This window comes from Neomonachus schauinslandi, chromosome 15 (assembly GCF_002201575.2).
Source record: "Neomonachus schauinslandi chromosome 15, ASM220157v2, whole genome shotgun sequence".
Classification (NCBI taxonomy): domain Eukaryota; kingdom Metazoa; phylum Chordata; class Mammalia; order Carnivora; family Phocidae; genus Neomonachus; species Neomonachus schauinslandi.
In genome coordinates, this window is record NC_058417.1 from 7,897,116 (window position 1) to 8,040,615 (window position 143,500).

General features: G+C 48.3%; 2 protein-coding genes across 2 annotated transcripts in view; both read left to right on the top strand.

The window, feature by feature from the left end:
- The window catches only part of LOC110584592 (protoheme IX farnesyltransferase, mitochondrial), a 134,516-nt gene extending 108,077 nt beyond the window's left edge, over window positions 1-26,439 (top strand). Inside the window, exons 6-7 of the mRNA XM_021694697.1 lie at window positions 12,816-13,048; window positions 25,992-26,439. Coding sequence (XP_021550372.1) covers window positions 12,816-13,048; window positions 25,992-26,398 — 640 coding nt within the window. The 3' untranslated portion in view covers window positions 26,399-26,439. The remainder of the gene's footprint in view (window positions 1-12,815; window positions 13,049-25,991) is intronic.
- A 40,739-nt stretch (window positions 26,440-67,178) lies between these two features.
- On the top strand, window positions 67,179-103,604 carry LOC110584470 (heparan sulfate glucosamine 3-O-sulfotransferase 3B1). The gene is made up of 2 exons (XM_021694523.2): window positions 67,179-68,167; window positions 102,942-103,604. Exons 1-2 carry the CDS (start codon window positions 67,614-67,616, stop codon window positions 103,558-103,560), a joined length of 1,173 nt encoding a protein of 390 aa, XP_021550198.2. The 5' UTR covers window positions 67,179-67,613; the 3' UTR covers window positions 103,561-103,604.
- The last annotated feature ends 39,896 nt before the right edge of the window (window positions 103,605-143,500 follow it).

Below are 143,500 nucleotides of genomic sequence, written 5' to 3' on the forward strand. Positions count from 1 at the left end.
CAGACACCTTTAATCGGCCCTCTACCTATTTTGAGGTCCCTCAGACTTAAATTTCTAATGTATCCTAAACATGTATTTTTTATTAAGTCATAACCTTTTTCCTGGTCTATCCTAACTCAAATGAATTGTTCTTAAGAATGTCAAGGTCTAGTGTTTCTTCTGTATATTTTAGAATTAAATAATTCCTTTGTCTAATTCAATTCATTAAGAATTTATTGATTACCGATAATGTTACCAGTAATGGCAAGTTCTGTTTTTATAATGCTCAGAAGGCTTATAATCTGGGTAAAAAAATTAGCCAGATGCATAAAACGCTTTGCAGACGGCCGAGACAGCCCACCAATACGCACTGAGTGAAACGAGGGAATCGGGACAAACGAGAAGGGCTCTGGGAGGTCAGGAAAAGGAAGTCCGGGTACGGACAGCCTGGATAGCAGAAGAGCTTCCTGAAAGCAGGCCTGGGCCGAGCCTCCTTCCTTGTTATTTTGAAACACATGTGTATTTTGATGACCTCTCCTGGAATTAGCCATTTTGCAGCTTGGTGATGCTAACAGGGAAATAATGCATGTCCACGTTCGTCTTTTCACCTTAATGGATCAGACGAGGGTGATCCATAACTGGGAAGCTGTAGGTGTGGGCGGCAGGAGGGAGAGATAGAAGGATAAGAGCGGACTGAAAGGTTACTGAGACAGGACGAATGAAAACACTTGGGGTCGGGGTCGGACAGTACCTGGTGTTTAAATAAATGACGGAGATGGAGTTTTCGAAGTGAAATGAATGGGTTGTTTAGTTGGCATTATTAACTTGAAGAACGGGGTTTAGCTTAAGCATTATAGGGATTTACAAGAGACATTTTTCAAATTTACTGAAGGTTTTACCAGTAAGCACTTAAGCAAATGTAAACATTTTGCAGGCTGCAGGGGAGCTGAGAATATTATTCATCAGCCAGGCCCGCTGGTCCGGTGGACAAGTACCCAGGCCAGGCGAACGCCCCGCAGAGTCTCTAAGGATTGTTAGGACTAGTCTCTGGATGTGTATATACTGCAAATGTAATAAGAACATAAACACTTTATAAGTATGGAAATTTCTTTTTTTTTTTAGTGTTAGCCAATCATTTGAAGTGGCAGGAAGAACAAATTTCGTCTCAACTTAATAATCGTGGTGCTAAGGTAGAGAGTTGTGTTCTGAAAATCATTCCACATGACGAACCGCTCAGGAGGAAGAGTCAGCAGAAAGGTTTTGCACACGTCATTGTGCTTCGCCTTGGCAGTGGGTGAAAGGGGAGCACTGGTGTTTTCTGGAAGGGAACGTTCCTTTCTCTCATTGTTTTAAGGAAGAAGAAAGCATTTACAGTTACTCTGAAGCATCGTGAGTTGTGAACATTTCTCGCCAGCCGTCCTGGGATGGGGGAGTCTTCAGTTCCCATGTCCCATCTTATAACCAAAAAACATTCAGATATTCCCATAAATCTAAATACAAAGGGTTAACTGTCACATCTTAGTAACCCAGTCAATCCCTTGTGGCCACTTGAGCAGTAAGTCCTAGGAGCCAACACCTTTCGTTAATCACCTGGAGTCAGTGAGTCTCACACGCTGTCACTTTACCTCTCTTCTCCAATGAGACGAGGTGAAAAGATCTGGCATGATGGAACGCCATTCCCCTTGACCGGTGGTACATGGGGGTGGTCTGAAGGCGGTGCTCGTTCCTTCGTGTGCGTGGTTTGTAAAGGTCTGTCTCAGCCAACATTTGGGGCGCGCTGGCCTTGGATACGGGGAACAGAAAGATGAAGAGTCCAGAGTGCGGGCATTAAAGCAGTTCGGATGTGGTGGGATGGGCAGGAGGACTGAAGGACTGAGATGTCTGAGGGCCAAGGGCACGAGGACCACCTGTGGGCCGGGCTGGGGGGCAGGAAGGAGAGCAGGCTGAGGGGGAACGTGCCTGGAGGACTTGTTTGGGTGTGGAGGCCGAATCTCAGAGGCTGGGGAAGAAATGGCCACAAGAGACTGAAGAAAGTCCCGGAGGGGTCAACTCTAGGGCAGTGAAATGAGCGATCTGTACTTGGTGGCGGAGAACTTTCACTGGGCCGCTTATTGCAAAATGGCAGCCAACAGGCCAGATCCTGACAAGGCCTCTTTTGTTTGGCCCGCTGTGCATTTCTACTGTTGCCAGCACTTAAAAAGCAGAAAATGCTAACGTAAAGCCCCAGGTTTCTGGGCTTCTTTGCACGTTCCCACATAGTATGTGCCGGTCAGACCTGAGGACCAGTTCCCACTATTTGTCACCACTCCTGTTTCTTCAAGAAGGCCCCCTTTGCTCCTTAACATCGCCAGCCTGGTCCCTGTGGACGTCCCTGCGTCTGCAGACACTGCCCTAGGCCACAGGCTCCGGTCTGAGCAGCTCTGCCCGAGGTGGAGTCTCCTGCACCTTCATCTGGGGGTAGCATGCACCTCCAGGTACTCTCCAGAGCTGCAGGATGGGTAGTTTTATTCCCTACCCTCGCTTCTTATAAATTGTGTTTTATTAACGCTTTCCAAAGACTCCTTAAAATTCAGTGACCCTCACTTTATGGAGGTGAACAGAACCGCTTTTTGAAATAGAATCCTGTAAATTAAAAAGGGGAGGGGAGAGGGTAGGAAAATTAAACCATCTGGCTCAACTGGGAAAAAGGAAAACTATTGAGGTGTTACGGGAGCTGGGGGTAGTGGAGGAGTTCAGGAGTTTGAGAAATACACTGAGACAGGACCCCCTACGCTAGAAACTTGGTTTCCATGGACGGGATCAGACTACAGAAATCACTTCTTGAAAATTCATACAAATGGGTTATTCTTTATTTAGGCTGAATGGAGGTAGCATAACTCAAGAGTCCCCATTTGCTTTATCCTTGAATTAGAAGGTGGCATTGCATCTCAGAGATCAACAGTGAGTAAGGCTCATCTTCACTCCCCCCACCCCTGCCTACCTTGCTTATCTCCCTCCTAGATTAGTAAGATTCAGTCGATTTTCAAAACTCATTCAGCTCAGACCTGCTTCGTTTTCTTCCTTGGGGGGAAAAATTTTTTTCTTAATATAATGCCACAGCCCCACGTCCTGACTACAGTCATGCCAAACATATATGCTTATTCTTGAATTTATTTATTTGAGAGAGAGAGTGCACGCCGGCGGTGGGAAGGTGGAAGGAGAGAGAGAGAGTCCTCAAGCAGACTCCCCGCTGAGCACAGAGCCCCTCATGGGGCTCGATCCCACGACCCTGAGATCATGACCTGAGCCAAAATCGAGAGTCAGACGCTGACTCTTTTCTTTTAAAATATGATTTGTCTCCACCTTTTCTTCACCTGTTCCTTAAATTCTGAATTTTCATCAGTCCTTGTGGTAGCTGTAACTTGAGTCTTGTTCAGAAATAGAGAACTCCTGAATAAGATGCTGGGGAAACATTTTCAAAACAGTTATCTGTAGAGACTTTCCCCCCAAAACTCAGGTCAGAGCTCAAATGTGGGATTTATACAGGAAATTAAAGCTAAATTGGCTTGGTTTGATTAAGGTTTGGGGTTTTCTTTTGTCTTTTAAAGAAGGAGATGTTATTTTGTAATTTAAAAACCATTTATTCTGGAAGAATGACCAAGAAGTATGAGACTAATTTTTGTGTAAACCAATTACCTACAGAGCTGCTTACAGTATAAAGCCTTCTTGACTTAATGTAACGTTTCGTAGACCTCTCCGACACATGACTTAAACAGAAAGAACACATCTCTCCGGTACATTATTTCAAAGTCAAGTAATTTAAATTACGTTTATTAAGTGCAATAGTCATCAAATTAAAGCTTGCATATTTTTTTTCTCATTTGTTCCCAATTTCTACAGAGAATTCCACTTCAATAGAGCCACTAAGGATTGGTGTTTAGTAAACAAAGAAATACAGTATTTTAAAGGAAGAATAAATAATTCATAGAAATGTGTGGACAGATTCTCCTTCCTCTAGTCTGTTGTTTCTTTTCGGGAGTAGCCTTGGGCAGGAAAGGGAGAAGGAGAAGGCCACCTGTGTGCTGACGCTCAGTAGAAAAATATCTCAATTTGAAATGTAATTCAGTTTTGGATGTGAGTTTGGAAATAAGTCATCACTCACCTCTCTGCATGAGCCATGAACCTATTTGCCTGTGTGAATGAATATGAAAAAATCGTTTTAGTTCAATGGCTAGATTCTTTTTTCTGCCACCTTCCTCCCTCCCCCAATAGTGCTGTTTTCCTTATTCATCCCTTTATTCCGTTTTATTGAAAATTAGAAATTGTTTGCAATACCATTACACCCCATTCATCTGCTTTGCTAATCTTTCCCGTGTCAGTTATCTCTGGTGACAACCATTTGCAGAGATACGAACATCCCTCTCCTTAATAAAGGCCATTACAGTGTTGCAAGTATGCAAGAGCACCAACATTTGAAAGGGAAAAAAAAAATGTTTTCCGTGTGATTCATTTAGTTTTTCCTGGTGCTGGTTTATTTTATTTTATTTTTTTGTGATTTATACAATAAAGTTAGATTCTTTTTTTTTTTCTTAAAGATATTATTTATTTGACAGAGAGAGACACAGCGAGAGAGGGAACACAAGCAGGGGGAGTGGGAGAGGGAGAAGCAGGGAGCCCGATGCGGGGCTCGATCCCAGGACCCTGGGATCATGACCTGAGCCGAAGGCAGACGCTTAACGACTGAGCCACCCAGGCACCCCTGAAGTTAGATTCTTAAAGTTATTGAAAATAAAAATAGTTTTGCCATTTTAATTATTATTAGAAAATGCTACACAGGGCGCCTGGGTGGCTCAGTCGGTTAAGCATCTGCCTTTGGCTCAGGTCATAATCCCAGGGTCCTGGGATCGAGTCCTGTGTCGGGCTTCCTGCTCAGCGGGGACCCTGCTTCTCCCTCTGCCTCTCCCCCGACTCATGCTCACTCTCTCTCTCTCTTAAAAATAAATTAAATCTTTTTAAAAAAAGATGCTACACAACCATCGTACTTTTATAACTCACAATTGAGATGCATTCTTGAGTCTATATACATCTATTTTCATATTCTAATATGTATCCGTATGTCTTCGTAAGTTTGAAAAATTAAATTGGGGGAGCAATTTACTGCAAGTTTATCAGCGCTTACCTTCAGTTCTCCCTTTGTCCTATTTAGATAATGCCGTCTCATTTTGCCAGTTCTTCTTCATGTAGCCGATGTTACAGTTTGAGAATTCATAGCACTCGCATTTGTTTAACGTCTACCTTCCTTTTGGGGCTAAACATCGCCCCGTTTTGTTCACTGCTGTATACCCACACTTAGCACAGTGGCTGACTGTACCAACAGTGAGAGAAATCGTAATAAATGAATGAGAGACCGCGTGAATGCGGGGCGCTCATTTGGTGAGCACTGTGCTAAGTGCTTCATTTACGTTCCTGCATTTAATTTTTAACTCTAAAGTACCTCCCGTTCTACAGATGAAGAAACTAAGACCAACGGGTTAAATAATTTGCTCAAGATCATACAGCTCAATGAGCCAGAGCCCCTGCCTTCCCCGCGGTCTTGTTCCTGAGCCTTTTTGTGTAAGCCACTTTGATGTGAGCTCCAACCTTGCCATCGAAAGAGCCCTAAGACACCCCCGATTTTACAGTTGAGGACACTAAGGATCAGAGAGGTGAGATAATTTGCCCCCTTTTACATAGCTAGTGCAAATCAGAACTTGAACTCAGACCACCTGATTCCTGTCCACCATGCTTAGTTAGTTCTGCTCCGGTATGGAAACCAAAGTGTCATACTATTACTACAAAAAGAACATGAACGCATTTTAAAAACATTTTTGGTATGAAAATGTTCCGGGAGACACAATAGCAGAGATAGTACAGCGAACCCCAGCAAACTTGTCACCCAGAATCCACAAGATCATCAAGACTTCACCGTGCTTGCTTCATCTCACCCTTGTCGTGGTGAAAACACTTAGCAGCATGACTAGGTTAAATCAAGGTGGATGGGGCAGAGGGATGTACCTACAGTTCCTCCGTGAGTTGCAAACAGCTAGGCTGCTTCCCTGTATTCTTTCCTCGTAGAATATGTCAGGAGACATATATCAAAAGACAGCGGGAAATGGGCGACCCACCCAGGCCAGCTGCAGGCAGCACCGGAGGCGGAGTGGAGATGGAGGCCTTCTGTAGGCTCAGCCTCCATTGGCTTGGCCAGATGTAGGCCAGATGGGACAGCACCACCCTGGTGATGGAGGTGGAGTGGAGATGGAGGCCTTCTGTAGGCTCAGCCTCCGTTGGCTTGGCCAGATGTAGGCCAGATGGGACAGCACCACCCTGGTGATGGAGGTGGAGTGGAGATGGAGACCTTCTGTAGGCTCAGCCTCCGTTGGCTTGCCCAGATGTAGGCCAGATGGGACAGCACCACCCTGGTGATGGCAGAGCAGCGAGTCTCAGACTTTGGCAAGCCTCTAGGTCACCTGGACCCCTTACAAGTCCCTAGGTGATGCTGATGCTCGGGTGGGTCTGGGGGCCACACTCTGACAGAACCCCGGGCCCCACCACAGAGAGTTCCAGCCCGACCTAGGGAACCCCAATGAAGCCTGCCTGGCCTGTCTTCTCGTTTTGCTTCAAGAAATCAGGCCTCAGAGCAGCACTTGAAACGGAAGCCACCTGCTAAGGAATTTAGATGATAAAAGGAGCCAAAGGACTAATGGGAAAAAATGTTCAAGAAAAAAATTTAAGCAAAATTTTTAAACAGTGAATGATAGAAAGGGAAGTAACTCTGGGCATGTACGTGTGTGTGTGTGTGTGTGTGTGTCCAGATTTGAGATACTTTCCAAGACCCATCCAGAAGTGGGAGAGAACAGATGGGTTTTTTGATCAAGGGCTGAGCACTCCGATTAGGAGGAAGAGTATATTGAGTCGTTGACCTAAAATAACAAGAAGTCGATCTTGAACAAAATTATCCTTCAAGTCTTTGAGATGTAGCCGGGCTTTTATGTGTACTAAGGCAGAAAATCATAGTTGTGTTTAACTGAGATGAGAAAGGAACACACTTGACTAATCCTTTTCTGCATCAGAAATAGATCTCTTTATTAAAATGGCTAAATTTGTGGCGCCAAATGGGTGGCTCAGTGGGTTAAGTGTCTGACTCTTGATTTCGGCTCAGGTCATGATCTCGCAGTTGTGAAATCGAGTGGTGCATCAGGTTCCACACTCAGCACAGAGTCTGCTTCTCTCCCTCTGCCCTCCCCCTGCTCATGCATGCACTCTCTCCCTCTCAAATAAATAAATAAATCTTAAAAAAGAGATAGATCTCTTTATTAAAACTGCTGAATTTAAGCCACTTTAATATCACCGTGATTGCTAAAGATTTCATGGTAAATCAGACTTTAAAAAATAGCCCAGAGGCTACTTGGGACACATTCTCTTCATCCCAGAACCATCACCGTTGCTAGTGCTCTTCCTGCTTGCAGTGGAGGCTCGCCATTCTCTTCCTCGAAAATACCTAACACGAACTTCTCTCGTGAGGTGAGCAAATGCTTGTCTGTCTTTGCTGGTCCTCAACGGCAGGCAGAGGGGTCCTTGTGAAAATCACATCTGATTATTTTCTTCCCTTGTTGAAAAAGCAGAGAAATCTTTTTTGACCCTGCATTTGCCCAGAGGCGATGTTCAGGTAGATGTCTCAGCATGGCCTTCCCGGGGCTCTCTGACACCACCACCCCCCCCCCCCCTGTTCTGTGCCCCCCGCCCGAAACACTGCCCTCCATCCTTCCAGCCCCTCTCCCGCCCACCCAGCACTTCTTGCTAGAATCCTTCCCTGCCCACCCCCGACACCCGCACGCTGTCCATTCGTGGTCCTAGAGTGCCTTTCTTTTTAACTGTCTCACTTTATATAAGTGCCCCCAGGACAAGGACCATGTCTGTCTTACTGCCCACATTCTGTCCTAGGTCTGTCCGTGCTTTGTTTTTTTTTTTTTTTCTTTTTCTTTTTTAATATAGTGCTCCCCGTTGTTTTCATCTCAGGAAGTGCAATGGGTTAGTTAGGCTATTTCTACAACGGGATAAACCAAAGGAGCTTTTAAACCCATAGGAGGCGGCTCCCAGTGGAAGGCAACAGCCTAAAGACTCCAGCTGCCCCAGACCCTCAGCAGACCCAAGAAATCAGAGAATCAGTAAGTCGTATTACAGCCGCGTGCCCCCACCTATCAGTTGGATTAAACGAATGAGCCAACAAATAAGTCCCGAGTGCAGATCCTGTTTCCAAGTTACTTCACCTGTGTAGTTGACCCTTGAACAACATGGGTTTGAACTGCGCGGGTCCACATACATGCAGATTTTTTTCAGTAAATCTCTTAGAAAATTTTTTGGAGATTTGCAACAATTTGAAAAAACAGACAAATCGTGTAGCAGAGACATTTCAAAAAAATGGAAAAGTTAGGTATGTCATGAACACATACAGATATGTAGATACTAGTCTACTTTGTCATATACTATCATAAATATATACACATCAATTATAAAAAGTTAAAATTTATCAAAACGTACCCACACAGGAGAGGAACCATGAGAGAATGGACTCTGAAAAACAAACTGAGGGTTCTAGAGGGGAGGGGGCTGGGAGGATGGGTTAGCCTGGTGATGGGTATTAAAGAGGGCACGTCCTGCATGGAGCACTGGGTGTTATATGCAAACAATGAATCATGGAACACTACATCAAAAACTAATGGTGTAATGTATGGTGATTAACATAACAATAAAAAATTTAAAAAAAAAACTTACCCACACGGACATTTGCAGAGTGCACATGGTGCCATTTGAGTAGAGAGAAAGGTAAACAAATGTAAAAGTATCGAATCATAACCACATAAAATTAACTGCTGTAATAATTTCCTAACCGCCTCCCATCGCAGTTGTGGTGAGCTCAAGTGTTGTGAGCATCCACCTAAAATGCCGTTGGGGGGGGTGGGGGAGGGGCGCCTGTGTGGCTCAGTCAGTTAAGTGTCTGCCTTCGGCTCAGGTCATGATCCCAGGGTCCTGGGATCAAGTCCTGCATCGGGCTCCCTGCTCAGCGGGGAGTCTGCTTCTCCCTCTATCCTTCCCCACTGCTCATGATCTCTCACTTTCTCTCTCAGATAAATAAAATCTTTAAAAAAATGTGGCACTAATCATCTCTGCATGAGCAGTTCATCTCTCCAGTAAATTGCGAATCACAGCAAAAAGGGGTCTCTTGCCGTTCTCACTATCAGTAGTTAAGTTTGGGGGGAGTCAAAAGTTACATGTGGATTTTCTCTTTTTTATTTTTTTTTTAGAGCGAGTGTGCGAGTGGTGGGGGAGGGGCAGAAGGAGAGGGAGAGAGAGAGAATCTTAAGCAGGCTCCATGCCCACCTTGGCGCCCAGCTCAGGGCTCGATTTCACAACCCTAAGCCCATGACCTGAGCCGAAATCAAGAGTCGGATGCGTAAGTGACTGCGCCGCCCAGGCGCCCCTGGATTTTCAACTGTACATTGGGGGCAGTACCCCATCCGCCTCACTGTCTAAAGGTCACTTGAGTCTTGGTTTCTCGTCTGTGCAATGGGAATAATCCTATCTGAATAAACATGTTTTACTTTGTTAATTTCTGTTTTGTTTTTAACGCCATACCCAGTGTTGATACAGTTCCTAAAAATAGGCTTTCTCATGTAGTGCTGGTGGGAGGGTAAGCTGGTCTAAACCCTCTGGGGTATAGTATAGACTGGCAGTACCAGTCAGATCCCTAAAAATGTGCCTGTCACCTGGCTTAGCTATCTCACGTCTGAGAATTTATCCTCGGAATTTATCCTAATCAGAACTATGAACAGTAGTCTGCCTGTAAGATCTTTATGCCCACATTATTTCTAATTTCAAAAAGGGAAAAATATGAAGTGTCCAGAAGGGGTATGTTGATTGAATTAACCGTGGTATATCCAGAGATACACCACGTAGGCCACTATGTACTATTAATGATGATGATACAAAAGACTTCTGAGTGGCACAGGGAAATTATTAAGAAATACTGAAATAAAGTAGTGAACAAAACCACAGTTCAGTATGTTCTGTTATTTTTTAAATAGATATGTCATTTAAAAAAGGCAAAGAAGATATAAACCAGTGTGTTTCACTGAGTAATTTAGAATTCCGTATTTGTAATCTTCAGTAGTTCCAAATTTTCTGAAAAGAACAGATATTACTTCTATAGTAGATGTTTTAGGAAAACAAAAGCATCACAGGAAAGTAAACGTCACAGAGTTTGCAGTTGGAGCACCTTTGCCCATAATGTGAGAAAACCATGAAGTTCACCGATTCAGGCCTCCTTGTACCAGGAGGAAAAATGTGTCCCTTGAGCCTCCAGGTGCCGGGGATGGTCGTGGCTACCTGGGTAAATAGCCTCCTTTTTCCTTACGTAGCTTGTCAGTCTCCCCAATTTCCATCCATGCCCCTGAGCACACTGATGGAAACACCAAAATTAAGCCTCATGATTTTCTGGGATGCCTACAAGGGTCAGAAACTAAATTTCCATGTGAAATTGCCTATCTCAATAAATTAAATTCATGTGTGCTTTTCTAAAAGGGCTTTTCATAACACTAATACCTTTGAATCCAACTGGCTTCCACAGACCTAAGAGAAGGAGCGAACAACCTTCTTTTTTTTTTTTTAACACAAGGTCCAATTCAGGAAAAATAAAAATGTTTATGAGCCACATTTTTCTCCCACCCAAAATAAAACTCGCTTTTTTACAGTCCCATAGGAAAAAAAACAAAACAACTGTTCTTATAAGCTATAAATGACCTTATTGCAAGAAGGACAACAGTTGTAACATTTTCACTGCTTTTTGGCCATCTTTTTCTGGGCATAGGTGAGATACAACAGCACAGAGCCATCCTCCCGATTTTTCATCTGGAGAATGGGGCCACTTAGTGTGGTCGTGGGCTTTCTCTGGCAGGAGCAGAGGCACTGGGGGGAGTTGTCAGGGTGGGATGGACTGGAAGGACAAGGCAGGATGAAAGTCTGAGGGGGCCCAAGCGACTGCCGCAGTGGTAAAGAGGGACCCCATGCTCCAGAAGAGGTAGCCAGGAGGCAAGGTGGAAATTCACCATCCACATGGAGCATGCTTGAACAAGCATCTCGGCAACAATGTATCAGCATATGTTCTCTTCTCCATCAAAACTCCTTCTCGCGGGGCCCCCTGGGGGCTCAGTCAGTTAAACGTCAGCCTTCCGCTCAGGTCATGATCCCAGGCTGCTGGGATCGAGCCCTGCATCAGGCTCCCTGCTCGGTGGGGAGCCTGCTTCTCCCTCTCCCTCTGCTTGCTGCTCCCCCTACTTGTGCTCTGTCAAATAAATAAATAAAATCTTTAAAAACAAAACAAAACTACCCCTCTGCTGGGTTCCATCTTCAGGGGTGGTGGCCACAGGATCTGATCTGATCGAGTGGAATCGTTGAGCCCCATGCAGTTGTCTCGGAGGCGGAATTATGGCCTCCATAAGGAGAAGGCAGGCTTGAGGGACCTGCGTGGGTTTCTTAAGAAAGAATAAGTAGGGGCGCCTGGGTGGCTCAGTCAGTTAAGTGTCTGACTCTTGATCTCAGCTCAGGTCTTGATCTCAGGGTTGTGAGATGGAGCCCCACGTTGGGTTCCAAGGCGTTGGTCATGGAACCTACTTAAAAAAATAAAAATTAAAAAATAAACATGCATATAACTGGGAACTTCTAGATCCGATTCAACTACGCTCTCAAAAAGTCTTTCACAAGATTGCACAGAAAGTCCACCTTAAAAAGTGGGCCGTGATGAGAATCGGCCTTAGAATCATCACTGCCAGTTGAGAGTTGTATTTGACCGTTACCACTGCGTATATAATATCGTAGGACTCCCCTCAAAATCCCGTCTCTGAAGCCAGCTGTGGCACGGAAGGAAACTCAACTCAAGTGCCCTGTCACCGCGGAGCGGCCCCCTGGAGTTTCGCTGTTGGCACCACGCTGGTCCCATGCTGAGCCTGTCATTCATTACAGATAGATGCACCCAGACACATGATCGTTATCCATTACTGCTAATTGGGTGATGTTTTTCAATAAAGTATAAATACACAGGCAGAAGGGCTTCCAGAATTAAGACACTCGTTCCTGCCCAAATGTTACAGTATTGTGTTGCGGGCGGTTTATCTGTAGCTGTCACGTCCCTCTCGTTAACTGTAAAACGGAACCCTGTGTTGGGGCGCCTGGGGCGCTCAGTCGGTTAAGCGTCTGCCTTCAGCTCGGGTGGTGATCTCAGGGTCCTGGGATGAGCCCCGCATGGGGCTCCTTGCTCAGCGGGGAGCCTGCTTCTCCCTCTGCCTCTGCCCCTCCCCAGGCTTGTGCGCTCTCTCTCTCTCAAATAAATAAATGAAACCTTAAAAAAAAAAGCAACCCAGAACTCTGTGCCAAACAGGCACTGGTCTGGGTCTGTCCTCACTCCGGCCGGTGGGGGAGAGCAGTCCACCCTCTCTGGGGCACAGATGAGCCGAGTGCCGCCCAGCACCCCGCAGCCAGGAAGGGGCCCAGCCTGCGTGCGAACGCAGGGCCGTCTAATCTCGACTCGCTAACTTCATCCCCAGCGGGCAGCTGCAACAGCAACAGCCAGAACGCCTGCAGACACGCCCCCCCCCCCCCCCCGATTTTAGGTGTCGCGGAGAGAATGCCGCGTAACCGGGAGCAGGGCGGGCCAGCAGGCCGCCCCGGCCCCGCCACTGACCCGCGGATGGTTCGCTCGGACGGCGCGGGCCGCGTGCCTAAGTGGACTGGACAGTGATTGCCCTGTGTTCGCTGCTCTCTTTCAGCCCGTTGCTAGCTGTGACCTTTGCCACTTGCTGTGCTGTTCCAGGAGTCGCCCTCCTGACCTGGGGTGTGAACCCGCTCACGGGAGCCCTGGGGGTCTTCAACATTTTCCTGTATACCTGCTGCTACACGCCGTTGAAGAGGATCAGCATCGCCAACACGTGGGTGGGCGCCGTAGTCGGGGCCGTCCCGCCGGTCATGGGCTGGACCGCGGCTACCGGCAGCCTCGACGCCGGTGAGTATCTCGCATCTGCGGTGTCCGCTTGGGCCGCAGGCGCGCGGCCGGGCGCCCGAGCCACGCCCTCCGTAGCGCCCCCTGCCGGCGAGCGCGAGCACGTGCTAGTCAGAGGCGCTTCCCGAACTCTGGTGCGTGCTGGTCCGTGTTAGTCTGTACTCAGCGTCTTGGCAAATGGGCGGACGCGGCGGGCTGACTCTGAATGCAGAGCCGAAGGGAGACCGTGTCGTCCGGCTTCCAGGCGAGCGTGCGCTTTCCGGGGCGGGGAATGTCTGGGGGAGACGTCTCGCTAAAGGAAAAGCAGTGACTGCACAAGGTGGAATGAGAAGCAGGTACCTAAAAATCACGGATCACGTTGGGGCTGATGATTCCTTTGGGGTGTCCCGGCATGGTGGGGGGAGTGTCTGGGACGAGGCCTCCAGCTCTCCTCTGGAAGCGGACGCTCCGTCGTGGGCAGCTCCGTGCATCAGCTCTTCACCCCCTGGTGGAGGAGCAGACCCATTTTCATTAGTTTCTCATTTGCTTTTATATGATTTGCTTAAATTGTTCATGGTGTCTACAGTAAAACCCTTGAAACACATCTACTTTTTGGTCGTATGTCACAACGAAATTTGTGGGGTGAAAAGAGCTCATTTTTACCAGGTGTAAGGGAAGCTTCACAGTCTAATTAGCCAAGTAATTAGTGTTTTTGACCAACACTTAGGAAGGAAGTGGTGAGGTTTCCTGCAATATATGTAAGTACGTATTTTTCACATGAGAGATCAAAAGGCAGTTGACCATAAACCATTGCCCCGTAAGCCACATTTCTGAAGCTTTTCATAAAAGCCCTTGCACTCTGACTTGGCAAGCTTACCAAGGCGATTACACCTTTAGCATGATCGTCTCTGAGAACGGTTTTAATATCCTGTAAATGTTGGAGTTTCATGAATCTACAAATAAAATATTCTAGACCGTACATGCTCGTTTGCTCCGCGATAAGCCCCCAAGCCTGAATCTTGTCCGTGTGGGAGCCGTGGCGGCTCGGTGGTCGGGAACCAGCGCTGCGGGGCAGGGGTGCCCCCAGGTTCGGAGTCCAGCTCCACCTGTCATTAGCCATGCGCCCTTTGGAACGTTCTGGGCTTCTGTATGCTACTGTCTCCTCGTCTCCCACGCGGTCCCTTCTCATGGAGTTGTCATGAGGATTAAGTGAGTTACTATTAAGTATTCCTCATTGGTACAGTAGATGGATTCATACACATCGAGAAAGCTCATGAGATTTTATTGATTTGCAAACTCTGAGCAGTTTGTAATTGTTACCACGCTTGGTGGGAAAGACCGCTCGCTGGGTCCTTAGTGATGGTTGTCTTGGGCGAGGGTGGAGAAGGTGGGAAGCATGGGTTTGATATCCCTAGACTAGATGGTGTCTGAATTACCCCCCTCGTTTGCACCTGCATACCACCAAATTCCTGGTCAGATTCCTCCTCCTAGTTCTGCCTGGAGCCCCAATCTTGACCCAAACGGCTGTCGCCCCTAGCTGTTTTTTTACCCTAGTAAAACCTAGTTCTCCCCTCCTGTACCTCTCCAGAACTCTCTAGTGATTGCCCAGACGTCCGAGGTGGGGCCCCTGAAAGCGACCCCTCATGTGCTGCGATGTGGTGCCCCAAGTCACCTGCCTATGTGATGGACACGGCCCCACACCCTGCCAGGAGTGCCAGAACCTTATGCAGGTTCCTCAAACCCAGCCTAAAGGAACCAGGCCCCCAAAACTACCTTTTCTCTCTGGGAACTCCCAGATGGAGTCAGGGCTGGGGCCAAGTAGGACAGCCCCGGAGACCGGTGTCACTGAAGATAGGTGGGGGCAGTCCGGTCCAGGGCCATGCTGAACTTGGTCACCTCTGTCATCTGTCGGTCACCTAGATTCTTGCTGAGGGCTAGAGGTCTTTATTGTACTCCCAGGCGGTTCCCTCAAGAGGATTTTGAGCCTCAGCGTGTGTTGGCTAGAGTTGCATCCCCAGAGGCCAGAGAAAGAAAGAACTTTGCAGACGTCTTGTCACTTACATGTTCAGGGACGGTGTGGATTTGGTTAAACTGCTAATAGTCATACTTAAAATTTTAAAAAAACTTTTTAAATTTGGGGTATAGTCTTTCTGTAATCCAAATTCAATCATTTGTATACAGATTCCTTAATGAGGGATAACTAAGGGCCAGACTTAGGTTGCAGAGTAAAAATGCATGTTTATCTTGAAAAATGAGACCCCATCACCTACCTGAACTGACCCTGACATCAGGCAGAGCCGTCTGAAACAGATTGGTGTCACCACAGAGAGAAGTTGGTTGAAGAAGGTTGACCTCTATTACATCCTTTTTCTTCAAATCCTAGAGGCACATGGCAGGGCACACAATTATGGCTTGGTGTACTGCCTCCTGAATTCTAATTCACCCCCGGGTCCAGTCCTACACCTGAAGTCTCATCAGATTTACAGAGTGTTACTTTACATAATGCTTTAAAACTGCTTCCAAAAAAAGGTCCAAAACAATTTGCTAGAGCAAACTCGAGATAAGCAGCAAGTCTTGGATTAAAATTGAATGAACGAATGAATCAATCAGTCAATCAGTGAATAAGTACCTTCCATTTTACAGCTGACAAAACTTGGTTAATCCCAAGTCAGTTGCCAAATATTTATTGAGCCTCAGCTATGTGCCAGGGCCTATAAAGGAGGAAGTGATCCGAAGAAATAAGGTAGAATCTGAGAGAATGTAGTTTCAACATTGATATCGCTGGGATTTTAAGACACTGGGTTGAATAAGATTATATATATATATATAATTTTGTCACCTTCTAGAACTGTACCATCCATTAGGACACCCACTAGCCACATGTGGCTATTTAAGTTTTAGTGTCAACTAAATAAATTTAAACACCGAGTTCTTCGGTCCCAGGAGCCGTATTTCAGCTGCTCACGGCCACACACGGCCAGGAGCTGCCGAAGGGGTGGCACAGAGAAGAGCGTTTCCATCCTTGCGGAAAGTTCATTTGTCAGTTCTGCCGAGAAGGACACATCGATGTCCTTATGAACCTGTGTGTCCCATCTTCCTCGTGAGTTCGTGCTTTAAATCCTAGGGCATCGAAGGAGACTGCACCTGTGGTCTCCACAAATTCTAAAGCAGTGGTTATCAAATTTGAGTGCACCTCAGAATCACCTGGCAGGCTTGCTAAAACCCAGGTTCCTGGGCCTGAGAACTTGCATTTCTAGCAAGCTTGCCAGGTGATGCCAATGCCCCTGGTCCAGGGACCACTTTAAGAACCAGCCTGAAAAGACAGAACGGGAGAGAGCTCTGGCTGTCAGGATATCTTGGAAATACCTCAGGATTTGGGCAGAGGGAGTGGGTAGATGGCATGATTTGAGACGCACACACCCACAGAGGTTAGGTCTCTCCTCTGGGTTCTTATCTCAGGGGACATGCTTGCTTTGAAAGCGAGCGCCCTGCTGAGCAAAAAAGTGGCCCCACACGTTTCCCTTCTGTGGTATCTCCAAATCGTTTTGTCTTTGACCCTCGGAAGAGTGATCACTTTGGAGAAGCATATGAATAGAAAAGTCTTCGGAGTACTCCACTGAACCGCAGTGATAGGAAGGAAGAGAGGAGGGTGGAGGAGAGGCAGGGAGACCACCCACTCAGATCATCAGCCTGCTTCCTGGTGCAGGTATCAGTGAGGACCTACTGTGTGCTGGGCACTGAGGAATTCGGACTTGATTGAAAGGCACTAAAGACCCCTTGGCGGTTTAAGCAGGAGAGCAGCTGGGCCTGGAGTTGGGGTTCTATCTAACAGTGGGCCGTAGGTGGGTTCTCTGTGGTGTTGGAAAGCAGTACTTTGCTGGGCCCTCCTTGGTCCTCCCAAGCCTGTATGCCTTCTGTCTCCTCCTGCCCCCTCTCCAGTAGGCCTCTACCTGTCCTAGGCGTGGCCTCCACCCCCCTGCCTTCCCTAGTCACATTTCACCCCTCAAGTATTTAGTGAAGCATCCATCAGCTCCTCCTTTCCAAGAGCACCTTGTGAACGCCCGTGAACCTCCAGGTGGGCGTGGATGCGGGGTGTGTGTGTGAAAGGGGGCCGACTCCACTGAGTTCCCATGCCTTTGGTCCCTCAGTCACCCTGACCATGGGAACCTCCATAAAGGCCCCTTCCTGGGCCCGGAAGGTGGTCGGCAAGATTGGAGAGGAACAGCTGGAGGTGGATGGGCGATGGAAAACCCTACAGCCTCCAGACCTATCTAGTTGAGAAGAAAGATAAAAAACAAGTGGCCCTAGAAAACGATTTGCATCCCAGACGGCTTGCGGAGTAAGGAAATGTTAATGTTCCAAAGTACTTTTCCCCCTTCTCAGCGTCTAGATCATTTTGTGGTTTCTGTGGTGGCTACAAGGCCAATTAAGACCTCCAAAGGGTCTGAGCCCTGAAGAGAGAGATTATGCTGCCTTCCGTCCTCCAGTCAAGACCGAAAACCTAAAATAAGCATAAGGACATCCCATGGGGTTCTGATCCCCCCCCATAACTACTTTGTTGTTTCTTCACCAGACAGTGAAAAAGCCTTTTTTTTTTTTTTTTTAAGACTTATTTATTTGAGAGAGAGAGCACAAGCAGGGGGAGGGGCTGAGGCAGAGGGAGAAGCAGGCTCCCCGCTGAGCAGGCAGCCCAGTGCAGGGCTCGATCCCAGGACGCTGGGATCATGACCCGAGCCGAAGGCAGACGCTTAACCCACTGAGCCACCCAGGCTCCTTTCTCATTGTTCTAGCTGCCCCCCTGGGCGGCGTGGGTGCAGAGCGAGTGTGCCTGCCCCGCCCCATAGGTACCCCAACACTTGGAGAGGGAGGCCGGATTTGGGGTGGGAGGGGAGCCAAGCGGATCACCGGATAGAAACCGGGAAAGCCAAACTAATGTGAGTTCTTGAGATCTGCTCTTTCGCCGCTGATGCTCTTCGAGCTGGAAAGCGCTAGCTTTGCACAAACAGCGCGCGGTGGGGTTTTTGTCCCCAGCGGGGCTGTGTTGTCACACGCTGGGCCCTAGCTCAGAAAGCCCCGTTTGCGGCCAGTGAGCCATAAAGGTAATCACCATAATGGGACTGTACCTGTGTCCATTTCCCTCCGAGACGCGGGGTTAGGCCTTTTCTCCCACCTGCCTAATTACTTTGCCTTCTTTTTTAAGCTGAACCGCTATTAGCAGAAAACATTAAAAATGCTTACCAGCAAAAATAAAAAACCCAGGAAGGCCAACCAGGAGGGCTGCTTTCTGACCCCCGGTGTGGCCAGGACAACAGGGGGAGAAGTGACCTGCACGGACCCGGGGAAGGGGGTCGCTTTGGGGCCAGGGCGCCGCAGATAAAGTGCAGGGAGCAGACAGCCCAGCTCCCAGCGGGCCTGGAGCCACACGCATTAGGCTTCTCAACAGTGTTTACCTCCAGGGACGACTTCGTTTATCTTGGAGGCTTCGGGGTAAAGTACTTCCCCTCCTCCCTGCCAAAGCCACCTCTCTCAATCTCTCTCCCTCCACCGCCCCCATGGCTTTAAAAAGGCTCTGATTCTGTTTGGTCATTTTCCCCCAATCTGACCCAATCCCAGGTTTTGGGAGTTTGTGGAATGGGCCAGGGTGACCGGCTTGTAGAGTTGATGTGTAAATTGCCTTGGGTTTGTAATTCAAATGTTGTTGTGTGGTAAACATTAATTATGTCAGCCAACATTCAGTTACAAATGAGGACTCAGCCGTGGGCCCTTATCGGGAAGTGACATTTGGCAGATGGATGGTTTTAGTAACAAAAAAAGAGAAGGAGGTTTTTTTTTTTAGCCTCAGCTGGTAAACTACAAAATGTTAAATACTGTTTCACTATATTTACCTCCTTTATTCCAGGATGAGAAGAGAGAATAGAACAGAGGGAATGTTCCATTCACTCGCTCATTCAACAAATATTTATCGACGTCTTCCTAAGTACCTGGCTCTGTTGAACCCAAGCACTTTCAAAGAGTTCCTTAAGAACACTGGTTCAGTTTGAAATGAAACTTGAAAGTGAGTGTCTGTGTTCATTTTGTATGAGATCTGTTTTCCCTAACTAGCCTCAGAGGGTCGCATTAATTAAGACAAATGACATTTTTAAAGACAGGGTGAACAAGGAACATTTTCATGGGAATATTAGCAAACCAAACAATATTAGAGCCCTATGCTCTTCGTAGACAAAACCCACAAAAGGCTGAGAAAGAACGTACTAGAAGTATGTGGCTAGACCCAAGACTGGGTATAACTGGAGGCCACCTTTGGTACGACCAAGGAAGTGCGCTCCGCAAAGTTGACCAGTTGATCAGGGCTTTTAGGGAGCCCGGCCGGTGCCTTCCTGAGGGAAATGATAATGCCAGGTAGACACGGTGCCTGGCCCCAGATGCACGTTTAGTCAATACTGTTCAGGGAACAGATTAGTATTGGGATAAGAAAGACGGAAATGCCCTCAGGTGTGAGCTGGGGGAGTACAGAACATTGGGATTTCTTTTTTTTTTTTTTTTTTAAGATTTTATTTATTTATTCATAAGAGACAGAGAGAGAGAGAGAGAGAGAGAGAGGCAGACTCTCTGCTGAGCAGGGAGCCCGATGCGGGACTCGATCCCAGGACCCTGGGATCATGACCTGAGCCGAAGGCAGACAGTTAACCATCTGAGCCACCCAGGCACCCCAGAACATTGGGATTTCTTAGAGAACCTGCAGATGCCCCAAACTAAAGTTCCCTATAGGGAAATGATTAAAAAAAGAAGAAGAGGGAAGCAGTCTTTTTTCAGAGTCAGAGCTCTGTGCTTCCTTTATCCCCGTCTCCCTTCGGATAGAAGCCTCAGGTGACTCTGTGGGGACAGGTGACTCTGCAGGGGACGGGACGGTGGGCGGTGCGCAATACGGTGAGGGAGGGAGGGAGCCTGTGTGCTGCTCACTGGGCCTCTTCTCATTCCTGAGTCACTTCCAGAGAATTCTCCCAGGGCAAGCTGTCACTGCCTACTCCGGTCCCTATTTTCAGAGGACCCGCAGTCTTGCCTTCTGTCAGCGCGCAGTTGATCAACTGGCCCCCACACCCTCTTCCCTTGCCCAGCACCATCGAAGTCTATTACACAGTGGAAGCCGATCTGTTTCACAAGCTCCTTTGTGTTCACCCTCAAAGGGAAAGCTTTGGAATCTGTGACCATGAAGCTTTGGGTTTGGCTCTGCTCCCCAGCCAGCCCCCAGTTTACATAACCATGTACCCCTGAGAGCACAAATACAACCAGCCTGGGAACAGACCAGCTACCAAGGGCCACATTTAGAGGGAGCCTATTGTACAGGGGAGGGCAGACCTCCCCAGCCCCGCACTGCACCGAGGTTCACTGGAGCTGTTTCTTTGTCTTTTCCAAGGCCATGGGTGGGCAGTGAATGACAATGAATCGGTTTGGGGTCGAGGCGGGAAGGGGTTGAATGTGAGCCCACCAGGCAGCAGAAGAAGCAAGCTGAAACCACTGAACCCCGTTTCAAAAGGAATTTTGTTTTCGGAGAGCACACACAGGGACTCAGAGCTCCAACTTGAAGATGTCTGTCTCCATCCTCTTGGGAAACCATGTGGTTGGCAGTTGCCTCTGGTTGGTTTGCCAACAAAATGATGGGTGGACGCTGTGAACAGGTGTTTCTCAACCCAAGCAGAGGCGGCAGTGGTTGAGGTTCCCCCCCCACCCCGCCCCTCGGTCTGTCTGGTGTAAAAATGATCGATGTTTTGAGAGGGTTTAAAAACGCATGTATTTGCAAAGGGCCGCTAGGAAGACATTGGTTAGCCTTGCCCCACCTAGCCTTACACATCACTTACACACACCTCTCTAAGGCTGACTTAGGTCTTCCTCCTCTGTTTCCCCCACACTGTATCCACCTAAGGTGATCTTCAGAGGCCGTCCTCCCGTTTTGTGTTGTCTCCCTCCCTGGCCAGACTCCAGCTGAGGGCCTTGAGAACACACTGCACCTATCCTCACATCGGGGTCTCAGAAGATGGGCCCAGGAACAGCAGACTGCTCGGGGGTGGGGGCGGGAGGGTGGGGGAGGCTGAGCGCAGGCCTTTTGAGTCAGTAAACTGAGTGCTCTGTGTTTACCCCACAAGGAAGGCGGGTTCCACCACAGCCCCCGGATTAATCCAAGTCTTCCTGTTCCGGTTCACCTTATCTTGATGAAGAGAGCAATTTGTTTTACATCTTTTGTACGAGCAAGTAGAACCGTGTGGGGGTGGTGGTTTTCTGATTACAATCCATTAAGGCTAAGCTGTGATTTCTAAAGCTCTTTCATTTGTGACATGAGCCAAACCCACACCCAATTTCCTCTCGCATAGAAAGCAGCATGCTACTCTTATGAAAATGATTTTTTTAATTATGTTATTTTAAGCAGAAGCATAACCGAAAATGCATATTGAGCAAAACAGAATACTCCAGTTGGCACACAAAAAAGCGGGCTTTTGAGAAAGGCAAGCAAGAGCCCACATTGGGGCCTGGATCATTTTAACTGTTTCCAGCCTGGTTTCCCGGCCGACTTTGCTTTTCCTCAGCTTTTTAAACACAACGGCAGAAGGGCTACTGGGCCCTGGCTTACCCGATTCCCCTCCCCCGGTTCTGAGTCTTCTCTTGCCAGGACAGGTCTCAGCCTTGTCCACCCCGCCCCCCCATGCCCCGGTTGTCATCCCTGAGGCCCATAATCTGTTCAGACCCTTCGGGTGTGAGGCCGGTCCCAAACAGTGAGCGGTTGCTCCCCGTTATCTCATGCTCAAGACCTCAAAAGTGCCCCAAGGTCCCAAGAATCTAACAGCGCCCCCTCTTTACTGGTCCTTTATGATCTCCTTTCCCATCAGCACACAAAGGAGAAGTCCAACCTTCTTCTGTCCTTTCCCCCTTTCCACAGTACTCACTGTGGAGACAGAGACTGTTTGTGCCTAATGGAAAGAAACTTTTTTTAAAGGTCCCAGGACCCCCGATAAACCAGCAAATGCAGTTTCTCCTTCCAGCAAGCCCCGTCTCTACCCAGCAACATTGACATTTGAATGGGCGCCCAGCGGTCCGCTGTTACCAGTCAATGTGGGAGCATCATCCTTCTATTTTTTATTTTTATTTTTTTATTTTTTGGGGGGGGGCAACATCCTCCTAAAAGAAGGTGCTGGTATATGTGAATATCCCTGGGTGGGCCCTTTAAGGAATCTTTCCATCTGTAAGAGGAGAGTGATGTCACCCACTGGAAGGTGGTTGTGAGCATGAGTGTACGTATAATACCTGCACCCAAGGACTGGCGTGTGACGGCCACAAGGCATTTAACTGGGATGTCTTGCAGGCACCTCAAACTCAAAATAGCCCCAAATAGAGCTCTTCGTGCCTCCACTGTGAACACACTCACCTGTGTGTGTCCCCCGTGTTCCCCACCTAAGTACGAGGATCAGTGTCTGCCACCCCCATGACACCTGATCCAGCCTATAGATGCCCGCGTGGCCCAGTGGTGAGCTTTCCACTTAGTTGGGGCATGGTGCCAGCCTTTGGGAAGGCCTTCCCTGAGCCGTGAGCCTCCAGCCACCCCATCGTGTGGCCCTGTTCTGACTGTAAACAGCACTCATCACTGTCACAAGTGCTCCTGTCTGTCTCTCCCTCCAGAGCTGCAGCAGGGCCCGGTCTTGCTCCCCACCGCCCGTTAGCATCTGGAATGGCACCTGGCACACGGCAGACGCCCTCCATCTATTCACCAAGGGAATGGAGTCCACGAACAGTGGCTGCTTCCATTATTACCACGAAAATTGGAGTTACATTTACATGAACTAAAATATATACGTATCAGGTTATTTATAGACTGGGTTAAAATGGATTGGAGGGATTTGGCAGCAACCCTACTGAAACAGGGACGCGCGCATCGAGTCTTGGTTATTTTGTAATCTTGGAAGGCTGTAAAGGAATCGACAGACTTACGGAACCCACGAGACCCCGTCACTGGATCGGAAACCTGGCCCAGTCCTCCGAGTCTGAGCCCACACGAGTTCTCCTTGTTATGCCACAACCGTCTGATGCAATGAATTCAGAAATGGGCGCGTGTCTGCCCCGAACAATATGGGTAAAAGTCTCCACTCTGTCTGGGAGGGGACGAGAAAGCCTTCCCCCATTGTAGCTGCACAGGCCATGCTGTAGAGGAATACAGATCAGAGATTAAAAGAGAGGCTCGGTCCCTCTGATCCTCTTCAGCATGGGCACCACAGGGCCCCTGCAGGACCTTGGAAGCCCCAGCTTGGTTTTCTGCACGATTCTGAATTATTTAAACTGCCTTCTCGCCTGCTGAGTTCTGTTTTCGCAGTAGTGCACCCCCCCCCCACCCTTCTCTGAACATTCCCACAGACAAGGGGCTTAAAAGATGCTCATTACCTGCAATAGGACCGTGGTTACAGATTTTCAACCTCCGTGCCAGCCGGTGCTGGCCAGGGTAGATGACACAGTGGGTTAGTGAGCCCTCAGGTCCCTGACCAGGGACCCCCAGGAGGCACTTGGGTGTCAGGAGCAAGGCGTCGAGGCAGAGCATCCCAGAAGAGGGAGGAAGGGGGGAGGAGAGGCAGAATCCTAGTAGTTGGCCCTGTCGGTTCACAAATCAGTACTGGAAAACAGCAACCTTGGGTGGCTTTTAGTAAAGCCTTTCTTTGTACACGTGGGTTCCCGCCGATGCGTGTTAGGACCCTCTACTGTGGTGGCATCGAGCACTTTCTATATTCTACTGCAGAGATGCAGAGGAAAATGAATGTTCCCTTCAGGAATTTGCATTCAAGCAGAAAACACAGGAGCACGTAATGATGGGACATCGGGGTTTACAGTGGTAGACGCAGGTCTGAGTAGCTTCCAGACACACATCCTGGCTCAGACCCCTCTTCACGATTCCCTGGTTGCCATCTGGATGTCCCAAAGGCGTGTCAGGCTGAACACACTCAAGGTCACACTCATGTGCTGTCCTCCCTGTCTCCCCTATTTGTCATCTCAAGGAATAGCATCTCCACGGGGCCCCTCTTGATACCTCCCTCTCCCTCCCCTCCTTATTTCACACTCACTCCCTGTCATGTGGCCTCCAGAAGGCCTCTCAGGTCCGTCCTCTTTCCACCCCACTGTCATCACCTTGATCCCAGCCCTTGTCGCCTCTCATCTCAGCCTCTGGTCGGGCCTCCCCTACCTGCTCGGGGCCCCTCCAGTGTATTCTTTCACAGATTGGTCAAGTGACACCACTGCCCTTTCCTCACGCCCCACCCCCCAACACGCACGTGTGCCCATGTGCACACACTCACACAGCCTTAAACACGTCACCATCTCTCCATGGCTCCCTGTTCATTTAGGATCAAACCAGGACTTACTTAGCACAGTCTGCAGACTTGGGGACCCCACCCACCCCTCCAGCCACACTCGCTTCCTTTTTTGATTTCGATACATTTTTTAAAAATTATGATTCAGGCCAGCTGACCTTTTTTTCTTTCGATTGACAGTTCTATGAATCCTAACACATGTTCTCATCTCCTTTTAATACCCTGACTATACTGTGCATCTTCCTGCCCCTTCATGATGACCTCTCCCTCTGCCAGCCCCCAGGAGACCAGGTCACTCATCCCACAGAGCTCAGCTCCGACGTCCCTTCCTCAGAGACGGCTCCTCTGCCCGCCTCAACTGGGTCTTGTTCTGTGTCCTCATGGCACGAAGTTTTCCTGCACAGCTGCTGAGTGGTGATGTAGATTCGCTAGTGTGGCTCTTGATCTAATGCCCCGGTGGTGAACCCCCACCCCACCCCCACCCCAGGAGGGGCACGTGTGGATTTGTGCTCGCCATCCTACCCCCAGTGCCCGGTACAGTGCTCGCCACTTAGTAGTAGGTGCTCAGCAAACACTTCCATGCATGAGTAAATGGGCAGGGAGGTGCTCAGCAAACACTTCGTGCATGAGTAAATGGGCAAGGCGTCGCCTGCATGGGAATGAGCAGCCCTGCAGTCAGGACTTGGGGGTGGTGGCTTAATGTGGTAGGGGAGCTGGTCTCCACATCAGACAGGCTTGTTCTGAATCCCTCCTTTACCTCTTTTTGTAGAATTTAATATCCTCTGAGCTGTGTTGGCTCACTTAATGAGCATAAAACCCAACAGCCTGTGGGCAGGATTAAATGAGCTAAACTGCATGAAAGTCTCTGTCTTAGTAGGTGCTCCAGAGTGGCAGCCTGCATCCCGCCCTCCTGGGTGAGGGGAGGCCCTGCGCCAGAGGGGCTAAATGCTGCTCCAGATCCTAATACGTCCTCCTTGAAAACCTGCAAGGCCACAGACAAGTTCTCGTTCTGCTCAGGGACCATGTCCCCTTATGCCGCTCCATTTACTGAACACATGCTGTTTTGGTACCTCCTGCTTGCCCTGTGGTGCAGGCTCTGTGGAATGTGCCGGACCCCTGCCCTGGAAGCGCTGGGAGTCCACCGCGAAACAGGATGCTGAGCTTGGGCCCCGAGCTACCTTCACTACGGCCTTGGGAACAGGGAGCTGCCCGCCACCCTGGGGAAGGACCTTGTCCAGGAGGCCTGGCCAGCTTGGGACGTGGCCCTGCGCCTCCCCCCAAGCGCCTCGATCGCAAGTGGAGCCGAAGCCCTCCCACGGAGGTCCCCCTGGCCGGTGCAGGGGCTTCTGGAGTTGTCACCATGCGGTGCGCACCGCGTGGATGGGAGCCCCAGGTGCTCAGTGTCCTGGGGAGGGGGGGAGGTGGTGAGAAAGCTGGCGGGTCCTGGAGGCTCGTCTCCGGTGCCAGGCTGACCCGGACAAGCAGAGGCGAGAACAGAGACTGGCAGGGGATCTGGGAGCCGCGGGAGATGCGGAGGGAGCACCGCGGGGCCGGAAAGGATGCTTCTGTGCCTCTCTGACCACAGCCTCTCTCTGCTCTCCCCCTTTCCCCCCGCAACCTGCATGCAGGAGCCTTTCTCCTGGGAGGGATCCTCTACTCGTGGCAGTTCCCCCACTTCAACGCCCTGAGCTGGGGCCTCCGCGAAGACTACTCCCGCGGCGGCTACTGCATGATGTCGGTCACGCACCCGGCCCTGTGCCGGCGCGTCGCCCTGCGCCACTGCCTGGCCTTGATCGGACTGGCGGCGGCGGCGCCCGTCCTCCAGGTCACCACGTGGACCTTCCCCGTCATCTCCCTCCCCATCAACCTGTACATTTCCTACCTCGGCTTCCGGTTCTACACGGACGCGGACCGGAAGAGCTCCCGGAAGCTGTTCTTCTGCAGCCTGTGGCACCTGCCCTTGCTTCTGCTGCTCATGCTCACCTGCAAGCGGCCCCCGGCTGCGGGCGGTGGCGGGGGAGAGCCTCGGACTTGAAATCCCCGGGGGCGCGTGGGGGAAAAAAAACAAAACCAAAAAACACGTACAGGGAGACGCACATTGTTGTTTTTTTTTTTTCCACTTTGCGGTGAGACAATATTTTGGTAATTCTGGAGCTCCAGAATGGGAAATTGCTGGGTTTTAGTACAAGATCGTAAAATGATTTGGTGCTCAGTGATCGCCCGACGATTTTTTTTTTTTTTGAATGATAACGTCCAAAACGCTCCCCAAATAAGAAATAGGTTGGCTCAGGTGATGAATACAGAGAGAATCTTTTTCTCTTGAGGAGTCTTTATATATTTCTTCCTCCAACACCTCTGTTGTTTTTCTTCCTCCTGTGGATGTACAAGTGTACCTCTTCCTTTTCTGGCCACACACACGCACACACACACTCCCCACCTGGCCAGACGCAGGGAGCACTGGGACTCTGTCTGTGGTCCTGTCCTCAGGTCCCTGGAGGGCCACGTCGGAGGCCATGCGCACTGGCCGCCCTCCCTGTGAATGAGCCAGGGGCCCCGGCTCCAGCTTTTTCTCACATATATTCTCAGCCACGTATTCCCCCAAACAATAATAGAATACCAAGGATGCACTGCTGCCCGACTTTCGAAGGGAGAATTCCAAACGGTTGCCTAGGGGATCTCGGGCAGGACTGCCAGCCCCCGGCCCACCCCCATTAAGTATCCGCATTTCAACAACTCCAAGGAATCAAAGGCATCTTTATAGTTGACTTGAAATACAGGAGGTGTCTGGAGCGTTTCCTTCTGGAAGGGTGGCGCTAGACTTCACACCCGCGGTCCATCTGCCTCTGACCCGTTACTGTCCCCCTCCGGCCCCTGCTGCCCACCAGGCAGGGAAAGCCCAAAAAAGGTGAGCCGGTCTAACCAGCCACATAGCTCACATTCTTGTCACTTTGGTGAAAAACACAATTCTCTCCAGGTACCCTCTGAATTCAGAAATCAGCCCCCATACGTCCAATGGCTGTAAGAGCCAGAGGCTTGGGCTGGACTCCTGGTGGGGGTGCATCCGGTTCCGGGAGTTGTTCGAGTTAACCTGTAGCCAGGTGTGGCCTCAGTCACCTGTGGTTCCTTCCATCCGTCCTTCACCTACGCCATAGTCCGCTGTCGAACCCCACTTGCCGGAAGGCCTTGATGCTTAACAGGATGTTTGCATTACTCCATCTCCAGGGCACTGTACTGCCCCGTAGGAACTCATTTCGGGGAGTTTAAGCAACAATCAGACGGTCCTGCAATGTGCCTGTTCTCAGAAATTTCTAAAGCGACTGCAGACACCATCTGACCCCTGTTTCTACTTATCTGCAATATTACCTCTTGGCTGTATCCAGGTTCTTGACTGTGGGGAACATGGCATAGGAATGTCTGCAAAGAACACCGACACCTTGTTGCAGCCTTCAAATTTGTAAAATGCCTCCATTCTCTTTTCCAGCCCCAATAAACTGGTATGTAAGAACAGAAGCGTGTGCGAGGTTCTTTCTTTAATCACCTTGTATGGAGTTTGCACCAGTCCTGGCAGACTTGCTAACGCTTGACTCACTTTTATGAGCTAGCAGACGATTAGAACGCAGTCAGCATTTCTGTGTCGAGGTGGTGGAAGTGAACCCACTGGATTTTTTTATTATTATTATTTTAGTGGGAGAGAGGGAAAGAGCAGGAGGAGGGGCAGAGGGAGAGAATCCCAAGCAGACTCCCGGCCCAGCATGGAGCCCGATGTGGGGCTCGATATCAAGACCCCGAGATCATGACCTGAGCCGAAATCAAGAGTCAGATGCTTAACCGACTGAGGCACCCAGGCGCCCCCACACTTGATTTTTAATACGTGTCCACTCCAAAGAATAATAAGCTTAATGATTATTAAGAAGAAGAAGGGCCATGACCCACCCACCCTCACCCTCCCTTCAGTTTGGAATCCCCCAGTCTCTCCCTTCTTCCTTCAAAACCACCACAGAAATCATCCTCAGGGCCTCCTAGGCCTGTCATTCTCCTGCTCGGAAAATACCAACGGCTTGCGTACCATCCCCACCAGGCAAATGAAGTTCGAGCTTCTCAACACTCAGACCAAGTTTTCTCTCTGGGGATCTTCGATGTGAAGCCACCTCGAGGATTTCCCGCCATGCCTCACACCTCCCTGAGGACACCCTGTTCTCAGATAAACTCCCCCCCCCACCTCCCCAAACCCCTGTCCCGTAGGTCACAGTGTGGAACGTGGATTTTAAGCTCCAGTGACTGCCCCCCCACCCCGCTGCCATCCCCCAGGCCCCAGGATGTTGCTCACTCACCCGGAGGCCTGGGGCACCTCATTTCTTCACACCTGACCTTGACCACCTTTCCTAAGGACTCCGTGCTCCTCATCAGCATTACCCAGGTGAGTGAAGCCTGTTCTTTAATGGGGTGTCTTTGGGAAGTCTTGCCTATACAACAGCTCCCTTGGGGTGTCACTTAGGACATGCACGCAATATGGCCTCATGGGACCCAAAGTTAAGTAAAAAATTTTAAAAATCTCTGTTTGCTTCCCCTGGTACTTCCCAAGCCTACCCTTCCCAAGTGCAGGACCCTCCTCCCCGGGGATCGCCTCCCACCCCACCCCTGAATTAGTGGTCAGGAGCACAGCCTGGGACATGCTCTCTGGACTAATCAGTTTTCATCCGGGTGCTTCAGGCCCCTCGGCTGCAAGCACAGGACTAGGCCCCCAGGGGCCCTGACGGGGTAGGGGCCACACGGGCGGCGGGAGGGGCTTGAGATAGGAAATGGGGTTCCACTGGGAGGCTGATTATTCTAGAACACAGCAAACAAATGAAAGGGAAAAAGGACACGTCTGGCCACTTCATTATTACATTTTTTTAAAAGCATGCTTCTTAGCACAGTATTCCTTCTGACCCTGGGGAAACTGTACCAGCCTTCTTTAATTTCAGGAAAGCTGCTCTATCAGTTATAAGGATAAAACCACATTTCACCGACGGTTCTGTCTCTGGAAGCCCGGGGAATGCTTTGCCTGTTCCCAGGATCCACTTTTGTCCTTTCAAACGTACAAACGGGCTCCATAGAAACACCTTTCGATACATGCGCTTTGAGCACCCCATTCGCCCGTTCTGGAAGAGAAAAGGCAAAACTGCCGAGAGCTGTGCTTGGCTCTGAATCTCCCTCCGCTAGTTCACCCTGGTTTCTCCCCACCCCGCCGTCATCCTCCCCTCCTATCTGCTGTGCTAGGAAAACAGCGGGGACCCAGCACTTCTCTGCCAGGCGGCGATCCTGGGAGCAGAGCAAAGCTTTTCCTGCTTGCTGCCCCTGGTGTGACAGGAGGCTCACTCCTCTGTTTCTGCTGGAGCTGGGGTCCCTGAGACCCACCTCTCGCCGACTCCCTGACGCGCCCCAGGTGATAGGATACTTGTAACTGACCGCAGGAGGGTCCCTTCTAAGGACATGCTCACGTTCCAAGAGAACAGCTCGTTTGACTTGAATGGAGATCGGGATGTTGCCTTGGTTCTTCCTTTGGAATTTGAGGCCCGCTGGGGATGACCCACAAGGTTCTGCTTCTCCCAGGAGCACATTCTCTCCTTCTGGTCAAGTTAGTGGTGTCAAGCAACCAGGCGTCTAAGGCAAGAGGAAGATAAACAGGGTCCAGCCATCGGGATGGACACTTGGAAGGCTGCCTTTGGAGTCTTTCCCGTCAGCTGCAAACTGTAGGTACTTTTCTGTCCGCTAATCTGCCTAGAGTAGAAGTAAGCAGGACCAATACACTTGCTTAGTCTTTGTTGGAAACTCAAATATATTAGTTTCCCAGCATCTTCAGGCCACAGTTTCGTAACCAAATAGAAGATGTGAAGGGATGTTCTAGATCAAAGAACCTCCGGCCCTCACTTCCTAATTCAGGTTCTGTCCCACGGTCGCTGGGCCCCACCAGGCACATCACAGAACATCCGAGAGGCAAGGCGCCTGGCGGCCTCTGACCTCCCCGAGCTTGCATTCTGATGGGCCCAGCCTGGGTCACTGCTCATAGCGACCCATCGCAGAGGCCACAGGCTGGAAAATGTCCTCTGACTCTGACCACCACCCTCCTCCTCTGCGGCCTCCGGCTTGGGTTTTCGACGTTGTTTCTGGGCTTTGCCTGTTCTAACTGGAGACCGCCACCCAGCCAAGCACCATTCCCTCTGTGTTTGTCTCCCTTAGGACCCATCAGTATGCAACCTGCATGTTGTATTTACCTGTTTAGAGACCGTGCCCTGCTTCCCCAGCCGTGGGCCGTGACGGAAGGAAGGAGTGGGTGGCTCTGGGGGCGGTGGCCGGAGCTGGAGGAGGGACAGGACTCTCTGCTGGAGTCCTGGACCAGCCCTTGAGGGCGGGGAAGAGTGGCACCTGCCCCGTGGGACTGAATCTGGGGCAGATGCAGCTTCCTGCTCAGCAGAGTTGAACCAAGATGCGTTCCTGTCATTTCTTTTTTTTTTTTTTAAGATTTTATTTATTTATTTGACAGAGAAAGAGAGAGCACAAATAGGCAGAGTGGCAGGCAGAGGGAGAGGGAGAGGCAGGCTCTCTGCTGAGCAGGGAGCCAGACGTGGGGCTCGATCCCAGGACCCCAGGATCATGACCTGAGCCGAAGGCAGCCGCTTAACCAACTGAGCCACCCAGGCGCCCCAACGTTACTGTCATTTCTTGATTTCAGTCAGTCTTTGTTTTCCGAATTGCGGTGCATTTTTACCACTTCCTCTGTCTTCAGGGCTATCTTGGCTCAAGTACTCAGCAGCAGAGTGTCCTTAGTCGAGTGGACTTCTTGGCCAATATTTCTCTCTCTCCACCCCCCCACCTCCCTCTTTTTTTTTTTTTACTTTTTCAAATACTTAGTGTCTTGCTACCTTCTTCCCCTAAAGTCACTGTTTCGACTCCTTCCCAGCAACCGTGAGCTCAGCTAACACCTGTGGCATGTGAGAGAGAGCCAGCCTGCATCCCGGGTCAGCTGAAATGAATGGAGCCCCACCCGGTTCATACACTGGGGGACCCATCTGACAAGTGCGAGCCGAGAGAATGGGGGCCCCAAGCACAGAGACGGTCAAGAAGGCGGGTCGGCCGGATTGGGTGGGTGAAAACGGGGTGCCAGGCCCTGCGGGCTGGGGCAACTCCCGAAACTACTTAGGAGACAGCGCCTTTCACTAAAGCAAAGCCCAGTGCAGAGTTGGGGACTGGCAGAAGCAGGGAGGGTAACCCCGCTCCACCCCAAACATCTCAAGCTGGCAAGGTGACCAGGACAAACAATCCAAGAGGCATCAGCAAGACACAAACAAGACCCCCCCCCACACACCCCTTCCCAGCTACAACAAACAAACACAAACCAAAATAAAGCATCAAGAGAGAGGAGAGGCACCTCCCCACCCAGAGGGGGTGGGTTAACTCAACAGCTATTCAGTCGCTTGTGGGCTGAGCAAACAAATATCCCAGGGTGCTGTTTTGCTGTGCACCAGGCCTTATGCGGGATAGAGAGACAAACCCAGATCCGTCCCTGACCCCATGGGGTCCACTCGAGATTTGCAGGGCGAGGGGACTGCAGTGGCAAGGTGGGAGTTGCAGGGGCACCCCCTTTCTGACCCAGAGCGCTTGGATGGTCTTCACCTAAAGGGCAATGGGGAGCCACCGACGGTAGCAGGAAGATAGCAAGCCAGGTTCGTGCCTTAGAAAGAAAATTCCGGCCATGGCATGGAAAGGAGATGGGGAGAACTGGGGAGACCAGCCGAGGATAAAGGGTCTGAACCTGGGCAGACAAGGGAAGGGGGCAAAGGCGGGGCAGAGGGAAGCCCACAGTCCCGGTCAGGTGGTCGGCAGAATGAAGATCCTGGGATATTCCGGGGTCCAGGCTTGGGAGCCGTTCACTGATGACCTTGACCACTGTGCTGACCTCCTGCAGAAGACCCAGACTGCCTCAGCCTGCCCCCACCCAGCCCCCACCCCTCATGCACACAGGCATGCGGACCGCCGACAGCCTGAGCCTCTGCCTGGAGTCTCCCCGCTGCCTGACCCTCAAGAAAATCTTGGGGGCACCTGGGTGGCTCAGTTGGTTAAGCGACTGCCTTCGGCTCAGGTCATGATCCTGGAGTCCCGGGATCGAGTCCCACATCAGGCTCCCTGCTCAGCAGGGAGTCTGCTTCTCCCTCTGACCCTCCCCCGTCTCATGCTCTGTCTCTCTCTCAAATAAATAAATAAAATCTTAAAAAAAAAAAAAAAAAGAAAATCTTCTTGGCCAGGCTGAGCTGCAGTTACATGAGATGGCACAGTGCGCTCTAAGAACCTGCTTGCTCAAGACGATGTGCATTTTCTTTGGGCTGAGAGCATGGTCCCAGCCCCCCGCCCCCCTCCAGTCCAGTGCCTCTGCCCAAAAGGTTCTGGAACAGGAACTCCTCCCCCCCACCTCCTCCGCACCTTCTCCTTCTCCCCACCCTTCTGAGACTCTCCAATCTAAATAACCCACCAGCATATTCATTTTTCACGCCCCTCAGGCTGCCACTTGGCACTTGTTCATCTCTAAAATACAGGTGACCTATCCAGAACTAACTGGGAGAAAAATCCACAGCTACTTTCCTGGCAGAGCGTGCCCTCCTCAGTTAACCATTAACCAACCTCCATCTCGGTTTGGACTCTCAGTCACAAGTGACAGGAAACTGCGGCAGGCCTAATTAAGAGAAGAAATGGGGGACGCCTGGGTGGCTCAGTCGGTTAAGCGTCTGCCTTCAGCTCAGGTCATGATCCCAGGGTCCTGGGATCGAGTCCCGCATCGGGCTCCCTGCTCCGCGGGGAGCCTGCTTCTCCCTCTGCCTCTGCCTCTCTCTATCTCTCATGAATAAATAAATAAAATCTTAAAAAAAAAAAAAAAAAAAAAAGAGAAGAAATGGGTTGGTTCGTGTAGTTGAAAGGTCCAGAAGCAAGCTGGCTTCAGGCATGGCTCCATCCAGGAGGTGGTTTGTTCCCTCTACTTGCTGTTGGCACAGCTCTTGGCAAGCTCTCTCCCCTTAAGATGTGGGAACCGCTATTAGTCACAAATATTTTTTGACAACTTGTGCCAAACTTCTTATCCAAACCTAGTAAGAAAGGAAGTCTTGGGGGGCACCTGGGGGGCTCAGTCGGTTAAGCGTCTGCCCTTCTGCTCACGTCATGATCCCAGTGTCCTGGGATCGGGTCCCGCATTGGGCTCCTTGCTCAGCAGGGATCCTGCTTCTCCCTCTGCCGCTCTCCCTGCTCGTGCTCTCTCCCTTTCTCTCTCTGTTAAATAAATAAATAAAATCTTAAAAAAAAAAAAAAAAAGAAAAAAAGGAAGGAAGTCGGAAGTCTTGGTATTGAGACCCTGGCCTTAATTGGCCTGATTAGGTGCCCCATTCTTGTGCCCACTCAGCCTGGTTCAAGTCCATCCGAGACCATGTACAGAGGCAGTGATCCCCTCCCGTGATGAAGGTTTGGGAAATGTGGTAGGAAGGGGGTTGAGAAAGGGGAAGTACCTTCTCGTTTAGGCCTCAGGGAGACTTTGGGGTCAGGGCACTGAGGAAGTGGGCCCATGGCTGGAGCCCCAAAAGAGAACCCCCAGGCCTTGGGGAGGGGTCCCAGCAAAGGCAGGGCCCAGCTGCTGGGCAGACCCATAGACCCTCCCACCCATCACCACAGAGGCAAACTGAAGGTTTTGCCTATGATATGGTTGTCCTGACCCTATTACACCTACGGTCCGGGAGTCACTGTCAAGAAAGACCATACCTATTTGCAGGTGCAGATTAAGGTCGTTGTTTATCACAAGGCCATTTACGAGATGAAAACCCAGGGCATCTCCCTACCTGTTCTTTACACCAAATCAGCCGCACCGCTGGGATTTCCCAAGCCAGGCCCCCTCCAACAGGGGGAGGCAGAGCCTGAAAAGTACACCCTAACGGGCACCTTTCACCTTTAGGCACTTTCTTCTCTATATAAGATGTTGCTTGGAAGACACTTCCGCTTTCTTAGGAATTGTTTGCGGAAAACCCTTCCCGATCAAAGAGCCAGAAACGAGCCAGCCAGTCCATTTTTCACAGTTACCCCCCAACCACCACCCGGAGGCCCCAACCCTGGGCATGTGCAGGGAGCGGAGGGTGAGGCCTCTCCCTGCCAGCCCGGGGTCTGTCTGACCGCCCCACAGGCACCCACTCCCCCCTCCAGACCCTCGGAAAGGGGGAAAACATCTGCCTCGTGCAGTGCTCCCCGTTCCCCCCGGGCGGTGGCCCTCTCCCTCAGAATTGTCCCTGCTCCCTCAGCTAGAAAGGGACACTTGGCATCCCCCCTGGGCGAGGTATTTTAATGCTAATTTGTTGAGCCCAAGAGAGGAGCCCAAACAGATGTGGGCCATTTGGCGGGGCATGTAGTTCATTTGTTAGCAAGTGCAAAAGCCTCTTTGGCAGGATATTAAATATTACCTTGGCCATTCACAAACACTTCATATTTCAAGAAAGGAAGGGAGGGAAAGGCCGGGTCCTATAAATCAGCCTTTCAAAGAGGCAGAAAGAGGCAAACATTTGATAAATCTATGTCACTGTAGTGGGAGATCAAAGGCCCTAACATATGTATTTGTGCATCCGGCACTCCAGCGGACAGCTATCCCACACACACCGGCGGCCGGCACCGCTCGGGAAGGAAAGAATTAGCCAACTCTAATCTGCCATCAGCCGCCACTGTGTCTCGGGAGAGGTCCGGGGAGGGGGAGGCTGGGAGGGGGTGGTGGCCGGCGACCGGGCGGGGAGGGTCGTGAGGATGGTGCCATCGGGTCCCTTCACCTGCTCCAAGGCGAAGGCCGCTGCAAGACCACCGTTATCGGTGACAGGCCTACAGCCCCCCAATGTCGAAAAGATAAATATACGTTGGCTGTCGGGCACAGCAGTAAGTCAGGGTGGCCGGCCCCGTCTGCGGGGGTCCCAAGCCAGCCCAGGGCTCTCGGGGTCTCGCCACCACAAGCCTGACTTCCTCCTCCCTCTCCCACAGCCCCGTCCCTCTCCTTACTGGTGCGTTCACTTTTGCCTTCGCCCCAGCTTGCATTTTCACGGGGCAGTCATGCTGATCATTTGCAACCACCCGTGGCTCTTGAAAGGCCCGGTGGCCCCAGCCAATAGCTCTTGGTCTGGTGGCTGAAGTGTCGTCCGTCATGGTCAGTCCGTGAGTGTGGACGTGCTTCTGGGCGGCCTGTGATGAAGGCTGCTGGGGCAGGACCGTCCATTCCAACTGTCCATTCCAACTTCAATAGGATGCTTCGGAGCAGCTCGGAATGCAGAGAGGCAGGCGGGCCGTTGAGCCGGGAGTCCAAGCCGACCCCGCACGACGGGTGGGTGATGGGGTGGCTGGGCTTCTTTGCTTCAGATGAAGAGCTAGTGCTCCCTCCTCAGCTGGGTCCCATCCGCACCCTGGCCTGCATCCTGGCTCCCGTGCTCCTTGCATTTCATTGTGCTCACTTGGCGAGCACGTCAGCCAGATGCTCACGCCTGCACCTGGCCGCTGAAGGTGACTGGAAGAGGATGCCCGCCCCCCCCCCCCGGGTGGCCTCAGGGCAGCTCACGGTCACGGGCTTCGGCGTGGCCTCGAGGCGCCTGGGTCCCCTCACTGCCTCTCAGCTGTGCGGTCCACACATTCTCCCCTGTCCTCCAGCTCCAGCCTCCCCCACTTCTCTCTCAGCTGATGAACCCACTCCCTGCCTCCCAGAGAAAGTGAGCAACCCACGGACGTCTGACTCACCACCCACCTTCCAGCATCTTCTCCCGGGAGTCGGCTCGCGGGCAGGTTTCCAGGGGGAGCTCTTCCCTCTGTGTGTGCATTAATCTGATTCCCTCTCCTCTGTTCCGAAGACGTTGCTCCAGAAAACCTCCCTGCTCCTTCCTGCAACACGGATTCCCTATTCTCAGCGGGATATCTTCCACAAACACACAAACACGCCACATCTCCCGTTTAAAAGGGAAACAAAACAAAACAAAAACCCCCTCCTGACCCCACTTCCTTTTCTGGCTGCCCTCCCGTGTCATTGCTCCCCTTCGCAGCAAAATTCGAGAGAGAACCGTCTGGAATTGCTGTTTTCAATTCCCCCTGTGACCTCTTACACCCACCAGGCTCCCGCCCCCACCACTCTGTTGTAACCGCTGGTGTCAAGGTGACCCGTGACCTCCGCGTTGCTAAACCCAGTGGGCAATTCTCCATCCTCCATCCTCACCTGACCCGACCTCTTAGCAGCATTGGACCCAGCTGCGTGCTTTCTGTTCCTCTTGGCTTCTAGTAGCTCCAAGGCTGCTGGGTTTTCTTCCTGCTTCCCTGGGTGCTCGAGGTCAGCCTGGGCTGATGGTTCTTCTTCAATCCCTGACCCTCTTCTTCCTCCCCCCCTCACCCCCTTGCGATCCCAGGCAGTCCCACGGCTGGGAACACCAGCCATACACCAGTGACTCCTGAAGGTGTCTCTGCAGCGTTGACTTTTCTAGCTAATTCCAGGCTTGTCTATCCACCTGCCTCTAGGCATTTCCATTTAGATGTCTAAGACACACTGCAGACCCAACACGCCCCACCAGACTCCTGATCTCCCCGCCCCACCAACATCTTCCCACCCAGAGCTTCATTCCCCATTCGCTCCGCCAAAATGTTTACATCCTCCTCTCTTCCTCCATCCGCCGTGTCCAATTTTCCTGAAAATGCTGCCGACTGGATCTTCAGGATGGAGTCAGAATCCAGCCACCTCTCTCTGTTGGCACGGTCATGGTCTCCAGCATCTCTTGCTGGGCAGGTGGCGGTGCTCCAATGTCTCCCTTCCAACCTTGCCTTTCTATGGTCTACGGTCACCACTGCTGGAGAGATCATTTTAAATCATCTCCACCGTGCACCCTGCAGTCGTTCCCCAGAGTAAACGGCCCACCAGGCCCTACACGATGAACACCCCAGGACCCTTCTGACTTACCCCCCGGTGTGCTTCCCTTACAGCCTGCACTCCAGCCTCCCTCGCCCCCCTTGCCATCTTCATGCAGGCCAGGTTCACTTGGGCCTGAGGGTCTTTGCTAGATGGTTCTCCCAGCTGCAACTCTCCTTCTCCAGACGGCCACAGGACTAACCGACCACCGTCCCCTCACTGGTCCTACTGTCCCCCAGAGCGCTCAGGGTGTTCTAACACAATGTGTCCTGGGCTGTCTGTCTCCCTCACCCATTCCTTTCCTCACCGGACGATATGTGCCTTTGGGCACCATCTTTGTTTAGTTCACCTTCCATCCCAAGCCCCTCAGACGATGCCAGGCCCATGGTCGATCCCAAGACCGTGTTACCAAATGAATGACACTGAATGCGTGGGGGATTTTCGGACTAGAAAATTGTTTTCATTGAGTACATTCGTCTTCTGTTACTGCCTGACAAGCTACCACAAACTTGCAGCTTAAAACAACACGCCATTTACTGTCTCTGATTTCTGTGGGTCACCAGTTGGGGCACAGGGTGTCTGGGTCCCCTGCTCAGGGTCTCACCTGAGGATCTCACAGGCAGGTCCCCTCAGAGGCTTCACCGGAGAAAGGTCACCTTCCGAGCTCCCTCAGGTTGTTGACAGAGTTCTCCTTCTGTGGTTCTAGCACTGGGGTCAGTGGGGCAGCTCTTGGTGGCTAGAGGCCACCCCCACCTCCTCCCATCACTGGCCTTCTCCACAGACCCACTCACAAGGTGGCAGCTTCCTTCTTCAAAGCCACCAAGGGAGAACCCCTCACAAACAAGACATCAGGTTATCACGGGAGTGACGTCTCATCCCCTTTGCCACGATCTATACAGAAGCAGGTCACAAATCGCATCTGCTCTTAGCAAGGGAAGAAGATCATACGGAGGGCGAACATGGGGACCATGTAACTTTTCTGTCCCCTCCTCTGACCTTGTTTCTCCTGATATTGCACCAAAAGGACTTTGAGAAGTGTTTCAGTTAGGATGGGCTAGTTTACGCCACAGTAACAAGCAACCCCAAAAGCTATTGGTTTATTTTTTTTTAATGTGCTTAAAAAATTTTTTTGTTCAAGTGATTTTGTTCACTTTTATTCAGTGATACAGTCCTTCACTATCTCCCTGCAACACATGGCCTTTCCACAGGGTACCATTGTGCACACTGTAGGTGAGCTGGGGGCTCTGTCTCATGTCCCTAAACTCTGACACCCAGACCGAGAGAGGTGCCCCCTCCTTCAATGTTGCTGATTACTATAGCAAAGGGAAAGAAAGCCCTAGAAGGTCTCCCACTGGCAGTCCAATGCTCCAGCTCACAAATGTCACACATTACCTCTATTCAAAATGCCTCCCCAAGGGGCCAGCCCATATAACCCACTGTTTCTAAGGGCAGAGGCTAAAAGTCTTGGAGGAAGTACCCATGATGCTCATAGGAAGACTCTTCACTGGGATGGAGCTAACGGGGAGTTTGTCAGTTAAAAAAGTTGAAAGAAGAAAATTTACCTGAAGGACATTTCGTGTCAAGCAGATAAGCATTACAGAGCTCTCGACAGTCTGCAAGGGTCTAACTTCACGGTAGAAAGTCCAAATTAGTCCTAGATTATTTCGTGATTGGTAATAAGAAACAGTGAATAAAGGACAGCTGATTGCACCTAAATGTGCTTGCTTCTTCTTCAAGGTCATTGGTTTTTTTCATTTGTGTTTCTACATTTTTTTAATGTACCTGAAATATCAAAACTTAGCTATCATTTTTTCCTTAATAAATTCTCATGGCTCCTGAAGAAGGTCATTGGTACCTGGACTGGAATATTACAAATAGCACTCCCTACAATGTGGAATCAGTTATCTAAGTCAAAGTGAGCAGGGCTCCTTCAATCTCTGGTTGAGACATTGGGAGTCTTTGTTATAGTGTAGTGGTTGGTTAAATGTTGGCTTTGATACCTTGGAAGTCAGCCCATGGGGTTATGGAAGCCAAGAGTTTGGGGCTATTTTCCAAAGACTTGCTGGATGGATGAAAATATAGATCTGATACAAAATCTAAAGTTCCTTTCAACTCTGATATTCTTACATATTCTACTTAGGCCTATCCTTGAGGAGCTCACAAATACGACACCATTAAAGGAAATGCCTGTCCCCACACCTCCCCCTTGTGAAGTGCCCTAAGCTAGTTCTTTATTCATAACTAAATAATGCTCCAATCTCATTGTGACTCAGACTTGTAAATAATCTTAGACAAGGGCGCCTGGGTGGCTCAGTTGGTTAAGCGACTGCCTTCGGCTCAGGTCATGATCCTGGAGTCCCGGGATCGAGTCCCACATCAGGCTCCCTGCTCAGCAGGGAGTCTGCTTCTCCCTCTGACCCTCCTCCCTCTCATGCTCTCTGTCTCTCATTCTCTCTCTCGCAAATAAAATAAAATCTTAAAAATAAATAAATAAATAAATAAATAAAATAATGATAATCTTAGACAAGATTCAGCAAGAACAACAGACCCGGTTCTTAGATAAAATCCTGACTCTGCTACTCACGTGCCAGGGAGGACAACGTTGTTTTGCAAAGGGTAGCATGTACCCACTGCTAAATGGGTGCAGTGGTCATTAGGTAGACACCTTATATCCATTCTACTCCAAGTGATAAGGCTCTTGACCCAACCATTGCAAACCCACCTCACCTGCAATGAATGGAATTGGCTTAAGAATGGGTGTGTGATGTGATCCTGGCCAATAAGACATGAGGAGAGTGGGCGAGGTGGCTTCTGGGAAAGGTCTCCCCTAGTTTGTAAGACAAGGGGCCACCCCTCCTCTGAGCATGTGATACCTGGATGGAATGCCTGCAAATGTCCCAGGGAGTGCAGAGCCAGAAAACCTGCAGCAAATTCAAAGTAGGACCTCTCGCCTTGTTATTTGAGATAATGTCTTGCCTATTATTTAAAACAATTTCAGTCTTCAGCAGCCAAAAGCATCCTAATTGACAACATGAAGGGGATGATACAGTCCTTCACTATCTCCCTGCAACATATGGCCTTTCCACAGGGTACCATTGGAAGCCCCAAGAAATGGTTCCAGGAGCTCTGACCCTGGCACCCTCCTTTACCAGCCAATATGGACGAGTAGACGGTAAGTGCAGATGGGGAGGCAGTCTCCTCCAAACACTGCCTGGGAGAACTGACAGAGCATGCTGAGCCACTTGGCTGATATTCCCCAAGATCACAGGCCAGTGCTCCCCATCTGCTGTTTTAACTACTGCCTATAATCTTGATTTATAAGATGTCCACTAGGATTTTTCACCTAATTGCTTTGGATCTAATATGGTCACCTCAATGATTGCAATGCCTGAGATACAGGGATGGGGCTGGGAGTTTAGCTCAAGAGTTAAGGAAGCAGGGTTGGATCCCGGCCCCTTTCCCATTTCGGAGGGCCAACCGGTTTTCATAACCCTCAAGGACATAAAGAGGCTCAGTGGACGTGGACAGAAATCTCATTCTCTTTTCTGATGAGATGGGTCTCAGCTGCCCTGGCTGCATTCCGAGCCCTCCAACAGACTTTCTCATCCGCAGCATTACTGGCGTTTGGGGCCAAATAATTCTTGGTTGTAGGTAGGGGGGTCATGTCCTATACTATATGTACCGTAGGGTTTTAGCAGCATCCCTAGCCTCCACCCACTAGGGGGCAGTAACACTACCCAGTTGTGAAAACCAAAAATGTTTCCACACATTGCCAAGTGTGCCCTGGGGGAGGTAATCACTCCCCACACCCTCCCCCGCAGTGAGAACCATTGTCTTAGAATTACTCTCAAATAGCAAATTATCTTGTTATCTTCATCACCAAGCCATCCATTCGTCACCTTCATGCCTTTAACAGCTCCCTGACTTCTCTATGTGGAACCACCCCCTTCTACCCTCAGGCAGCAGGGTTTGGATGAGGCTGACTCTCCACCAGGTACCACAGGTGACCTGTTAGCTAGGCTTGGTCAGTGGGAGCACAGCATCCTCTTGGCCACAGAGGTCTGGTCAGGACTGGTTGTGTGGTCCGACTCATGACTAGGTGATTCAAGCCTAAGACTTTGAATTGAGCTTTGGAATTGCACTTTTAAGAAAATAAGCCTGGTATTGCTGGCTGCCATCTTGTCCCCTGAGAGACACAGCCTCTCAGAAAGTAGCCACTGCCGATGAAAGCAGAGCAAAGAGAAGGCGAGAGGCTAGTTCCTGACGACATTACCCGAGCCCCTGAATCCACCGTGTCTCCCTTGGACTTTCCACTTACATGAGCCAATCGATTTCTTTGGGGGCTTACGCCGTTTTGTGTTGTTTCCTTGCAGAGAATCTTTGCTTCCATATTTGATGAGTTTTGATCTATCAAAAGTATCATTTGCAATCTGTAATTTTGCTTGACCTTCCCAACATCCGCAGCCTTTTTCTGCATGAGGGCTGTAGCATCCCTGGAAGATTGCACTTTTCTTTTTCCTGCTTTCCCTTCCTTTAGGCAGCTCTCAAGGATGCTTAGGGGCTGAAGGACAAGGATGAGGACAGGAAGAGTAGTTCCCTTTAGAGGAACGAGACCCTCTTCCTCTGGGCCTGAAGAGTAGGGTAAAGTGATGGGGAAAGAAACAGATCATGTGATGGTTAATTTTATGTGTCAATTTGACTGAGTCACCAGGTGTCCAGATATCTGGTTGAACATTATTCTGGGTGGGTCTATGAGGGCCTTTCTAGATGAGATTAGCATTTGAATCCGTATACTGAGTAAAGCAAATTGCCCTCCGCAGTGTGGGTGGGGCTCACTCCATCTGTGGAAGGCCTGAGTAGAACAGGAAGGTGGAGTGAGAATTCGTACTCTCTGCCTGATTGTCTTTGAGCAGGGACGTTGGTCTTCTGCCTTCAGACTCAGACTCGGACTAGAACCTGCATCATCTGCTCTCCCTCTTCTCAGGACTTTGGACTCAGACTGGACCCATTTTGTTGACTCTGCTAGATCATTAGCTTGCCTATCTCGGGCTGCAGGACTGCAGGTCTTGAGACTTCTTAGTCTCCATAACTGCATGAGCCAATCCCTTATAATCAATCATCCAACCAATCAGTCAATCAGTCAGTCAATCAATCCTGTTAATTCTGTTTCTCTGGAGAGCAGAGACTAATGCAGATAGGTTTGGGCAGAACAAAGGTGCAAGGAGAAAATCTATGCCTTACTCTGAAATCAAGCTTTCTCTCCCTTGCTTGTTTCCACTTCTCTGATATAGATGAGGCCACCCTTTTAATTAACCTTTGCCACTTCACTAAAATGGGATCCTAGCGTCTTAGAAAGTTCCAGTGAAATGAGTTGGGAATGTAGACACAGGCTTCAAGGAATTTTGTGAAAGTCTTTATGTAATTGGGAATGACTTGGTCACTTCTGTGTTTGCTTTTGAGGGCATCTTTTATATCTTTATATCTTCCCTACATGGGACCAGAACGGCCTGGACAGAAGGTGCCTAAGCTGAGAAATAAAACAAACATATTGTATATGTAAATGTTATAGACTCCTCCCCAAAATGCCGTCTTTATTTGTGGATTATGGGCAGCTATTACAAGACTTACAAAGCCTGATGGTTACTCGTAAACCCCGCCGTGGTTTCCTATGTCTAGGGCAGGAAGATTAACATACTTTGAAACTCCCCTAAGAGATAAGACCCCTGCAGCCTAGAAAACAAACATACACCTACAAAATTTTGCAACAATTTCAGAGGGCCCGTGGATTCCCCAAAGAAATCAGGCCATGGGGAGAAATCAGGCTGTCTCTAATATCGGAGAGGTGGTTTCTTTTTTTTTAATATATATATTTTTAAGATGTTACTTATCTATTAGAGAGAGAAAGCAAGAGGGGCAGAGGGAGAGGGTAAAGCAGGCTCCCCGCTGAGCAGGGAGCCTGATGCGGGGCTTGATCCCAGGACCCTGGGACCATGACCCGAGCTGAAGGCAGACGCTTAACCGACTGAGCCACCCAAGCAGCCCGGGAGGTGGTTTCTGAATAGATTTTTGCCCTGCTCTTTCCAAGTGCCTTTTTTATCCCAGGCAGCTGGCTTCAAAAGCTTCGGAGAGCACATCTATTTGTGTAGTCCACATATGATGGGGTGATCACGCATTGAGGAACCGGGCAGATCCAAATCTGAATTCTGGTCTGCCACTCAGCGGTGTGACTGAGGAGATGTGTCACCACCTCTGCGAGCCCTGAGCCTGCCTCCCCGTCTGTAAGATGGAACAATCCCTAGCCATTTCAGAAGTCAGGGCGAACGACTGGAGTAAATAATTCATATCCTTTGCTCTGTGCTGTGCTTCTTCACTGAACTTTTAGTCTAATGATTTTGTCGAATGGCCCAATGGCTTTGGCCTCGTGTAGGCACAGCCAGTTGCTGTGCAATAGAAGAAGATGGAAAACAGAATCCTAGTGCCTGAAATGTAGGGTGTGGGCGTGTGTGTCTGCTTTACGCACTCATCCCAGGCATCTGGGCTCTTTTCTGTTTCTGTGTAGGTGCTGTGTAGACCTCCATACACACACACATACACGCATGCATGCACACACGCACACGCTCGCGTACACGATCGATCCCCCCCTTCCCTCTCCTCTACACACCCCCCTAAATTCTCTTGGCTCCTCTCCATGCAGGAGCTCATCAGCCCTCATTTCCTCTCCACGTGTCCTAGTTTCCTAGGGTTGCTGTCGCCAATTCCCACCACACTAGGGGCTTAAGACAACAGAAATTTGTTCTCCCAGTTCTGAAGGTCGGAAGCATGAAGTCAGTACCGCCGGGCTGAAATCAAGATGTCCACAGGGCTGTGCTTCCTTGGGAGAGTCTGGGGGCAGAGTCCCTCCTTGCTTCTCCCAGCTTCCGGTGGCTACCAGCTTCCCTTGGTTTATGGTTTATGGCCATATCACTCCAATTTCCGCCTCCTTTGTCACATCATCTGTGTGTGTGTGTGTGTGTGTGTGTGTGTTTGAACGAATTCTCTCCACCTGTCTCATATAAGGACTCGTCTCCTTAGGACTCCCCTGGATCATCCAGGATAATGGATAGTCACACTCTGTCCCCTCGCTCTCCCAGCTGAACCCACACCTGCGCCGGCCACCCAGCCACTTCCTGCTACCGCCACCTGAAATTCAAGCCACTCCTCTGTCCAATGCTCAACAAATAATCACCACCAACAGTCGTTTCTCACCAGCACTCACCTCCACCTCTGGGATCATCTCCACCCTGTATTTAGCCTTCCATTTCTCCTCACATCCCGGCCAGTAATCCTCATTGACAACATCCATTTTTAATGAGCCAGGAGTTGCCTTTGATCTCTTGGCTCCCAGCCTCCCAGCCTCACTTGACTTCCAGCCCCACTTCCCATCTGCCACCCACGAGGGGGCCGTGTCCTTACCACCGCCTGCTCTTCCCCGCACCCAGGTCTAGACAGCAGTTCTATTGGACACAAATTTGATCACCTAAAATTTCCTCAACTGTCCTCTTTCTCTTGTGTGCATTTCTTATGGCTGGGGAGGGGCTTTCCTGCCTCCTCCAGCTTCTGGTGGCTCCAGGCCTTCCTCGGTTTGTGGCAGCTTCACTCCAAGCTCTGCCTGAGTCTCCACAAGTCCTTGACCTCTGTGTCTCCTCCCCGCCTTCTAAGAGGACGCTCCTCATTGGACTTAGGGCCCCTCCCTAACCCAGAATGACCTCACCTTTGCATCTATAAAGACCCCTCTTCCAAATAAAGCTCTTTTCCAAATCAAGGGGCTGGGTGGACAAATCTTTTGGGAGACCCCCATTCAAACCACTGCATCTCTCCAGTTTCAAATTGGAAAACCAGGCCACACTGAACGGCTGGGACCCTGGTTTCCTGCAGTCAACAAGGGGACAGGTGACGGGATCTGGGGCTGTGAGGAAATAGCTCCCAGATGATGAACCTTGACCTGTGGGAAATAAGAGGCGGAGAGCAGATGGATAAAGCCCACCCCGCTCCCGTGGACCCCCTGCCACGCTTCTGGAGAAGGCTCATGTGCCAGTGAGCAAGCCTGCCCACCAGCCTGCCCAGCCTCTTGTAGAAGTACCCAAGTAACACCTGCCGTCTCCCCGAGCCTCCCCTCACGTCCCCGTTGCTGCCCATCCCCACCTCAGTGGGACTGTGCCTCTTAGACACCTTGTTAGCACCTCACTCCCAGCATCCAGCTTTGTTTTCCGGAAGAATCAAACTGCAACTGTAGCCGGCTATGCCCCAAGTTTCTGTTGAGCTGGAATTGGTACTGGTCATCTCTTCAGATAAGTTGCTTGCTTTTTGGACAAACTTGCTTGTCGCACAGACCATGGCTGATGCACTGAGAGATCTGTAAGCTGCCCCAAGTCCTGTGATGGGGACCTGTCATCCAGGGGGGCTGGGACGACAGCCCTGCCCAGCAGGGATAGTGCGCAATGGGAACATCCAGGATCCCTGTGCAGAGCTGTGTGATGGAGGAGGGGGACAGGGTAAGGAGCAGCTGCAGGGTAGGGAGAGGGGCGGGTGCAGAGTCAGATAGGACAGTGGTGTGACAACAGAGACAGAGACGACCAGAGGAGACAGCTGCAGGTGCACTCCTGGGGCGTGGCAGGGAAAGGGTGACAGTTTTCCGGAGTCCTGATTGGGCAACTGGGCTTCCATCTTGAGAGGCAGTGGGTGGCTGTGAGGGGTACTTCCTGTCCTGCACCTACCTGCACTTGGGGTCCTTACACCCAACTCCTGTCCCCTGAGCCAGTGAGGACACCCTGACCCCTTGCAGCCTAAGGGAGCTCAAGGAACACGACCCGCTTTGCCCCTAACCTCCCTGGAGCTCCCGCTAAACGTGGGGGCATTTTTCATCATTGCACCATTATGCCATTCCCCAGATCATTTAACCCACTTTGCCACTGTGTTCCACCAACATCGCCATCCCAGGCTTTCCTGTCCTCTGAGGCTTCCTCTGTGACGGTCCTGTCGTAGATCCATAGATACCTTCTTCCTTCTACTTCTTGTCTCATTGTAGTGAAACACTTCATTATCGTTAAAAGGGCGTCAAATTTATCACGTTTATCATTTTTAAGCGTATAATTAGGAGTATGTTCACAATGCTGTGTAACCATCGCCACTGTCTGTTTCCAAAACATTGCCAGAACGTTTCCAGAACAGAAATGCCCACTAAACACGAGCTCCCCATTCCTCCCTACCCCCAGTCCCTGGTAACTTCCATTCTACTTTCTGTCTTGATGCATTTGCCTTATTCTAGCCTCCCCAGAGAAGTGAATTGTGCAATATGTGTCTTTTTGTGTCTGGCTTATTTCACTTGACATAATGTTTTCAAGGTCCGTCCATGTTGTAGCAGATGTCAGACCTTCATTCCCTTTGATGACTGAGTCATAGTCCATTGCATGTCTACACCCCATTAATTTGCCATCATCTGCCGATAGACACTTGGGTTGTTCCTACCTTTTGGCGATTGTATAAATAATGCTGCTATGAACACGAGTACACACATATCTGTTCAAGACCCTGTTTTCCATTTTAGGGGGATATATATTTAGGATTGGAATTGCTGAATCGTATGGTAATTCTGTGTTCAGTGTTGTGAGGAACGGCCAAAGTGTTCTCACAAGCAGCTGCACTGTTTGACGTTCCCACAGCCATGCATGAGGGTCTGGGTTTCTCCACATCCTCCCCAACTCTTGTTACTCGCCATTTTGTTTTTTGTTTTAAAATAGCCATCATAATGTGTGTGAAGTGGGGTCTCATTGTGGTTGTGATTGGTCTTTCCTCAGTGACTAATGATGCTGAGCATCTTTTCATGTGCTTATCGGCCATTGGGACATCTTCTTTGGAGGAATGTCTATTCAAGACATTGACTGTTCTCCGAAGTGGGTTGTTTGTATTTTTGTTCTTGAGTTTTAGAAGTTATTTATATGTTCTGAATATCAATTCTCATCAGATATATGACTTGCAAATATTTTATCCCATTCCATGAATTGTCTTCTCATTCTCTTGATAGTGTCCTTTGATGCACAAAAGTTTTTAATTTTGATAAAGTCAAAATACATCTTGATAAAGATGTATCTATTTATCTATTTTCTTTCATTGTCTGTGCTTTTGGTGTCATGTCCAAGAAATCACTGCCAAAGCCATTGTCATGAAGATTTTCCCCCAGTGTTTTCTTCTAATAGTTTGATAGTTTCAGCTTTTAGCCTCTGAACTATTTTGAGTTAATTTTTGTATGTGATGTAAGGGTCCAATGTCATTCTCTGCATGTGGTTATCCATTTTTTCATAACTATTTGTTGAAAAGATTGTCCTTTCCCATTGAATGGTGTGGAACCCACATTGAAAATCAACTGACCACATATGGGAGGGTTTATCTTGGGCTCTCTGTTCAATTCCATTGGTCTATATGTCTTTCTTTATGTCAGCACCACACTGTTTTGATTACTTCTTTGCAGTAAATTTTGAAATCTGGAAGTTTGACTCCTCCAAGCTTATTCTTCCTTTTCAAGATTGTTTTAGCTGCTTAGAGTCCTTTGAGATGCTACATGAATTTGAAGGTAGATTTTTCTATTTATGCAAAAAAAATGCCTTTGGAGCTTTGATAGGGATTGCATAAAATCTGTAGAATGCTTTGGGCAGAATTATCATCTTAACAGTCTTAAATCTTCCAAGTCATGAACACAAAATGTTGTTCTATTTATTTGTCTTCCTTTAATTACTTTTAGTGATGTTTTATAGCTTTCAGTTTATAAGTCTTTCACTTCCTTGGTGAAGTTTGTTCTGAAGTATTTTGTTCTTTTTGATATCATAAATGGAATTGCTTTTTTTTTTTTTGGATTGTTCATCATTAGCATATAGAAATGCAACCAATTTTTGAGTGTCGATTACGTATCCTGCAACTCTGCTGGGTGTGTTTATCCACTCGAACAATGTTTTTGTGGAATCTGTAGGATTCTTTCCCATATAAGGTTTTCTCATCTGTGGACAGGGATAATTGTACTTTTTCCTTTATATTTTGGGTGACTTTTATTTGTTTTGGTCTAGTTGCTCTGGCTTAGGACTTCCAATACTATGTTAAATAGACATGTGAAAATGGACATTTTTTATCTAGTTCCTGATTTTAGAAAAAAGGTTTTGGTCATTCACCATTGAGTATGCTGCTACCTGTGGGCTTTACATAAATGGCCTTTATTATGTTGAGGAAGGCCCCTTCTAGTCTCACTTTTTTGTTTTTTTATCATGAAAGCGTGTTTAATTTTGTCAATTTTTTTTTGCATCAGTTGAGATGGTCATGAGGAGTTTTTTTCCCCTTTATTATATTAATGTGGTGTATTACATTGATCCATTTTCATATGTTGAATCATCCTTGCATTCCAGAAATAAATTCTACTTGGTCATGTTGTAGAGTCCTCTTAATATGCTGCTAAATTTATCTTGCTATTATTTTATTGAGGGTTTTTGCATCAATATTAATAAGGGACAATTTCACTGCATCCTATAAGTTTTGCTATGTTGTTTTTCATCTTCATTTGTCTCAAGGTATCTTAAATTTCCCTTGTTGTTTCTTCTTTGACCTATTTGTTAAGAACGTGTTATTTAATTTCCACATAGTTGTGAATTTTCCTATTTTCCTTCTGCCATTGACTTCTAGTTTCATTCCACTGTGATGGAAAAAAAATACTTTGCGTGATGTTAACCTTTTTAAATGTTTTGTTTTATGGCTTTAACATATGGTCTTTCTTAGAGAATGTTTCACATGCTCTTTAGGAAAAATATATATTCTGCTGTTATTGGGTAGGGTGTTCTGTCTGTCTATTGGGTCTAATTGGTTTATATTGTTGGTCAGATCCCTTATTTCTTTATTGATCAATCCATACTGAAAGTGAGGTATTGAAGTCTCCGACTATCACTAGAATTATGTTTCTCCTGCCAATTCCATCAATATAATTGTTATATATATTATCTTGATGAAGTGGCCCTTTAATCAGTATGTAATGTCTTTTTTGTTGTTGTTTCTTTGTAACAGGTTTTGATTTAAAGTCTATTTTGTCTGATGATAGTGTGGCCACAACAGTTGTCTTCTTTTGGTTACTACTTGCACAGAATATCTTTTTTCAACTTTTAACTTTCAATCTATTTGTGTCTTTAGGTCTAATATGCATCTCCTATAGACAGCATATACTTGGATGCTGTTTTCTTTATCCACTCTGCCTTTTGATCACATCGTTTAATCCACTTACATTAAAAGTAATTTCTTTTTTTTTTTCATTTTTTTTTATTCTTATGTTAATCCCCATACATTACATCATTAGTTTTAGATGAAGTGTTCCATGATTCATTGTTTGTGCATAACACCCAGTGCTCCCTGCAGAACGTGCCCTCCTCAATACCCATCACCAGGCTAACCCAACCTCCCACCCCCATCCCCTCTAGAACCCTGTTTGTTTTTCAGAGTCCATCGTCTCTCATGGTTCGTCTACCCCTCCGATTTCCCCCGCTTCATTCTTCCCCTCCTGCTACCTTCTTCTTCTTCTTTTTTTTTTCTTAACATATATTGCATTATTTGTTTCAGAGGTACAGATCTGAGATTCAACAGTCTTGCACAATTCACAGCGCTTACCAGAGCACATACCCTCCCCAGTGTCTATCACCCAGTCACCCCATCCTTCCCACCCCACCCCCCACTCCAGCAACCCTCAGTTTGTTTCCAGAGATTAAGAATTCCTCATATCAGTGAGATCATAACACTTACATTAAAAGTAATTTCTGATGAGGAAGGACTCCTGGCACTTTGCATTTGTTTTCTGTATCTCTTATAGCTTTTTTGTCTCTCATTTCCTCTATTACCACCTTCTTTTGTGTTTAGTTGATTTTTTTTGTAGTGACACATTTTCCTTTCCTTCTCATTTCCTTTTGTGTGTATTCTGTAGATACTTTTGTTGGAGTTATTAGGACATTATGTTTGATTTTTCGAATTATAACAATCTAATTTTAATGGATATAAACTTAACTTCAATAGCATATAATATACAGCTCTTTTTCCACCTCTTTCTGTTATGGATATTGCAAATTACACCTTCATACATTGTGTGTCCAACAACATAAATATTTACTTTTATGCATTTGTCTCTTAAATCATGTAGAAAATATGGGGTGCCTGTGTGGCTCAGTCATTAAGCGTCTGCCTTGGGCTCAGGTCATGATACTAGGGTGCTGGGATCGCTCCGCAGCTCCGCATCGGGCTCCCTGCTCGGCGGGAAGCCTGCTTCTCCCTCTTCCACTCCCCCTGCTTGTGTTCCCTCTCTCGCTGTGTCTCTCTCTGTCAAATAAATAAATAAAATCTTTTTAAAAAAATCATGTAGAAAATAAAAAGTGGAGTTATCAACCAAACTTACGATAATACTGGCTTTTATATTTGCACATGTATTTACCTTTATCAGAGTTCTTTGTTTCTTTCTACAGCTCCAAGTTACCCTCCAGCATTCTTCCATTTCCATCTGAAAGAGTTCCTTTGCATTTCTTACAGAGCACATCCAGTGCTAACAAACTCTCTCAGCTTTAGTTTGTCTGAGAATGCTTTAATTTCGCCCTCATTTGTGAAGGTCAGTCTTGTCAGATACAGAGTTCTTGTTTGACAGTTGTTTTTGTCCAGCACTTTAAATATATTATCTCCTCACCTTCTGGTGTCCCAAGTTTCTGTGAAGAAATCAACAAGTGGTCTTATTGAGGATTGCTCGTATGTGTTGATTCTCCTCTCTTGCTGTGGCTTTCAAGATGTTTTCTTTGTCTCTGGCTTTTGACAGTTTGATTATAATGTGTCTTTTTTATTTTATTTTATTTTTATTATGTTATGTTAGTCACCATACATTACATCATTAGTTTTAGATGTAGTGTTCCATGATTCATTGTTTGTGCATAACACCCAGTGCTCCATGCAGAATGTGCCCTCCTCAATACCCATCACCAGGCTAACCCATCCTCCCATCCCCCTCCCCTCTAGAACCGTCAGTTTGTTTCTCAGAGTCCGTAGTCTCTCATGGCTCGTCTCCCCCTACGATTCCCCCTCTTCATTTTTCCCTTCCTACTATCTTCTTCTTCTTCTTTTTTTAACATATAATGTATTATTTGTTTCAGAGGTACAGGTCTGTGATTCATCAGTCTTACACAATTCACAGCGCTCACCAGAGCACATACCCTCCCCAGTGTCCACCACCCAGTCACCCCATCCCACCCCACCCCCCACTCCAGCAACCCTCAGTTTGTTTCCTGCGATTAAGAATTCCTCGTATCAGTGAGATCATGTGATACATGTCTTGCCGTGAGTCTGAGTTTACTCTACTTGGAGTTTATAGGGCTTCCTGGCTTTGTATGCTCAGATCTTTCATCAAATTTGAGCTGGTTTGGGTTCTTAATTCTTCACATAATCTTCCTGCCTCTTCATCTCTCTCTCTTTTTCTCTCTCTCCTCATTCTTGGGCTCCCATAATGTGATGTTGATTTATCCACTGGATAGTGTCCCACAGGTCCCTTAGGCTCTGTTCACTTTAACTGTAAGACCTCCAAATGGAAATGTTGAGTAGGGAGTAGAACATGAAACTGTGGCTCAGAGATGAGACAACTGAGCTGGAACAGACAGAGATCAACGGAATAGAATAGAAAGCCCAGAAATAAACCCACAATTATGTGGTCAATTAATCTTTGGTAAAAGAGATAAGAATATGCGGGCGCCTGGGTGGCTCAGTTGTTTAAGCGACTGCCTTCGGCTCAGGTCATGATCCCGGAGTCCCGGGATCGAGTCCCGCATCGGGCTCCCTGCTCAGCAGGGAGTCTGCTTCTCCCTCTGACCCTCCCCCCTCTCATGTGCTCTCTCTCATTCTCTCTCTCAAATAAATAAATAAAATCTTAAAAAAAAAAGAGAGATAAGAATATGCAATGGGAAAAAGACAGTCTCTTCAACAAATGGTGTTGGGGAAACTGGGCAGCTACGTGCAAAAGAATGAAACTGGACCACTTTCTTATACCACACACAAAAAGAAACTCAAAATGGATTAAGTACCTAAATGTGAGACCTGAAACCACAAAAATCCTAGAAAAGAGCACAGGCAGTAATTTCTCTGACATTGGCCATAGCAACACCTTTTTAGATATGTCTCCTGAGGCAAGGGAAACAAAAAGCAAAAATAAACTATTGGAACTACATCAAAATAAAAAGCCTCTACACAGCAAAGGAAACAATCAACAAAACTAAAAGAGAACCTACCGAACGGGAAAAGGTATTTGCAAATGACATATCCGATAAAGGGTTAGTATCCAAAATATATAAAGAACTTATACAACTCAAATCCAAAAAAAACACCAAAAACAAAAAAACAAAAAACCAAATAATCCAGTTTAAAAATGGGCAGAAGACATGAACAGACATTTCTCCAAAGAAGACATACAGGCAGTCAACAGACACATGAAAAGATGCTCAGCATCACTCATCATCAGGGAAATGTAAATCAAAACCATAATGAGATACCACCTCACACCTGTCAGAATGGGTAAAATAAAAAAAGCTCAAGAAACAAGTGTTGGTGAGGATGTGGAGAAAAAGGAACCCTCTTGCACTGTTGGTGGGAATGCAAACTGGTGCAGCCACTCTGGAAAACAGTCTGGAGGTTCCTCAAGAAATTAAAAATAGAACTACCCTACAATCCAGGAATCAGACTGCTGGGTATTTATTCAAAGAATAGGAAAACACTAATTTGAAGGGATACATGCACCCTATGTTTATTGCAGCATCATTTGCAATAACCAAGATATGGAATTAGCACAAGTGTCCATTGACAGATGAATGGATAAAGAAGATATGGTGTATATATACAATGGAATATTATTTGGCCATAAAAAAGAGTAAAATCTTGCCATTTGCAACAACATGGTTGGATCTAGAGAGTATAATGCTAAATGAGATAAGCCATTCATAGAAAGACCAATATGATATGATTTCACTCATATATGAAATTTAAGAAACAAAACAGTGAACAAAGGGCAAAAAGAGAGGGACAAACCAAAAAACAGACTCTTTTTTTTTTTAATTCTCATGTTAATCCCCATACATTACATCATTAGTTTTAGATGAAGTGTTCCATGATTCATTGTTTGTGCATAACACCCAGTGCTCCATGCAGAATGTGCCCTCCTCAGTACCCACCACCAGGCTAACCCATCCTCCCACCCCCCTCCCCCAGACTCTTAACTATAGAGAAAACACTGGTGGTCACCAGAGGAGAGGTGGGTTGGGGAACAAGTGAAATAGGGCATGAGGATGAAGAGTACACTTATCTTGATGAGCACTGAATAATATACGGAAGTGTTGAATCACTCTAATGTACACCTGAAACTAATAGAACACTGTATGTTAACTATACAAGAATTAAAATAAAATTAAAAAAAAAAAAAGAAGACTGAGCTGCAGATATAAACTTGGAAGTCATCAAAGCATAGATGATATTCCAATCCATGGTTTTAATGAGGTCACCTAGGGAGACCATGTAGAGAAAAAAGGGGTGGGGGCTCCAAATCCAAATCCAAATCCTTAAAGGCCAAGCAGATGAGGTGAACCAGCAAAGGAACTGTGGAATGCCAACTGAGCTCTGCAAGGTGTCCAGATCAGACCCCCTGAGCCTGGATTCACTAAGACAGATGTTCTCTAGAATTATGCAATGGTATCTAACTGTTTGAATCATTACTCAGTATCCTTGTTTATGCTCTGGAATCATTAAAGCCAAAGGCAGATGGAAGGGCATAAAATGCTGTTTTAAAAAGTCAGCAAATCCTTTCTGGATGGGGCAGAGAGATCCTCAAGGACCCTTCTGGATCTCTGTTCCTATCATGCCATCTCGCCATGCAGGGATTACTCGGGCTTCCTCAGTTGCTTTAGGAAATAACTCTTTGTCTCTGAGCTACCAGAAAGGGCTTGGAGGGCTGGGGGAGAGGGAGAGAAAGTCCTTGTATACAGCTGTCTCGGTTTCCATCTGAATTCACTTTGCAAATTCACGTTTAAATTAGTATGTTTTTTCTCTTTTGCAATGAATATATACGTTTATAGTATCTACACTTAACACCGTCAAGATTCTTCTACAGACTGTGAGCCATATGAAGGTGTGGACTCTGTTTCTGTTGTGAACACAGTGCCTAGCCCAAGGGGTGGCTCGAGAAAGGCCAAATGAATGAATGAATGAATGAAGGTGTTGAGCTAGTGAAGGATCCCGAAACTCATTTACTTTAGAATCTGAGGGATCTAAAGCAGAGCGCAAACTGACATCATCCATGCATATTAAGTTGGTTGTTGGTTTAATGCAATAACCCCACATGCTTAATTACTTCAATTACTTTGAGCAACAACAATTTGCTGGCCACTTACTCTCAGTCTAAGATTGTGGCAGGCACCAGGGTCAGGGGAAGGGAGGATTTACAAAGAAGTGGGAGAGTTGGTCCCATTTCTAGGGTGGTGCCCTAGGATATGTACAAATAGAAGAAAACGAACAACACAGGAGTGGTCTGTGCACCCCCTTAAGGGCAGACCTAGATCAGGAGCCTCTTGGGTAGTGGAATGGAGACAGTCAGGGTCATGTCTGTTTGGCCTCTTTGTTGAAGTCTAGATGACCTTGGGCAAGTCAGTTCACGTTGTTGGAAAGCAGCATTCTCTTTCTTCCATAAAAGGGCATGCTTGGACTCAGTGCACACAGAAGTCCCTTCAACTCCAACATTGTCATTTTGTCTTTGTCTTCAGGAACTATCTGGAAGGAACAGGGGTTTGTAGAGACCAGAGGTTAGAAGCTGGAGTTACAGAGGCCCTAATATACTTGTTTCTGGCTCAACGATTAACGGCTCTCGGGGCTCTTTCCAAATTCTATTTCAAAAAGGGTAACATTTAAAATCACAGCACTTTAAAATGAAGGCAATTTCACATAAAAATCCAGTTTTCCAGCTTTGTTGGAAAAAATGGGAAGATCTGACAATACCAGGAAATGCTAGCCCAGAGGTGGTGGGTGCTGCCTTCCCATTTCCTTTGGATGCTCTCAATTGTCTTACCTGTCCTGGTGGTCTGTTGACTGAGTTTCAGAGCAGGTATCTGGAGCAGGAGTTCAAATTTATCCTGCAGGCAAGTGATTTTCATGGACGTACGTCCATGGACAGTGGGTGGGAGCTTCCTAGTGAGGTAGATTAGAATGTCTGAGTGTGTTTCCGATCCCAGAGATTCTGAAGATTCTCTTCCCGCTTCCTTACCTGAGAATCACCGGATGTCATGAGCCACAGTGGAGATGAGAGCATTGCGGGGGAAGCGTGTGCAGAGATCATTTACGTAATGGCAAGAAGAGCCAGCATCCACTGAGGTATAAGTCTGGCACTGCTCTAAACCTTTGGCATTAGCAGCCCCATTTTACAGATGGAAACTGAGGCATAGAGAGATGAATGAATTGCTTTCTCTGAGCCCTGGGTTGGCAGGTGACTGAGCCAAATACTCTTACTGCCGATGAAATCAAGGCTGAGAGCTACAGGTGTGTTCAACTAAAACCCATAGAGACTCTCTGAGTGGGGAGAGAGCAGGCTGAAACTGGTGTTGGTGAGCAACACCAATCTGGACGGGTAGAGCAGAGCCTGGGGGCTGAATGTTAGTTGACTTAACGGTAATGGCTAGAAAAGCAATCCCAGCTGAACATTTTTACTCCAATACAGTGTGTTACTTTTAACACAGTTAACGTCCTCCAGACAAAGTCTTAAACCAACCAAGTGAGAGGCAGCTCCAGGTTTTATAAACCAACCTCATTTTTTGGTAGAATCACGTTTGTGCTTTTGTGCCTAGCAGATGGAAATGGAGTCGAAAGTCTGCCCATGGCCTGTGGAAGTTTAAAAGGTGGGCGAGACACTCTGGAGATAAAGCCCACCATTCAGTGCCATAACTAATTTTCGTGGATGGCTTATGAAAGTCAGCATCACTACTTCGCACTCACAGTCTTCACAAAAAGCACCAGGCATCCTGATTTCAGGCAGGTTTCCCAAAAGCTCCAAGTTAACAAATTCATAAAGTGCTAAGGGAAGTCCAAAGGAAAAAAAGCCATTCCCTGTATGGCCAACTTTTTCCCCTAATGCACTTAGCAAAGTGAGGGAGCTGGGTGTAGCTTGTATGACAGCAGGAAACTCTCTGGTCTATTACTTCAGCCTGTTTGGTGACTGCCGGGAATTGAAAATGATGGAAAATGAAGAATAGGTTACAAAGGTGATTTCCAGAGGGAGAAAGAGCAGAAGAAGGAAAAGAATGGTCAGACATGGAAGAGAGGGACACGTCAATAGCAAAGCGAATGCAGTGTGACATTACTAGGGAGAAGCGAGGGGCAGAGAGGCATAGTATGGAAACCTCTGGAATCAGCAGCCTTTGGATGGGAAACAGAGGGTGGGAGAGTATACATTTGTATTTTTTTTTTCTCAAGCAGGTTGGAGAACCTGGTGACCACTCACAAAAATGGTACCAAACACCTGACTGTAGAGAACATTCCAGGTGAATGTATTTCAAGATTTCAAAGAGATCACTAGTTATATTTCAATGGGTTTGGTTTGAAAGAAATCCCCATATGACTCCAAAAAGCCAACCAAATGCTACGGCCAATCACTTCCTGCCACTTTAAGAGGAATCACTTTGAAATATCTGGTAAGTGTATGCAGACCTTCAGGATATGGGTTATGAGAACCAAAGATGCCCCCAGATACTTCTGTCGATTTTCTCTTTGATTAAAACAACAAGATTCCTTTTTGCCGATAAGTGAGTACAATCTGGTTCAAAGGCTCTCAAACTACCACCTGCTACTTCAAAAAGCTCTTTAAATTCCCTGAGCAATTTACTATAGGGCACTTGCACTCTTGGGAGTGGTTTCCACGTTTCTAGCCATGCTCTCTCTGTGAGAAGGAAGCATCAGTCTCTGATGGCCGATTTTCAGTATGGACCTATCCACGCAGGTATTTATCTGCCCTTACGGCTATGATGGTGGAAATGGAGAAAGTTCCTATTTTATACAGATGGGTGGGGGCATTGACAGGAAATCTAGATTTTTGGTTCAATTTTTAAAATTAAATGTTTAGGTGGGGTGCCTGGGTGGCATAGCAGTTGAGCATCCGACTCTTGGTTTCTGCTCGGGTCATGATCTCAGGGTCCTCGGGTCAAGCCCCACATCAGGCTCCACACTCAGTGTGGAGTCTGCTTGGGATTCTCTCTCCCTCTTCCTCTGCCCCTCCCACTCGTGTTCTCTCTCTCTCAAATAAATAAATCTTTTAAAAAAATTAAATGTTGACAATTCCTCGTCTGTGTTCCTGTAGATGAATCTGCTATCCTATAAACTGGGCCCAAGTGTAAGTAAAAATATGTGAAGGCACACTGATTATCAGTGAAAGGCAAATAAAAAGAACCACACTGAGATACCAGCTCACATCCATTAGGATGGCCACTATAAAAAAAGAAAAGTGTTGACGAGGATGTAGAGAAAGTGGAATCTTTGTGCACTGTTGGTAGGAATGTAAAATGATGGAACTGCTATGGGAAACAGTATGGCGGCTCCTCAAATAATTAAACACTGAATTTCCATATGGTCCAGCAATTCCATTTCTGGATATATTGCCAAAAGAATTGAAAGGAAGGTTTCAAAGAGATATTTCTATACCCTAGATCAACACAGCACTATTCATAATAGCCGAAAGGCAAAAGCAACTCACATGGATGAATGGATAAACAGGAAGTGGTAGGTGCAACAGAATATTATTCACCCTTAAAAAGGTAGGAAATCCGGACACCTGCTACAACATGGATGAACCTTGAGGACATAATGCTGAATGAAATAAATCAGACACAAAAACACAAATACTACATGAGTCTACTTACATGAGGTGCCTAAAGTAGTCAAATTCATAGGGACAGAAAGTAGAATGACAGTTGCCAACGGCTGGGGAAGGAGGATGGGGAATTATTTAGTAAGTATAGAGTTTCAGTTTTGCAAGACAAAAAAAAGTTCTAGAGATTGACTGCACAACATGAGAATTTGTGGAAAATACCAGGTGGCATGTTTCCCTGAAGGCCACAACCCCCCAAAGAATGGTTTTATGTATATATTCAATCTATAATTTACAAATCAATAAGAGAATAAGGGGAGAAAATGTAGAAAATCCAACAGAAGATCAGAGATGAGAAAAAAAAGCAAAAATAGAAGATGGAAAATAGAATCTAAAATACAATATAAAACTAAGCCTAACTGTGTCATTAATTAAAATAAAAAGGAGAAAACTGTCTCTATAATATTTTATTAAAAAGATAAATTATGCTAAAATACCCAGATAGTGGAGTTATAGATGTTTCTGATACGGTTTTCTTCGCTTTTCAATGTTTGAGGTATTTCCTAATTTAAACGAATATATTTTAAAAGGAGTAAAAAGAAAAAGAAAGCATACCTCACAAGAGGAATTACTTTAGAAATCTTATTAAGAAGTGAGGAGTAAATGTAGCAGGAGGGGAATAATGAAGGGGGGAAATCGGAGGGGGAGACGAACCATGAGAGACGATGGACTCTGAAAAACAAACTGAGGGTTCTAGAGGGGAGGGGGGTGGGAGGATGGGTTAGCCTGGTGATGGGTATTGAGGAGGGCACATTCTGCATGAGCACTGGGTGTTATGCACAAACAATGAATCATGGAACACTACATCTAAAACTAATGAGGTAATGTATGGGGATTAACATAACAATAAAAAAATTAAAAAAAAAAAAGAAGAAGTGAGGAGTAGATCTCACCAAATGCTGGCAAGGATATGGAGCAACAGGAACTCTCATGCATCGTGGGTGGAAATACAAAATGATGCAACCTTTTTGGGAGACATAACAGTAGTTTCTTACAAAAATAAACATATTCTCACCACATGACATGAGTTGGAAAATCATGCCCACACAAAATCTGCACGTGAATATTTATAACAGCTTTATTTATAATTGCCAAAACTTGGAAGCAATCAAGATGTCCGAGCAGTGACTGGATACCCAAATGTGACAGAATATTGTTCAGCAATGAAAAGAAATGACCTATTGAGCCATGAAAAGAGAAATCTTAAATGCATATTGCTAAGTGAAAGAATCCGATCTAAAACAGCAACGCTGTGTGGTTCCAACTATGCGATATTTTGGAAAAAACAAAATTATGGAGAGAGCAAAAAGATCAGCAGTTACCAGAAGCTTGAGAGGAGGGAGGGACGAGTAGATGGATGTGTTTCAGGCAGTGAAATTTTCTGTATGGCACCATAGTTTTCGGTACATGTTGCCACACGTTTGTCAAAACTCATTGAATGTGTGACACAAAGCATGTTATACCCTAATGTAAACTATGGACTTTACATAATAATAATGTGTCAATATCGGCTCATCAGAGGTAACCAATGTACCAAACTAACACCAGATATTAATATTAGGGGAAAGCGTGGGTGGGAGGGGTGCTGAGGAGATGAATGGGAGCTCTGTACTTTCCACTCAGGTTTTCCATCAACACAAAACTGCTCTAAAAAATAAAGCCTATTAATTAAATAAGTGAGGAGTAAGAATAGTAATTCCGAAACTCTCAAAAAATTACAATGACAAAAAATTATGAATGTGAGGCTTCTGAAAAACAAATGAGGTCAAAGAATAGATTTGATGTTTCAAATAAACCAGCTTTCCTTCCAAAGGGGTAAAAGCCTGGTTCATCGCAGCCAACCCCAGCATCTCTGGAGGGCAATCCAAGCTCCAGAGCTTCCCGTGGGGTCAGCAAAGGACACTGCACTTGCAACAGAGCTGGACTTCTTCCTCTGTCCAAGCCTGCCCCCCCCACCCCCTTCCTTCTACAGATGTTGTTCCCAACGGCACTCCCTCATAAACATCCGGTACACTCGTCCTTTCCTTGCTACATATTATCAGCCGATACCCTTGAAGAGCATGAGCTCAGGGAGAAAAACTAGACAATGAAGGTATGCCAATAAACAGTTAAAAAAAAACTGGATATGCCAAATAAAACATAGAGAGTGACTGAGATAAAGTACGCAGGAGATGTGTTGAATTGCAGAATGGATACCATCAAAGAAGAACTAGCAAAAATCTATGCCAGTAGAAAGTAGAACAAGTATAAAATTCTAAGTGGAAAAAAAAATGTGTAACTCAAGAATTTTATACCCAGACACATTTTTTTCTTCGAGTCTAAAAAGGCAATGGATAGACATTCTCAAGGTGTCAAGAGTACTGCATCCATGAACATTTTCAAAACAACATCAACAATAGCTATTTACTCCATGAGTTCCAATCAGCTGTAACATGTATAAAAAATGAAGCTCTCACTGGGACACCTGGGTGGCTCAGTTGGTTAAGCGTCCAACTGTTGGTTTCCACTTGGGTTGTGATCTCATGGGTTGTGGGATTGAGCCTTGCATCAGGTTCCACCCTCAGCATGGAGTCTGCCGGAAGATTCTCTCCCTCTGCCCCTCCCCCCCATGCTCTCCCTCTCTCTCTAAAATAAATAAATAAATCTTTAAAAAAAAAATGAAGCTTTCAGATTTCTTGGCTCCATTGTGTCACATAAAAACAAAATGAAAAGCAGACAATTTATGGAATTGCAGTTAAGTGTCAAATTATCAACCTTGGCAAAGTAAAATAAAGTATACATTAGTTAACTTTTTTTTAAGTTACAGGGATGAAAACAAGTATAAGTGTGCTAACTCACTCATGTTTCAAAGCAAGGAGTGACTAAATAAATATCGTCTCTATAAATAAAACACATTGTTAAAAAAAATGACTCCAAATGTATGCGTTTTTTCTTAACTTTAGAGGTGCCTTTTAGGAAACCACAGTCCCAGGGATAAAGAAACATTTATTACTTCAATAATTCCTTACTTTTAAATAGAAGTTATCTATAGTTAGCATTTTAAAACACACAAACACAAAAATGGATATGGATTGATCCCCCATATTTTGGCAGAACGTGACTATTTCGTGCCATTAAACAAACAAACAAACAAAAAAAGGCAGGGTAATATATACTTGTATTTGCATAAAATATTTAGCAAAGGTGTGGCCTCTGGAGAGCGTGACTTGGGGTTTGGGGTCAGAGAGTCATACCTGATTCTGCATTCCTTACAAATCTGATTTTTTCAGGGTTTGTATAAATGTTTCCATCATTTAAAAAAAAAGAAGAAACTAGCATAATAATGAAGGCATACCACCTGAGAAAGTAGAAACTGTACATGTGTTTGGCTTTGAAGAAGAGCAAAAAACTAGGAGTGTGTCTGGATGCTGATGTGAACCATAGCATAGGAAGGGAGGGACACAGGTTGGGTTCTGCCGGGTTGTGTATAGTACGTTTTTGAGGGAGTACTCTTGGGACCAATGCCTGTAGAAGAAAGGTGCAGTGTCCTTTGCTGACCCCACACGTAGCTCTGGAGCTCAGATTGCCCTCCGGAGGTGTCTGGGTTGGCTGGGACGAGCACGTCTCTACCCCTGCACCCGTCACTGGATGGTGTCCACCCTGGGAAGAAGTGGGATGTTCAGCTAGCTTCTCTCTACCGCAGTTGTCTGCAGTCCCAGAAGGGTCCACGGCACACCAGCAGCTGGGGCAGAGTGTCCTTCACTGACAGGGCCTTCGGGGTCCCATCAGTGAAGACCACAAGGGAGGCTGATGCCTCGGGCAAGGGGATGGGAAAGAGACATCCTTGAGGCAGGAACGGCTGAGATCCAGAGCAGTAGTGGGGTACCTCTGTGCCCGGCTCGCCTGCAGCTTCCTCCTTTGTGACAAGAGGCAAGAAGGGGGTTGGGGTGGGTGTTGGTCAGTGTGGAGGTTTGGTGGAGAGACGATGTAGGCAGTCCCCTATTAGCATCAATGTTCTCAAAGAAGGTTGGAGAAATGCTGTCTCTTGGCAAAGTGGGCCTCCTGGAGACACTTAGGAGAGTTGCAGATGCCTGTAATGCGACCGTAGTGTGTTTGCGGAGAGAAAATCCAGCAGGCCCAGTCACCTCCGTGGCAAGATTTCCTCCAGCAACTGAGCGGCTCAGGCCAGAAACCTTGAAGACCGGATTGGCCTTGGAAGATTTCCATAGCCAGGAGAGTACACTGGAGGAAGAGAGGGACGGAAGGCCTTCGCAGAAGAGCACAACGACAGACAGTGGAACCGGGGCTCAGAAGGGTTGTGTAAGTTTCTCAAAGTCGCAGAGCCAGTAAATGGTTGGGAACCAGATTGGGGGGGAAAGCGGCCCAGCTCTGGTGTATGGTATCCGGGCGCCTGGCAGGAAAGACAGGACACACTCCCGACTGGGTAATTTGAGGGGCCTGTAATAAAAGGACTACATACAAAGATGCTGGAGGAGGTGAGAATACACCGAGACAGCACTGTGCCTGGGCCCCCTAGTAGGCGATGGGGACAGCCGTGCTAGGACCTGGTGACGGCATGGCTGTGTGGAGAGGGCTTCCCCGTGACTTCCCCGGAGGGAAGCAGCCAGGCTCTGATGGCCCCGCCAAGAGGGAGCCGGGGCACGAGTACCTCTGCCTCAGTTTCCCCACCATCCCTGCCCCAGTGTCCCCCCAGAGGACAAGGGAACCTCCAGGCTCGGAGCAAGGCGCGTTGCAGAATCAGCACACAACCTCGACTCCTCAGGACACAGGTCACCGAACCAGTCTGGGGGTCCAACTTCTTTTAGCTGTAAGATAAGAGCCATCACCGTCTGTGATTTGCAGAGGGCTCTTCCTGCACGCGGGCGCTTTACTGCGATGACCCGCCGCATGGCAATCACCCCAGCGGCGGCCGCTGGCTCCCACCGAGGCTGGGCCAGTTCGCGCTCCCCTAGGCGCAGTGGGAGCGCCGCGCTGGGAAGCGCTTCCTTCCTCTGGCGAAGCCCTCCAGCCTCTCTTTTTTTTTTTATTCTTATGTTAATCCCCATACATTACATCATTAGTTTTAGATGTAGTGTTCCATGATTCATTGTTTGTGCATAACACCCAGTGCTCCCTGCAGAACGTGCCCTCTTTAATACCCATCACCAGGCTAACCCATCCTCCCAGCCCCCTCCCCTCTAGAACCCTCAGTTTGTTTTTCAGAGTCCATCCTCCTCCAGCCTCTCTTACCGGGAATTTCGAACCCCGCCTCCGCCTGGCCGAGCGGCTGTCGCAGGGCTGGGCAGGTGCCGCCTCTGGCAGGTAGCTCCCCGCGGGCAGAGCCGCGCCGTCCACCCGCGGAGGAGATGGGGGTGCCGCGGCCTCCTAGACACCCGGAGACTTGGGAGGCCACGGAAGCTCCTGGGCGCGCCAGGAGGCGCCGCAGAAGCCCAAGCGGAGGGGAAAGTCTCCTTTCCCGAGGGCCCGGGTGACCCGCGGGCCGCGGCGGCCGCCGATCTCCGCCTCCCGCCGCGCGGCGGCTGTCAGAGCGCCCCCTGGCGGGCGGGCATTGGAGGCGCGGCCGCCGCTGGAGGAGGAGGAAAGGAGCTTGCAGCTGCGAAGCCCCGGGGGCCGCCTTGCTGCGGTGCGGGGGTGGCGGAGGGGAGGATGGGGGGGGCACGGGGAGGCCGGGGAGGGGAGGAAGGTCCGGGTTCCGGTGCCGGCCCCGCAGGGAGCAGCTGCGGGCGCCTCCCTTCCCGAGGCCAGAAGCAGAGAAACTTCAGGCGGAAAGCACCGCGGCGATCTGTTGGCTCAAGTCCTCCCTCTTTTACCGATGGGGAATTTTAGGGGCCGGGAATGACACGTCTGGGTCACCTGGCTGGCCGTTGGCAGCAGGGCCCGGGGGAAAAAGGACAAGGGGCTGACCCCCTGAGGCGGCCTTGTCCTTTTGGGGCCAGGTTAGAACCCTCGGAGGCCCCAGGTGAGCCCCCCATTAGGTAATCCCAAACAAACCAACCAAAATAAAACCTGAACCATGCCAGGGTGCTCAAATTGAACTCGCTCCTTTCCAGGTTTTCCGAATGCAAACATTTTGAATAATTTGACCAAAGGCAATCCTTTCTCCAGTTGTGGGTGGCGGCGATTTGCTGCTGGCCTGGCTCGTGCGTGGGCGCCCCCTCCCTCCCCCCCGCCCAGCACTGCTAAGCAATGTTTAAGGACAGGAGCTGAAACTGGGTTCACGGTCAGCTTCGCCACTAGCTCTGAGCAGGGGTGAGACTCGGGTTCCGCATCTGCAGAATGGGAGCGTGGGAGAGCCGGCGTTGGCCCAGGGCAGAGCCCGTAGCGGTAGGCAGGCATGGGGGTTTCGGGGCGCATTCCGAGCCCAGTGGACCGACCAGCCAAGTGGACGGAAGGACCAAGACGTCGGGTCACAGCCCAGGCGCTGCTCAGGCCGCAGAAGACCCGCCGACCTCGCGCGGCTGGGAGCGCCGAAAACTCCCCCATTGTTCTGGTGGGTACTGAACGCGCGCCGGGTGGACGCGGGCGGCCACTTGGCTCTGGGGTGCTCAGCTCTGCGGAACACTCCGGGCAATTTCCGATGCCCACTCCCTCTCCTTTCACCACCGGAAAAAGAGCCCTAAATATATCCGGCGGCTTGGATTTGTAATCCTCGACTTTCCTTTTACACTGGGCTTCTCTAGTCCTCAGGACAGAGACCGTTTTTATTAGGAGTAGCAAAATCCTTTAAAAAAAAAAAAAAAACCCCACACACAAAACTGTAAGATTCACACCCATCCAGGCCTGAAGTTTGCCACACAGGGAGCTACAGTTCGCCCGAACACACGAATCATAAACCACTACCACCTTCTCCCTCCAAATCTTCAAAAGTCAGCAAATCCATAGCCCCCTCAATAATAATAATTTATTAAAGACACACCCTTTGGAGACACCATTTCCTTCCTCCATTTCTAAAATAAAGGGTCGGGCCAATGCTCAGAAACGCATTCTCGTGTTTTCTAAGTTTAAATAAGTTAACAATTAGCTAATGAAATTTAAAATTAAGGGCGAATAAGTCACTTCTGCAGAACAAATACAACATCCCAGGGACAGGGGTAAAGAAAAGCTGGGAAGAAATCCCCCCTGCGAACAGAAAAGAAGCAGGAGAATCCTCTACCGAGATTATTTCCCCCTCAGCAGTTTTGTAGGAAACTGTCTTGGGCGCAAGGTAGTTGCAAAGAGGTGGCGCGGGGCACAGCCGGGACGCGTCGGTCCCACGGTGGCCTCGGGGTTATCTGAACCCTTTCGGGTCATCGCTGTCTCTCCGGTACATTTTCGAACCGGAGGCTGGCTTTTTCAGTGTGCTCCGGACAGAGGGGAACCCGCCCCGGGGTAGGGCTGCGGGGACTCGGGACACTTGGAGGCATTTACTGACGGAGCGAAGGCTAGTCTCGGACGAGGGCTCAGGTCGGTTCCGCCGCGCAGGCTTGCGCAGGCAGTGAACTGCGGCGTGGGCGGCAGCTCTCGGTGAGTCACCCCAGGGGGCGACACTCAGCCCCGGGGACCCCGCTGGGGTCGGAATCGGAAGGAACGTTCTGTCCCGGAAAGGCGCGAAGCCGAGCGTTGGAGGCCGGCTGGCCCCGCCGGAGCGGGGTTGCAGGCGCGCAAAACTTTCTGGACACTACCGGGATGAACGTGAGCATCCCGAGCTGCCCAACTGCAAACGTGCGAACGCCGGGGCAAGAGTGCGGCGGCGTGAGGCACCGAGCGAGGGGTTCCGCCGCGAGGGTTTACAGCTCCCCCGAAGCTTGGCTCCCCCGCCCCGAGGGTCCCTTTGCAGGAAACTGGGGAGAGCAACTAACACTGGATTTTGTCTTAAATAAGTGCAACTCAGTGATCGATTTGCTCCAAGTTGACTTTGACTTAAAAAGAAAAACATCGGTGGGAAAGAAACAACACCTGATAGTGTAACAGGTCAGCAAACCGAACTGTCTCCTCAATGAAGGCGAATGGAATGTTGGCTTTAATATGGATTCAGGGAAAGGGGAAGAGAGAACATTGTCTTAAACCTGACGTCCCCAACAAACTCATATCCGGACAAAACTTTCTACACGTGACTTTCACACTCCCTTTTCGACCACGGGAAACTTCCTACCAGACTGTCTCTCACAGTTCATTTCTTCCTTCGCTCCCCCGACCTCTCCCGGCGGTTTGGGAAGGTAGGGAAGATTTTTCCCCGAAGACAGTTTACACCAATCTCAGTTAACCCACGGCCCGAAAGAGATCAACCCCTGGCAAAGAATAAGAAGGGAAAACTTTTTTTAAAAAGTTGACAGCCATTTACAAACTTTCCATTTAAACTTCCTAGACCGGTGCCTGTCCCGGAAGCCCCCCCACTCCACCCCGCTTCCGAGTCCCCGGCGTGGGATGGTCGGGTCTGGGGGCTGCAGGCATCTCTGGCCTGACTCGCGCTCCTCCAACCCCCTTCCTTCCTACTGCACAACACACACACACACACCACGAGCCCGCCAGCGAAACATCTGGATCTGGACTCGAGTCCCGACACAAGGGCAACTACACGCCAAGGCTGGCTCCTGGAGAGCGAGTGCGGAGATGCGCGCGGCAGCGGGAGCGCACCCCAGCACCACTTGGCGGGGTCGGGCCTCTCCCAACGCTCCGTCAATCCAGCATCCTTCCGACCATCTGCTCCTGTCACCAGCCCCTGGCTCCGCCCCCCCGGGTCCGCCCCGTATCCCGCAGCCAATAGCAACCTCCGACCTCTCTCCACCGCCCCAAACCCTTTCCACACCCCCACGTTCCGGGAGCCGGTTGGCTGCTGAGCGCTCGGCGAAGCGCCTGTAGTCGCAGGGCGCTCCGGGTTTCTGGTAGGTGGAGCGACCCGTCACTCTGGAAGGCTGGGCCCGCCCACCCCACCTCGGTCTCGGGCTCTCTTCCTGCGCAGTTCTTCGCAGCCTCCGCGGGGAAGTGCCGGGGCAGCTCCCTGGGCTCAGTTGGCAGGACTGCGAGAAGGCAGCCCCGGCGAGCGGCCGTGCGCACCGTCTGGAGTGAGCAGGGAGCGGGAGTGCGTTGTTCTCTTGCCCAAGCAGGAGCAGCTCCTGGGCCAGCAGTTGCCGCCACCCCGACTTTCGTTCCAGTTAAGGCTCCTCCCGGGCAACATGTCAAAAGCCGCCACCACTACAGCTGCCGCCGCCACCTGGGGAAGAGCAGCAGCGGCGGCGGCGGCGGCTGCGGGCGCGCGGGGGCAATAAGCCGAACGACCCGGGCGTCCCGCGGGCCAGGGAACCCTCTCCGCGCTCACAGCTCCGGCGGGCCCCGCGCCATGTGCTGAGCCATGTCCCTCGCCGCGCCCCCGGGCTGCGCATGGGGCAGCGCCTGAGCGGCGGCCGATCCTGCCTCGATGTCCCCGGCCGGCTCCTGCCGCAGCCGCCGCCGTCCCCGCCACCGGTGAGGAGGAAGCTCGCGCTGCTCTTCGCCATGCTCTGCATCTGGCTCTACATGTTCCTGTATTCGTGCGCCGGCTCGTGCGCCGCCGCGCCGGGGCTGCTGCTGCTGGGCTCGGGGTCCCGCGCCGCCCACGCCCCGCCAGCCCTGGCTCGGGGTCCCGATGGGACTGCCCCCAGGCTGCCGTTCCAGGCGGCGCCGGCCACCCCGCTGGCTGCGGGCAAGGAGCCGGCCGAGGGCGCCGCGAGCCAGGAGGAGCAGAGTCCCGAGACGCTGGACTCCCCCAGCTCCATCTCCAGCTTCTTCAGTGGGTCCGGGAGCAAGCAGCTGCCGCAGGCCATCATCATCGGCGTGAAGAAGGGCGGCACGCGGGCTCTGCTGGAGTTCCTGCGCGTGCACCCCGACGTGCGTGCCGTGGGCGCCGAGCCCCACTTCTTCGACCGCAGCTACGACAAGGGCCTCGCCTGGTACCGGTGAGTTTCCCTACCGGGGCCAGGGCCAAGGGCCGGGGCGGCAGCCGCGATCAAGAGCGGCAGAAGAGGGAGACGTGGCATGTGCTGGGGAAGTGACAGGGGTACAGCCCCCGACCACCGGGGGCGGGGAGGGGCAGACAGAGGAATAACCCGCGGCGCCCAGAATCCCGCCCCAGCGTGGTACGGGTTGCGCGGGGCTCCGCTCTCTCCACAACGCGTAGAAACTTCTCGAGGAGCTCTGGAGGCTCCGTGGCCCGCGGTGCCCCTAGAATTAAAGAAGGGGATTAGCGATTGGGGTGGCGCCCAGGGAAGCGCGCAGCCCTCTAACTGTGGCCGTTTCGCAAACGAATCGATCCAGTGTTGCTCGTAGTTTAGTTTTTCCTTTCGGAGCCCGGGACGTTCTGCGCTCAGCCGGTCACGGTCTCCGCCCTAGACCAACTTCTGGAGCAGCTTCTGCTCCCCAGATGGGGATGGGGATGGGGGTGGGAGAGACGGCGTCTGTAAACTTTTTTCCAACAGTCCTACTCCGTGCTGGAACCCGAAGAGGGTCAGACCCGCTTGGCTGGCGGGTAGCTTGGGCTCGGGAGGGTGAGCTGGGCGGGTGGCCCGGCGCCTCCGCCTGGCAGACGGGCAGACGGGCCGACGGGCGGGCGGCGCGGAGCGTGGAGCGGTGCTGGTCCCTATCGGGCAAAGGCGCGCACTGCAGCCGGCGGGAGCGGCGCGCGGCTTTGAAGGCTCCCGGGCGCCTCAGGCTCAGCTCTCTGGTTTCCGCCTCCTGGGCCCGGGTGCCGGGAGAGCGCGGGCAGGGACCCGGTCTCCGCCGGCCCTGTACACGTCGGGGCGCCAGGAATGTAAGGGGTTCATTGATTGACAAATGTGCGTTGCCCCGAGATCCGGGCTTCCGGAAACTTGGTTTTCGGGTCGGGCTGTGGGTCGGGCTCCAAAGGGGCAGCGGCCCTCAGGGTCATAATCACGACCCCTGCCCAACGCTTTCCAAAGCTACCGGTCTTTGGGGTGAGCTTCTGGGTTGACCGAGCTTCCGGTGAGGCGCGGGTGGGCAGGGGGTCCAGATTCCGGCCTTCGGAAACTTCGTCGGCACCCAGGGGCCCCAGCCACCGGCCCCCACCCGTTCTCTCTGGTCATCAACCCCCAACCCTCACAAGTATGACTCCATCAAGTCCCCGGCAGGCACCTTCCAGGCCCGAGATGCTCGGGACTTCGGAAAACAAAAGGGGAAAGTCGAACCGAACCCCGTCCCCTGCTCCCATCCCCCCTTCTCGGCCCCGGGAGAGAGAAAAGGGGGGCTGAGCCAGCGGATTAAAAATCGCTCTCTTCCAGCCTCGCCCTCCCCCTCCCTTTTGTCCTTAATGTTTTTCTTATTGTCAGGAGTTGCCCAAGTCTCGAGGTTTAGCCAGCCGTGACAGTCACGCTTCCCACCGTTCGCGGGCCGTGGGCACCGGCTGTTAAGAATGGGGGCTCCGGAGTCCCGACGTCTGGATTCGCGTCCCGGCTCTGGCGGCTCGCTGGTGGCGCCGAGCCTCAATGCTCCCATCGGTGCAGTGGGGATCCTGTGGTTCCCACCGGGCGCGGAGGAGTGCGCCGGTGCGCTCGGGTGCCCGGCTGGCACGTGGGGGCACGTGGGGGCCTCTCCGATTGTTACCAGGGGGCCACCGAGTGCATTGTTGTTACTCCTCCTCCTCCTCCTGGGGGCCCGGGCTATTACGAGCGCCCTTCCAGGGGGAACCCACCAGGGGCCGGAGGCAGCTCGGGATTTTCGCAGATCAAACTAGGGGCTGGGTTGGGAGCAACTGGCAGGAAAAGCGCTGAATCCGTCAGGTCAGGCGGTCGTAGAAGCACCTGGGGCAGGCTGTGGAAATCCCCACAGGAAGATTCACGAAGGCTCTTAGGCGGCCGCGCTCCACCTGCCACGTTCCTTTCGATTGACTCAAAACTGCTGAATAAAGGACGAAGCCGCACTGAAAGCCTCGCCGCGCGCCTGCCGCGGGGAGCGCAGCCGGGGAGCCTCGGGCGGGACCCGGCGCCCGCGGGCCGCGTTGCGAGCGGCTGCGCCGGGTCCCTGCACTGCGGGGAGGCAGGAGGTTCGTCGTCTTCCCTAGCGGTCCCCCTAAACGGAGGGGCCGGACCGACGGGGCCAGGAGCCCCGGGGCCGGCGGCGCTCACCCCGCGAGTGAGCGGGGTGGCGGGAGGGGCAAACTAGAGACCCCGCAGCTCACCCCACGCGCCGCGATCCGGGGCTGCACTTAGCGGCGCCCGGCGGGACCGCAGGCTTGGTGGATGTTTTTCAGCAAGGGAAAAAAAAAAAAGGTCTTCCAAAATGCCGTCTGCTTACTTAATTTTTTAATTGATTTAGAATATTCTGGAGTCTGGGCCAACGTGTGGACTCAATTATTTTGAAGACAGCCGCTTTGACTTTAAACAGACCCCACCGGGAGGAGACGCCTGTCCCAGAACGCTTTTCCTAAAATCCGGTGACCGGGGAGCATCGCTCGCCCTGGCTGGAGCTCTCTGGGCTCAGCCCGAGCCTAGCTGCTCGCGGGGAGGTGCGTGTTCCTTTGTAGCTCCCGCTGCGTCCGCACGGTCAGGCCGCAGACTGGAGCCGAGTATAAATAATTATTAACCGGAGAGCGTTGCAGTTCGGAAACGTGGTTAAAACAAGTCCTCGGAACCAGAACAGAGGAGAGGGGGGAGACATTCTGGAGCCATTAAGAAACTACGGGCACGGGTGGTTGAATCCGACAGGCAGGCTGGCAATCTGCAGGAGAACGAGGGCTTGGCTGAGTCTGTGCAAGTCGTTAATGGGTTTAATCCGCTGATACACAGTCTTCCTAGTGGCCTAACCAGTAAACCCAGGGCCTGGGCACATTTGCATGAAGTCTTAGAATTGGATCGCAGCTCTTTCCACTTTGCGTCGTGAGACACGATCGGCCCGAAAGGGAGGGATCGTGGTGGGATCGGAGCCTCCCAGGGTGGCGACACGGAGCTGACCTTGCCACCCGTCGGAAATCAGGCGCTTTTCGGCTGCCTTTACTTGCTACAAAAATCGAAAGTGCTAGTAGGTGTGCTTCATCTGCCCGGGACCCGAGTTTGTTTTAGTCTGGGATTAAGACTCTTGTGGGTTCCCCCCCCACCCCAGTTCATTATCCAGCTCGCTTTTTCTCTCTCTGATCAGGCCTCCCAAACTTAACAGGTGTTTAAAGGACCCCCACGGAGTGGCTCATCAGGACTTCTGGTGAATCTAGCCCTTACCTTCTGTGTCATGATTGTGAAGGTGTTTGAGAAATAGGGGGGCAGTGGTTCAGGAGACCCTCACATATGCCAAGCCTGGAGAAAGCACCCATCCCCTACATTTAGGCTCTGACTATGGGTCTAACCTTTGAATTTAAAAAGAAATACGTACTTTCTTTAATCAGTTTCTCTTCTTGATTTGGCTCAAGTGTGGTAGAGTTTCATGAATTTTAATGACCCCAGTTTGGGGATTAAGTTAGGCAAATACTGTGTGATTCTTGGTTTTTTGTATAGAGAAATACGCCTTAGACAGGACAGTGGCAGAACTCCTTCCCCCACCTTGGCTCTTCTTTCCATTTTTGGTTGTACAAAATAAGCTGACACTTCAATGCTGTGGCCACATTAAAAAAAAAGTATAGTGTGTGGGTGGTTTAATAATGTTGATAACTAACACTTACTGAATGTTTTCCCTGTGTGCCAGGCACTGTTTCAAGTTTTACAGGATTAGCAAATTTAATCCTCATTACAATCCTGTGAAGTAGGTACTTTTACAGGCGAAGAAACACAGGCACAGAGAGGTTAAGCAACCGGCCCAAGGTCTCACAGCCAGAAAGTGGCAAAGGCTGATACAGCCACCCAGGCAGTCGTGATCCAGAGGTCACCCTGTGCTGTGCGCTTAAAGTGACCCAAGCATGATGTTGGTCACATATGATGAGTTCAAAACTGGGTTTGCTTTGAAAGAGTTTGCGTTTCTCTGCCGCATAGGACGGTCAGAGTCCATGGAGTCATTAAAATGACAAAAATATCACTCAAATATACAGGCGGAGAAAACATAGGGAGTGTCCCTAGTGAGAGCAGATTTATTCTTTTCCATTTGCTTTTTTTAAGGCTGGGAGATGTTTGGGAGGACATAGGGTTAAAGAAGATGTTACAGAACTTCGTGGAATGAATTTATTCATTAAAAAAAAAAATACAGTGCCCAAATCCACACTGAAAACTTAGTACTCATTAACCAGAAGACAGCTACAACTAACACTTTGAGCAGATTTCTTTAGAAGTAGATTCTAAAACCCAGTCACTTCAGAAATCTGTCTCTTGAAAGCCATTAGCTGAAAGTAGCAACTTTTCCTGCATTTTCAATTTAACAAATGCTGAGAAAACTAATTTCTCCCATATTTTCCTCGACTGGTTCTGTGAAAACCTGGTGGCAAGGACTGCTTCTGTCTTCACCGAGGGAAATTTAAGATCCGATCTGATTGGAGATAATCCTTTTTGAAGTAATTTGCCCTTTCTCAGTCCTGGAGTTTAAACCAAATATGCAACTCACTTCAAGCTGCTGGGTGAAGATCAAAAAATCTACATTTATATGCAACAATTTGAAATACAAACCATCATGTTACAAAGCTGTCAAGATTTATTAGCAAGACAGTGTAGCATGTGTTGAACTCTGGTTTTAATTAGGCATCTAAATTAGACCATAAAATGGTTGATTAATCTTTTACAAGTTGAGGGGAAAATATAACATAAATTAACCTAATCATAAGTGTTTTCCCAGATGCTCTGAGTTAATAAAATAGTCAATATCTAATAGGAACCTATTTGTTTTAGATAAATAAAAGGCTTAAATGTATGAATTAAATTACGCTTAGCTTCCGAGTGATATGGCATTCATGAACAGGTCTCTAAAAAATTAGCCTATGTCTTAAAAAATATTTATTGACATAAGATACTATAATTAGGAATTAAATGTTAACTAAACTAGCTTTTGCCTTTTTAAAGGAGCCATGGGTATTAAAAACTTACAATTTAACACAGACTAATACTTGTAAAGACATTTTCCCAGCTAAAGTTGTATTGTTTGTGATTTTTTAAGTGCTCTGTCACAGCTGTTTTTCTAGTTTGGTGTTTTGTTTTTGTTTGAAGAAAAACTTTCTGAGATCTAGAAAAATCAATATGTCACAAAACCTCATTCCAAATAACGTATGTTGGTTTACATTTTTGTTAAAACATGTTGTTAGGAGATAAGGTTTTCTGACTACAGAAATTGACCCTTTTAATGGCAAAAATTATTTAGAATTAAAAGCGCACCAGGAATTTAAAAAAACAACACAACCCACCAGCCAGCTAGTGTTATGAATCAGGAAAGTGGCATTTATTTCGAGCTTCAGAACTGAAGTACGTGACCAAGATTGCTTGCTCTCTGTATCAGTAGTTTCTCAATACTTTATGTCCTCACTCTTTGAACATGGAAATGAAGTTGATTGACAGAAACACAAAATGTCTACTCCAAAGGCAGAGCATAAGGAGCATTTCTTTCGCTGTGAATAGAGTTAGTTTCCAAATAGGGCGCTACCTCTCTCATTTAACAGTGGGTGATTTCAGACAGTAAGGGAAATTTCAGTCCTAGGCTGTTGGAATAGTCAGGAATCCCAGCAAAATGAATTCCCCAAGTATGTGGCATATTTTCAAGGGTAATGAATACAATATGCTGCCTACCTCAAATGAAAACATTTACCATGACCGAAAAGAAATGAGATACTGCTATCTTTGAAAGCTACTTGTAAGTAGAGCATGAAGCTTTTTCTAATATTTAAAACATTACCTTGCTAGAAATCTCCTATTGCTCTCAAACTCTACCAACATAAAACTAACACCAAATAAAACTGATGTTAGCGCATATCGATATTTTCTTTTCCTGAATTTAGACTTGGGGAAAAGTTGAATGTGAGGAGCAACGACCAGCCTGATAATATGATAATAATTTTAATTATTGCAACCGAGAGGCTATGTGTTAAGATACTGCTAATGCTAATAAAATCCCCCATTAATTTTCTTTGCACGTAGGTAAGCGTTAATTTCCTTTATATCGATATCTTAAATTCTTTAGGTATTTTTGTGACTTGAAATATTAAAAATAGCTTAAGTTACTGAGTCATTCAAAAACTTTACCTCATTGCATCATGGGTGAAACGTGTAAATAGCAACGCTGTGCTACAGAGTTTGTTCGCCTCGCAGAGAGAGCTGCTTTTACAAACTGTGACTGTGGATCTGGTTAGGGACTACCAGAGGGGAATTTGTTTTCTCCTCACATTATAAAACTATATATGAAAAACAAAGAAAAAAAAAGTACGTATGTACATACGTATACTCACTGTGACTTTAAGTTGGTAACATTTGTTAGGGAACAGATAAGCTCTTGGGATAAAATCCTTTTCTTCTCAATATAGCAGATGTGTTAAAAATAAGACTCTGCTTTAACATCAAGTTGGTTGTATTTCAGCCCAGGCTAGACTGTTGCCAAGGGATCAGTACTTTTAAACACTTTTGACTAGAGTGTGAATGATTCCATGTGCGTTCACCAAGCAACCTGGGGGCTTGGGGGCGTAGGATTCAGAATCCCCGTCCCCCTTCCTCCTCCCCCTCCCCCAAGCTCCGTCCCACGCTTCTCAACAGGGTTACACTTGCTCAGAAGCCCATACAATGCTGAAAGATTGTTCTGGGCAGTGTGAAGCTTGGGGCAACAAATGGGAGAATGGGAAAAAAAAAAAGAGGTGGGGGGAAGACAAGTGAGAAGCAGCAGATTTCCAACGCACACTCTTGACTGAATGGCTGAGGGGCAGGAGGAAGGGTCTGGTGACAGAAGCGTCCAACATGTCCCCACATATGTGGGGACATGTGTCCGTGCCCTTCGGGGACACGGAGAGGAGCGCTCGCCTGGACCTGGCGCCCGGGAAGGTGGCCGACCGCGCGGCCACGGGCAGAGAAAATGGCTCCGCGGCTGGGATCAGTCAGCACGGTGCCTGGGTCGCGCGGGATCACCTCCTCGGGTCCCCGACCGCTGAGCCCCGGAGCCAGATGGCGGAGCTTCTCGGGGCGGGGCCGACGGCCGGCTGCAGCCACGTGACCAGCCCGAGCGCCGCGCTCCGGCCTCACCTGTTGGGTCCGGCCTGGCCGAGCGGCCCGCGCCCGCCGGGGGGAGGGGGCGGTGACGGCGTGCCCCGGCCCCGCGCTGATTGGTCCGAGCGGTTTCCAGGAGGCCAGTGGCGTTCCGCCTGCGCGACGGCCCCGCCCAGAAGGGGCTGGCGGAGCCGGGGCGGGCAGGCTTTCCCCGCTGCCCGGCAACCCTCGCGGGGAGTTAGGCTGGGTCCTGAGCTGAGCGGCCCCGGCCGATGTGTTTGCTCCCTCCGGTCTTCCCCCCCACCCCATCTCTGAACCCTCCTGCACAATTTTCCCCTGCCTTCTGGAGGGGAGGTGTGTCTCCTCGAAATGTTTGCCTCCGTCGGGTAGAGCTGGGGGGCAGAGGCGGCCTCGCCTTCCCTGAATCCCTTGCTTGTTGGGGCGCGGGGCTGGAATGAATGAATTCTTAGAAGCGGGCGAGGAAACCGTCTTTTAAGGGGCCTGGGGGGAGGGAGAGATGGCTCGCGAGGAAGTGAGTCAGTGGAGTCAGTTTTCAGCCAACACGTGTTTTCTCTTTCTTCCCCGCTCCTCACCATTTTCTCTCTGCGGGGGGGGAGGCATTCTGTAATGCTCGGTTCACCCACTTCTGTGATGGGTGCCTGGAATGCGAGTCCGCGGATTCGGTGGACACCCCAAACTAGCTTGAGTTCCAATGAATGGGGCCCGTTAAGTGACAGGATGGAGACAAAAAGTGGGAAAGACCCCCGGTGGGGAGGAGAGGAGGGAAAGGAAAGGGCAAATCACTCTCGGGACCCCCTTCTGATGCCTGAATCTCTGCTGGACGGGGACCAGGTGGCTCGCCACCCCCACTCCCACCTGCCCCCAACACTTTCCCGCTGCTCCCCACGTGCCCCTCGAGGGCGCGCCCTCCTTCCCGCAGGACCCCCACTTCGTGCCCTCAGTCCAGCAGCTGCCCCCTACCCACAGGGGGTTGGAATGGCTCCTCTTGGGCAGCCCCGGAGCGCCCTTCTGCTCCCCCAGCCTGCAGGTGGGCACTCACAAGCTTACCCTTCTCTAGTGCAGTGGAAGGTGATTAAAAAGCCTCCTGTCAGGATGGGATTTACACCGTGCACTGGGATGTCTGTTGTGGGTTTGGATGAGACACCTTTTTTGGGGGGGGGGAGGGGTTTGCAGAGGTACAGGAGATGACCTGTATTAAAAAGGCCTGGAGCTCATATAGGACAATGCTCTTTGCTGCAGGAGAGAGTTGGAAGAAATTCAGGATTTGGGCCTTATGTCCATTAAAGTAGTCTCCCCCGGGGAGAAGACACACTAAGACAATTAGAGAACAGTCTTTCACCTCCAGATCACTACCTTCCCCCAGCTGAAAGGCCTCTCCCTCCCCCTGCTTGCTTCTAAGGCTGGAAGCTAGTCCTGGCTCAGCCCAGCTGTTGTGCTGTTCCTGGGGTCCCTGGTGCCCTCCAGACTGATTGTTACAGAGTCTCCAAACACTTAGCATATGCTTGTGCTGCCAGTTAACACAGATACGCAAAGAAGGAAACATCCTGTTCCCAGCCCTGAGCTTTTATCGAAGCCCCAAGTGGGTGCGCGGGGTGTGTGTGGGAGGGGTGGGCACAGAGAATACGGTAGGGGAGCTGATCACTACTTTGTTACTGACTTGAAACACTCAAACGGAGCACATGAAAGGTGACCTACCATTTTATTTTATTTTATTTTTATTTATGTATTTTTTTTAAAGATTTTATTTATTTATTTGACAGAGATAGTGAGAGCAGGAACACAAGCAGGGGGAGTGGGAGAGGGAGAAGCAGGCTTCCTGCTGAGCAGGGAGCCTGATGTGGGACTCGATCCCAGGACCCCAGGATCATGACCTGAGCCGAAGGCAGACGCTTAACGACTGAGCCACCCAGGCGCCCCGTGACCTACCATTTTAATTCTTTTTTTCTGCAGTCAGTGAATAATACCCTCTTATAAATCATGCTGACCTATTTTTTTTTCGCTCACCTAACAAGGATTTATTGAGCACTTATTTAAATATATATCTGTGTATATAGACGTTATCTTTTAAAAAACAGTTTTAGGATACAGCAAAATGGAGCAAAAAGACAGTTGCCCGTTCGCCCTGTCCTCACACATGCCCAGCCTCCCCCACGGTCACGGGCAGCACCCCAGTGGTCCGTTTGTTACCACTGATGAACTTACATGACCCAGCATCATCACCCAAAGCCGGTAGCTTACGCTGGGACTTGCAGAGTTTACAACATGGCTTTTGATGTCGAACATGGCATGGTTTTTGACAAATGTCTAATGACATGCATCGGTCTTTATAATATCCTACAGAATAACACCACTGCCCTTAAAAAAAATATGCCCTGTTCGAGCACAGATTTTTATCAAGTGCTATGCCAGGCAGCAGCTGAAGTACTCAGGAAGCACAAGAGACACGAACTTGTCCTTGCGAGGCCTGTTAGTCCGTGAACTAAAAAAATTCCACAGGCTCAAAGACCTCTCAGAGCCATTGAAGCATCGATTTGAAAAAAATCACGAGTCCCGCCAAATCACTAATAATTCTAAACACCCTTTGAAGGAGAACAGGAAGCCTGTGGTAAAATAGTGCAAATTAAGAAATGTGGTTGTGGGGCGCCTGGGTGGCTCGGTCGTTAAGCGTCTGCCTTCGGCTCAGGTCATGATCCCAGGGTCCTGGGATCGAGTCCCGCATCGGGCTCCCTGCTCCGCGGGAAGCCTGTTTCTCCCTCTCCCACTCCCCCTGCTTGTGTTCCCTCCCTCGCTGTGTCTCTTTCTGTCAAATAAATAAATAAAATCTTAAAAAAAAAAAAAAAGAAATGTGGTTGTGTATTTTACTCTCCAGGAGCTGTCCGAAGAGAGCCAAGGAGATAGGAAGGAGAGGGAATGTCAGTTACTATGTGATGCAATAGGAAAAAAAAAAATAGCTCAGCCTTAGTGAGTGAGAGCCTGCTGTGTGCTGGGAGTGATGTTTCCTGTGTGATTTCCCCCACATTGTGGAGGAGGAAAGGGAAGCTCTCAGAGATTGCCTAAGGTCATACAGCTGGATCTGTAGGTGGCTCAGCCTCTTGAACCCACAGCTTCCCAGGGGCCCTGCAAACGCCACATCTTGGAGCTCCCATGCATGGCTGAAACCCGACCTGGTGTTCCTTCTGGACCAGTGCAAGCCGTCTCTTTCATTGTCCCCCCCCCCCCCCCCCCCGCCACAGACTTCTCCACATAAAACTATCCCCAGGGTTATATTTTTCCCTCTCTTTTTCTGTCCCCATGCCTACTTTTCCTTCTGCTGCCCACACTCACCACTCAGCCTCATCTCGGCTGGAAGGACATCTCTGTTGATGGGTGGCAGTCTGTATGCTTGTCACGCATGCACCCACCATCCCTTTTCACACTGTCCCTGTAGCCCGGACTCCACAGGTGAGATCTGTGTGTTTGAGGCTGCTCTTCGGGCCCCAGCCTCCTCCTGTTTCTTCCTTTACCAACCTGTTTTCTTTCACCCATTCCTTGAAGCTGCCCACAGCCTGCACCACCACAGCCATGCGGCCCTCGTTCCGTTCCCAGGATCACACCGAAACTCTCCCCTCTCCCCTCTGCGTTTGCTGACACCCTAGCCACTGTTGTCCCGGTCAGTGGAGCCATCCTGCTTTGTACTGTCCCCAGCGGCCCTGCAGGAGAAGGTCTCACCATAGAGCAGACCTGGCCCACGCTGAGTCTATCTATGCTCTTGTCCAAGAACTTGGCTCCTACTCTGCAGTTCGCGAACTCTTTCGGGTCGCCTCCGCTGACCCGTGCAAAGACCCACTGTGCACACGGGAACTTCTGGATGGCGTCTTCTTTCTTCAAGCCCCTGTTCACAGAACTCCTTCCACATGCCGGAGACTCCAGAGAGATCGTGGCATCGGTAGGAATACCCCTCACTTCGATATTTCTTCTCAACCCGGCCTGAGTTTTTTTTTTTTGTTTTAGATTTTATTTATTTATTTGACTGAGAGAGAGGGAACACAAACGGGGGAGTGGGAGAGGGAGAAGAAGGCTCCCCACTGAGCAGGGAGCCCGATGCGGGGCTCGATCCCAGGACCCTGGGATCATGACCTGAGCCAAAGGCAGACGCTTAACGACTGAGCCAGCCAGGCGCCCCAAGGGTTTTATTTTTTTTTATTTTATTTTTATTTTTTTAAAGATTTTATTTATTTATTTGAGACAGAGAGAATGAGAGACAGAGAACATGAGAGGGAGGAGGGTCAGAGGGAGAAGCAGACTCCCTGCCGAGCTGGGAGCCCGATGTGGGACTCGATCCCGGGACTCCAGGATCATGACCTGAGCCGAAGGCAGTCGCTTAACCAACTGAGCCACCCAGGCGCCCCCAAGGGTTTTAAAAACCTGTAAATTCATTGCCAATTTTGACCGAGTCAGAAGTTTCACAAACAAATCCAGATTTTCTGCTGCTTTTAGGATCTGATGGTCCGCATGGTAACAGGTGGCTTAGAGCTGGAGAGCACCTGCACCTGTGAATGGAGGCATGTTCTCTTCCGTTTGACACAGTCCCCACTGCTCCTTATTGTCCCCCATTTGGCCAGCTTCACTTCATTTGTTACCTGCCTGGTTCTGGGTCAAGTCAGTGCGGGACAGAGTGGGAGCCACAGACTGTCCCTTTCCCCGACATCTGCCTCCTTTTCAGGTATGCACTATTTCCGGGATTGAATTTCTTCCATCTAATTCATCGTGGGCATTCTTGTTAGATTTTGGCATCAGCTTTTCCCTACTTGACTTGGTTTTCGTTGTACTCCCGGTATAAAAATTCTGGGAGAGGCTGCATGGCGCTCTGCCCACTGGGACCATTTGAAATCAGAATCATGATGCTAAAATCCGTTCCAATGACCTGCTTCTCCTACTTAAAAAAAATATTTCTGGTGCATTAACCGGCTCTTCTTCCATGTGCCTCCCCCCTAGTTGGGGGTCAGCCTTTTGCTATAGACTTTGTGACCTTGGCTAAGTCGCTCTAGCTCTTTGGTGTCAACATCCCGACGTGTCCAGTGGAGATGAGCCCATCCGTGTTTGCAAACTGGTTCGGGACCACGTTTTCCCAGTCTGTTGTGGGCCGATGTGTTGTCCTACTTTGTGTGACGAGCATGCAGCTCATGCCTTGTGCAATAGCCGCGGTGGTCTGTACCCCATCCGTGAGTTCACTGATCAGGACCTTGGGTGTTGCGGCAATGCCAAATGACTTATGACAGCAATGCTTGCTGTCGGGTTGTACATTTATCTTTTTGAGGACAGTTTGCAGGTCTCCTGCAGACCACACTTGGAGAAGTACGGTCTCAAGTGTCTTCAGTGAACAGAAAGTTCTAGAAAGATTAATAGGTGATATGTTGGGAAAATGGTTCTGTGTTAGCATATTAAAGGCCCTGAGAAGTCCTGCAGGCAAAAAAAAAAAAAAATACCCAGGACAGAACAAAAATCTGTTTCATGTTCTCGCATCTGGTATTTCCTTCCCCCTGAATACAGAATCCCGTTTTCGTTCAATATCGACTGATCACCCATGGCGCAGCGTTCGTCCTAATGCCAGTTTGGGGTATGTTGGTCAAGCAGGGCTCCAGGGTTTCTCGAGTTTTGGAGTCTGCCCCCTGACCCTGCGCTCTCTCTGCCCACCTTTAGCCCTTGCAACAAACAAGCTGCTCCTTCTTACGGCAAGATAGACTCCCTACTCCTCACGCTTGCGAAGTTATCTCAAACTTGGGAAACCCCCTTACTCCCCCCCCCCCCCCCCCCCCCCCCCCGGGGTGATCGTGCAGAAAAGGTAAAGAAAGAGAAGAGGGGTCTCGTGTCACGGTAAGTCGGGGACCCTGGGCAGAAAGGCGCTGAGGCTGAGGCTGAGGCCTGGGGAAGCCGACTTGCTCCTGAGGATTTCAAGTCCTGTCTTGCTGCCAGCTTCTTTAGAAGCCTTCTCCTGGCTGGTGTTCCCTGAGCAGCCTAATTGCTGGTTCAGAGTTCTTCCAGGAAGCTCCTGTCTGCTTTCAAAGGTAAGTGCTGCGTCTCCGTGGCACTTGATGGTGCTGGAGAAAGGGTGAATCGTTCCTCCAGGCCGCCTGGCTCTGTGTAGTCCTTCTGTTCTCTCTGTGTTTATCATAGCACCGAAAGGATCGCTAACCCCACACAGGTCTTGGGGAAATATAACGTTCACTTCTTCAGATCAACAGTGGCAGCCTTGAGCTGCACAAGAAACCAATCGCCTTTCTTTTTTTTTAATGTGCCTTTCCCCTTTTGTTGTCTGGGGCCAAGGGGGAGCACTTAAAAGTGTTCTTTAGACACACAGCACCAGAAATGAAGGAAACTTTCAGATTAGGTGTCCCTGGGAAAGGAGGCGAGTGGAACCTTTTTACAGCGAGCGGGGGGGGATTAATTTACCTGTTTGTACAAAACTTAAGTTACAAGGGTATCTGGATTTCCCCTCCAAGCACTCTAAACTTGCCAGAATGATCTTACTATCTTCTGATACACTTACTATCAGCTCCTCATGTTGGGTGAAATTCTAACACGTGTCTGGATGGCCCCCTCCCCTCTGCCCTGAGCTCTTGCTTGCAGGCGAGATGCTTGGCAAGGGGCTTTTCACATGGTCTGGAAGCAGGCGGTTTCACACAGAGTGGGGTCCTGTGGTGCGTGTACCTGACCAGTTTTTCATGCTTATCTCACTTCCCTTCCTATAGAGTTACGTATCTTTTAACGAGATATTTAATACCCATCTTCTCATTCTGTGGGGCCTTCTGAAAATCAGGCAGTAAAGACAGACTTATTGCCAAGTCATGGCCAGGGCGTCTTGACGGCATGGCTGCTGGGATGTGGGGTCTGCTGCTCATTCCTTTGTGATTTGATTTTATGCACCAGGCAGATTTTGAACACTGGAAATGGGTCGAGCAGTCTAAAAGCATTTGGGAAAATAAGATGTTAAGCCGTTGTCAGAAGCCTTAAGGTGCTCACAATCTTGGTGAGCTGACAGAAGGGGGCCCAAAGAGAGGCCACCATTGAGCTGGGCTTTGAGGCATGGATAGGAGTTTGCTGATCCATTGTCTCAGAAAGCAGATAAAAAGCATTTGGGGCAGAGCAGCACTGTGGGAAAGGCCCAGAGAGAGGAGAGGCAAAGCATTGGGGATTGGGTGGAGCAGAGGAGGTGCCAGGGATTGGGAGAGGAGGCTGGCTCAGAAGTTGAATGTTAGGTTGGGGATGAAGCCTTTACCTTACTGGACAGAGGGATTCTGGGGGGCCAGCCGAGCCTCCCTTACTAAAGAAATTTACAGATCTGATGTTAGTGTCGTATTTGAACTTTTTTCACGTATTTTTGAGGAAAACGAAATAATTTGGTATTTCAAGGAGGACAAAGCAGGAAAATGTATGGGTGGTTTTCCTAATATAAACAACGCTTAGCTTTGCTAGGTAATTTGTATGTGGCTCTCGCAGTTTTGAGAACGAGCATCTGCTCCCCATGGTGCTCATGAGACGGGACAGGACACCCTTCCCTTCCTTCCTATAGAACCCACCTCTCCCTGTTGCCTCTCTGTGTAATTTGGAGGACTGTCCCAAAGGGCCTTCGCTCTGTGGTCTGAAGTTTTGGGGGGAAAGCGGGCCATTCTTCCCCAACCCCCAGCCGGGCTCCAAAGTCAGCTTCTCCAACCCGATGTCATGGAAAAACAGATGGCTGCAAGCTTGCAGGCTTAGGGCTGGTGTCCTAACCAGTTCTGGGATGGGAAGGGGGGAACCCCTCATTCCTTGGGAGGGGCCGGTGAGCAAGCAGAGGAAGCTAGGGGAAGAGGGAACACCATTTGACCCAGCTGGGCAGGCCTAGGGCAACCCTGCATCCTCCTGTCTCAGAATCCTGAGCAGGTGGAGAGAAACGAAGTGTCTGGTTCCTAGTTGCCCGCATTCCCCAAGTGATGGGAGTCCTGTCCAATCACCCATTGTGGAGGAACTCAATTAAATCTGGGAGCCGTCTGTGTCCGCATTTAAAAGTGACTGTAGTTACAGGGACGCCTGGGTGGCTCAGTCTGTGAAGCGTCTGCTTTCAGCTCAGATCATGATCCCAGGGTCCTGGGATTGAGCCCCGAATCAGGCCCCCTGCTCAGCGGGGAGTCTGCTTCTCCCTGTGCACCTCCCCCTGCTTCTGCCCTCTGTGTCAAATAAATAAGTAAATAAAATCTTAAAAAAAAAAAAGTGACTGTAGTTATCCATCAGGTGTGGCTTAAGGATTGCATTTCCCTTGGGGTGGGGGATGGAGAGCGGGGGCTCAGGAGAGTCCAGCCAGGGGGCTCCCGGTTAGGGGGCTGCCCGCGTGAGCCGGATGGGCTCTGGACACCGGGTCTTTCTGCTCCTCCTCTGCCCCCCTGGTTCCGTCATGCGAGGTTCTTCTTAGCCTTGTGTTTTCCTCCCAGCCCAGCTGGAATCCCCAGCACAGAACAGACCATGGCTTTTCTGTGCTCCCCAAGAAAGGGCATTCGCCAGGGAGAATGCGTGCCAGCTTCCCGAGGACTCAGGCTTTTGTTTATTTTGAGCTCTTTGATCAAAGGAGCCACCTCATCTTCCCCAGATGGTGTCTTTCAGGGATGTCAGTTGCGGGGGAGGGGACGGGCACGTCACCTACAGGTGTCTGTCATCTGTGGTTGCTGGATAGGGATTGGGAGAGGAGGCTGGCTCAGAAGTTGAATGTTAGGTTGGGGATGAAGCCTTTACCTTACTGGCCAGAGGGTTTCTGGGGGGCCAGCTGAGCCTCCCTTACTAAAGAAATTTACAGATTTGATGTTAGTGTTGCATTTGAACTTTTTGCATTTCCCCTCCTCTTGGAAGCCTGCCTTCCCAGTAGACTCTAGACGTAGCACAGGGATGGCCCGCGGGTCCTGGGAGCGTGGGGTGTACACTCAGCACCAGCAGACGGCAGACACCCGGCTGTGGGGAGAAGGTGCTCCCTGAGCGATTGCAACTGATGGGGTTCAGCGGCAGGCTTAGGTCTGGAACGTCGGCCCCACTCCCGTTTAACACGCGAGCGCCGTGAAGAGGTTCTCAGCTGCTTGCTGCTTGTCAGTTACATCCTGATGGAGATTCGGGGCTGGTGAGTGCCGACTATAAAATCCTGTGGCTTCTCTGTACTCAGTGGAGTGTATCTGAGGGGACCATCCAGAGGAAGCCGGTGTTTGGGATGCCCCTAAGGATCGTGTGCACTGAACACCAGCAACAGGGACGGAGAACTGGGGAGGAGGGTCTCACTTAGCTCCGGCTGTCCCAGTATGGGAACGCCCTGCTGGTCTTGCTGTGGTTCCTTATGGCTACGTTGGTTTTATTAATTTATGGAGCATCTCTTCCGTGCCAGACTCTGGGGCTGCAAAGATCCATTCATTTCACAGATACTTAGGTTGATTGTACCCGCACTGCCTGGTCCTGTCCTCCTGTGGTTTATATTCTACTAGGGAGATGCGCGGTAAATGAAGAGCGAGAAAACTAATAAAATAGAATGCCCCCACTGATAAAAGAGCCGTGAAGAGAAATCAAACAGAACAGAGCATCATCGGAGGGTTATCGGGGAGGAGAGGGCTGTCTTAGGCTGTCTTAGGTCTTTTTCGAGAGGTGATGTGGAGTAGAGGCCTGAATGAAGAGGAGGGATCTCCGAGGGCCCCGGGGGTGGGAGTGTGCCCCCAGAGAAGGCATTGTGACTACAGTGAAGAGATCAAAGGAAGTGGGGGGGGGGAGAGGACAGAGGAGAAGCTCTTTAAGTTCTTAATGTATTCTTAGCCTGAAAGGATGCCAGTGGGGGGGGGGGGGGGGGCTCTGTGAACGGGAGGGTGGGATCTGACCTACTTTTTAGAAAAACCCTGACCACTTAGTGGAGACTGGCCGTAGAGCGTTGAGGGGGAAGACAAGGGTTGGGAGGGCTCAGTAGGCTCAGTAGGCCTTGAAACGTGCAAAAAGGGAGGGATGGTTAAGGCAGAAAAATATTGCAGAGGAAGACCTGTTTGGGTGGTGGGGAATCTCTACTGGGAAGGCAGGCTTCCAAGAGGAGGGGACACCCTAGTAAGGTTTTGATGGATGAATAGGAGTTTGCGTGCAGACCCTGTGGGGACAGGGGACTTCTTGGCAAAAGGAATAAATGTGGAAAGGCAAGGAGGTCTATCTGAAAAGGTGTGGTGGATGCAGGGAAGGAGGAGCAGAGGAAAAATGCAAGCAAGGTAGGACAGCATCAGGGGGATTGAGGTCTTTGGTGAGTGACCCTTTACGTCATGACTTCACAGCGAAACTAGCACAGCGTATCTTGCACCTTTTTTTCTGTCTCTCTCAAGTATTTCAACTTGCAAGTGGGATTTACAAGATGCCCCTGAGTAGCATTAAACGGGAATTGCTTTTGCTAGTGATCAGAAAAGATGCCACCCAGGGGGAAACAAAAAAAGGGCAAGTGCTCGAGATCCTCTCAGGATGTGTTCGGGACCCGCGCCCTCTAAGCTGGTTGCTTTTCGCTTGTCTGGATGGAGCCTTTCATTAGGGTAAAGCCTAAAGCCATGTAATTAGAAATTCCACTGCTCAGCTCTTCGGACCTACAACAGAACGGCTCCGTGGATGCTCAGCTGCAGCATTCTTAGAAGCTGAGCAGGGCCGGGCTGCCAGTGCCAAGATGCCAAAGCCTGTAATTAAGAGGTGGCTTTGCAGGCACACACCTGTTCTGGATGTGCAATTAGGGCCTGTTGCCCTTCTTACTGGAGCTTATACCTTGGTACTGACCCCTCGAAGGGGTGGCGGGGGCGTATGTTTGGGTACATACGGGTTTACATCTCCCGGGCGCCCTTGACTCTCTCCGCACCCCCAGCCCCCTTTCCTTTCTTTTCCTTTCTGATCCGAAACCATCTCTTCTCTGTTTTGTTTTCTGAATGCCAAATTTCTGATCATTTCATCTCAAGCCATCTCTTTTGTAATTTTATCAAGAGCCGCCCGGGTTTCCTGCACCTTTATCTGCAAACCAAAGAAAGTCTTGCGCCTTTGGCTGTTGGTGGTTTTTCTTACGGTTCAGGAGGGAAATGGCAAAGAAGGGGACCAGCTTGGGGGACCCGAGGAAGGATGGTCCCTGGGAGAGAGCATTTGGTGGTGGAGTTTTTCCCCAGGCTTGCTCATCAGATACTTCCCACTCGGCATTCCTGGTTGATAGCCAGGCTAATTTAATTTCCAGATGAGAGGCTACTCCCCATATGATGGGTAATCTCAAATAGTTAATGAGCTAGAAGAAGAGGCAGCCTATTGAATTGATTTCTTGGGGCTCAGCTCAGTGGCTTCGCAGTACTAATTTACCAGCCTGTTTGTTTCTAGACTTGAGGCTCGTTCAGCTTGGCATAGCTTCAGAGGTGGATTGAGCTGTGACTTCTGGCTTTCTGGACATTTAGAGCCAGCTCGCTTTTTCCTTTTCGCACCTGATTTATCGAAAGGGGAGAAGGAGAGCAGAGAAGATAACCTTGGGTCAGCTCTTCGGTCTAGGACACCTGTAAAACACACCGAGAAAAATTCTCATTCTTTCCTTCCGTCCAGCCCGGGGTGTCCAGGCTTTTGGGCACGAAGTGCTGTTGTGGAGAATCGGTCCTAACATTTGGGGCGAGCGCTCTCCTCCCTCAAAATTGAGGGCTCAAGTGCGCAATGGGAACAGTGACAGAGGAATTAGGGCCATGCTTGGGGGAGGCTAATCTGATTATCTTTATGTGTGTGATCATTTGTTTCAGAAGGGTCGAGTGAGACATGAACTCAAATAAAAGCATAAGGCAGGAGTGCAGGGAACCAGTAAGAGGTTTAGCTCCCAGTTTCTAAATTAATCTCTCTTTCTCCACACACACACACACACACACACACACACACACACACACTTATTTATTTAGTGTATGTTTATTTCGTTATAATTTATACCCCTTAGAATTCCAAAAATTAACTTGAAACCAACCATTTTGGGACTCCTGGGTGGCGCAGTTGGTTAAGTGTCCGACTCTTGGTTTCAGCTCTGGTCATGATCTCGGGGTCCTGAGATCGATCCCCGAGTCGGGGGTCTACACTCACCGTAGGGTCTGCTTGGGTTTCTTTCCCCCTCTCTCTGCCCCTCCACCCCGTGCTCACTTGAGCTCTTGCTCTCTCAAATAAATAAATCTTTAAAAAGAAAATAACCCTTTTTATTTCTTATTATCAGAAAGGGAGGGAAGGGAGGGAAGGTAGGAACCTCTTTAGGAAGGGGGTGGGTGACATGAGATGGGTCAAGTGGGTCTGGTGGGGTAGTTGCTGTATTTGAGCCTTTTGATCTTGGAGGTTCTTAGACATGTCAAGGACTGGGATGGACATGAGATTCGGAGCCGACCATTCTGAAGTCCGAGTCCCTGCTTTGCCGTTGCCCGGTGTTTGATGAGAGGCAACCCCGTTTAACCACGCCCAGCCTCTCCCTGCCCATTTCAAAGATGGAGCCCACACCCCCGATAAGGTTGGTAGGGAGCACCACCAAGATTGTGGATGTCCAGTCCCTTCTCATGAGTAAAATGCTGGGCAGGTCTCAGAATTGACTTCATAATGGTCAACGACCAAGAGCGAACCATCTTCTGATAAAAAGGAAGCCCGTTTCTTCTTTATCAGAGGCAGAGTTATTTTTCTGTTGCACGAACTCCGGGTATTATAGCGATCGGGGTCTTTGTGGCTTTCCAAGGCCACGTGTAGACCCATTATTAAGCCAACTCGTCATGTTGATGCTTACTAAGATACGACATGCTGTCCCATTTGTAGGCAAAACCTCAGGGAGTGAGGGAGGCTCGTGGGGCCTAAGTGTGATGCTGACCTATTACGTGGATGGAGAATGCGTGTGTGGGTGCTCCTGATGCACCATCCCAGTCAGATTCTGATGGTAAAGCTGCTGATTGGTCGCTGACACATTGCTGCTGGGCTGTGTCAGGTGTCAGGCTCTTAGAACCTGGGCCCGTGGATGGGCCTCAGGGGTCTGTGAAGCCCCGAAGCTGAGTCCCAAGGTCTGTGTCCCTGTCATGGACGTGCATTTGCTGCCCAGAGGGTCCATCCTTTTCTCAGATACTCTGTGGTAGTGAGCGAAGGTTGTCACCGTTCCTGTTAGGATATTTCTGTTCTGTTCTGAATAAGGGGTGGACGGTCTCCCTTCAGAGGAAGAGGGTCCCAGGAAAGGGAGTCCTTCCTTGATCAGATACCGTTTGTCCCATAAAGAAATCTCTCGGAATTCCAGATCCGTGGGGACCTCTCCAAAAGACAGGTGGGGCACCAGCGTTGTTAGGGCATCTTCATACAAGGCAAATGATTCCATTTCTCAATGTGTTTCCTGGTAGAGGAGCCTGCCTCCAAGTGACAGGTTAATCAGTGCGCCTTTAGCCAGCCGGGGAAAGCTGTCTTTGGAGGGGCTTGAGCTCGATTAATTTCCCAGCCGTGCTAATGGGGCAGCAGAGAGCACATCTCTTGTTCCCTCCTTTAGGTGGTGTTTGCTCATGGGCTTAGTGCTGTGTGTTCCCAGCCCCCGGGATTTGGAAGTGGATTCATTTGGAAAAGTAGCAGCTTAAAGGCCTTTATTTGGTTTTGTCCGCGAACGGAGCACGTCACTGAGCATTTCAGAGAGAGGCATCCTGCTCCCGGCACCCTGCCTCTGGCTTGCTGCCCACCCGCCCCAGGCTGACCCGTCTGCCCAGAATTGGCCTTTCTGGAACAGAACTCTAGCCAGAACCTGGGGCGATACTTGCCTTCTCCCCAGTTTTTTTTTTTTTTTAATTTCTTACAGACACAAACACCTAAATCCTCATTTGTTTATGATAGTTCTTGGAGGAGCACCTACATTTTGCAGCTCACTCCCATCCCGAATACTCTGTGGGAAGCTACAGCTTACCTGGGTGAATTCACAACACGTGTGTGCCATGCCCTTGACCCCCCCTTGCCTATAAAGGGAAGGTGACCCTTGCTGCCACATCTTTCCCCATCTCTGTCCTGTTCCCAGCCTTTCGTTTTTCCTTCCTTCAAAATGGCTTTGCATTATCTGCTCTGTGATCTTCCTTCCCACTGCTCCCTTCCCATTCAAATGCACAGAATCGCAGTTCTTCTGTATCTTACTTTTTGGAAACATGCTTAACGGTGGGTTTTTTTTTTTAATACTTAATTTATTTATTTGACAGAGAGAGACACAGCGAGAGAGGGAACACAAGCAGGGGGAGTGGGAGAGGGAGAAGCGGGCTTCCCGCGGAGCAGGGAGCCCGATGCGGGGCTCGATCCCAGGACCCTGGGATCATGACCTGAGCCTAAGGCAGATGTTTAACCGACTGAGCCACTCAGGCGCCTCTCACTCATTATTTCTTTTTAATATTTTTTTTGTTTATTTTAGAGAGCGAGAGCGAGAGCGTGCACACGTGCACATGAGTGGGGGGGGGAGAGGGAGAGAGAGAATCTCAAGCAGACTCCATGCTGAGCGTGGAGCCCGACATGGGGCTCGATCTCACAACCTGAGATCATGACCCGAGCCGAAACAAGGAGTCAGACGCTCAACTGACTGAGCCACCCAGGCGCCCCTATTTCACTCATTATTAATGAGAGAACAAGGCAGGTGTTACCATTGGTTCACAGGAACCTAAATTCACTTGGAATAAGGAAATGTCCTTACGAATTTTCCAGGAGGGTGGGAAACTGACCTCTTTTTCCAAGTGGTGGGAAGTGGAGAGGGAAATCCACAGAGCCCCCCACCAGAAAGCATTCCTCCGCATGCCTGTGGTCAAGAACTGTATCGCATTGTGGTGGTGTTCTTTATGATTCACAGAGTTGCAAAATATTTCAGAGGCATTAAAAACCTACAGTCAGCGAACCGGACGGAAGTACTCTACATGATGCAGTTTTCCCTGGGAGACACCTGGTAGTCTTTTTTTTGCTCATTCTAAATTTCTTTACATTTTCTCCTATCAGTCTTCAAGGAGGCTCACAGAGCCCAAATCTGTTTAATTTGTGCTGTTGGGAAGCACGGTCTGCCATGCTCCTAATACCTCTTCGTGCCACTCACCTCCTGCACTTGACATGGCTTTTCATTGCCTCAGATCAAGTCCAACGTCTGTCTAGCATTTATTCATTTACCCACTTACCCTTCCGTTCATCGAGCAGCCGCTTAGTTCTGCCACTGTGAAAATAAGGCACAGTCCAGTGCTCAGCCCCCTTGAGCACTGTAACAGCAGACAGATAAACGTCATGCTAACTCTGTGCGTGTATTTGCAGAAGGGTGTTGGGAGAGTGGTGGTCATGAGAAGGGAGCAAGGATTGCTAACCCAGAATGGGGGAGGGATGAGTGCCAAAGAAATTTTTTTAGGAGGAGGAGGACTGGGAAGAATATTCCAGAAGGCAGGAAGTCCATGGGGGGGGTGGCGGCAAGAAACTTAATGACCCATTTGAGGAAGTGCAGGTGCCTGCCCACAGCTGGGGTGATGCAGAGTTGGGGGAGGGGTGAGAAAGGGAGGTGGGGAACATGGGGTATACTCGGAGGGAGACCGGGCCCTGCCAGGGAGTTAGGACATCATGCTCTGCATCCTGAGAGGCCATGAAGGTTGCTGGCTTTGGCATTTGGAAGGCTGTCTGGGGACGCGCTGGGTGGGAGGGCTGGGCAGCATGGATAAGGGGCAGCCAGCCCATTTTCCAATCTTTCTAACCTGATTTTTCACTGTTCCTCCAAAAAGACGTCTTCAGTCCAGGCTAAATGACCCAGTCACTGTCTTAGCTTCCTAAACTTAGCTATCTTTTCTCCTTGACTTCTTCACTTCCACCTACCCATGGGAGTAGCTCAAGGAAGCTTCAGCTGTCCCAAAGGACACACCTTCTGGGGGCTCCTTCTCCACATTTCTCACTTTGAGCCAAGCATATGGTGTCTGTCGGTAACCTTCCTGTGCGTTGGTAAATTTCTCTCCAAATACACAGTACTCCCCTGGAGGGCAAGAATCCTCCCCACAAATGATACATAGCCACCATATCACTGATTCCTTAGTCATCCATGATAGATATCTCGCGTATCTCTGGACATTCCAGTTCAAGACCTTCCTTGTGTCTCTAGCCTCCTAGTATATTTGTGTCACTTAATGTCGTGGGTGTGATGATAACATAAATGTTGCTCTAGAATTAACTTGGGGCGTCGGGATACTGAGATCATCACCATCTTCGAATCTGGCCTAAACGGTGCTAATTTATTATTCCAGGTTACTCCCAGTTGTCTCTGCATATTTGCACTGTGGCCTCCACGTCATTTAGCATCAAGCCTTCCATTCGTTCTCGTAGAGGTGTTCATGGAGCGCATTACTCTCGAGTGCTTCCTATGCCCCGTGTTTTGCTGTTGGTCTTGTATCTTCTTTTGAAGATAAAAATCTCGAACATCCACAGCCCAAACAGATACAAACAAAACATGGAGGGCAGTAAGATTCCACCAAATGTTTTGTTCTTAGGAATCGTCATTAGGTTTAGAAATCGTCAATTAGGCTTAGAAATAGTTACAGGGTTGGTTTTCTGCTCAGGCTAACATGGGATAAAAGGCTAATCTCCCTGGTAATTCCTAGCAGCTCTGTCACCAACCATTTCGTTATTTGATCTGCTTGGTGCTTACAGTTTGGTTCCCTTGTGGGCCTTGCAGGGTCGGGGGAGAGACCGCTTTGTCTAAAGCACAGAATTGCGGGAAATTTTAAGACTCACCAGTCAGTCAGGATCGTCTCCCAGAAAGTTCTCACGGAAGGTAAAAAAAATCACGACGGGACACACTTACGGGAGCGTAGCTTCAGCCTCCAGCACATTCTGTCTCTCCTGTCTTTGGACATGAAACGCACAGGCAAGGCGGACTCTCATCTCTTCCGAATGTATTGAGTTTTTATTAAAAAAAAAAAAAAGATGGTTGACCATGACAATGAATGGCTGAGAATTTGGGGAGGTTGGACTTTTTCTCCTGCTGAAAATTGACTCTGGTGAACTTCCATTACTTCCCGAGCTGAGATTCCCAAAAAGTGTGGGGTCGGGGGACTTTGGTGGGTGTCCTTGGAATTTCCCTTGGCAATGCCATGCCACTATGTCCTTGAGACACCTTTCCGTCAGCCTCAAGCCCCGGGTCAAACCAACCCAGGAAGAAGTTAAGTACTGATGACGCTAAGGAGTCTAAGATAAGAATCAGCAGTTTTTTTCTTTGTCAGCAGTTTCTCTAAGTGCATAGACCCCCTTGGATGTTCTCTCTGGGTGGAAAGCACTCATTTCCTTCTCTAAAACGTTCTTGAGCTATTTAAAGCCTGTGATAAGGGAAGTTTATTTGTATTCCTTTCCCTTTAGTTTAGTTTCACTTAAACTTACGTCTCAGGAATTTTATGGACCTTATTTACTTTATACTGTTTTCAGTTGATCACCATAAACTTGAGTAGAAGGGAAGCGGGGAACAGGATGGAGCCCTCATCTTGGACTTAAGTCAAGAGTTGACTGGGATTTCTCTGGTCCCAAACCCCTACTGGCTGCTTGGCCAGGAGGCAGGAAAGGAACTGATGACATCAAGTCTTCACATAGATCTGGTTTCGGCCAGTTGGGTTTCTTTACATCAGCCTCAGAGGGACCCCGGCCCCTAAACTGTGGCTGTTTCGCTGCTCCTTGTAAACCTCATTCTCTGCCGCGTTAAAAAGAGAGAAAGAATCCTCCCATGTAGGTTGTGTTCCTATTAAAGACTGCCTTGTTTCCCATTCTTATTTGGCTTGGATCGTCACATTCATTTAGCGAAATCAACCCAAGAATGGGCACTCAGTTTTCCTTTCTCTCCAACGTCCTACCAGGGGACTAGGAAGGAAGGTACAAGTATGAGATCCTTTATAGCGCAAGTGAAGAATTAAAGGAAGCCAAGACTCCTTCAGATACTTGTTTGTTTGTTCGTTTTAGAGATTGTATTTTTAAGTAATCTCTACACCCAACGTGGGGCTTGAGCTCACAACCCTGAGATCAAGAGCTGCAAAGGTCAACCAATCGAGCCAGCCAGGCACCCCTCCAATACTTGTTTTTTTTATATAAGCTTTTGAATTTGAGAACCAGTTTGGTGTTTCTTTTTCTTTAGCAGTATTTTCCTAGAAATACCCCTAGTATCTAGGGCCATATGCCAAAGGAGATAATACAGAGGAGATATGGGTGGGGTTCATTCCATCTTACCCTTGGGTAGGGTTTTGCTGCTTTTAGGGGGTTACTCACCTGCAAACTACATATGAATTTTTTTTTTAAATTTTTATGAACTAGGCAGGATAAATATTCCCATTTTACAGATGAGGAAAGACAGCTCAGAGATGTTGGGCAAGTTGCCCGAGATCACACAGCCTGACCTTGAACCCTGCTTTTCTTTCTACTCTCCCAGGTACCAGGCTACTTAAGTGGGTGCATAGATTTTGGGCATGTGTAACATTGGCCTCTGTCTGAATTACACCCCAGGGCTTGGTCTATACTGGCGCCCCTCAGATGCAGTTTATGTATATTATGAATCCTCAAGCTATCCGCAGAGGTTCTACTTCACCCCTGCCGACTGGCCTCAAACCACTGCTGGCTGAAGGAGGAGGTAGAATAGGGGTGGCGTGGGAGAGGGGGATAGCATAGGGTCATCTTTTAGAATTTTAGAGCCGAAGAACATCCTGTTAAACCAACCCGTTCACTTGCATATACAGGAAAACCGAGCCCAAAGCTTTGAGTGCCAGTCCAAGGCTTTAGGCTCTTGTCAGGGGCAGGGCGGGGACCAGACCGCAGAGCTTCAGGTACGCCTGTCCTCAGGGCTTTCACGGAAGGCCAGAAAGCCCCCTCCCCTTGCCTGTGGTTTTCTCCCAGCTTGCCCTGTGGGTTCTCTCCCAGCTTCCCTGTAGGGGTAGTGATTTTCCTCCAATCTCAGATCTCGGTTGACCAGCAATTCCCAGGGCTTCAAAAGCTCTTGGGTGGAGTCCTGTTTACAAACTTTTGCTGCCCCTGGCTGGTGCTGGGTTGCTGGGTTCCTGCCCCAGGGAAAAGCGGCCTGTTCAGCCCTGGAAGCCGGCGCTGATCGGAGACCAAACCCTGGGTTTCCTGCATTTGGATTCTGATGTCCCACTTTCCTCCTTTCTGGGTCCTCTGCTCTGCGTCCCGCCCCCCCCCCCGCCCCGCCCCGCCCCGCCCCATGACAGGGCTGAATTTACTTTCTAAAAAGTCTGCTTCCCAGAAGACTCTTTTTCTTTCTTTCCGATGATCAAAAATTTTTTGTTTGTTTTTTCTGGGGAAATGGGACACAGATTACTCTGATTCCACAGGATTGGTCCCAGCACACAGTGAGGTCCAATAAACGCGAGCAATGCCCCAGAGAGCTCATCACAAAAGGCTATTAGCTTTTAATTGAAACCCTCCCTCCTCCTCCCACCCCCCCGCCCCCCAGCCCCTTCCAGGAACAGGAACTCAGGCCTTTGTGCAGCAGGGTCTATAACAGAGGATTCTGCCAAAATAAAAGGCATCTTGAGTTGACCCAGAGGAGTGAGATGCTCTTTTGCGCCCCACCCCCTTATGGCATTCAGGGGCTTTTCATTTTCTGAGCAGTATTGAAATTCTAGGACAATGGAGGCCAAATCCTTGCAGTGGGGGTTGGGGGCGGAGAAAGGGAGAGGGGAGGGTTGGAAGAGGAGGCGGTCTGGGGAGTCCAGCCTTTGTTGGGTTTTTTCTTTTCTACCCATTACCTTAAAAAAAAATAAAATAAAAGGAAGGGGGAAAAAGGCCCAGTAAACTTTATAATGAATAATGACATCACTTCCGGCTGCCCCCACCGATCCAGCTTCGGAGAAGAGAGACACTGAGAACAACAGACAATTTACAATTTCATTTTAAATTATTTTTAAACCCTCCCTAAGGAGTTCTTTGATATGCAAACGTCTCCCCCAAATGGAGATAATTATTTATGGAGATGCGGCTCTTTGAAGGGGAGCTCGGAATGGGTGGGCTTTGAGCCTCCCTAGGAAAGGAAGAAGGTTCCAGATAAGGAGGGGGCCCGAGCTGATACACATCTTACTCCCATCCTCTCATCCTGCCTCGCCTCCCCCGGGGAAGCCAGCAGCTTTAAAGAAGATACTTCCCAGAGTGACAACCCACAGTTCGAGTTACTCAGGCTTCTCCAGCAATGTCCACTGTCAGGGTTTCCAGAAGCTCCTTCCTGGTCCCCGGGTGCCTGGTCTCTCTGTAGGAGAGGAAGGGGGAGGGATAGGCTGCCGTTCCCGTGTGTTTGACCCCCGGAGGTGCACTGACGAGGTAGAAAGACATCGGGGAGGTTTTTGGGGTGCCGGATATTTAGGGTTGGTAGACAGGCCTTCAGAGGAGGTAAGAGGAGCTTCGCCCCACACTTGTTACCACACAGACGCCTGTGATTAGGGCCATGATGACCCGGCGGCGTCCTCTTTCTCTTGCCCCTGGGTTTTCTCTTGCAAATGCTTTAACACTTTGGCCTGGGGTACCGAGTGCCCCCTGAAACCTCGGGGAGACACCCGCTCCCCACCACCTGCCAGAGACTTTCACTTCCAGGACTGTCTGGCAGCTTTGAATCTTGCTCACCCCTCCCCACACCCCCAGCTGCCCATCCTGCCCCTTCAAGTTGGCCTCCCTGTGATGGGGAAACTGAGGCACTCAGCTTGTGCTGAGCCTCCATTTTCCTTCTCGCTGGTCTGGCTTCCTCACTCGGAGACCAGTTTTAGATTTCATGGAGAAATTGAGGGGAAGGTGCTGAGATTGCCCACAGACCCCTGCCCCCCCCAAGTGCAAGTGTACCCACCATCCTCATTGGCCACCAAAGAGGGACATTTGTTGCAACTGATGAACCCATCATTATGGTTTCATGTAGACAATTTTTGCGGCCCTAAAAACCCTCCTTGCTCCCCCGTCTATTCATCTCTCCTCTCCCTGATCTCTGCGGATCCAGGTGTCTCTGAGTTTTAGCTGATGCTTGTGGGTTTATCAGGTGGTATTCTACCTCCTTTTTACCTTTTGAAGGCGATGTCCTTGTTTCCTAGACAGATTTGGGACTGTGCACGACTACGAATGAGGTGGTTTGTTTTTATTTTATTTTTGTGTGGCGTAGGGGACATACCCTTTCTAGAATTCTTGATTCTCCTGTGTGTAAAGATTGTTCTGTTTGTTTCGCTTTTGTGTGTTGAATTCTCAGAGGCTGCGCTTGGGCTTCTTCGAGGAAAAGCTAAAGTCAGATTCCTGGCCTGTGCAGACCCGGGATGGTCGGTCATCAGAGGAGTTTATCCGAATGAGCAGAGCGTGGCCGCCTCCTTGGCTGAGCTCACTTTCCAGCCCAGAAGCTGAGGCCCAGAAAGTCAAGGGTATGGCTGGGGGGGGACCATGCCAGTTAGGAGCAGAACCAGAACCAGAACAGAGACCTTCATGGAAACAACTTTTTTCTTCCTTAAAGCAACAGTGTATCTGTTATGTCCAAATAACTGAGTCCCTATTAACCGTTTTCTGATTTCATTCAGTGTTTTCCTCAAACCAGTATCAGAACAAGGATTTGGGCATCCTTGTGGCCTTTTGTAAGAGGGCTTGTCCTGTGGATTTAGCTTGCCCCAAGGTCATTGTTGGAAAGGGGCCGCTCAAGGACAGATTTGGGAGTGGTTGGCGGTTACCCGATGCTGGGCATCTGTCAAAATGCACGGAGCTGGACACCAAGGGTGATTATTTATTATATGCAAGTTAAAAAGAAATTTTTAAAAAGAAGGGGGAAAAAAGTCTTTGTCAGAGTTCAGAAGACATGGGGGTATTTCTGCAACCAAGCAAGGACATCCTCATCATCCTCCCAGTGGGGGAAGAGAAAAGGGGCAGGCCGAATGTTCTCGGCTCTCCCCGGTTTCCTGGTTTGCTTGGATCTGAGTGGGAGCCGGGCCCTCCCCGGCACACCGTGGCTTAGCTTTGTCTCCTCTCTCAAATGCAATTCACTCGCATCTGCTGTGCATAAACGTCTCCCGGCATCTGCTGGGCTGTACTGAGGTTACACCCATTTCAATAATCTGCCTTTTTATTGTGTCATTTGCCAGTTCAAACAAGAAGTTCAGTGGCGGGACCACGGGAGCAGGGGTGTCGGCCGAGGAGAGAAAGAAACAGGGCAGGCAAACGAGGGCCACATTGGCTGCTGGAGAACATCAGCATTCTGGGGCTTTTTAGGATTTCTCTGGCTCAGGCGAATTTCCTGCTCATCAAGTCCTGAAGGTTTGTTTTTTTTTAAAGCAGGGACACAGGACAGCCAGGCCGGGACCTGGGGGTGTTCATTTGTGAACTCTGTGTGCTTCTCCAAAGCCCCGTGACCACGACCGCCAGCCCCCAGGGGGAAGGTGATGCTGCAGGTGGTGGGCTTACCTTCTCTGATGTCTGGTAAGGTACAGGCAGGGAGGTTAGCTCTGCGTCCATCCGGGAGCTGGAGATTCTAAATCCTCAGACCTGGTTCTGGCCCATCACTCTCCTCACCCACCCTGCCTTACAACGAGACAAGCCGGAATGGGCCCGGCGGTCACTTTTGACATGAATTAGTCTTGGTTTCATGGGTTTTTTGGTTTTTTGGGGTTTTGTTGTTTTTGGTTTTTTTGTTTTGTTTTGTTTCGTTTTTGAGAAAATTTTGGTTCATTTGGAGCCTCGGACTTTGGCAAAAGCGTCAGTCTGATCATCCAGTTACCTGTCCTGTTCTTCCCCTGTTTGTTTTCCTGTCTTCTGTTTACGTTGATGCTATCTAAGTTTTGCTGATGATGATCTGGTCTTGTCTTTCTTCGGGTTCCTTCAGTTTGCCTCATTTTGTTCCACGGGCAGCCTGATCTGTGTTTGGTAACTAACTCTGTGTGTGCATGTGTGTGTGTATTTCTGTGTGCACACACGTATAGTGGGCAGCAAACATCTTTCCTTCTCTCTGCATTAAACTGGACCGTATTTTATGTGTTGTGATGGCTGTGTTCTCTGCAGCGTGTAAGCTGTCAGGGGGAACCCTCACTTACCCTGGGACCTGGTCTGTTTTCAACGGAGGGAGTAGGACCTCGAGACTTCACTTTAAGCCTTTGACACAAATAAGTCTTGGATTCTCGGAAGAACTTCCGTTTGGTTCCCAGTATTGTTTTGTGGAAGAAAATGGTTTTTGACCACGGGGCCCTCTCTTACCTGCACAGTGTCTCCTCTGAGATACACACGGTCATCAGCAGAAGAAATGACAGGTGCATGACAGGTCCCACTGAGTAATGATTTCCGATCTTGGCTGCACATGAAAACCATCTAAACGATTGACGAGTTGGGGCCCCACGCACTGAGGGCCTGATTCCGGGGGGGTGGTTCTGCAATAGGGCGCAGGCATGGAGTTCAGAGCCTTCTAGATGAGCCTCATATGCCACCAGGATGAAAGCAGCCGCCCCGGGACGTGGCACGCGGCTTTCTTGTGAATATCTGCAAACAAGTTGAAAGCCTGTGATACCCCTCCAGACCCATCCGGGTCTCAGGTTTTTTTTTTTTTATTTTTTTTTTTTATTTTTTTTTAAAGATTTTATTTATTTATTTGAGACAGAGAGAATGAGAGACAGAGAGCATGAGAGGGAGGAGGGTCAGAGGGAGAAGCAGGCTCCCTGCCGAGCAGGGAGCCTGATGCGGGACTCGATCCCAGGACTCCAGGATCATGACCTGAGCCGAAGGCAGTCGCTTAACCAACTGAGCCACCCAGGCGCCCCGGGTCTCAGGTTTTGATGGGGTGACACGCCTGCATTATCTGCCTAGGTTTCAGTACAGAAGACGGATCCTTTCTGCTTTCTGTCATGGGTGATCCTGTCTGGTCAGGTTCTCGGAGGCTTGTCCTGAGGGCAGTTCTCATGGCTGTAAGCCTATGTCTTCCGGAGACTTGCCTCTCCAGCCTAGCCCCATTGGGCATCGCAAGCACCCGATGGTGACATGTGCCACGAACTGTGGAAGAGATGCCCCTTCCTGCCCACCTGATGAAGAGGGAAGGAGGTGACCAGGGTTCGGGGCCACTGTTCCCACCATCGCTCAGATTCCGGGCCCCATTTAATGCAGCTAACTGCCGGAGAATGTGAACCTAAGAGGTCTATTGTTTTGAAATCTGACTCATATTTGAATAACTATGATCGTAGTCATCTGATTCTAGCACTGAAATGCCTGTGATTAAGATTCTAATCTGTGAGAGAGAAAAAAAAATACAGGTGTCTGTTTAAAGAGAGGACAGGTGTGTGCCTCTGGGAGCTCTTCATTGGAAGGGGCCACGACGAGAGGAAGGAGAGGCCTCAGGGTGGCTGAGTCTCCGTCCCAACTGTCCATCTGCAGGCCGGTGACCTGCTTCCACGTGAGCCACCTCTCCCCTTCGGCCTGTTTCTTCATTAGTCAATGGGGGATTTGCAAGACCTACCTCAAAGGCTCGTTGTATGGATTAAATCAGATAATGTGTGCAGAAGTTTCTCTGCAAGCTCCCAAGCACCATATAATTATTAGCTGTGACTATCAGTTTGAGAAACTGGCTTTCATAATGAGCGGCTCAGTTAAGCTGCCACCTCCCTGCTGGCTGGGGAAGCCAGCCTGGGGCTGCAGGGAGGGGCACGCAGGGCCCACGCACGAGCGGTCTTGCCCTTGGCCATGTCCTGATCCTTTTTTCTTGGAACCACTTGTGCCCGGAGAGGTTTTGAGTGTTGGGGCAGGACACCGCTCTGGTAAAGGGGCCCAGGAAGAGAATGGAAAAGACTTTTTGTTCCAGGACCTGGGGGTCAGGGGAGCAGAGCAGCCAAAGGGGGAAAAGGGGACTTGCCTGTAAGCTGCCAAAAGGTTCGGTGCCGGGGACTCTCCACATGGTTGCCAAGCCGTGTTCCCCACCGAGTGGACCCACAGGGGTATGCTGGGGAGCTGTTGGCTCTGAGCCCAGTGCCCGCCATGAAGAGCCCCTGGAGGCCAGCGGAGGAGGCTCAGGGGGCATTGGGGGAAATGATGGAGAAACCCAGTTGTGCATCTCACCCGTCCGCCACTCAGAGCAAGCAAGCAAGCACGCCGAGGGGACAGCAGCCCAGAGCCTCCCGCGGGCAAGAGCTGAGCAGTCTCTGTCTCTCAGCGCGAGTCCCCTGGCTATCGTTTGCACAAAGAAAGACCTGGGGCCCCTTGAGTGCTCTCTGACACACATGGGTGCAAATTCCAGACCATTCTAGGGAGAGGGCTCCCTTGGAACTGGTACCCAGAATGGCTTGGGTGCCCCGGGGGCTGTCAGGCTCGGGAAATCTGTCCACAGTTCAGGGATTTGGACTAGAGGACAGTGAGGCTCTCCCATTTCCTTTTTTACCAGTTTTCTTCCTTGTTTTCTTACTCCCGGTGGATCGTGCTCCCTCATGTCCTTTCCTGGGTGCAGTGAACAGAAGATAATTGATATCATTTTCTTGACACCAGCTAGCTACCAGGCTCCGTACCAATGCTGGCTGGACAGTCCTCTCAGAACCTTAGGGTGGTCGACATCATCATTTTCCCCATGGCTCAGAGGAGCAAACTGAGGTTCGGGCGGGTAAGGGGACCTATCCAGGGTCACACACAATCAGTCAGTGGGGATGCCGCGTCGAACCCAGCAGCCTGACTTCAAAGCCCATGCTGGGTCAGACAGACTCTCTGAGGATAGACCCTGCACCTACCCCCTTGTAGGAGCTGCGGAGAACTTGGGGGGTTGGATTTCTTCTAGTCGTGGTGGTAGCACTCTGATTCTGAATATTCAACTCCTGTAGACTGTGGTGGCAGATGGCTTAACGTGGGGAAAAAACCTTGGGACTTTATCAGACTCGCCCTGCTTTTGGGTGAAACGCGAAATCAGTTGAGAGCCAGGAACTCTGTTTAATCCTCGCTCACATTAGCGCGATGAGACTGCTCCGTTCACCTAAGTGGTTAATGGGCAAAGTGGGTCAATCCAGCTTTAGCGTAAGTCGGGGATGGCTCTGGCACTGCGAGGCCGTCTTCCTTAAGGGAAAAACCTTCCTCTAACTTGCTGGGAAGAGGGAGCTCCCCCGGCGTGTGGCCCCTTTCTGGCTCGTGCGATAGAACTTTGGATCATCATCTCCATAAACGTGCTCAGGAGAAGAGTTGTGGTCTCAGTAGATTAGGGGTGGCTCGAAGCTGGAAGTTTCGGATGTCCTACCGAGAGGTAAATATTTGGTCAGAAATGATGTGGAAATTGTCTTTTTTTTTTTTTTTTTTTAATTCCCGGGCCCATAGAGGAAGCAGTCAGAAACTGCTAAATCCCATAGTTAGTGGAAGATCGTGCATCCGTGACCAAAACTTAGTCTCCAGTTAGTTAGCACATCTCTTTCCTTTTAGTGTGCACACCGGTGCCCAACTTTGTCCTACCAGGTGCTGTAAACTGCGGATTGAACACCATAATGCTGATAACCATCATCGTGGTAGCAAAGCTAGTAAATATCAGTTACAGACCACGTGTCCGGCATGTTCTGATCATAGTATGATCCTTGTTTTACTCCTCATTAAACTTCCATGATGGAGGTACTATCCCTTTCACTTTTACAGAGGAGGAAGAGAAGCCCAGAGAGGTTAAGAAAGGTATTCAAAGTCACATAGCTTATGTGCGGCAAAGCTGGGATTTGAACCCAGGTGGTTTGATGCCTGAGGCCTCTTCCCTTATCTGTTAGCTTTACACATAACCACTGAATGAAGCAGGTGGACGCTCTTCCCGTTTCGCATGGTAGAATGCTCAAGTTCAAGAGAGCAAATAAGGAACAACCTTCCACCATCCGATTGTGTTGCTGTCTGCGCTCACTCACGGCTTTCTGGCGTGGGGATCATGGTCCGCGTTTCCTGTTGGTCCTGACAGTATTGTCTGCATACTTCGGCTTAGATGAATGCAGTGATCGAGATCATACAAGTCTTTTTTTTTTTTTTTTTAATGGAGTCTAAAGTATTTTTGGAAGCTTCTAGAGTTGGGTCTTGGGGATTTCCTCTTGGCAGGTTTGTATCACTTTATGCTTCCATCTGATTTCACCTGGTTTTGGTGACCTTCGGGTGTGCTTTTCGCAGTAAAGGCATTTTGTCGGCGGTCACTGTGTTGAAGCCTGGGGGCGGGGGGGACGTCTTCCTTCCCGTTCCCAGCGCATGCGGGCCCAGGCTTGGTGAACGCGTGGAGTCAGGCTGGTGAGGACTCCTGGGCAGCAAAATCTCTGGGAGCCCGACGTGCTGCTGTTAGGAAGGGCACATAGCCAGAGGTCGAGGACCTTTGTGTTCTGACATCGTATGTCTAGGGCAGTTTAAACACTGGATACCGGGAAAAATAAGGGAGAGGTGGCCCCCGCGAGGGGATTTAGAGAAACTCCTATTTCACTGTTTCTACCTTGGAGGAAGGTGCCTTCCTATTGCACGTAGAGAGTATCTGGCCTCCAAGCTTCAGATGGGACGTTAATGCGCCTTTCAGCTCTGAAATTCCTTTTACATGTTTTCACGTCTCTATCACCGTTCCCCGTAATAAGAGAGAGCGAGGATGAGTGTTGCCGTTGACACGTGTGGCCAAAGAGGTGTCAGCTTCTGAGCTGACTTCGCTCTGCTTGCTTTCCCTCAGGGACCTGATGCCGAGGACCCTGGAGGGGCAGATCACCATGGAGAAGACACCCAGTTACTTCGTCACCCGCGAAGCGCCCGCGCGCATCTCGGCCATGTCCAAGGACACCAAGCTCATCGTGGTGGTGCGGGACCCGGTGACCCGAGCCATCTCGGACTACACGCAGACGCTGTCCAAGCGGCCCGACATCCCCACCTTCGAGAGCTTGACGTTCAAGAACCGCACGACGGGCCTCATCGACACGTCGTGGAGCGCCATCCAGATCGGCATCTACGCCAAGCACCTGGAGCACTGGCTGCATCACTTCCCCATCGGCCAGATGCTCTTCGTGAGCGGGGAGCGGCTCATCAGCGACCCGGCCGGCGAGCTGGGCCGCGTGCAGGACTTCCTGGGCCTCAAGAGGATCATCACCGACAAGCACTTCTACTTCAACAAGACCAAGGGCTTCCCCTGCCTGAAGAAGGCCGAGGGCAGCAGCAAGCCCCACTGCCTGGGCAAGACCAAGGGCAGGACCCACCCCGAGATCGACCGCGAGGTGGTGCGCAGGCTGCGCGAGTTCTATCGGCCGTTCAACTTGAAGTTCTACCAGATGACCGGCCAGGACTTCGGCTGGGATTGATCGACCCCGGGGCCGTGTGACTTACCACTCGGCTTATGTATCGAGAGAGGTTATATGTATGTAAAATGTACAGAAATCTGTTTTATAATAATTTATTTTTAATTCATAAGCAATTAACTCACTCAGCTGCCTAGCCACACTCTTTAGAGAGTTAGTCTCATAATCTGTTAACATTCCAAAGTGTTTAATCTTTTCTTTTCCTCACGATTGATGGTGCTTCCGTCCCCCCCCTCCCCGCCCCTACCCATTCTATTTAAAAAGAAGAAAAGCACAACTTGAGATTTTCGTTGTTACGGGTACGCAGCCTTCAGTCGCTGTCTGAGTTCACTTGCCATCTCCCTGTGTCTTGGGTCTTGTAGTCCAGCTGCCATTCCTCCCTCCCTCCCTGCCCTCGTACCTAAGAGGAGCGCCCAGCTGCTCCAGCAGCTCGGCTCCCTCAAGGTCATGTCTCATGTAGCAGCCTCCTGCCCGTGTGTCGATCTTTCAAAGGACGTAGAGGCCAGACCGCAGCGCTAGGCTTTCCGCCCCGAGTCTACTCAGCTCGCGGGCGAGTCACTACCTTTGTAGGGACACGCGCCTCCTCTCTGGAGTCTGCGTCCCAGGGTCCGTTTACTTCAGCTTATGATTTTGAGGGAGAGCCCTGCGTCCCCTTCTGCCCCGGTCCCTGGTTCTTGAAGCCGCTTGAAGCGTATGCAGATGTTATAGCCCCTCTTTCCCAGGTCACGTGTGTGAGATGCTTGGGTGCTGCTTTAGAACTAAAGACGACCTCTCCTTTGCATGAGTGCACCATGCTCGGTCCTCCAGGCAGACAGTTCTGCTCTGACGCACCAAAGAATCCCCTAGGCTAGCAGAACCATCAGCACAAACCCGCAGGTGCCGGGTGTCCAGACCCAGAGGGCTCAGGTGCATCCCGCGCCCTCAGAGCCCCCCAAGGTGCTGCTAGGTGCCGAGCCAGCCCATGTGGGGCACATCCCAGTAGTAGGCGGACCACCTCAGTGGGGAGAAAAGCCAAAAGAGCACCAGAAGGACAGGCGGCCTGGCAGAAGAAGCAAGTCCCTGGCCCCCTGCTTGATGTCTGGAACTCGCCTCCTTGGAATTCCTAGCTCATCACAGACTGACAGCACAGTCTGTCGCCAACAGCCAGACAGCGAGCAGCAGGAGTGGCTCTTGCAGAGACAGGCTGGGGGAAGAAAGTTGTTGACTGGCGGCTGCCGAACCTAACGATTATGAAGATGTCCCTTGTTTGAGCTAGGTCCCAGGAGAAGGGTCTCCAGTATTGTCGCTGCTGATGCAGAGTGCTCTCCCCTCCATCCCTCTCTGTTGAGAGAGCAGTTGGAGATTATTTTTGACGGCCAGCTTGTGGCAGTCGGGGTCACCATATAGCAATATCACAGAATGAACATGTTCACTGTATCCTGTTTTCTAAACTGGAATGCTTCTACCATAGAAGAATTTTCATTTGAGTTATAGTTGCACCAAGGCTTACGTGGGAAGACGCACACATTGTCCAAAGGGTTGGGGTGTGATATTTACAAAGACAGGAAGTTTTATTTTGAGTTATAGTTGCACCAAGGCTTATATGGGAAGACACACACATTGGCCAAATGGTTGGGGTGTGATATTTACAAAGACAAGAATTTTTATTTGAGTTATAGTTGCACCAGGGCTTATGTGGGAAGACACACACATTGTCCAAATGGTTGGGGTGTGATATTTACAAAGGCAAGAATTTTCATTTGAGTTATAGTTGCACCAGGGCTTATGTGGGAAGAAATACACACTGTCCAAATGGTTGGGGTGTGATATTTACGAAGACAAGAATTTTCATTTGAGTTATAGTTGCACCAAGGCTTATATGAGAAGAGAGACACATTGTCCAAATGGTTGGGGTGTGATATTTACGAAGACAAGAATTTTCATTTTGAGTTACATTGCACCAAGGCTTATGTGGGAAGACATACACATTGTCCAAATGGTTGGGGTGTGATATTTAAGAAGACACTCTTGTACATTGGATGGGATAGAACTTGCCCCGTTGAGCAAGAAAATTTGTATGAAAAGAGAGAGAAATAGTTCATCTTTCAAAACTGATCACCATGTCACCGGTCCTTGAGTGATGTCGTTTGGTAATTGGTTTGTATTCGCCCACAAGTTTGAGCCCAGACATAGCTCGCTCACACTGAGCAGCAAAACAATCAGGATCATCGTGTAGGTTCTGGGCAGGAGGATGGGCACTGGGGCTCCATGCATTATTCCCCAGATGCTCTGTTCATTTCAGAGCTTAATGACTGCCTCTACCAAGTAGTACAGAAGCTGCCTTTAGGGGAATACCATAATCCTAGCATGGTTCTCCCTTCTTGCTGCTTGGGCGTCCAGACATCTGCATAAGGGTACTCTAAGGGCTTGTACGTTTTTGCGGTCAGAAAGCTCATTTGTAATAAAACGGAGAATGCTTCTTTCCAGTTACAACGTAACATCGCTTAAAGTAAAAGTCAGGATCCACAATCTCCACGGAACCCCGCGCTGACCACTTTCTGGCCACTTTTCGTGCCCTGATATGGCTCGTGATGTAGAATTGCAGAAAAAGCGCAGCGAAGGGTGTGCGACAAAGCAGTAGGAAAACATGCGTATGTTTTTCCTTCCCTTCGGGTCCCTGTTGTCTTTCTAAGCTGGACAGTTTTGATTAAGTTGTTTATCCCCTGCCTTACAACTGAAACAGGAAATCTCCAGATAGAAGGAGGGTCACTGAGTCATGAACACTGGAGTCAAGATTCTATTCTGGGTCAAATCCTCGAATCCAAACAGATGTTGATAATTGGCAAGGACAGACTAGAGTACGTTTTCCTGTAGAAGATAAATAAATGAAAACTTCCATGCATCTCTTCATAGGGGTCTGATAGCTTACAGTTCCTGACCCCCGCAGAAGTTAAGCAACACGTACAATTCAGCCTTGAGTTTCTTCCTGTTCTAGCAATCTCCAAGGCCACCAGCTCAAGTTCTTAGCTGCTAGAAGACAAACACCGGTTTGTGTTTTGGCATTTTGTCCCTATGCACGCTTTGGGTTTTTTCCAGTTTACAGGGAAAACTGATAAAAATTCACTGAGGGTACTTTATTCCTCTCCGTTTCATTTGCTTGTTAAAAAGATTAACAAACAAAAAAAAGAAATTGGAGGTTTTTATTGTCCCTGTCTACCCCATGCTTGCTTTGAGGTGTTTGGTAACTTGGGAGGTGGTACCTGGAAAGGTATTTAGGATATAGTGACTGCATAATAAATACTTGGATGACGGAGGAAGAGACATTGTCTTTTTCGCGGGATTCTCTTTGGAAGTCATTTTGAGTGACAGATACATTTTAGGCCTTTGGAGAAACAGTTTCAGATCCTGCCAGGATATTTACATAAGAAAGGAAAATGGAAGGTTCCAGTAGACTAGAAATACTTAGCATGTATCTCAAACGCTGACACAGACGTCCGTGTGATTTTTCTTTTTCAGTTTCTCAAGAAGGATGGTCAATTAAACAGGTGTGGTTAGATGGTTTTTTTTTTCACTTTTGTAACATTAATTTATGACTGAGTTCATTCAGCCCAGTAACCTGAAATACGGTGCAAATTCTAGCCGTGTGTCTTCTATAACCTGGATGTTAGAATAGCCAATATGTACAAAAAGAATTAAAACAAGTATTTTGTTCTATGTATAACACAAATTAATTTTACACAGAGAAAGATGTTTCTAGGAAAAAGAAATTCTGGTAATTCATACTATTTCTTTGTATGAACAAATAAAATCTATTTTACCAACTTGTGGGTGCTCTTCTGTTTTGTTGTGTGTTGCGGATGGACAAGGGGTGCTGTCTGAGTCCGTAACTGATCACATGCCTGTGTGCGCACAGGAAGTCATTCTGGGGAGGACAGGCTGATCTTGCAGATTTCAAAATGTAACTAAACTGCAGATATTCGGGGCAATTTTTTTGTAAAGGACTCTGAAGGCTGTGAGATCAGTGGGAAGGCCCCTGCCCCCTTGGAGGAGCATGCAAAGAACTTCCAAGAACACCAAGGTCTCCATATCCTGCAGGCTTTCCGTGCCTCAGGCTCTAGCCTGGTCGGTGGCGGGAGCTGCCCTGTGAGGTGTGTACCACAAGTATGACCAAGCAGAGCATTGATAGCTGGGCTATTTGGATAATGGTAACATTCTCATCTCACATAACAGTTGTATGGAGACCCTTATCCTTGAGACATAGTTGAAAAGTTTAGACAAGACGATGTTTCCATGTCTATAGCCCACAGCAAGAGATCTTCTGTTTCTTTTGATGGGACACACTCTCTGTACGATGATTATTTACTATCTTTTAAGATTGATTTATTTGACAGAGAGTGCACGAGTGGGGAGGAGAGGGACAGTGGGGGAGGGAGAAGCAGGCTCCCAGACTAGATCCCAGGACCTTGGGATCATGACCTGCGCTGAAGGCAGACGTTTAATCGACTGAGCCACCCAGGCACCCTGATTATTTACTATCATAAACGTTTGATTCATTCTTGAGTTTTCCTTAATTTTTGTTTTCAATTTTCCATTGAGATTTATTTTAATTTGGTATATCTTTGGTTGAGGTTTAGAGTAGCTGACACCAAATTGATCTATTAAGGCTCAAACCCGAGAGTTCCGACTTCATATTTTTGAAACCACTCCACTGAGGTATGATTGGCTTACAAAAAGTGTGCATGTTTAATGTATATAACCCAATGAGTTTCATGGTAAGAGTTCACTCATAAAATCATCAGCACTCTCAGTGCCATAAATATGTCCACCTGTTCCAAAAATTTCCTCCTGCCATCTTATTTTTTTTTGTGATAAGAACATTTCACCTAAGATCCACCCTCTCAGCAAACTTAAGTATTTAGTATAGTGTTGGTAACTCTAGGCACTAGGGTATACATTGTCCCTGGGACTTAATTCATCCTGTATAACTAGAACTTTGATTTTGCTTAATTTAAAAAGGGAATCTATTACAATCTTAGGTGAAAAGCCATTATTTCTTGCCATAAAGAGGAGGTAATCAAAAAAAGTAAGTACAATGAAAATAAATCCTTGCTAGTAATTTCTAGCTAGATCTAACTCAAGCCAGGTTTGCCGTAGGCTCTCACCCATTGCTCCTGGCGATGGTCACTCCTGGCAAAGACTAGCACTTAGCAAATTACCATCTTGCCTTGAAGGGTGGAGAAGAATTGAAGAGGGTATGAGTTACCCAATGCTACTTGGTGTTGAGTCCGTGAATGCCTAAAATGGGAGCACCCCCCCCAAATCATCTCCGGTGGTACTCTGGGTTTTCTCGCATTTTGGAAAACACTTGTGATTCACACCAAGAAAACATCTTGCACAGAGGCCCAGAGTTGGAAGTCAGCCTAGCATTCTGGGAAGGCCATGAAAAAAACACCCCACCCAAGTGAAGGACTCTAGCGGGTCAGGGGGGAAACAAATCATTAACATTTGGTTTTCAACAGCCAGCATCCTTACGGAGAACAGTTCCCTCAAACCTAGGTATATGCCGCTATGTGAAGTGTGTGTGAGCCTTGAATGTCGACCTGACTTTATATCCATCCCACGGATTCTCTGCTTTTTCTACAGAAAGGTAATAAAATGGACCTAAAATCTACTCATTAACCAGAGAGCAGTTTAGAGCAGTTGTTCTCAAGTTTGGGCAGATAACTGCACGATGCCACTTACACCTGTGGAATCTAAGAGAGACAAATTCAGAGAAATAAGAGTAGAGTGGTGGTTACCGGGGGTTGGGGTGGGGGGAGACATGGAGAAATACTGGTCAAAGGGAACAAACTTGCAGTTATAAGATTAACACGTTTGGGGATGTAATGTTCAGCACAGTGATTATAACGGATAATACTGTTATCTCATATACCTCAATGGTGCGTTGAGAGTAGGTCTTAAATGTTCTCACCACAAAGAAGAAATGACGGTTACACGGCTCTGCTGGGAATCAGTTTGAGATCTATAGATGTATCAAATCAACGTGTTGCATAACTTAAACTTACACGATGTTATTTGTTGATTATATCTCAATAAAGCTGGAAGACATTTCAAAATAATATAATGTAACCCCAAAAAGCTCCCCCAGTGATTCTAACATATAGCTAAACTTGAAAGCCATGGTTTTCAAAGTGTGGTTTCTGGACCACATCAGCATCCCCTGGGAACCTGATAGGCATGCCAATTCTCAGGCCCCCGAATTGGAACTACTGAATGGGAAATGCAGGATTTAACAAGCTCTCCAGCTGATTCTGATTCATGCAAAAATCTGAGCATCACCGCATTAGAGCGTAGACTTCATATCATTTCCTATCATTTTGAAACCAGAGACCCTTGGATCTCTAATCAAGCACATTGTCTTCTGTACCAGACTTTTCACCAACCAAGGCAATTCCTAAGCAGAGTCACCCCTTATAACTCCGGGTCTCCTTTCACAAAGTAGCTCTCTCTGCATTTCAAATAGTGGCCACGGCTGCCTGGCTTCCCTCACTCTGCTGGGTCCTGTTTTTCTCAGGCAGCCCCCATGCTGTCCTCTCTAACATATTCCCGAGAGTGGAATGATAGGTTGATACAGGAGAGCTAACATCCTTTAAATCCGCCCCCATTTCACCTTACCTTCTAGATTCAATCTTCAACAGTATACTCCCAGCATTTCCTCTCCGATTGTCATGATTCTTTCTTAGCCTTCCCACTTGACTCCCAAAAGCCCAGTGACTTAAGGCTAGAGCTTCCATCTGGCCATCATGTTCCCAGTCATGACGAGTGGATCTAAACCTCCAAGGTCCTAATGATAGCATCCAGTTTCATTTTTCTGTTCTCACCCATTTTCATGATGACGAGGTGTGAAAGATGATAGAGCAGCCTCGTGGGGCAAAGTTGGCTGTGGCGACGCATCTGCGGGCTCAAAGCCTGCACTCCTCATTTGCGAGCTTCGCTGCGTGCAACGATCTCGTTTTTGTGTGTGAATAGGGACTTAAGGACCCCAGTGCAGTTTCCTAAAAGCCATGGAAGACCCTCTCTACTGCCCCTAGAACTGCGTGAGGGGATTAGAGGCTCCTTCACATCTCCCTTGTCAGCCCCCAATACCTCCCGATCTTGCATCCCCCCACTGATGCATAGAAGCTGTTATAATTCCTCTGCAGAATCCTGACCTCAAAATACCTAGGCTCCGCATGCTTTCTCTCTCCATACATCTAGCAAGAGAAGACTGATAATAGAGGACACCAACACTCCGTTGGAAGAGTAAACAACAGAAGGTCTCCGGAGCTCCTTGAGAAGGGGAGGCGTCTGAAGGGAGGGATGCTCAGAGACCTTTATTTTGGATATGATAATTCCATACGAATGGGAGCAAGAAGAGGCCGGAGTCAGAGATCGGCTCGTTCATTCAATAAATATTTATGGAGTGCTTACTGCTGCTAGGGACACAACCCTAAACACGCCACGCTTCCCGATTCAAGGAATTCACATTCCAGGGAGGAAGTGAAGGATGTGTACGGATACAACCGGAATACAATATGACAAGGGCCACGACGAAGTGCTGGGGGAAATCAGGACAGGAGTTCCTAATCTGATCTGGGGCGGCGGAGAGGGAGGGTGTTACCTACACACCTGGCAGGATGTAACCAAGTGATGGATGGAGGGCGATACGGAGGCAGAGGGCAAAGAGAGCCGTGAATAAATACAGCCAGTTGGCAACTGCTGGCCAGATCCCACTGGCTTGGGAGCACTCAAGTCCCAACAGTTGGAGTCATCCTTGGCATCTCTTTCTCTCACATTCCTCACGTCCGATCCATCACTAAGTCCTGCCGCGGCAACCATCCGAGAGCCTCCCAAGTCTCTTCACTACCCTCCCGTCTCGCTGGGCTACTGTGGTCGCCTCGTACCTGGCTTCCCACACGCCTCCCCTGCTCCATCCGGTCTGTTCTGCTCACAACGCTTTGGGGAATCTTTTCAAAACTCAAATTGGACTGTGTACCCTTCCTGCTAAAAACCCTTAGATAGCCTCCTACTCTATTTCAGATAAATCTCATTAATTTGCCCAGGAAAACCTACCCAGCTTCATTTTAGACCCTCTCCTCCTGTTCTCCATGCTCCAATCACAGGAGTCTTCTTTTCACTCCGGGGGGAAGGAAAAGTTCTCTGTGTGGATGCCTTGCTCCCAATTCCTTGCCTGGCTAACTTAGACTCGTTTTTCAGATCTCAGCACCCTTATCCGCATGAGTTCGTCCCTTAGTGAGGGAGGTCTTCTCTAGCTGTGGTTACCCCAGTAAACCACACGAGGTGGCGTTCGCACCCTTGGGTAGCCTTTCCCCACAATGACGTATTGCATACTTTGGTCAACAGTCTCAGCCGAGCTCCCGGAAGACACCCAGACTCAACTGCTAGCCATATTAGCCCACCACCTTGGGGGTTCCTGTTCCTTGAGCCCCCCGCCAACTGCAGCTTTTGTAACATCACATGGGTCAGAAGAACCACTCAGCTGAGCCCAGTCAACCAATAAAATAGAGATCATAGCTGTTTTTGGTCTTAAGCCATGAAATTTGGGCGTGCTTGGAATGATACAGAATTGGGATAGTCCCCCATCTAAATGAACACCAGCTCTTATTTCAGCTCAGAGAGTCCAATCCCATTCCTTCACAGTACCTGTGGTACTGTATAGCTCTGCACATGTTTGTGTTTGCTTGTTGTCCTCGGCACTAGTCTGCCGTCTCCAAGACAAGCAGAGACTATGGCTTCTTATTCAGCAGGAAAGGGTCTTTTAGGTACCGAGGAGCTACTTAATTGTCTGTTGAATAAAGGAAGAAGGAGTTGAGATAATATCCCAAGGGTGAGAGGATAAGAAGTTTAAACAGGTGGGGACGCCTGGGTGGCTCAGTCCTTAAGTGTCTGCCTTCGGCTCAGATCATGATCCCAGGGTCCTGGGATCGAGTCCCTCATCGGGCTCCTTGCTTGGAAGGGAGCCTGCTTCTCCCTCTGCCTCTACCTGCCACTCCCCCTGCTTGTGCTCTCTCTCTGACAAATAAATAAATAAAATCTTAAAAACAAAACAAAACAAAAACGGAAGTTTAAACAGGTGAGTGACAACATAGTTTCACGTGGAGGAAAAGTGATATTTTTAAAAGCTAGCTTTTAATGAGGATGAAATACTTCTTAGCTTGTCTTATGATTTAAGAAACAATAGACTTTGGGTCTTAAAAAGGGAAGGCTTTGGGCTTCAGTCTGAGTAAGAGATGATGAGACAGGAAAGGCTAAGGGTTACTGAAAAGTAACGTGAAGGGTGGCTTCTTTGGGCAGCGAAAAAATAAATGAAAGGATTTTCATTTTTTGAGATGAGCTCTCGAGAGACATCTAGGGAGACAGAAACTGGAGGGAGAAAGACAGAGAGCAGGTGGGCTCTGAGAGTGTCCCCCAGAGGCATGAGAGAGGCCAGGTCCCCAGGGAGAGATGGGCAGATTTTTCGAAGGCAGAGTCAGAATGATTAGACCTGTGTTGCAGAGAGCATCCTGGCTGCCTTAACTGGGTGCCTTAAAACAACAGAAAGGGACTGTCTCACAGTTCTGGAGGTCAGACATCTGAAATAAAGGTGTGTGCAGAGCCATGCTCCCCTCCAAAACCTTCAGGGGAGGATCCTTTCTTAACTTCTTGAAGCTCCTGGTAGCCCCTTCGCAGCAAAACTCCAATCTGCCTCGGCTTCCTGTGTCTGTGTCTTCGCATGGCATTCTCCTCCGTGTGTATGTTTGAATTCCCTTTCTTTCCAAATCTCCTCCTTTTTGGGAGGACATCCGCCATATTGGATGAGGGCCCACCCTAATGATCTCATCTTAACTTGATTACATCGGCAAAGACTTTCCAGATAAGGTCACATTCACTGGTACTGGGAGCTAGGACTTCTGCCTAAGTTTTGGGGGGATACGGTTCAACCCAAAACAGCCCAATACCCCATTTAAGTTGTTAGCAAGAGGTGCTCTAATTCTCTCCAACGTGCAACCCCAAAGCCTTTCTTAACCTTTACGGGCTTTTCGGACCTTTGCAATGAGATGTGGAAAACCTTTGGAATATCAGCTCTGCCTCTGAGAATGAAGGGAGAGTTTGAGAAGAGAGAAGCGATGACCCCAAGGGACATGTGAGCCTCGGAAGTGAAAGAGAAGAGTGTGAACTCCCTGCGGTTAAAATTCTAGTTATCTTATTTGGCTATGAGCATTGAGGTGTACGCGCAGAAGGCTTCAGAACTGGTGTAATGGATTGGAGGTGGAGGCAAGCCAACAGGAACTATGGAGAGACGATTGGAGGAATTTAAGGGGTAAGGAGGTACCAAGGATGAAAACAGACTTCTGAATGAAATACCTGGGTGGTTATCAACGCTGAAGCTTAGCTGGGAAACTGAAGACAAGGAGCTCTTCGCTGCAGTAATGCAGACATTACAATGAGGGCCTGGATGGGAAGATGACTGGGGTAGGTCTCTGGCTCGATGACTAACCCCTGCTTTTCCAGTTGCCCTATTTCCCCAAATGTCACAACACGGGAGTAGTCGGATTGAATGAGTTCCCTAAGTGTCTGAGAGCTTGGATGGGCAAGCTGAGCTGTTCGAAGTCAGAGAAAATCTTAGCCAAACTGGGGGGAGGTGGGATGCTCTGGGGAAAATTTTATCGTTTTACTGAATTTTTAGTAGTAATTTTTTATTATTTATAAGATTTTATTTGGAGAGCATGTCAATTTCATTTGTTTTTCCTTAACGATCTGTGCATAGAAAGACATGCCCATTGATAGCTTGCTCAGTAGCTGAACATTCTCATCTTGAGTGTCCTTCAAAGCTTCTTGAGCTCCTAGGGGCACAGCATCAGAGCAATATATTACACAGGGGTGTTCAGGGGTGAGTGTTTTGAATTGGCAATCGAGGTTTAATGCAGTAACATCATTAAGTTAACCTTCATTAGGATGTGGTGACTCTAAAGCATCCAGTTGGTAACCATTAAAATCTGGTAAGCTCTTTCAATGGAATGGGTGATCTTTTCTGTAGAGATTATGTATATAAATCACGAGTAATGAGTTCCACTCGAGACCTACACTGCCATTTTGATGATTCTGAATGTGAATGTCCATTCGGGTCTTTGTCTTCTGCCCAAATGACCATTTATTTATGTCTTATTGGGGATCCAACCATTGGTTTCTTGGGGAGACAAGAGAAGAGGAGCCTGAAGGCTCGTGAGGATGGGGAGATGTATAGCCTCAGAACATCAAGTCTCTCTTGCCTCAGTCCCTCCAACTTGAGGTTCTTACACTTTCTAACTATACGCTCAGCCCATTTCACTCCAGATCTGGAGCTCTGAACTACCACTTACTGGCTCTGTTGCCTTGCGAATACTACTAACCCTCTCTGAACTGGATTCCTTAACAGCAGGTTGTAGTCAATGACACCGGCCTAACAGGTTAATAAGGATCAAAGGAGAATTCATCTGCGAAGCACTTATCACACCATCTGGCACATGTAATATTCGAGAAACATTACTTTCCTGCACTCACCCCTCCTGACTTACTTGTGATCAGGATGGGACGAATATCTAAAGCCTCAGGTTCAGGTTTGGGGGCTACCTAAAAACAATCCCATTTGTATAAAACCACTGTTTGGTGCTCCAGGGTGAGTCCTTCAAACCCCAGTGGTTGCAGAGCTGTGGGAGACCCTCCTGCCCTCCTCCCTACCTGTTGGTCTAGTAGGTGTGACTGCTTTAGGATTTCATATTTCCTCCGGAATTAGAGACTGTCCTGGACTCCTGTCTGTTGGGGTCCCTAATGCCCTGGGTAACTCTTGCCCTCAGCTCTGATCCCTGCCCCTCCCTCTCCAGCCAGAGGCTTGAGCCCAGCACTGAATGGGCCAGTTGGTACTCTGAAATCCTCATCCTGCTGCCTGGCTGGATGTGTGCCTTTGGCTATCTGTTCCCCATGCAGTGCCCCTCTTGGGGATTAAACCTCCATGTGAATTGGTGATTTCCTGACCCAGGCATGGGGGACCAGTTTGCAGCCAGGTGAGTGGCCCCAGCCCCCCACCCCGTGGGCCCCTGGGCATCTCCCACTCCTGTTCTTGCCTCCCACTCCTAACAGCCCGAGGGGACATGGTGGGCAGGAAGGTTGCACTGACACCCAGGCATGAAGAGACAGGGCAAGGGTTGACTCAGTCTGCATCTGTGGGAATAGGACGGTCAATGTTAAAACAGAGGTCACGGACCAAAAGCTACTGACCCCTTCCCCTGCAAGGAGACACTTTTTGTTCAGCTTCTCCATAATATGCAATTTCCCTTCCTCACGGGACTGCCTGGAGCCCCCACCATTCCCCACTTTCTCCCTGTCCCTTGCTCCTTTGCAGCCCAGCTCAAATTCTGTCTTTTTTTAAAAAAGGTTTTATTTATTTATTTATTTATTTATTTGAGAGAGAGCACAGGTAGGGGGGAGGGGCAGAGGGAGAAGCAGACTCCCAGCTGAGCAGGGGACCCCCCTCCCACCCATGCGCAGGGTTCGATCCCAGGACCCTGGGATCATGACCTGAGCCACAGGCAGACGTTTCACTGACCGAGCCACCCAGGCGCCCCAATTCCATCTTTTTTGAATCCAGTTTTGAAGATTCAAGTGTACACACCGTCATCTGCCTTCTTCGGCCATCTGCCCCATGTTTCCCCTACAATCCACTCTGTAGCACTTTGTAACATAATCTGCTGCCTGGTCTCCAACCTTCTCCATCAGTTCATTGTCTCAGACAATTCCGTCATCTACGGATTCCTGGTGCCTTCCTTGCCCCGACCTCTGTGTCCCCCAAGACACACATGATCTCACCTTGATTACAGCAAGAACCTCCTTCCACCTCCCTGCCCACCACCTGCCCTCCACCGAGCACCTGACTTGCTGTCAGAAATATTCTGTGGCGGCTCCCACCACTGGCAGGGACTGAGCTCCATCCCTCATCAAGGGATGGCACCCATTTGCCGCGATCTGGCCCCCACAGCCCTTCCCTCCCTCCACCTCTGCGCATGATTTGTGCACCAGCTACCCTGAGTTATTTTGCTTCTCAGAATACAGCACATGTCTTTGCAGCTCCTCGCCTTGTGTTAACAGTTCGTTCTCTCTGGAACGTGCCTCCAGACGTTTCCACTCTCTGCTTCCTTCTGCTTTTTTTCTTTTTCTACATTTAAAAAAATTTGCGAGGTAGACTCGCAGACAAATACATGAAACCTCTATGATGGTTGAACGACTGTCCCATGGATACCGACTCAGACGAGGAAATAGACCATTATCAGCAACCCAGAGGCCCCTGCGTGTCCCCCTCTGAAGGGGTCCCCTCCCATCCCTGCTAGAGGGTACCCATGTCCTCACATCGGCCATAATCAGTTCACAACTTTCTGGAGTTCTGCCCCATGAACGCTAAGGATTGGTTTTGCCTGGTTTTTCAACTTCATGCCTCTGGAATCCTATTCTTTTGTACCTGCTTCCTTCATTCAGCATGGTGCTGGTAAGCGTCATGTGTGTTCTGTGCTTTGTTACGGTTTTCTTTTTTTTAAGATTTATTTATTTTATATGAAAGAGAGAGAGTGCGCATGAGCATGAGTGGAGGAGAGGCAGAGGAAAAGAATCTCAAGCAGACTCCCTGCTGAGCGAGAAGCCTGACTCCGGGCTCCATCCCAGGACCCATGAGACCATGACCTGAGCTGAAATCAAAGGTTTGATGCTCAACCGACTGAGCCACCCACGTGCCCCCCATTGTGGTTCTTTCTTAATCTGACCTTATAGCATTCCATTTCATGAATATACTGCACTTGCTGTTAATGGACATTTGGGTTTTTTCCCCTTAATTTCTTCTTCTCCAGTGTCTATCTACCACTAAGCATAGGATTTAAACTTCCTCTCCCACTAACTGAATATAAGCCGCATGAGAGCAGAGACTGTTTTGTTCTGGATTCCCAGAACCTACAGAGCATCTGGAACACAGCTGCTGCTCAAAATATGCATTGACTGCAGGAATGTTCACTTAAACTTGAAGCTATCCCACAATTTAGAAAATCTATCCACCTCTTTACCCTTTGCATGGCATCCTGTGAATGGACTGGGCTGTTTTAGAGGAAAAAAACATAAATATGTCCCTGAAAAAGAAAATTTAAAGAGTTGGTAAAATTCAAGTCATTATCATCTGGATCATCTCCAGTCCCTGAGTTGGTGAAATAACATTTTGAAATGTCAGGAAAAAAAAGTGGCCTGGATACGCAGTGATGGATCTGAAGGGCCTGACAGCTCGAGTACTTAGCTTGGAATTTATGAATCAAAAGCTTTAAAACTTAACGCAAGAAAGTTTTTTTAAGTACTACTATTTCCACCTAATTAAGGACTGTCATACAAATATGATTTACTTACAGCTATCATTTAGGTACAGAGCAGAACTATCCAAGGCTTTTAAAAAATTTTTTCTAATTACTTTTATGCATTAACTCAATCCAGGGGCTTTCTAAAAATATTATCTTTCCCCTTCTGGATAAAGTAATTAATGCTTACTTATCATATAAAATTTAGAAACTATAGAAAAATATAATGAGAACATAAAAATTGCTGGAATCCTACCACCTGGAGATAATCACGGTGGACACTTAGAGGATAATACTTTCAATTTTTTCTGTACATGCTTGTATGTAAATTTATATATGTATGGTATAAAAACTAGATAAAATACATTGTTTTGTATCTCGCTATTTCACATTTCATTTGTACTCATTAAACAGACTCACAACTATAAAATTGTTGGAAAACATCATCTTAAATGACTTCAAGTTGTCTTTCTAATGGATTTACCATAATTTGCTCAGCTTTTCCCCTATTATTGGAAATTCTGCCTGTTTCCAATTTCTTGCTATTATAAACAATGCTCTCATGAAAATCTTGTACATACTTTTCCCTTTTTGATTATTTTCTTGGTCTAGACATAAACAGATTTAGTAGGATGGAGACAGAATCAAAGGTTATGATCTTTATAAAGATTTTAAGGAGTTGCTCTCTTTCTCAGCAAGTTACATTGGGAAAATGGTTCTTTTGTAATATTGGGTAAAAAAATTAGGGTATGCAATTATATCTTCATTATCTCAGTTATTTGAAACACATTAAAATATGTGCTATAGAAGGATATAGTCAACTGATTGCCTCTGAGCACAGAATTGTTTTGTTGTTGTTTGGTTGGTTTTTGTTTTTTTCGTTTTTTTTACTTCTTTAGACTTTTAAACTTTTATACAAAGTGTTCCTGTGGAGCGTTTCTGCCCCCAAGACACAGTATTGTGGTCCACCACAGTGCGCTGTGCTCGTCTTTATCCATGCACCGATTTCTCTTATTTTTGATTCTCTATTTCCTTTTTTCTTTCTTTTTTGAGTTGTTTTTTTTTTTTTTTTAGGAAAGCTATACGTACCAATTAATTCTTTGAGATTTCTAACTCATATGACATCCCGTTGCACTGCCTTGCCCCCCTTCCCGCTCCCCAGAAGACACTGCATTTCAACTCATTTTATTCCCTTCCAAGTTTTCTGATGCCAAATTACTCACAGATCCCATTTTATTAGCAGAAGGCACAGTTACTGCTAAAGTCTCAAAAGTTTCTGGACATTAATTGTGTCACAAATAAAGATTCAGGGTAAGTTAAAATGAGCTTTTCTCAGGCTGGGTGCACTACCAGGATTAGCTCAATCTGTGATTAAAGACCGTTTAATTCTTTTTTTTTTTAAAGATTTTATTTATTTATTCATGAGAGACAGAGACAGAGAGAGAGGCAGAGGGAGAAGCAGGCTCCCAAGGAGCAGGGAGCCTGATGCAGGACTCGATCCCAGGACCCTGGGATCATGACCTGAGCCAAAGGCATACGCTTAACCATCTGAGCCACCCAGGCGCCCCAAAGACTGTTTAATTCTATAGAGAAAAGTACTCAGTTGTATGCAGATACAATTATAATTACTTAGAATTGTATATAAGTACTAAATTGTTTTATTTATTGTATTTTATTTATTTTATATTTTTAAAGATTTTATTTATTTATCTGACAGAGAGAGAGAGGAAGAGCAAGCACAAGCAGGGGGAGCTGCAGAGGGAGAGGGAGAAGCAGGCTCCCCGCTGAGCAGGGAGCCCTACCTGGGGCTCTATCCTGGGACTTTGAGATCATGACCCGAGCCAAAGGCAGATGCTTAATGGACTGAGCCACCCAGTCGCCCCAGTACTAAATTGTTTTAAAGCCTACTGCCTTTTAAAATGTTTTAATTAATACATTTATTCAGAATCTATTTCTTGAAGACCAACCAAATCCCAATAGTGGGGAAGAGAGCTGAGAAAGGGGTGTGGCATCTGACCTCAGACAGGTGATACTCTACTGAGAAGTAGAAGGATTCCAGTATCAATTTCTACGTGTGGGTTTTCCAATACCACTGAGTTAACTCAGTTCTGACACTGTCGAGCCAGGACAGCATCAGATCCCACAGGTTAAGTGTTCAACCCCACGGGCTGCCCCTCACCCCTGAGACTTCAGAGTCCAGTCCAAAGTTGTCATCTGTGCTTCTGATTATAGATTAGAGGTTCCAACTACCCTCTCCTTGGCTTGGATTAATTTACTAGGGTGGCTCACAGAGCTCAGAGAAGTATTTCACTTACAAGATGGCCAGTTTGTGATAAAAGGATAATAACTCAGAAATAGCCAGATGGAAGGGATGCCCAGGGGCAGGTGTGGAGAAAGGGCATGAAGCTTCCATGTTCTCTGGATCTACCACTCTCCCCATTCTCCACGTGTCTACCAACCTGGAAGCGCTCCCAACTTTATGGAGGTTTCATTACCTAGGCCCACTCAATTAAGTCATCGGCTACCTTCAGCCCCTCTCCTCTCCAACAAGGTCCGAAGACTGAAGGTTCCAACCCTCTGATCACGTGGTTGGTTCCCCTGGCAACCAGCCTCCCTCCTCAGGTGCTTTTTCCAGAGTCGCCTCATTAACATTAAAGAGACACCTTGATCTCTCTCATCACAGGAAATTCCAAGGATTTTAGGGAGTCCTGTGCCAGAAATGAGGATGAAAACCAAATATAGATATTTCTTATTATAAATCACGGTATCGCAGGAGGAGATGAACATTCAAGAGATAACCACAAGTAATTACAAATCAATAGGCAATTGCAAAGTGCGGTAAGGATTCAGAAAGAATACATGGCTTTTTAAGTAGAGGAGCATGATTTCATCTGAGGAAGTCAAGAGAGGCTTGTGAGCAAAGATCTGAAAAAATAAACAGATGGTGACAAGGGAAGGAAAAAGAAAAGAATATTGCAGATGAGTGAACTATATGCAAAGGCCTTCATAACCAAATAATGTTACAGAACTCATGATATAAAGCTACCAGCACTTGAAGACTATCATTTTGTGCAGATTGGGCAACCTTGGTTGGCGGTTCCAAAGAGAAATGATTTTGGAGCACTTTTCACAATAATAGTTATACCGTTGTCGAATGTCTTAAAAAACAAAATTCGACTGAGTAAATTTGAAAGATCTTGTTGGCTTTTTTCAACAGTTCATGCATGAATTGGGGAGCTTCCCATCTAGCACATAGCAAGGAGCTCGGAGGAGCACACGGGTTAGCTGAGAGTGTATATTATTGGCCTTCTTTTCTACTCCATTGTATTGTTTAAATAATGTGTTTTTATGAAACCTACAAACGACATGACCTACCCCTATTAACGTAATGTCGTTTATAAAAATAACCATGTACTTGGTACAACCAAGTGACTGTGAGGACTCTCTTTCTGCCTCAGGGATGAAGCAGCAAGAGGAAGGAAGTCCTGTTTGGGCACTTGGTTGGAAGCCTGCTCTCTAGTCCCGGAATGGTACTTGGCCGTGGATAGGCATTCCACCACCGCTTTATCTTCTCAGCTTCCCTCTTCCCTCTGACCTCTGCCCTTGAAATGCATATAACCTGGGGAGTAAACCCGGGTCATTTGGAGGAGCCACAGGTGCTAAAGTGAGTGTTTTCCACACCTTAGCTTTGTTTGAGAAGAGTTAGAGACTTTTCCCAGAACATACGTTTATAAATATATAGATAGATATTATTTTTAGAGTTGTAGGCTTTTTCCAGAACATCTCTTTACAAACGTGTGTCAATAGAATGTAGAAAGAGATGGAAAAATTGCTACATAGTTACTGTGCCAATTCAAACAGTAAAAATCACCTACTTTCCCTCCATCCCGACTGATAATTTTCTGTGCATACATATATATGTGAGGTATGTACACAGTTTTGTAGAAGTCATTATTCCTTAAATTTGCTCTATTGGGGAAGCCTGGGTGGCTCAGTCAGTGAAGCGTCTGCCTTTGGTTCAGGTCACGATCTCAGGGTCCTGGGATTGAGCCCCGCATCAGGCTCCCTGCTCAGCGGGAAGCCTGCTTCTCCCCCTCCCTGCCACCCCCCACCCCCATTCATGCTCACGCTCTCTCTCTCTCTCAAATAAATAAATAAAATCTTTAAAAGAAATTACTCTATTAAATATTTACTTTTTACTCAAGAAAATATCACACTGTATCAATAGAACCATTTTTAACGATTGCGTAGGATTCAATGCTGCGTGATTTTACTTAACTATTCCCTTGGTGGTTTCCAACATTTTACCAGAATAAAAATTGCTGCAGTGGATATTCCTGTGCATATATGTTGCATAGTTTCCAGTTATCTCCTTAGGGTAAATTCACTGACAGAGGAATTCTGGTTATAGGGTAAACATGCTGAGCTCCTTGATGTACATAGCAACTTTTCTCAGCAACGAGAATGGACCCATTTTCCACCAAAAGTGTAAGAGTACTTGCTAACTCATATCTTCCAACACTGGGGTTCACCACTCTTTCAAATATGTACCACTCTTGTAGACGAAAAATGATACGTGTTCCTGTGTTGTCAGCCTGGTCCATGTGGAAAGGTTTCAGAGGTACCAGCCAAAGGAAGAGACTGGATGGATGAAACCGACCCTCCTCTTTGAAGACCCAGAAACTCACTCTTTTCTGTCCATCACAATGATCTGACTGCAGGAGACTGACTCTAGCCAACTAAAATGCATAGGGTGGTGAGAATTATACCAAGTTATCCATTACTGATTGTCAATGGAAGCCACGGGCATCACGAAACTCAGGAATCCATGTGTGAATAAAACCAGTACATTTGACCTCAGAATGCTATGCATGCACTGAGTGTGCATTGGAAACCACTCTATGATTCTGTATACAAAAAAAAATCACTGTCAAAGGGAACAGAAAAAATGTGAAATCCACATCGCCAACACGTTCATCAAAAAGTTGTTTGATGAACATAGGATCAAAATAAAGACGAGGAGAGAATTCAGTAGCGTTATGGATGGATGGGTTTGCCAGAAAGAATAGTGTTTGAAGGCTGTTGGCTATAATCTTTCCACTTTGGCTCCATCCTGAGGAGAGCCTGCTATTGAGATGGGGAACATTTGCAAGAGGTGGTTACCCTGGGCTGCATTTAGATAGAGCTGACATTTATTTCTGTCACCTTGTTCCTCGTTCTGTTCTTCCATTCCTCAGAACCCCTTCTGATGAACACATTCTTTTTTTTTTTTTTTTCCCTATGTTGATTTGTGAAGTGGGCTGTTGTGGAGTTTTGCTGGCCACCCACTCTCCTTCAGGTGACCTTACACAGCTATTATATGACCTATTAAGTGTTCATTTTTTTTTTTAAGATTTTATTTATTTATTTGAGAGAGAGAGAATGAGAGAGAGCACATGAGAGGGGGGAGGGTCAGAGGGAGAAGCAGGCTCCCTGCCGAGCAGGGAGCCCGATGCGGGACTCGATCCAGGGACTCCAGGATCATGACCTGAGCCGAAGGCAGTCGCTTAACCAACTGAGCCACCCAGGCGCCCTTAAGTGTTCATTTTTATTCATCTCTTTTTTTTTCTTTAGAGAGATAGAGAGGAGAGAGAACGCCAGCAGGGAGGGGCAGAGGGAGAGGGAGAGAGAGAATCTTAAGCAGGCTCCACGCTCAGCATGGAGCCCAACGCAGGGCTCGATCTTATGACCCTGAGATCACAACCTGAGCCAAAATCAAGAGTTGGATGCTTAACCGACTGAGCCACCCAGGTGCCCCTCCTCTCTTTTCATTTAGCAACTGTAAATGGGCCAAGCCAAAAAAAATTCAATGGCATGCTTTATGCTTATTTGTTATATTAATCAGGACAGAAACCTGGCTTGGCTTAGCTCAGAGAAAAGCAGGAATGTTTACTAGCTCAAAAATGAAAACCAAAGGAGTGATGCAGATGGGGCTGGACTGGTGGGTAACTGGAATCAGGATCCTAATGCCTTCCAACTCTTGGTTTCTCAGTGTGGTACGGAATTGCTCTGGCTTCATGCCTTCCTACAGCTGACCAGGGAAAGGGGGTGTGAATGTGTGTGTATCAGCAGGGAGGGGACGGTTTGTAGATGTGACTCAGAAAAGTTCTAGACTCAAGACTTTCATGACATGAGCAGAGATCCAAGGACTCTTCCTTGCCAGTTCCCATTGAAATAAAAATTCTTTGTTTTAAAGATTTTACTTATTTATTTGAGAGAGAGCGAGCGAGCACGAGCAGGGGTGGGGGAGGGGCAAAGGGGGAGGGAGAAGCAGACTCCCAGCTAAGCAAGGAGCCCGATGCGGGACTCGATCCTAAAACCCTGGGATCATGACTGAGCTGAAGGCAGACACTTAACCGACTGAGCCAACCAGGTGCTCCTGAAATAAAAATTCTTGAGAAGAATTCGATTCATCCAGCTTGGGTCCCATGCCCCAAGAAAGGTGAGTAATATATCCATTAACAATACCTGGTTGAGTAGAACATTTTCCAGTAGTTGGGTTAGTCTCCCTGCCTCCAGGCGAAATAATATATATTCACTGTGTGCCCCTATCATTGATAAATAGTGGGACGCCGTTTCTAGTTTGTCTCTTGTGACTCATCTATTCAGATATTTTGTTCCTTTTGAAAAGATGTGATTTTTCATAGCTAGGTTTTTAAGCAGAGCCAAACATTGGCCTGCTCATCGTGCCCCCACACACAGCTTTGTCACAACACAAATCTGTAAACCACGGGACTCGAATGAGGCATCCAGCTGTTTGGCAGGCTCAAGGGAATTCATACGTGACCTACCAGGGGATCATGGTGAAGGTCTCAAGAGGCAACATTAGAGCTCTCATCACCCTCTCTGCTGGTGCTCTTCTTCAGCTAAGGACAGGGAGTAAATCACAATTGTCTAAGTAAAAGGCTAGAGAAGATGCACTGAGCTATGTGCGTTTAAGCTCACCAGCAAGGGACCCTGAGCCGTCCAAGAGAAGAAAATTAAGATGGCGTGATCACAGGAGTTGAGTATCCTCCATAAATCTCACATAAAACTGGATGAGAGAGGCAGGCTTCTGAGACTGCCTCTTGTGACCAGGGATATGTCTCTCATGTGGTGGTTAAGAATCCTGATGTCGGGGCGCCTGGGTGGCTCAGTCGTTAAGCGTCTGCCTTCGGCTCAGGTCATGATCCCAGGGTCCTGGGATCGAGCCCCGCATCGGGCTCCCTGCTCAGCGGGAAGCCTGCTTCTCCCTCTCCCACTCCCCCTGCTTGTGTTCCCTCTCTCGCTGTATCTCTCTCTGTCAAATAAATAAAATCTTTAAATTAAAAAAAAAAAAAAGAATCCTGATGTCACCAGCTCCTAGTAATATGGGTTTTAGGACATGATTCCGTGTTTGAAGCCCCAGGCTTCTCATCTGAAAAATGAAGGGGACCAACATAATCACCTTAGCAGGTGATGCAAAGCGTGTCCCCATTTCCTGTTGGATGGATTCATTTTTCTTCTTGTTATTAGTTACTACCATCCGGAGAGGGTTTGAGATTTCAGTTTGGATGCTCTAAACTTTCAGAGCAACAGAAAGTTCTTTGGGAGATCATCGGCCCTATATCATGCCCTCTCCTACTGGAATGGAATCATTAAACTCCAAAGTGGTCCATGGAAAGAAAAGGGGCTCTGTGATGGAACGACTTTGGAAAATACTGAACTTAACAGGGTTAAACAGGCTGTTGGAAGCTTCTACTCTGCTCATATATGTGCAATCTCCACACCATAGTCACAGTGATGGTTTTTGAAACAGAAATACGATCATGTCACTTTTTGACCTGGAACTTTCCAATGGATTCCCTTTGCACTTGGAATCGAATCTAAACCTTGTGCTTTGACCTCTATATCCCTATGTAATTTGACCGTTGGTCTCTCCAGGCTCACTGTGTACCCTTCTCCCCCTTGCTCACTAATCTCTTGCTGCATGCATCAAATCCCCTGCCTCCAGGATTTTGCACTTCCTCTTCGTCCTCTCTGGGGTGATTTCCTTCCACCTTGTCCCATGGTGGGACATGGGACATTCGCATTCACATTCTCTAGGTCTCCCAGGGCTCCCTCCCTGACCACCCCATCTAAAGGAGGCCCCGCGCCACCTCGCTTATTTCCCTCAAGCGAGCTCTTGGGTTCACACCGGTCAAATGGTGCCTCACTGAGTGCCTTGGAAAGGGTACCTATTTTGCCTTGTTTTCCAGATCTGCTTCAGTTCTCTATCATCAAAGAAAATTGGTCTTCCTTCATCAAGTTGAAAATCCCTCTGTGTTTCCACCTGTCACTTCACGCAGCCTGGAATTAATTGCAGTTGGAATATGCATGATGTCAGCATGAATATTTACAACAAAGCAAGAGAATTGTGTAGAAGCAACCATTGCATTGGATGACTTGCTTCCATTTTTTTCCCCCTTGAATTCACTCAATGGGACCATGGGATTGATTAATGGGATTTTTTTGGAATTTCATGAGCTCACGTGTTCTCTCCCTGAAGAAGGCAGTTGTAACGGGCAGGCTGACGGGTTGCTGGCATGGTGTAAACACACCAAAGTATTGCCCTTTCACGGGGCAGCCCTGTAAGCATACCTCCATGTAAAAGTCCTAGAATGTGCTTTCACCGGCCCTGTCAGCAAACTTTAGCCCATCAATCAACCAGTTGATGCCAACCATATGGGAATCGCAGGGAGTCCTACACAGGGGCATGTGTTCCTGCTCAATCATTCAGGTGGTTGTGTATTCCTTGGAGGAATAAGGCAGGTTGATAGGACGTTGGAACTTGAGCCCTCTGAGATCCTGGAGCCCATTCTTGATTTTGAGGGTAGAGGAACTGAGAGAGGTACAGGATGGGGGCTGAGGTGGGGGAATGTGATGTCAGAGCTGTTGAAAGCCTGTCCAGAGAACCTTCCACTGCAAGGCAGAGTCACAATACCAGAAACACATAGGGCAGACATAAGCCATCACCAAGGCAGAGGCAAGAAGGTGAGGCCCCAGCAGTGGAGGGATGGGTGATCTACCATAGCAGGGAGCAGGCAGGTGGTGTGGGGGTGCTGTGAAGGTTACACGCGAATGGTGGACACGAAGCTGTGTCTTGAATGGGAGGAGCGACAAGAAGCTGGGGCGTCACTGGAGGCAGCATTTCAGAGTCTTGAAGAGTGAGGGGAAAGTGATGCCCTGCTCCATCACTGCTCCTTCCCGCATCTCTACTCATTCTCTGTCCCAGGTCCCTTGATGGGCATCTTGTTGCTTGTTCAGCATCCTTCTGGCTTGGCAGTGGGGTCTGTACCTCATGCATGGGTGGCCTCTTACAGGTCCCTGTTGTGTCTGTCAGTCCCCAGTGCCTGTCCCTCGGACCTATGTCTTCAGCGTGGCTGCAGGAGCTCTCTTACCGCAGACGATTTCATGCTTCCTCCTTTCCCTGTTGGAGCCTTCCATGATGATCCTTGCTGCGCCATTTTTCCATTTACCCGATGCCTTTGGCACTTGCCGCCATTGCCAGATGTTTAAACCCTCAATTGTTTGGTGACCCTTTGCTCTAAGTTACCTGGGTCTCTCACACTGGGTCGTAAGCAGAGACCGTCTCTGCTCCTCTGGGCTGGGCTCTCTGCACAGGAGCAGTAAGTACCCCTAACGCTCCGTTAGACAAGGCGGGTCTCTGCTTTCCACTGACAGTGGCCTCTGCTATGATCCGAACGTTTGTGTCCCCTGCAAAGTTCGTATGTTGAAATCTTAACACGATGGTATTAGCATGTGGGGCCTTTGGGAGGTGATTAGATCTTGAGGGTGGAGCCTTCATGGTGGGATTAGTGCCCCGGTGAGAGACCCCACGGAGCTCCCTGGCCCCTGTGAGGGGCACATGACCCACCCACACTAGCACCTTGACCTTGGGCATCCAGTCTCCAGAGCCATGAGAAATAAATCTGTGCTGTTTACAAGTCACCCAGCCTGTGGTATTTTGTTACAGTGGAACGGCCGAAGACAGCTTTTATCTGGTTTCTTCAGTTGAGATCCCCACCCGGGGCCCTAGAAGCATTGACTTTCTGAGCCCTGGTGTGGGGAGCAGGTGCTTAAATATTCTTTTTTTTTAAATTGTGGTAACATATACATAAAATTTACCATTGTAACCATTATAAGGGCACAATTCAGTGGCATTTAAATACATTCCCATTCTGGTGGGACCATCACCACCATCCATCTCCAGCACTCTTTTCATTACCCGGAACTGAAACCTAATACCCATTAAACACTAACTCCAGCCCCTGCCCCCCTGTGTCCCCCCCCCCGCCCCCCCTACTTTCCCTCTCTATGAATTTGATGACTCCAGGAACCTCATGGCGTTTTTGTCCTTTTGTGACTGGCTTATTTCAGTGAGCATAGTGTATTCAGAATTCACCCATGTTATAGCCTGCATCCAGAAAGTCCTTCCCTTTGGGGTGCCTGGGTGGCTCAGTCGGTGAAGTGTCTGCCTACGGCTCAGGTCATGATCCCAGGGTCCTGGGGTGCAAACCTCCGTTTGAGTCCCTGCTTTCCATTCTTGTTCTCTTTCAGCTCCCTCCTCCAGGGGAGAGGCTCACAGTCATATCTGTCCCCCTCCCAATTCACAAGGGAGAGGTGGATGTGGCTCGCACGGGGAGGGGGGATGGACAACTCTCTGGGGCTCATAAGGGTGTCTCGCTCCCTGCTTGTAGGACTCTCTAATTACTCCCCCTGGGGGGGGAACACCTCGGGGCAGTTCTGGGAACTTCAGGCTGAATGTTTTGGCTGACCTCCCCCCTAAATGGTTGTTAAAATGGGGGAGCTGCATGGGTGAGGGATTATCGTTACCTTCATTATTTTTGAGCCTTGAGAAATTAATCAGTGTCCCTGTGATTGTTTACGTTAGACCATGCGAGAACTCGTCCCAGCAGAGCCAACATCTTCAGCTGCTCACAGATGTTGAAAGGGGCCATCAGGAAAACCTAGCAGGCTCATGAACAGTGGAGCGGAGGATATTTTCCTAATGATGTGTAACTAGTCAGAAATGAACTATTTGGTTTCTGCCCCCAATCTAATTTAACCCGTGACCCTATAACACTCAGAAAAGAGGGAGTTCGAAAATATTCTGCGGCAACTGGACCCCTTTGAAAAGGGTGACTTTCTTCCTGGGACGAAGTAAATATCTCCATCACCTGAAAAATAAAGACCACAAATACAAAGGCCTGGATTTTTGGAGGATCTGTGTTATTTAGCAATGTGACCGACTTGTAAACGGCATCACAGTGGTTTATGCAAATAAGCAGATGCACGTTTGTCCTCCAATTTGTTTCCACCTGTTCCTCTTGCAGCCTTTTTTATACTAATAATCTCATCTTCAGTGAGACAGGGCTTGCTGTGCTGTTAACCCCAAACCAGCCACTGTGAGAATGGAGTCACTTGTCTATCCACTCTCAGTAAGTATTGAAAAACGACTATGAGGGCGCCTGGGTGGCTCAGTTGGTTAAGCGTCTGCCTTCAGCTCAGGACATGATCCCAGGGTCCTGGGATCGAGCCCCGCTCAGCGGGGAGCCTGCTTCTTCCTCTGCTCCTCCCTCCACCCGTGCTCTCTCTCTCTCTCAAAAATAAAATAAAAAATCTTTAAAAAAGAAAAAAGAAAAACAACTATGAGTCAAGTATCTCAGCTGGGCTCACTCCGAAGCAGAGCCTGATTCAAGGATGGGAGTGAAAGTGGTTTATTTCCTAGGAAGCAGGAGTGTGTGTGTGTGTGTGTGTGTGGCGGGGGGGGGGGTGGTGGCAGGGGGAAAGAGAACCAATGAAGGGCATGCTGATGAGTGGGGTTCAGTCATGCTGGGGACACCTGAGAAAAAAGGTGGTGGGGGTCTCAGGATCAAAATGATCTTGATGAAAACAATTGCAATGCTCAAAACATAATGTTGAATAACATAGGATGTAAAGCTCATATTTGGTGTAATTTCAACCGTGTATAAAAGAATCATATGTACACACAGGCACACATGATCTTGACGTTCCGATGATACTATTGTGGTCATTTGAAGGCCGAATGATATTCTGTAGCATGGATATATCATAATTTGCTTTTCTCTTGTGGGAATATTAGTTGCTTTTGGGTTTGTGTTGCTATAATCAATACTGCAGTGGACACCTTGAGCACTAACCCAGCCATGAATGTTTGAACATTTCCTGGTGTAGATTTTTTTTTTTAAAGATTTTATTTATTTATTTGACAGAGAGATAGAGAGAGAGCACAAGTAGGCAGAGTGGCAGGCAGAGGAAGAGGGAGAAGCAGGGAGCCCGATGTGGGGCTCGATCCCAGGACCCTGGGACCATGACCGGAGCCGGAGGCAGACGCTTAACGACTGAGACACCCAGGCGCCCCTCCTGGTGTAGATTTTTAACATTGCAATTTCTGAGTCTGAAAAAAGAATGAATATTTTATTTATTTTATTTATTTTTTTTTTAAGATTTTATTTATTTATTTGACAGAGAGAGAGCGAGAGCAGGAACACAAGCAGGGGGAGTGGGAGAGGGAGAAGCAGGCTTCCTGCTGAGCAGGGAGCCTGATGTGGGACTCGATCCCAGGACCCTGGGATCATGACCTGAGCCGAAGGCAGACGCTTAACGACTGAGCCACCCAGGCGCCCAAGAATGAATATTTTAAAGGCTTTTCCTAACTGTTGTCAAATTACTTTCCAGAACAGTCGAAGTGTGGGTATAAATTTTCAGAAAATTACTCAAACTCTTGAATTAGATTGATTAACCTGTTTTGTCAAAATAATCAATCAGGTTATGTATCCCGAGTTTTTAAAACTTTTATTTATTTATTTGTGAGAGAGTGAGAGAGAGAGCGAGTGGGCCCACAAGCAGGGGAAGCGGCAGACAGAGGGAGAAGCAGGCTCCTCGCCGAGCAGGGAGCCTGATGCGTTGCTCGATCCCAGGACCCTGGAATCATGACCTGAGCCGAGGGCAGAGGTTTCACCGAAGGAGCCACCCAGGCGTCCCCCGAGCTTTTAGATGCTTTTATTTTCATTATAAAAGTAATAGAAATTCGGGCGCCTGGGTGGCTCAGTCGTTAAGCGTCTGCCTTCGGCTCAGGTCATGATCCCAGGGTCCTGGGATCGAGCCCCGCATCGGGCTCCCTGCTCCACGGGAAGCCTGTTTCTCCCTCACCCACTCCCCCTGCTTGTGTTCCCTCCCTCGCTGTGTCTCTTTCTGTCAAATAAATAAATAAAATCTTAAAAAAAAAGTAATAGAGGGATGCCTGGGTGGCTCAGTCGGTTAAGCGTCTGCCTTCGGCTCAGGTCATGATCCCAGGGTCCTGGGATCGAGTCCCGCATCGGGCTCCCTGCTCCATGGGGAGCCTGCTTCTCCCTCTGCCTCTGCCTCTCTCTCTCTATCTCTCATGAATAAATAAATAAAATCTTTAAAAAAAAAAAAAAAAGTAATAGAAATACGGGGCGCCTGGGTGGCTCAGTTGGTTAAGCGACTGCCTTCAGCTCAGGTCATGATCCCAGAGTCCTGGGATCGAGTCCCACATCGGGCTCCCGGCTCAGCGGGGAGCCTGCTTCTCCCTCTGACCCTCTCCCCTCTCATGCTGTTTCTCTCTCTCTCTCAAATAAATAAATAAAATCTTTAAAAAAAAATTAAAAAAAAAAAGTAATAGAAATTCATTCAATGATATTGAGAAAAGAGAAAACAAAAAACGTCACCCTGGCTCTAACATGCCAGATACAATTCCAAAGTTACTTTTTCTATAAATTTAACTAAAATAGATTATGATTTTAAAGTAGTTTGGTTTTTGTCTCTCTCTCTCTCTTTTTTAAAGTTTCCCCCCTCCTTTATGACATCACTAACATGCTGAGCCTTGTTTGTGAGTTTGTACTGGGAAACATACATACGGGCATATATGTGTGTGTGTCCAATACAAAGCTAGATATTTCCTTTTTTTTTTTTTCTTTTGCCTTCCACTGTTGGTATATTTTTTCTTTGGATTATTATTATTATTATTATTATTATTTATTTGAGAGAGAGAGAATGAGAGAGAGCAAGCACATGAGAGGGGGGAGGGTCAGAGGAAGAAGCAGACCCCCCGCTGAGCAGGGAGCCCGATGCGGGACTCGATCCAGGGACTCCAGGATCATGACCTGAGCCGAAGGCAGTCGCTTAACCAACTGAGCCACCCAGGCGCCCTGGATTATTATTTTTTTAAACTGGGGATTTAGAGATGGCTTCCGAATGACCTATTCCTATCCTCACCGAGATAACTCTTGAAGACCTAAGACACCGCCCAGAGCACAGATGCCTTAGTGAGGAAGTTACCTTAGAGAGGTAAGTCTGACAGGAGATTTTGTGTTCGTTCGACAACTCCCTTTTGTGAGCTCAAGACTGTCCATGGCCAACGCAAGCTTGGAAACGCGTTTTTTTCTGGTAGCAGGTGTCTCTTAATGCTCAGGTCAGAGTAGGAGGGACGAGCAGGAAGCCTTGAACCCCTCTGCTCTTGTATTTATTTACGAACTCTATCAGGTTGACCATCGGAACCAGTGAGTCGATGAGGTGTCTTGGTTGACCAATGCAAGTTAAACAAGTTCCTTGCTCTTTAAAAAAAAAAAAAAGGCCACTTCTTTTCTAACCGTTCTTTCCCTCTCATTCTGTGTTTGTGCGGGGTTGACGGTCAGGGGACGTGGCCGGGACAGAGTGGTGACAAGGACAAAAGAGCACGATAACGCTTAAAGTTTGGGCCGGCAGAGGGGTGAGAGGTCAGAAAAGCAAATAGAGATCAAGGGGCACAGATAACGGGGGGCAAAGCCCATGCAAACACTAGCTCGCCCCCATGCAAACCCTAGCTCGCTGGGTGGGTGACAGTACAGGACCGGCTGGGCGCCTGGCTGTCCTGCCTGGGGAAGGCTGCTCGCCCAGCCCAACTGCACTTTCTCCGCTCTCGCCCTGCTGAGAACCGGCCCTCCTTGAGTTCTTCCTGGGGACCCTGTCCTTGCTGAAAACTGAAAGCAGCTAACAGGTGGCTGTGTCTGGGGCAGAGGGAATGCAGACCTTCGCCAAAGGCAGAGCCCTGATATTGTTTCTGCAGTAGAATCAGCTTTCTGGCTTCCTGCCTGTTTCGGGAACAGTTTGATTCCCTCCCCGGAAGAGAAGGTGCGGGTGCTGGGAACAGGGTTCTCAGTTTGTGAGAGGCTGCTCATCCGAACCAGCAAAAGAAAAGAAAAGAAAAAAGAGATGCGTGCTTCTTTAAATTAAGTCCTAGGGGCGCCTGGGTGGCTCAGTAGGTTAAGCAACTGCTTTTGGCTCAGGTCATGATCCTGGGGTCCTGGGATCGAGTCCTGCATCGAGCTCCACCTGCTTTGCGGGGAGTCTGCTTCTCCCTCTGCCTTTGCCACTCCCCCTGCTTGTGCTCTCTCTCTCTGTCAAATAAATAAAATCTTAAAAAAAAAGAAAAATAATAAAGTCCTAGCTTGGGTTTCCCGGAAGCAGGGCCAGAGACAAAGATTTTTGTGCGAGGTGTTTATTTGGAAGGTGAACCCAGGAAACACCAGGAGGGAAGTGGGCAATTGGGATGTCCCAGGAAACCAGTAATGTTTGCATTATTGAGCAGATTACCAGGGTGGGCAACTGGGCTCAGTGTCCCCGGGGAGCTCTGAGACTGGCACAGGGCACACTCCGGAGTTATCCCCTCCAAGAGGAATGGGAGCTAAGCCATCTATCCATCAAGTCCTGAGAGTCGTTGGTTAAGGATTTTTCCGGGAAGCATTATGTCCCTGGCTTGTCCTCATTCCCAGTGGCCAGAGAGATGCCAAAGGCAAGGAGTCAGGGTGCGACCGTGGGAGATACTCCCACTGCTCACGGCCATGACCAGTGCTAACGGACATGGGCAGAGGTCCGAGAGTGTGTGCCTCAAAAGGGAAGTGGGTGTTCTCAAGAATTAAGAAAATTCAACATTCCACTCAAAGAGGCATGCGAGATTCAGCCAGGAAAGTCCTCCACAGTCATCATTCCATCCAGTTTCATTGATCAAAAGAGGCAAGAATGCTCTTCCTCCCCCAGCCTAGCCTCCAGCCCTTTTTACCTGTTCTGGTGGCTTTTTGTTGTAAACCCCGGGAATGTGTTTGACATAAAGAGGCTTGTTTGTTGTTGCTGTTGTTTGGGGGGTATTCATTACCCCTTTGTACAAATCCAGGATTATGATGCAATGTGATACGAATTACAATTTTCCAAGGCAGCAAAAATCTGGATAAAACAATTGAGGGAAAGAACTCCGCGGACAGCCGTGGACCGGCCTGTATCTGCTTGGCCAAGTTCATGATTTGTGAGATCGCAGCCTCCTGACAGTTTTGATGTATGTTTCACATACTCATCTATTATCTTAATTTGTAACATTTCTTTTAAACTCACCTGAGGGCGTGTTCTTTCAGAAACTCAATTACCCGCTGTTAGTTGTTTGACAACACTTTTGGCAAATGGTTATTGCGGGAGTGGGGTCTGGGTGTTTGATAGACAGCAGGACACAGCGGGCTTTCAACAGGTGTCTTGAGGAGGGGACCCCAGGTGTGAGAGGAGCCTCTCGAAGATGCCAAGATTCCCCACGGAGTGTAATGTACTGATTAGCACGGAGCCTTAGAGGTCCTGACTTCTTCTTACTCAATGGGGTACGTTTCCAACAAGGAGTAGAGGGAGGAAAGTCATTCAAGAAGTGTTTATTGAGCATTTACCCTGTGCTAAAACAGTGATTCTTTACTGGTCTCAACGCTTTACATGCTTGAAAATTATTGAAGACCGCAAAGGGCTTTTATATCTATGGGGTTATATCTATGGATATTTTTCATATTAGAAATTAAAAGAGAAAATATTTTATTATTAATGCATTCAAAAAATAGCCATAATAAGACCATTACATGTTAACATAAGTAACATATTTTTATGGAAAATAACTCTATTTTCCAAAACAAAAGAGATGTATAGCAGGGAGACTGGCATCGCTTAACATTTGTGCAAATCTCTTTTATGTCTGGCTTGATAGAAGGCAGCTGGACTTCTATATCTGTTTCTGCCTTCAATTTATTAATATGTTGTTTTGGTTGAAGTCTATCAAGAAAATTTGGCCTTGCAGAGATACATGGTTGGAAAAAGGAGCAGTATTTTAATAGCCTTTTAGATAATTGTGGATGTTTTTCTTTGATGCAATACCCAAACTTGACAGTTCCCAAACTAACTTCCTTCCCTCCCTCCCTCCCTCCCTCCTTCCTTCCTTCCCTCCCTCCCTCCCTCCTTCCTTCCTTCCCTCCCTCCCTCCTTCCTTCCTTCCTTCCCTCCCTCCCTCCTTCCCTCCTTCCTTCCTTCCCTCCTTTCTTCCTTCCTTCCCTCCCTCCCTCCTTCCTTCCTTCCTTCCCACTGTAACCATTGTAAGCATACATGCTGCTTTGCAAAAGAATAAGCTTTCTTGCTTCTTGTCTGTTTTAGGAGCAAGTTGGATTCCCCCTAAGAGAAGGTAGAGGTGCTGGGAAACGGGGGTCTCAGTTTGTGAGCCGCTGCTCATCCACGTTCGACCAAATCTAAGAGGAACCAGCAAAAGAAAAAGAAAGCCAGTGGAAGACTCAACTTTTGACGTATGTTTCTTTAAAATGACATTGTTGTGCATCCATCTCCACGGTCCACCTCCAGAACTCTCTTCACCTCGCAAAACAAAAACTCTGTCCCCATTCAACACTAACTCCTCATTCCCCTCCCCCACAGCCTGTGGCAACCCCCAGTCTGCTTTCTGTCTCTATGACTTTGACTACTTTAGGTACCTCATATGTGTGGAATCGTACAGTATTTGTCCTTTTATGACTGGCTTATTTCGCTTAGCGTAATGTCCTCAAGGTTCATCCATGTTGTAGCATGTGTCAGAATTCCCTTTGTTTTTTGGCTGAAAAATATTCCATTGTATCCCACGTTTTGTTTATCTATTTATCCATCAATAGATACTCAGGTCTCCTCTACCTATTGACCATTGTGAATATGCTGTCATAAACATGGGTGTACAAATATCCGTGAGTCCCTGCTTTCAAGTCTTTGGGGTATACACCCAGAAGCAAAATATGCAAAAATGCTGCATATGGTGATTATGTTTGTAATGTTTTTAGGAACAGCCATATTGTTAAATAGTAGTTTCTTAAAAAGTTAGTTACAGTGTGGGATCTGAAACCACATCAATGAACTTTATGTGATCTATTACATTAACATTTATTTGTCTGTCTTGCACTTGGAATGGACCTTTAACCCATGCATGATTCTTAAAACAGTATGCATGGGTCATTTGGAATAGATCGGTGCAGTGAGTTTTGCAGATCTCCGCACCAATGATTCATTTTCCATACAAGATAAAACAATCACGTTCATTCATATCACTGCAGATATTAAAGTCTTTAATGTGTTTCAAAGCTGTCAAGTTCATGGTGACGGATAGAAGTTTTCTAAAATTCTAATTTTCCCTTGAAAGCTTCAAATTTTATCCTTGGCAACCAATGCTGTCAGTTGTTTTCCTTGAAGTGACAGGTTCGCTTTGTTCATTTTCGAGAACATGTCTGCCAAATATCCACGCGTGAATCACTAGAGCTTGTCACTTTTCAAGTAATGACGATATTCCAGAGAGGGAAAAGCTCTGGTTCAGTGTGTAATTCAAACAACTGTCCAACAACTGTTGGTTCTTGGATTCCCCAGGAAAGAGTTACGTGGGGATCCACGCTCAAATAAAGACAGCCGGAAGGAAAGTAGCGAGCACGATGCAGTTTATTAAGGACCGCACTCTCTCTCTCTTTTTAAAAGATTTTATTAATTTATTTGAGAGAGAGAGAGTGAACACGATCAAGGAGAGGGGCAGAGGGAGAAGCAGACTCCCCGCTGAGCAGGGAGCCCGATGCGGGGCTCGATCCCAGGACCCCGAGATCATGACCTGAGCCGAAGGCAGACGCTTCACCCACTGAGCCACCCGGGCACCCCAGGATCAGCCAGGATTTAATAAAGTTCATCAATGTGACTCTTTGGTCAGGGGCACTCTTTAGTGACCCTGCATTCTCTTACCGTCCGTGTGTTGGCGGGGAAACAGAGACTGTGCACCAGTCTAGTTTGGTTACTGCCTCTCCTTGGGCTAAGGCTACAGCAGGTCCCCCACCAGCACCCCCTTCGTTCCTGCTTTCGTGCCATCAGAGTAAATATCACCACCGTGAAGAAGGCAGATAACAGCTTAGTGTGCTTTTCATGGCTTACGTTTGACACAGAACGTTACGTTAGTTTCAGGTGTCCAACATAGTGAGCCCACAGCTCTGTACCTTACATTGTGCTCCCCGCAGGTGTAGCTTCTATCTGTCACCATACGGGGGGCTCTTAGCGTCCTTTGACTATAGATACCCTGTGTTGCCCCTTCCATCCCCCTGACTCATTCGTTCTGTAACTGGAAGCCTGGACCTCCCACTCCCCTCCCATCCTGTCACCCGTCTCCCCCTCCCCCTGTTTCCCTCTGGCCACCACCAATTAGTTCTCTGTATTTATGGATCTGTTTCTGCTTTGTTTGATTGTTTCGTTTTTTCAGATTCCCCCATAAGTGAAATCATATGGTGCTTGATGTTCTCTGTCCGACTTATTTCACTTAGCATAATGCCCTCTGGGTCCATCCATGCTGTCACAAATGGCAAAAAAAAAACTCATTCTTTTTTATGGCGGAGTTATATTCCATTTATACATACACCACATTTTCTTTATCCATTCATCTGTCGATGGACACTTAGGTAGCTTCCATATCTTGTTTGTTGTAAATAATGACACTTAGTTTTTTTTTTTTTGAAAGATTTTATTTATTTATTTGTCTGTGTGAGAGAGAGAGAGCACAAGCAGGGGGAGTGGGCAAGGGAGAAGCAGGCTTCCCGCGGAGCAGGGAGCCTGATGCGGGACTTGATCCCAGGACCCTGGGATCATGATCTGAGCCAAAGACTGATGCTTAACTGACTGAGCCACCCAGGTGTCCCATCACTTAGTATTTTTTGAGACTAGTTTAGATTCCACGGACTTCCTAAAAATTGTCTTGGGGCAGCTCTGGTCTGCACGCTGTCCTTTGAGAACCGCTGTGTTAAATACAATACTGCTAGACTAAAAAGTCAAATACATACTAAACATATCTATAGTTTGTACCTTCTTTATTTGTTTACGATATTTATTTTCGCTCTTCAAAAATATCACAGATCTGTAATAGAAAATGAACTAAAGCAAATCTATGACTGTAAATGTCACTAGTAACCTCATCATCCACAAACAACTATTATTAATAATTTGTTATCTTTGCTTTCAGATAAACACCTATATCTACATCTATTTATTTACATATACAGTTTTTAAAAGATGGAATCGTATCAAATAAGCTGTTATATAACCCACTTTGTTTGTATAACAATATGGCATAAATATTTTTCGATGCAATTAAACATTTTTACACAAACACAAGTTACAAATACAAAGCAAATATGAAACAAACGGTTGGTATCACATCCTATGGCCACAATCAAAAGGTATTTTAACCACACCCAACTGTTGCAAATGTAGCTTATTTCCTATCACTTTGCTATTGTAAAAATTCTCTACCACCATTGTTATAACTCGTGTTTGATATATACTTAACGTTTTCTTTCTTACTATACGTATTCATAGTAGTGGAGTTGGTAGGTCATGGAATCTTCAGGTCTTGAGATAAAAATGGATTTTGTTTAATTGTCCTCCAAAAAGTTGTATCAGCCTACTCTTTCATACGACAGTAGAAGGATGTCTGGGCACCAGCTGTTCTTTATTGATTGATTAATTGATTGATTGATTGATTTGAGAGAGAGAGAGTGCAGAAGAGTGCGAGCAAGTGGGGGAAGGGCAGAGGGAGAGAGAGAGAATCCCAAGCAGGCTCCAAGCCCAGCGCAGAGCCCGAGGAGGGGCTCGATCTCAAGACTCTGAGATCATGACCGGAGCTGAAGTCAAGACTTGGTTGCCTAACCAACTGAGCCACCCATGTGCCCCCAAATGCACTTTTTTTGAAAATTACCATTTTAACCATTTTTATGCATATAGTTCAATGGCATTAAGTACATCTAGGCTGTTGTACCCCACCGTCAGTCTCCAGAACTTTTCATCCTGCTCAACTGGACTCCATCCCCAGTCAACACTCACTCCCTGTTCCCTTTCCCCAGCCCCTGGCAGTCCCCCTTTCTGTCTCTATGAATGTGATGACTGTGAGCACCTCATCAGTGGAATTGTACAGTTTTTGTCTTTTTTGTGATTGGCTTATTTCACTCAACCTAACTGTCCATTGATAGTTTCACAATATTTCACTTTCACCAGCCTCTAACTGGCAACACCAGGATGGTTCAATTCCACTGTGTTCGCAAGTGGACAACATCAGGATTGCCACGTTCCGAAGCAAATGTGGTCAGGAAAGGGGACATATAAACAGAGATCCTGCTCTTTGGAGGGATAATTTGTCTAAATGCATTGTCAGAAGAAGTGACACGAGCATTACTATGAATGAGGCTTCCACTGAATGTCTATCGATTTGAACCACCAAACGGGACTTTTGGGCACGTATTTCCTTGCAATGTCTGTGGTGAGGAGCACACCGTCCTGGACCAGGAGGATTTCTGAATTCCTGGGACTTCATTGTCTTACCCATCCTCTTAAATGGAAGGAGCCCTCATTCCGAAGGCTGGTTTGGATCAGCTGCTCTTGTTCCGATAGAATGTTGCAGAGTTGGCTTTGTCTACGGAAACTCGAGTGGAGTACAGCATTCACACCCCCAAGTGCTGGGTCTGTGACATTCCAGTTCTTTATTAAAATGAATTCAAGCTACCGGCAGAGTCTGAAGAATGCAGACACTCACAGGATTGCAGAGTATGCTGTAACAGAGAAGCTGACTTCTCTATAGCGGTAGTATCAGACTTCTCCTGCGGGTCTGTGCCAGACACTTGATCATTGACCGAATTAGCTCATTGCATTGTGCCAAAACGCTATGCAGAGCTCCTTCTCAATGACACTTTTTTCAAATGAAGAAACAGAGGATAGAGAGGAAAAATACATTCCTAAACTTGCAGTATGTGGCAAAGCAGGATTTGAATCCAGGCAATCCAGTTCCAAACCCTTGGGGCTTCATAAACGAACCTAAGATTTCCTGATCTCGCAACAGATGGCTGAAGATTTATTAGACTGATCTGTTGAAGGAAAAGACCTCTTAAGAGCCATGTAAATGTTTCATTTACAAATACCAATGAAGTTATACTCCTTGCAATTATGGAAACACAAGATAATTTTTTTCATTTTTTAATCTTTTTTTATTATTATTATGCTCAGTTAGCCAACATACAGTACATCATTAGTTTTTGATGTAGTGTTCAACGATTCATAAGATAAAATTATTTTTTAAAGATTTTATTTATTTATTTGTCAGCGAGAGAGAACACAAGCAGGGGGTGCGGCAGGCAGAGGGAGAAGCAGGCTCCCTTCTGAACAAGGAGCCTGATGCGGGACTCGATCCTAGGACCCAGGGATCAGGACCTTAGCCGAAGGCAGACGCTTAACTGGCTGAGCCACCCAGGCATCCCAATAATTTTTTTTTTTTTACAGCAGTCGTTTTTGAAAATATTTCGTGGGGTTCTGCAAACAAAAACGTTTGAAAACCCTGTTCAGTTTACAAACGATGTCGTAAGAAAATAATGGTGATCTAATCTGACAGGAAAGGAGGAATGCTGAAAAAAATATTTAAATCTAATCCACGAAAAACAAAGTTTTGATCATCACTTCGATGACCTTACTTTACTTTAATTAATTAATTAAATCAGTAACTTTCATTAACGTCAGTGCAATATTAGATGGAACAAGAGGCTGTTCTCAATATAGTACATGAAAATTACTTCCTTTACGAAAAACAGAATCAGGACTAACTCTGTACTGAGAAGAACATTACTAAACAAAGCAGGTGTGCAAGGCACTCAAATGTCCATAAACCAGGCAAGCGTAAGTAAAGTTTTAACAGCCTTTCTTCCTCGTTACTAATGATCTATGAAGCTATGCACTAGCAGAATAAGCTTATGCGTTTCATCCAGGATTATGACAGCAGATTAGGCAAGGCCAGAGGGAGGGGACAGCTCGCCATAGGACTCCCAAACGTTCTTGAAAAAAAATTTTTTTTTTAAAGATTTTATTTATTTATTTGACAGAGAGAGAGAGATAGCGAGAGCAGGAACACAAGCAGGGGGAGTGGGAGAGGGAGAAGCAGGCTTCCCGCCGAGCAGGGAGCCGGATGCGGGACTCGATCCCAGGACCCTGGGATCATGACCTGAGCCGAAGGCCGATGCTTAACGACTGAGCCACCCAGGCGCCCCTCCTGGTGTAGATTTTTAACATTGCAATTTCTGAGTCTGAAAAAAGAATGAATATTTTATTTATTTTATTTTTTTAAAGATTTTATTTATTTATTTGACAGAGAGAGAGCGAGAGCAGGAACACAAGCAGGGGGAGTGGGAGGGGGAGAAGCAGGCTTCCCGCCGAGCAGGGAGCCCGATGTGGGACTCGAACCCAGGACCCTGGGATCATGACCTGAGCCGAAGGCCGATGCTTAACGACTGAGCCACCCAGGCGCCCCCGCTCTTGAAAATTTAAAGAAGTTTTCTGTTTTCCGATCCCTATCATGCACGTCCCCTACTTCACTGCAAGAGGCAGATTATTACAATCCCCCCAGGAGCCCATCAGAGGGACCTCGGGGCAAAGAGTTCGTGTGATTCAATTGCAAGAATATTTGATGAGCATCTACAAGGAGCTTGGAGCTGTGGTGGTTGAGGACACTTTGGGGGAGACAGAATAGCTGGATTAGACTAAGGTGCTAGTTCCTACGGAGTTTATGGTCTTAGGAGAGGAGGCAAAATGTGCATGAAGAAAAGACAACGCAAGGAGGGAGGAAATGAACAAGTAGGTGTCACACTCAGTGCCTGATGAGTACCTGGCAGAGAGACAGAGCGCGGGGATTGTGCGGGAAAGAGGAGACCAAGGTGGTGTGTGCACCATATCTAATAAAAGCGTAGCAGTGGTCCCCAGAGTGCAAGGCAGAGCAGTGGAATGGAGTTAAGGGCTACAATGCAAGAGAGATTTCCTAAAATACAAAAAGATTGGAAACTCCATATGGAAAGGTACTATGTCGCTGAGAATATCAATCCAGAATGACCAACACCAAGACATATTCTTTTTTTTTTTTAATTTTTAATTTTATTTTTATTCTTATGTTAATCCCCATACATTACATCATTAGTTTTAGATGAAGTGTTCCATGATTCATTGTTTGTGCATAACACCCAGTGCTCCATGCAGAACGTGCCCTCTTTAATACCCATCACCAGGCTAACCCATCCCCACACCCCCCTCCCCTCTAGAACCCTGTTTGTTTTTCAGAGTCCATCGCACCAAGACATATTCTAATGAAAGTTTTGGACTTTTTGTTGTTGTTGTTGTTAAAGGTTTTATGTATTTATTTGACAGAGAGAACACAAGCAGGGGGAGCGGCAGACAGAGGGAGAGGGGGAAGCAGGCTTCCCGCTGAGCAGGGAGCCCAATGCGGGGCTCGATCCCAGGACCCCGGGATCATGACTGGAGCAGAAGGCAGACACTTAATGACTGAGCCACCCAGGTGCCGCAGTTTTGGACTTTAGAGAAAAAGAAAAGAAATCCTTTGGGCAAAAGGCAAAACCAGCCAGTGATGCAGAAAGGGAATTCGGTTATCATCAGACTTCTCACAGCACTGTGTTATGCTAGATGAAAACCGAGTGATGTCGTTAAGACAGTCCCTTACTGAGGAATGTTCCAGCGGATACGTTTCAGACAACTGAAATGGGTCGAAGCAGTGCCATGAGGGCTGGTGTTGAGCTTTCAACGTGAGTTACTGTAGAACTCTGATCAAGTGAGGGTCAGCAAGGAGACAGAACCGCGTGTATGATGGTTGCAGGATGTGACAAGGCAGGTAAGGAGGAACCTTACAAATAGAGGGGACATGGAGAGAGGGTATTTGAAAATACCTTTAAACAGCTCTCAGAAATTAGATTAGAATAAGGTGTTGCTCTTCTGAGACTGTTGATGTGGGAAATGGGGGAAGCAACTGCCTTTTCACAGTCTTGTCCTTTTACTTGCCCGCAGAACAGGTCCCCCAGACATGGCATTGACCTTTTATAATTTCTCTTTTACCAATTTTTTCTTTTTTCTTTTCTCTTCTTTTCTTTTCCTTTCCTTTCCATTTCCATTTCCATTCCTTTCATTCCATTTCCATTTCCTTTCTTTTTCCTTTTCCTTTTCTTTCCCTTTCCTTTCCATTTCCATTTCTTTCATTCCATTTCCATTTCCTTTCTTTTTCCTTTTCCTTTTCTTTCCCTTTCCTTTCCATTTCCATTCCTTTCATTCCATTTCCTTTCCTTTCCTTTCCATTTTCCTTTCCTTTCCTTTTCTCTCTTCTCTTCTCTTCTCCTTTT

Bases quoted from the DNA above. Each gene is read 5' to 3' on its own strand.
- LOC110584470 (XM_021694523.2), top strand. From the start codon at position 67,614: ATGGGGCAGCGCCTGAGCGGCGGCCGATCCTGCCTCGATGTCCCCGGC. The intron at 68,168-102,941 runs GTGAGTTTCCCT...GCTTTCCCTCAG, and splicing joins AAGGGCCTCGCCTGGTACCG to GGACCTGATGCCGAGGACCC.